At 52.5% G+C, this 134,547-nt stretch overlaps 4 protein-coding genes across 9 annotated transcripts; all 4 read right to left on the bottom strand.

Moving 5' to 3' along the window:
- Positions 1–6,047: 6,047 nt before the first annotated feature.
- On the bottom strand, positions 6,048–10,903 carry Crip2 (cysteine rich protein 2). Its single transcript, XM_051152472.1, has 7 exons — positions 10,742–10,903; positions 7,782–7,934; positions 7,385–7,525; positions 7,243–7,311; positions 7,063–7,157; positions 6,646–6,703; positions 6,048–6,561 (listed from the first exon to the last, which is right to left on the bottom strand). Exons 1-7 carry the CDS (start codon positions 10,782–10,784, stop codon positions 6,494–6,496), a joined length of 627 nt encoding a protein of 208 aa, XP_051008429.1. The 5' UTR covers positions 10,785–10,903; the 3' UTR covers positions 6,048–6,493.
- Positions 10,904–14,887: 3,984 nt separating this feature from the next.
- On the bottom strand, positions 14,888–53,645 carry Mta1 (metastasis associated 1). Of its 5 annotated transcripts, XM_051152425.1 has the most exons (21): positions 53,579–53,645; positions 39,653–39,720; positions 34,698–34,791; positions 31,196–31,246; positions 30,504–30,630; positions 30,371–30,434; positions 27,707–27,824; positions 24,525–24,627; positions 23,760–23,859; positions 23,306–23,494; positions 21,253–21,327; positions 20,841–20,899; positions 20,425–20,540; positions 19,970–20,121; positions 19,678–19,867; positions 19,456–19,545; positions 18,224–18,376; positions 17,993–18,028; positions 15,556–15,587; positions 15,121–15,272; positions 14,888–15,042 (listed from the first exon to the last, which is right to left on the bottom strand). In XM_051152425.1, exons 1-21 carry the CDS (start codon positions 53,604–53,606, stop codon positions 14,892–14,894), a joined length of 2,148 nt encoding a protein of 715 aa, XP_051008382.1. In that variant the 5' UTR covers positions 53,607–53,645; the 3' UTR covers positions 14,888–14,891. The 5 variants fall into 5 exon arrangements, with proteins under 5 accessions (XP_051008382.1, XP_051008390.1, XP_051008399.1 ...); XM_051152433.1 differs by lacking the exon at positions 17,993–18,028; XM_051152442.1 differs by lacking the exon at positions 31,196–31,246.
- An 8,736-nt stretch (positions 53,646–62,381) lies between these two features.
- Positions 62,382–75,970, bottom strand: Tex22 (testis expressed 22). Its single transcript, XM_051152468.1, has 2 exons — positions 75,815–75,970; positions 62,382–62,778 (listed from the first exon to the last, which is right to left on the bottom strand). The coding sequence occupies exons 1-2, from the start codon at positions 75,968–75,970 to the stop codon at positions 62,431–62,433; spliced, it is 504 nt and encodes a 167-aa protein (XP_051008425.1). The 3' UTR covers positions 62,382–62,430.
- Positions 75,971–78,721: 2,751 nt separating this feature from the next.
- On the bottom strand, positions 78,722–133,236 carry Pacs2 (phosphofurin acidic cluster sorting protein 2). Of its 2 annotated transcripts, XM_051152405.1 has the most exons (25): positions 133,108–133,236; positions 107,737–107,824; positions 106,469–106,558; positions 104,602–104,727; positions 101,534–101,696; positions 100,897–100,970; positions 100,534–100,614; positions 99,332–99,391; positions 94,632–94,789; positions 91,682–91,772; positions 91,488–91,562; positions 90,852–90,994; positions 90,414–90,546; positions 89,968–90,072; positions 89,659–89,765; positions 89,091–89,245; positions 88,240–88,350; positions 87,708–87,816; positions 86,827–86,859; positions 83,797–83,839; positions 82,680–82,722; positions 82,264–82,405; positions 81,511–81,737; positions 80,997–81,110; positions 78,722–79,719 (listed from the first exon to the last, which is right to left on the bottom strand). In XM_051152405.1, the coding sequence occupies exons 1-25, from the start codon at positions 133,224–133,226 to the stop codon at positions 79,601–79,603; spliced, it is 2,709 nt and encodes a 902-aa protein (XP_051008362.1). In that variant the 5' UTR covers positions 133,227–133,236; the 3' UTR covers positions 78,722–79,600. The 2 variants fall into 2 exon arrangements, with proteins under 2 accessions (XP_051008362.1, XP_051008370.1); XM_051152413.1 differs by lacking the exon at positions 86,827–86,859.
- Between the last annotated feature and the right edge of the window lie 1,311 nt (positions 133,237–134,547).

Below are 134,547 nucleotides of genomic sequence, written 5' to 3'. Positions count from 1 at the left end.
GACTCCCAAGTCTGATGACCGACCAACTTGAGGTTAGAGACTAGAGGTCGAGACAAGGAATGCGGGAGTGGGGGGAGGGGGCGGACAAGGAATTCGGGTGAAGCAAGAAGAGCAGTCCTTATCTCTGAGAGACTTGCCCACAGCTCAGCGGCCCAAGTCCATTGTCCAGCTAGGAGGAGGCTGAGCAGTACCAGGTAGAGAGAGGACTACCCCTACAGTACATACTGGGCGTGTGTGTGCGCGCGCGTACGCGCGGCGCTTGCACTAGCCAAGGAACCTGAGTCTCAGAGTGCTCTGTAGACTCAGCAGGGGTTGGGGCTCTGACCTTTGCCTAGCAAGCTGATGCAGCAGTTGCTGTTAGCTGGGCTTTCAGTGCCCACTCTCATTTCCCTCCTCTATGGAGGCCCCCCTAACCTGTCCTTAGCACATGGACCTCCTTTCAACATGCCTCATTGCCACGAGAGTCCTCATCTGCCCTTGAAACACCCATTTCTTTTGCTTGTTTGTTTGTTGTTTCGTTTTTTGGTTTTCCAAGACAGGGTTTCTCTGTGTAGCCTTGGCTGTCCTAGACTCCCTCTGTACACCAGGCTGGCCTTGAACTCACAGCGATTCTTCTGCCTCTGCCTCCCGAGTGCCCGGCAACACACCCATTTCAAAACAAGACACCCCCCCCCCCTACTCTTGCAGCTCAGATCACGCTCTGCAGTGCCTAGGGGCACAGTGTCTTGGGCTCAGTCCTACCAGGCCTAGAGCCAGACAAGGATCGGGTACTTAAGATCTTCCTGGCCACTGCTGGGGGCAGGGGGTGAGGTGAGGGGGAGGGGGGGAGGGGGCGGGTCAGAGCTCTCAAGCTGTAGGATTCCTGACACACCATGGGTACAATACAAAGGCCCCACCTCAGGGACTCTATCTTGGGGGCTCCACAAATGCCCAGACCTACAAAGACACTTTGAAGCCCTTTACCACCAGCTGCGGGGCTCCAGAGCAGACTTCTACTTTCTAGGCCACAGCCCCTCTGTTAAAAAAAAAAAAGAGGTCCAAAGCCAGGCATGGTGGCACACACCTTTAATCCCAGCACTTGGGGGGCAGAGACAGGTGGATCGTTGTGAGTTCAAGGCCAGCCTGGTCTACAAAGCAAGTCCAGGACAGCCAAGGCTACACAGAGAAACCCTGTCTCGAAAAAAAAAAAAAAAAAAAAAAAAAAAGAAAGAAAGAAAGAAAGAAAGAAAAGAAAAGAAAAACCAAATAAATAAATAAAACAAAAAAACAAAACAAAAAAGAGGTGCAAACTTCTATAGATCCCTACATAGTCTACAAGGGGTAGGGGGGCATCCTCTAGGCAGAGGCTCTGTAAGGGGATATCTGAGCAAAGCCCTTGGTGAAATACAGAGACGCCAGGAAGGCTCAAGACCATCTAGAAGGATGGTGTCTCTGTCACCACAGGTCCCTGGAGCCTGGCCACACACAAAGCATACTACCTCACTCTGCATGGAAGAAGCCAACTACTGCTTGCCAGGGGTGTGCACTGGATGGAGACACAGGGCACCTGGAAGACTGCTTCCCTTTGGGTGTGTGTGGGAGGGTGTGTGTGTGTGCCAGAGGCTGAATGCTTGGCTGCGCGTGCATATCCTGGAGCCTGCAGGCATGTCTCTGGGGGATGTCCTTTAAGGTGGCTCCAGGGTCCTGTCCTGTGTAGCTTCTATCCAGCTGTACCCAGGGACTTTTTGTTTGTCTAGTTGCTTGAGGTTTTTTGTTTGTTTGTTTGTTTTATTTTGTTTTGTTTGAGACAAGGTTCACTGTGTAGCCCTGGCTGACCTGGAATTCACTCTGTAGACCAGGCTGGCCTTGAACTCAGAGCTCCACCTGCTCCTGCCTGCTGAGTGCTGGGATTAAAGGTTAGCTGCCCAGCTAACACCCAGGGAGTTCTTGACAGACCCCACCCAGCTCTCAGCTGTTGCTAAGGAGGCTGGTCAACAACCCTGGCTGAGCTCATGTTCTGTCCATCCACAGGCCCCACCCCTGGATTCTGGCCCCACTCTGCACTGGGGGGCCTCTCCCCCAAACCATGTCTCTTTGGCTTTCCCTTATGTTGTTTCCTGTTGCCATGGTCATGGAGGGAGGGCCAAGGATTGATGCTGTCTTCATTGGTACACAGCAGTTTTCCCAGTCAGTTCAGACACAAACATACACAAGGTGGTGTGGCTTCCTGGGCCTATGATGGCTAAGGTCAGAGACTGAGGCAGGAGGATCACCTGCACAGTTTCCTGGTCTACAGAACCAGACCTAGTTAGGAAAGAGAGAGAGAGAGAGGGAGAGAGAGAGAAAGAGAGAGAGAGAGAGAGAAGATGGAGGTAGGGAGGGAAAGAGAAGAAAGAGAAAAAAAGTTCTCAACCCTTTGCTCCCTCAAAAATCGTGTCTGCCTTGGAAACACATGAACCTGCTCCTGGCCTGAGAGCTCTTTTTCAGTACTTGGAGATGTAGGCAAGAGGATCAGGAATTCAAAGGCAGCCTCAGCGACATAGAGCATTTAAGGCCAGCCTGGGCTAAATGAGACTCTGACTGAAAAATTAACAACGAAGCATGCACATACGGGGAGTGGGGGCGGGAGACGGACAGACAGACTCTTCCAAAGCTTCCGTGGTGTCTTTGAATGTCCCCCCTCCCCCGCTGCTTCTTTTCAGACCACTTGCCTTATCCCTCAACTCTCTCAGCTGAGGCTGAGCTGGTAGTGTCCTGATCTGGTAGAGTTCCACACACTCACCTGCCTCCCCTTAACCCAGGTTATCCCCGGAGAAGGACAACTGACCGGGACTGGCCAAGTGGAGAGGCCTGGGGCGCTCTGCAGAAGCACTCAAAGAGCACACATTGAGCTCCCCACCACGTGTACAGGAAAGCGGCTATGGGGGAGGGGAGGCTGCAGAACCATGATCTGCTCAAGCCTCCTCTGCACACACCCATGTGCCCTCCACTGGCTGGGATACCACACCCTACGGTCAGCCAGAGAAGGTAGGGCTGATGACCACTGAGGAATGCCAACACCCATTCCCACCAGAAAAGCTCAGCACCTCAGGGCAGGGCCTCAGTAGTGTGCTGGCTCTGCTGGTACCTGGCTGAGGGTGCAGTCACGTGTGGAGATTCCATCTAAGGGCTAAAGGCCAGCTGAGCCTGTCCTGTGTCCTCTGCTCTCAGATGCATGTGCTATCAGAACATACTGAGCCTACCAAGACACGGTACAGGCCTCCCTAGGGCCCGCCCTCCCACCCTCCCTCTCCCTCCCTCCCTCCCTCTCCCTCCCTCCCTCTCCATCCCACTCCCTCCCCTCAGACCAGTTGAGGACATTTACAAGTTCCCAGGGCCTATTTTCAGCAGCTTGTCTCCAGGGACCCCCGCCTAGCACAAGATCTGGCCCTAGGGCAGGCCTGCTGGGATGGCCACCATCAGAAGGAGTTGAACTCTGCTTGCCAGACAGGTTGCTCTGTCCTTCAGGCCTTTTACCTCAGGCTTAGGCAGACAACCTTTAGATTCCGCCTTTTCCAGAAGTAACATGACACAGCCACCCTTCTCTCAATGGGACTGCACTCCCTACCTAGGACCTTAATCTGGTCAGACGGGATGCCCTACACTGTGCCTTCCTTGAGCCTGGGCCTGGTGCCCAGTGACTACTTCCTGGAGCCAAAGCCCAGGAAGAACCGCCTGGAATTTCCAAACCAGCAGCTGAAGCCATGTTTATGGCCTGGAGCCCACGCCCGCAGCCAGTCTGGCCCTGGGAAAAAGGACTGCCCACACCTGGCACTGTGGTCTCCGGCCAGCCTGCACTGCACCCACTCAATAGCACATGGTGATCTTTTTGATGGCCTGCCCCCAGGCTTCAGCCAAGCAGCCAGTGAGCAGGGATGAGACAAATGGGATCTGCAAGGAGCCTGGAGCTTGAGGAAGACTCTGGTAGAGGGGTACCCAGGGCTGACGCAGGAGTCACTGGCCCCAGGGAAGCAAGGCTGGGCAGGAGGGAGGATGTTGCGGGTATGAAATGTCCGGAAGAAGCCGGGCGTGGTGGCGCACACCTTTAATCCCAGCACTCGAGAGGCAGAGGCAGGCGGATCGCTTGAGTTCGAGGCCAGCCTGGTCTACAAAGTGACTCCAGGACAGCCAAGGCTACACAGAGAAACCCTGTCTCGAAAAACCAACCCCTCCCCCCAAAAAAGAAAAAAAGTCCCGAAGATCCAAGACTAAGGGAAGTGGGTGGAGAGAGCCATAGGCTGGGCACTTCATACCCAGTAAGGGCTAGGAGGGCCTGGTTGGAGAGTGCAGCCAGGCTAGATAGATGGGTGGGCGGTGGCATATCAGGGGAACTCCGAAACACAGCTAAACAGTACAAAGCAGCTATTAGTCTCGGGCTCTGGACTCCGTTGACAGAATTAGGAACGGGGTGAGATGGTCAGATGGTATCTAGAATCATCTCCCCATACTAAGTGTTCATTTGGGAGATGGAAACTCGGGGCACTCTCCCAAAGAAGGGTGGATGCCAGAGACAAAAGCTTCCATTCACTCCTTCATCTTGAGTGCATCGGAAGCTGGCGACCTTGCAAAGCAGCGGACACCGCCTGGCAACAAGGCCCAGACAAACAGTCGCAGCACCGCCGCGTTTCCACGACAACTCCTTGGAAATAAACACCAAGCGGCGTCATCTTCCCCTGCAGGAAAAGGGCAGATCCTGCCCCGCCCCATCCGATGATGCACAGCAAAGCTGGCCGCAGGGCGGGGATGCGCCGGGCCCTGGGAAGACCCTGGACCCTAGTATCCCAGCTAGGGTAATCCCCTTCTCGTTTTCAAAGGTCCCGCCCAGGATTGAGGAAGGCCACCCCGACCGTTTCCTTTAGGCTGAGCTGGTTGAAGTCTTCCTGCTCCCGAAGGCACACCACTCCTTATCCCCTCTACTACGCATAACCAGCCGGGAGGAGAGCGGGCTGCCCACCACAGTCCAAAATGGGTAGCCGAAGCGGCGTCTTGGTGGGGAGGCTGTGAGGGGGAGGAGTCCCAGAGCCCACTAGCTGGACCTTCGCTTGGCAAGGGTGGAGAGTGGGGGCTTCCAGGCACTGGAGCCGACTGATGCTCTGAGGCCACAGGACAAGTAGGGTCCGGACACAGCCACACCAGGGTCAGTGGACAGGACGGCTGGACAAAAAGCCAGGGACAAACTTTAAAAGCCACTCCCCCCCCCCACCCCAGGCGCTCTGAGACAACTGAGAAGGGAGCGGGACTAGATGGGGCAGATCAGACTAGTCTCCTAAGCGCCACTGAAATGCAAGGGCGCATCCTAGTGGGCATTCGTGGAAAAGCAAGTGAGGGAAGGACGCTCCCACTGTGAGAAGGGGGTTGCAGTCCCAGATCCTGGGTTCACTGAGGAGTCACATAAATCCCTAGAACCCCATGTAGTAGACTACCCTCATTCTGTTTCTGGGCCACCAACTAGAGGTAAATCAGGATGGTCAAAGCCCTTGGCCTGTGGACATAGCAGGAAATGGCCACAGCTGAGCCTGGTCAGACTGCAGTCGGCCCGCACCCTTAATCTCTCATGGCTTTCTCAGCACAGACCTAGGCTGCCTTCCACTTCAGGTCCCACCCGGTTCTCAACAGATTCACATGCTTTTCTGCCCAAGACCTTTCTGTTCACCTGGTCCCTCAGGCCCTAGCCCATGTCTCCTGCTTCTTCTCAAATTGGACCTCCCAGTGCCTGGAGCTGTGTCCCAGCATCTCAGGTATATACCTCAACTCTGTATGCTTCAGAGCCATGTTCTCAACTGCTCCCATCTGTCAATTGTCTGGACCCCTTTCCCAAGATACCTTCTCACCTCTGCCGGTGCAGCCCCTCCCTGCCTCCCACACATCTCAGCGTTGGCACTGATGCCTAAGTCAGCCTCCCCACTTCAGAAATGTTTCTGGACTCCATCCCTACCAATGCTGGGCCCAGGGGTACAAGGGAACATCTATGAAGAGACAAAAGGACACTGTCTTAGGTTCATACCCACCCCACACACACGACACTGGGCTTCTGCAATCCTCAAACCAAACCATTTATTGACCGCAAATGTCTCTGTAGCTGTGAACCACGTGCGGAGTAGGTAGGGAGTGATGTGGGGACCAGCAGAGGGCTCTTCACAGGGGTGCCATCACCCTGGGAATGCTGTGAGCTCAAGGCCGTCACCGGCAAGCAGAGCATAAATAATACTGGTGGGCAGGTGTGGGTAACAGGGATATCATAGGACAGCCACCCTGGAGAGTTATCAGGAGCATAGAGACACCGGGACGGAGGGGACACAGGATACGCGGGGTTATGGAGACACAAAGTGGGTAGTGGGCAACAAAGGACATGCCAAGGTGACACAAAAAAACTAAGGATGCTATTCTGGGCTTCCCCCTCCATCACTTATGACCTAGGCTTGCAGGCCAAGACTCCCCAGAGTCTCGCAGGACTCTGAGGACAGCATCTGCAGATCTAAGGCTGAACGGTGCCTTCCGGGTCCTTGTCATAGATATAGCTGCCCACAGCGCCGGTGTTCACTCCTGTGGAGAAAAGTGGCTGAGTGAGAGCGAACAGGGACCAGGGGAAGGGACCAGGCCCTTGTTTCTGCTACCCACTATACTTACCCTTGGGTCCAAAGAGTATTCCATAGCAAGGCTTGTGGCAGTAGGGCTGGCCATCGTGCTGTGGGCAACGCAGAGACAGCGCTGAGTACAGCCCTCCCGCCCTTCCTTCACTCCCTCACAGTGAGCCTTTCATGGTGTAGGGGTCTGCTCCCGGAGAGCTCTTAGGCTTCCAAGGTCATGTGCAGGACCACTCTGACAGAAATAGCAGAGCACCAAGGAGTATCTGCAGAATCCGCCCTCTAGTGGCCAGAAGGCAGTCCATATAGCCTAGGGCAACCCCAGGTCAGAAAGCCTCCCAGCTGCAGAATCCCTGGTTTCTGGTGCCTGACCCCACCCTACCAGTTCTGGAATCCTTACTCTAGCACTCTTTTCTCCCCACCCCCTCCTCAAGCCCTGTTTGACCCCTGCACCCCTTACCTCAGCATGCCCGCCTGGGGTCAGTGTCTTGGAGCAGCGCTCACAGCGCAGGCAGGGCCGGTGCCAGTCCTTGCCCAGGGAGGTCACCTTCTCAGCTGGGAGGGAGGGAGAATGGTGATGGTGCTAACCCCAGACCCAAGGCACAATCCTCCTTAGTCTGGGGACTGGGCAGTCACTTACCAAAGTATACTCTCTTGTTGCATCGAGGACACATGTTGGGTTCCCCAGTGAACGTGGTGACACTAGAGGCTGGAGGGGTGAAGTTAGGTCAGGGTGGACCTTGGCTAGCCTTACCAACCACCCCACCCAGAGCCTATCCCACCTTTGCTGGGACCCTTGGGGGGTCCACTGGTCTTCCGCTCCTCAGTTCGCACCACAGGGACCTCGATGGGGCCAGTGACCTGAGGAGCCTCAGTCGGAGGCTTCTCGTAGATGTAGGAACCAGCGCCCCCTATATTCACGCCTGTAGGTGGCAGGCACGTCAGCAGGAGGGTAATGGTTGGAGGCCTTGACCCCACCCCATCTCTCACACAGAGCTTTCCCCAAGATGTTACACAGCTTACAGGGTAGGAGGGGGCACAGAGAAGAAGAAGTGGGGGAGGAAAGAGCAGAAGGAGCTTCTCCGCCCCACCCGCCCACCCCACCACCACCACCACCACCCCCCCCTACAGCAAGCACAGGAGCTGTCCCAGGTCTCAGGCCTGCCTGGGACCCTTTACCTTTGGGTCCAAACAGTGTAGCATAACAGGGCTTGTGGCAGAAGGGCTTCCCATCATGCTCAGCGTGGCCGCCGGGGGTCAGTGTCTTGTTGCAGCGCTCACACTTGAGACAGAACTTGTGCCAGTCCTTGCCGAGGGAGCTCACCTTCTCGGCTGTAGGTGGTAGGAGGCAGTGGTCAAGGCCGCATGCCCGTTCCAGAAGCTTCCAAGCCCAAAGCCCTTCATTTCACACCACCTGGCAGGCATCAAGCCCCACTCCCACCCCACCCATGGAGGCTCCAAGATTAGGCTACTGTTTACAGAGCCTCCCTCAAGCCATCCTGGGGCCCTTTGCTCCTTGCTCATCCTAAGTAGTCCCAGCCCGGGCCGTGCACTTGGCTTAACCCCTCAGTGTCTGCCGACTGCACCCATTCGTTCTGGCTCCTTCCTCAACATACATGCCTCAGCCTCATAGTGCCTCTCCTCACACCTGTCCCTCCCGCCTCCCACAGAGCCTAATGAACACAAGCAGCGCCCACCGCTGAGGGAATGACAGTCTCCCTTGCCACAGGACCACCAGGCGGGATCCCTATTTGGTTTCCTTATCCGAAGCCCTGAGATCTGCCTCCAGCTGCCAGTTTGGCGCCAAAGGTTTGTGACCAGCAGCTGAGGGCTGCGGGCTCCAGCCCCAACCCCCAATCCCAGGGCAATGACTGCTGAACCACATCCCAATGGACGGAAGCCTGGGCCTCCCCAAGGGAGTAAGGCAGGAAAAGGGTGGAGAAGTGGGCAGGAAGAAGGGCCTGAGCTGAGAGCTGAGCCGGAATTCCAAAGGGAAGGGGCCAGGCCAGAGAGGCGGGGGAGGCGGGAGGGCTGTTTTGCTTGCTTGGCTCTGGACTCTACACCAAGGATAGCAGAAACAGCTAGCTCTCCAGCCTTTCTTTCTCAAGAGTGGCCCAGTAGTCCCTTTGGGGGCCAAGCCTCCTCTGGACAACCTTGGCAAACACCAAGGAGCACAGCCTACTCTAAAGCACCCCCTAGCCCCCCCAGAAGTGCTGCTGCTGGGCAGAGAGCCTGGCTCCTTCATGAGGCCAAGTCTGGCTCCCTGCAGCCCTAGCTTGCTGAGCATGGCCAGGAAGGACAGGCGGTCTCCAGAAGCCCCAGACCCTAGTCCGGGACAGTATTGCTTAATTCCGTTTGCGATGCTAAGTAAGACACAGGCGAGGCAGAGCCCTGCCAGGTCCAAGCCAGAACAGGCAGGAGCTACCTGGATGGAAAGCAGGCTTGGCTCCCATGCCTACCTGGCATTCTCTCTCAGGACAATGATAAGGAGGTTGTTGGGATGGCCATCAGTGGCTGTGGCAGCTGCAGCTCACAGCTGCCAAAACCACTCTGTTCTGGCCAGCTCTGGGATCTGGGCCATGTGGGGGCAGGGTGCTGACCCTCAGACCCACTGGTTGGGTCGATGGCCCCATTACTGACCAAAATTGGGAATGCACCATCGATTGGGTCTAATAGCTTGGAAGGGAATGGTCTGCCTCCCTGGCTGTGTATTCTAGAGCGAGATCAAGACTCACAGCACCCTGAGGTCGCTTTGGCACAGCCCAGGTGGGTGGAAGGAGCCGTATTCTGGACCCCTTACCTCCCCACAGGACAGAAGCCAGCAGACTCTGAGGAGCCTTTGTTTTCTGCTGAGAGCCAGAGTCGCCCAAGCAGGCAGGGTACTTTTTCCGGGTGGCCTGTTGGCCAAGGCCCCAGAGAGTCCAAAGCTGGCCTGGTCTGGAGCAGGGTCTTGCAGAATGGCCCGGGGTGGGGGGGGGAACAACCCCACTCTGGGGGACTTGTCCGTAGGAAAAGGACTGAAATCAGGCAATCTGTGCCCTCCAGGAGGCAACAGGAAACCCCTTGGCTCCAGGCTACCCAGAACAACTCCAAGCTAAATCCGGCCCCTCCTCTCTGAGAACAAACAAAAGTGGCCTCTCTTCTCCTCCCCTCAGCTGAAGAAGCCCACTGACCTGGGCATTGCCTACTGTTTTTGGGACAACCACAGAAGCGACCCTGTCTTTTGAGGCCCTCTGTCTTCCCCTATTCTGGCCCTGAGACTATCTTTTAGTGGGCGACTACACAGCTAGCTACTCCTGCAAAGTTGCTCAGCCAGAAGCATAGCCCCCAGGGGAGTTAGAGTTCAGGAACTAGGGGGATGCTTAATAAAGGTGACTGCCTTCAGGCGCCACTTTAGCAGGAACCAATCCTACACACCACAGCCTCCTTTACTGATAACCTTGACCTCTAAGAGGACAGGGTCCTAGTCACTCAGTTTACTCTCAAGCTAATGGAGACCTAGGTGTCACCGGTGCCCCACCCCGGGTGAAACTGCGAAGGCAAGTAGCCAAGAAAGGGAGCAAGCTGGGGCACGTAAGAGGCGGAGGCCAAGGTCGCCCCCGCTTGGACTGAATCCGGAATCCCAGCGGATCCCAAACCTGGTCCAGCGGCCTGGGCAGAGGTCGGAGTGAGATCTGGGGTCAACTCACTACTCTCGGTTACACTACTGGGCCCATGTGCAGGCTGGGAGGCAGCCACAGGGTGAGGCGGAGATGCCTCAGGGGATCTCACCGGACCAGTTCCAGGCGTGCGACCTTATTGGATCCCGCCACGAACAGTGCCGCTTAAGAAAGGCGATAAGCCGAACGTGCGGGTGGCTAGGAGGGCGCTCGCAGTCCGGGCAGATCAGGTCTCTGCCTACAGACCGCTTCCGAACCCACCCGACGCCACCCGCTCCTCCAGGATCCCAACTGGCCTCCCTCGCCGGGCGCAGCCCCATCTTCGAGCTTCTGGACGCACTCGCGTGGGTAGCGTGGCGAGCTCAGCTACGGGTCGCGCATCCCAAGATTGTGGCTACGCACCCCGATCCGTCTACACTATGGGGTGTGGCTCTGTGCCTGAGGCCTTGAGGAGAATACAGACGGCGGGTGGATACTCACCGAAGTACACCGTCTTGTCACATTTGGGACACTTGGAAGCCATGGTCGGTGAGCTTGGTCCGTCCGCACCCTCCACCCGCGCGGATCTCTGCGCCGCCGCCCGCGCCTGCCCCGCCCATACCCGGGCGTCGATTGGCTCCGCGACCTGGGCGGGGCCTCGGGAGCCGGCCCCCAGGACGCCAGCAGCTGGGCTCGCTGCAGGAGGGGCGCACCTGCCAGGGTCCGAGGGGCGCGGCTTCGCGCCCCCTACCCCGGAGTGAGATGGCCTGAGGTTTCCATAGAAACATTGTGGCCTCTACCTGGAAAGCGGACTTGGGATCCCCAACTTTAGGCCCCGACGCCCCGGCCTACTTGTGGTAGAAAGGGGCGCGAGAAACCCACGGGACGCCCACTCCTGCCGCCCGGCGCCGCCTCCCTTTGTTGGCTCGTTTCTATAGCAACGGCCTCTCAGCACAGAAGCACGAAGCGTCGGATTCCGGGCGGGGCACCGCGGTCCTGTCTGTGGTGCTGAAGGAGGGGCAGGCGGGGCTCACTTGTAAGCACCACCACTTCCAAAAACAGCCGAAGAAACCGCTGGAATGAGTGGGGGCGGGGCGGAGACAGCCTTGGTAGACTCGGAAGGGGCCGCAGGTGCACTTGCTCTCTAACGGTCCTCCCCATTTCTGTCCTTAGAGAAATGGGGTACCTGCGAGTTTCCTGAGCATCAAGTGTTGTGGGCTAACACCTCCATCTGTGAGCATTCCAAACCCATGGCTGCTGCCGGTCTCTCATGCCAGGGTCTCTCTGATTCCCAGAATTCTGGCCCCATTGCATTTTGAAGGTGGCAGAGCCAGAAATCCTGCCAGCCAGATCCTGTCTCCCATGTTGCTTGTCCTCAGGAACAGCTCCTTCCTGCTTCTCCTTCCCATTAGAGGCTTGCTAGGTCCCTCCTATTTCTTAACTCAATCCTGGAACTCAGGACAGTGTGGACCAAAGAGGGGTACCACGGACTCACAGCGTCTTTCACTGAGCCTCTCTTGACCCAACCTGGGGCCTTGCATCTGGGAAACAAACACCCTACATGTCCCAAACCCTGATTCAACCCAGTATGGGCAGCTGACTCCAGAGACCCGCCTCCCACTCTGTCCTCACAGCTGTGCTGGACATCCACATTTCAGCCCAGCCCAAGGACTGGGAGCCAAGTGGTCCCAGGTGCCAGGCATGTTGGAGGTGGCCCCTCTCCCTTCCTTGCACACATATCCTGCAGAAACTGCCATTTCCATGGTGACAACAGCCCAGAAACATGCACCACCCCCTCCAAGCCTGACTGACCAGCCTGACCAGCTCCCCTTGGGCACCTCTGGACAGATGCCAGCCAAGGTGAGAGGCAGGCAGGTAAGGCCTCCCCAGCGCCTTCCTGGACAGGGTCCTTTCTCTCACAGCCAGATTTCTGTTCAGACTGGATTCGTAGGTGCCCTGACTCCATTGCTGTGTCCACACCAGCTCCCCATCTTAGTAGTTCTGGGAACCCTAAGTACCAGCCTGCCTGACCACTCCACCACTGATATTTGCAGCTTAAGGCAGGGCTGACTGGGCTGGGCACAGGCAGTCTTCTGAAAAGGCCTCAAGGGTGTCCAGCCTTTTGAAAGAGTGGATAGGAGTAGGGCCCCTCCGAGGGGTAGCAGCCAAAGAATGGCATGCAGTACTGGCTAGATGCCCGGGGTGAGAAGGGGCTGGAGAGGGTGGGGCTGAGAGCTTAATTACTGCTGCTGTCCTACCTACTCTGCTGTGGTCCCTGGGCAGTGATGGAGGGCTATGGGGCTGTTCCGGGCCTGGCAGGAAGGTACAGGGGACAGTGACAAAACAGTGGCCTTGGCCTCCACATCTAAGGCTGTGGAGGGCAAAAGGAGAGCATAGCTCAGCTCAGGCAGGCAGAGGTTTCCCCAGCGCCTTTTTGGACAGGGTCCCTTCATTCATAGGCAGGCTCTGCTTAGGCTGGATTCATATGTGCCCTTAATCCCAAGCCAATCACCCCCTACTGTGCCCTCCTCCTCCTCATCCATGCAGTATGAAAGATGCAGGGTGTGGAGCAGCTCAACAGATCTCTTCTCTAGGGCCCCAATAAAAAAAACATTGCAATTCTGTTTTCACGTGTCATGTCATCCAGGGCAGGGTCACAGATCTACTGTAGGAAAACCCATGGCTAGGCTGGCTGAAAGTGAGGTCCTAGACATGGCATGAAGGCTCTCAACTATGACCAGGGCAGGCATGCAGGCTGATTCATGTCAGCACCAGTCCCTTGGGTCACAACTGACTGACCATCACAGGATGGCCCCTTTTATTTTCTTCATCAAAAAGAGTATCAGAGTAGAGCAGAGTACCTTCCTGGGCCCATAAACCATAAGCCTGTGTGTACTTCACACTCTTAACCTTGGCTGTGATCTCCAGGCAGTTGAAGGTAGACATGAAGTCCAGTACGTACTTGGCCTTGTTTCTATAGTGGGCACTGGAGCGAAGGCAGTGAGGCAAGTCAAAGCTAACAGGACAACCCTGGGGGCTGTCTTATTAGAGGGGCCCTCTTGCCCTTGGTTTTCTGTCTTGGCCAGGACCTACCCAGTAATGCCAGTGCCCAGCCTGACTCGTGGAAAGGACAGTCTTTGGGGAAAGAACTTCTGCCTGAGCAGAGTTAAGCGAACTAGGGCAGAAGGGGCTCCATCTGCGCCTGGCTTGAGTTGACAGCCATGCTGCCTACAGACTCCTAGGAGCCCTTGAAGACCTGGGCATCCTAAAGCAGTGGAGGACAAAGTGGAGAGACCAGCAGCAACTGGGAGGAGCCCAATGACCCTAGGAAGATGGGTAGGGTAAATGTCACAGGCCTGTCCCAGACACCTGGCCTGTTACCCTGATAAGCCCCGTCACAGGCTCGGGGAAGCCAAGATACCCCTTATCTATACCCAAAGTGGAAGCATAAGTGATTTCTATTTTAATCCCCTGCCTGAGATTTCCACACACCACAGGCGCCCCAGCAGGGCGGAAGCCAAAACCCCCACTGTTCCCACAAAGGGTCTGGTTGACCCTTTTCTTGGCCAACTGAGGCCACAGCCTGAGGGATGATGGACAGCAGAGCCAGGCCTCCTCCTTCAGTGGCTGGCCAGGCCTGCACCTGTCTCTAGGCTTGCAAGGATAGGCGCAGGCAGAGATAGGATTTCTGAGCAGAAATATGAGCAAATTCTTGAGGAAAAAAAAAAAAAGCACACCTGTTAGGGCAGCACAGCCAGCCTGACAGCTGGGGCAGGGCTCTGCTGGGCATAGGAGGTAGATAGGCCCTGGACCCTGAGCTCATGTACCAAGCAGCCCCAGGTAACACTGGGAGGAAAAGGTGGTAGGGTCTCAGGCAAAGTCAGCTCGGGCTTGTGAGACAGTTTTAGCACAAATTCATCTAACATGGAGGTCGTCTGTGGCCAGTCCCTCCTGCCCCTCTTGGAAGGCCTGCAGTTACAGCCTGAGTGACCGCAGCAGAGCTGAGCAGCGTCTGCCTGCCCTGTGGCTGCTAGCCATGAGTCTGATGAGGGAGGTACTCCAGGTGTTGGAGCAGGTTGAGTTCAAGGCCCTAAACCAGGTGAGGAACTGGGAACAAAAGACACAGAAGGGCTTGCTGGGGTTTTCCTTTTTATGACATTTTTTTTCTTTGTTTTTGTTTAATAAGAAAATTACTTGAAAAGACAAGGGACCAACCCTGCCAGGCAGCTTGGCCGCTGCTGGCCGCACCAATCCTAACATTCCAGGTGTAAGTTACAGAGCTCAAGTTCATCTACAAAAAAAGTAATAAAAATAAAATTTAAAATGGCACCTTCAACAGAACACAACAAAACCTTAGAGCCCACCCCGGGCGAGAAGGCCCGCAGCACAGGGCCCAGGGCGTTCCTCATCTCTGCTCCAGCCAAAAAGTAAACACAAAGCTAAAAAAGACTCCTCGGTGTCTTGGAATAAGTTAGACCACACTTCTTCCCCCGCATGTCCACCAGAGGAGCAGTTTCTCTGCATGTGAGGGCGGGAGTTGGGGCACTACGGAAACAGAGGGTGGGGTGGGCAGCAGTCTGGTGGGGGAAGGGAGGCCACTTGGCCTCTGCAGGCCTCACTGGATACTCTGGGGCTGATGGAGGGCGACCGCCTAGTCCTCAATAACAATGGGCTCATCGTTGACTGGTGCAGGTGGGGGTGGCCGCAGCGGCAGGGCCTGGCTCTGGCGCAGGGCAATGGGTTTGTAGGGCCGGCGGGCAGCACGCTTGGTTTCTGAGGATGAAAGCAGCTTGCGGATTTTCCTGTGGGAAGAGGTGAGCCAGTGAAAAGCAGAAGGTGGCAGCTGAGGACCCCCATCCCATCTCAGGAAAGGCTCCAACCTGGTCTCCTCAGTGGCCATGTAAAACACATCATCTGGGGCATCGATCCAGTTCATTCTCCGCCGCTTGACTGGAGGCAGGGAGCCACCACGGATTAGGCGCACTTTGGTGGGGTAGGACTTCCCGTTGAGCAGGAGGTTCCGACTTGGTCCCTGTGGTGAACAAGAGGTATGAAGACAGGGAGACAGTGCCTTGACCTTACCTTACAACCCCCAAGGCAAGAGCCCGGCTTCCTAGTCAGCCAGGCCTTAAGGTTCCCTAGCCAACCCACCCAGCCCAGAGAGGGAGGCCCTGGAGGGCTGCTGAGGCCTGAATGCACTGGGCTGAGGTTCCCAGATGCTAGCCATGGCTCCTGGCTGGAGAATGGGGGCTACCTGAGCCCCTCCCCCAGCAGCTGGAGGAAGGTGTGCCAAATCTCTAGTTGCCCCTTCTTACCATGTGCCTGGTCTGCCCATGGTTTGCCAGACCTGATGAAAAAGAACACAGAGTGAGGCCAGAGCGGGGGTGGGGGGCAGAGGGCAGGGCATGTTCAGCACCCGCACTACCTGCCAATGCCTCCAAGCCCAGGCCATGAGGGTGGAGGTGGGGACGTACCATCTGAGGCCACCCCGTGCAGCCAAAGCCCACACCCAAGGGGCCTATAAGATGTTCTCAGCTAGCCCGGGTGGTCCAATAGCTCTGCCAAGCCTGAGGGCCACCTATATCCTGGCCAGCAGAAAATGAGGCAGTTTGGCAGTTTGGGCTCCAGGTAAGAGACCAGAGCCAAGACTGGTGAAGCCTGGTGTACACCAAGCAACAGCCTGAAGGGCTGTATATGCATCATCACTCCCATCTCTTCTTGGAGCAGCCACTGCCTGCCGGTTGCTCACACGCTAAAAGCAGATGCCAGGTGAGAAAAAGATGTCGGACGACAACACTCATGCTTGTAGACTGAGGGTCACTAGGATGAGGCTGAGAGGTAAAATCTAGGCTGTCACCCGACCCCAGCAGGAGTAGGATGACAGCCTCCCTGGTCTGCTGGCATGTATAAACATGTGTGCCAAACAGGTCTCTGCATGGCCTGGCCCCAAGCAGGGGACAAGACAGGACTCCTCTACCGTGCCTGGCTAGTGCCACTGGACCCCACAGCAATCTCTCAATCACCAAACACTTCTCATCAGAGATTTCCGGCTTAATTTTGTTTTGTTTTGTTTCGAGACAGGGTTTCTGTGTAGCCTTGGCTGTTCTGGACTCGCTTTGTAGACCAGGCTGGCCTCGAACTCACAGCAATCCACCTGCCTCTGCCTCCCAAGTGCTGGGATTAAAGGTGTGCACCACCACACCCGGCTCCCGCTTAATATTTTAAGACAGGGCCATAACATACACTCCAAACCTGGAACACAAGATCCTATCCTCAGTCTCCCAGTGCGGGGATCCCAGCCTGGACTGTCTCACCTCCATCTACCTGTCATCTGCCCCTACTCCAGAATCCTGGATCCAGCCTCCCTAGCAGCTCATTTAGCTCTCAGAGGCCCCAACTTCCTGGTCTGCAGCCCCCCAGGCAGGGACAGCTACTGGAGCCCCCAACCGTATGCCCACATAAAGTGCTATCACAGGAGCTACTTACCCAGGTAAGTGCCTGCCAGAGTGATGAGGTGGCAGAGAGAGAAGATACACACTAGAGTTAGGAGTGAGCCGCATGCACATGGCAGCTAAGCTGAAGGGCAGAGCAGCAGGCAGTATGGGGCAGGGGTTAGTGAGTTAAGAATCTAGGGTGCCAGGGGCCAGCGCCTTGCCCAGAGTTCCCATCTGCTCTGCATATGCAAGGGCCAGGCCTGAGGCCTACCACAGCACCACTGTAAGGTTGAGGCTGTCTCCAAGCAGCCAACCCGTTGTTGCTAGGCTAGTTCCAGTACTGAGACCTGGTCTACAATTTCAGGACAGCCACCTCTCTTGTGGCTAGATGCTCCGCCCTGGGAGCTGCCCAGACCACTCACAGGGCCAGTGAGTTCCCACTACATCCTGTAGGGTGCCCACTGCGGGACACACCACAGGTCTGCATGGGAGGCTTTGAAAAACTCAGCGGAAGTGAATAGCTCTTTATAGAAACCAGAAGCAAAGTCAGGGAAGGCCATGCCTGGGCCCCTGGACTAAGGTGTAGATAACACGGCCAGTTCCACAGCCACACAAAAGGGATATACCTGCTTGTATACCTGACAGTTGGCAACCTTCCAAAGCAACCTTGGGGGGTGGGGGTAGTCCTGAGGGAATAAGGTACAATTGGATGGCTTCTGCCCACTGCTACATCCTGGGCTCTTGTCCTGACAGCTGAGGAGGGGCCTGAACAGGCTCATGCTGGCTAGCTGGTATTTCTCAGCTACCCCCAGCCTTAAACACTGCCCCTCACATTGACATCCAAACTTGGTGCTGTCCCTCACACCCAGAGCAGGCTTGTGCCCCACAGCCCTTCCCCCATCAGCAGAGTCTGAGCTCATCCTCAGCAGATATGAAGGCCATATGTAAGTCCAGCCACCAACCCATTCCTACTGTCCCACCAGGCAGGGCACACAAAAATTGCAGGTAGCACTAACAGCCCTACAAGCAAGGCTGAAGGCATGCGAGCAGTCACAGCGCGACAGCAGTGGGGGCACCAGGGCCCTCGTGCAAGGACAGTCCACCCATGGCTCAGGCCAAGGGAGGGGGCCCAAGGGGTAATGGGCTTGCTACCAAGTGACAAGTCTACGACAGTATGAAAGTATGGGCTGTGGCCTGGGTCTGTGTGGACTGCCCCTGTACGTGCCCTGAACCGCCCAGTCTGCTAGTAGACAGCACACACAGGCATCACAACAGGACTCGGCCACAGCACCCCACCAGCGGCCGCCCCAGGCCTTACCCCTACTGGGCATCAAGAGGCGCTTCTTCATGTTGCCTGGCAGTGCCCAGGAACAGGAGAGAGAGGGAGAGAAAACACCATCAACTAAGAGCCAGTTGAATAGGAGTCACATGGAGCTCCAGGGTTAGCCATGGCCCTCAGTGGGCCTGACCTCCTCATAGGCCAGCCCTGCAGCTCCCAGCAGACCTGGCCTGGCCTCCTCACAGGGCCAGTGCTTTAGCTCAGACTCACCATCTACCCCATTGTGCTGCTCATAGCTCCTCTTGCCCAGGATAGTGGGAGAGCCATTGTTGATGACAGGGGTTGACTTGGCAGGGGTCAGGCTGCTGAGCACACTGGATGAACTCTTCACAGGGTCAGGCTTAGGGGGGCGGGGATGGGTCTCTGTGGGAACAGAAGAGGCAAGGGTGTGACTTAGAAGGCTCAATGCAGTACTAAAACCTTCCCAACCTAAAGCCCCATTGACAAGGCTGGAAGGAAGCAGTCGCTATGCTAGAGGCCAGGGCTACCTAGGGTATCTTCAGGAGGGGTGACAGCCAAGTAGAGCTTGAGCCCATTGCCTTGGACAAGAGAGCTGCTAAGTGTAAGAGTTTACAAGATGCAGACACAGTCCATAACATCAGACAGCCTCTACATCCAGGCCACCAGGGCTGATGGCAGAAGACTGGCTACTGGCCAGACACTGAGCGGCCTGGCTGGCCTTAGCTCAGCCTGCCCCACAGAAGGTGGGTCTTGGCAATAACCACAGCCTCCCATGGAACAAGGGCAGGGAAGGGGCAGGGCTGGCCCTGGGGGCCAGGTTCCAAGACAGGGAGTAAAGCCAGACACTTGTGTCTGCAATGAGCACGCTTTGTTTATGGTTCTGGAGTGTCCTTTCGAGAAGGCCTGCTGCCTCCGTGCTAGAGGACTGACGCAAGCACACTCACATCCTGCAAACAAGGGAGCCCAAGTATCTGACTCAACCCTCAAGATGTGCCATTTTAAAGTGGCCAGCAGGGATCGACAGTCCCAAAGCAAACAAGCAAGGAACTATCCCTACAAGGCTGCTGGCCAGATAAGCACCTTGGCCACCAAGGGTTCACAGAAGCCTGCAATGTTGTCTTACAGTTGGGGAGAGGCCTCCTTGCAGGCAGCAGGTGTCCACCCTGCCCTGGGGACTTGTTGGTTGGGTTGTACCTGGCATAAACTCTAGTCAGAAGTCAGGATTTGGGAGGCAGAGGCAGGGGGATCTCTGTGAGTTTAAGGCCAGTGTGGTCTACATAGTGAATCCAGGACAGGGCTATGTAGAGAGATCTTATATCAAACAAAAACCATCATCAGGACATAAAGACTCGGAGTGCCAGGGAGGTTAGAACCAAACGGTCTGGACTGGGGACTGTGGGTGCTCCTGAGCCTGGCACAGTGTTCCTAGAGGAGGTGCTAGCATCACACTTAGAACGCTATGTTCCAGCCTTCCAGCTTACCCAGATACCGGAGCACGGCCTCCAGGGGCTTCCGCACTACCTGCTTCAGCACCAGTGGGCTCTGGGAAGCCTCGGGCAACCGTGCTGTGCCTGTAGGAAGGCAAGGGAGGGTAAAGAGTTATGTTCCCCAAGAGCCAGGGCCCTCACCGTTACCCGAACCTGGACACTCCGCCTGAGTGTGGCTCCTGCTGGGCCCAAGAAAGTGCATGTGGGATGACTCACATTCAGCCTTGATTGCTGCACTGTTGATGGGCATGTAGGGGTGGCGTGCGGCATGCCATGGCCGTAGGATCTCACGGCACAAGCGCCGGGCAATGCGTGTCAACTTGGTAGTATGCAGGTAGAAGGCCTGCCTTGTCTTCATGGCAAATTTGGGGCTCCCACTGCTCCGAGCTGGGATGCCATGGGGACTCTGTGGAATGGGGAACACCGCCCCAACACAGCACTGTGACTGGAGGCCAAAGACCTGGGGCCTACATGCCGCAGGTGACAAGTATGGTTTTGTCCCGCTTACCATGTTATTGCGGTTTGGTCCCGGCCTCTCTCCATCTAACCGGGTTGGCATTTTCAAGCCACCATATTTCTTCCAATATGTCCAACAAGATGCGCAGAGGCGACACTGCATGTTAGGGGGACCCCAAGAATACCACTGGTAAGACTGTGTGGCTACGGACAACAAAGTTGGAAATAGACGGATTCTTAAGCAGAACCAACGGTGTAGAGAGCATCCCAGTGTCCCCACCACCACCACAGCCATCCCACCCCCTGAGGCAGGGCCAAAGTAGGTCCATCCACCTCATATTCCTGAGGAACTCTTCCAAACTACCCCACCACCACTACAGCCCCATTATGGTGAATCATTCCAGGTCTGGGCACAGGGGCCTTCAGAGGCCCCATGAGTACCACAGCCACGCAGTAGCATTCCCGTGGCCCCTGCTGCCCAGGGTGGGTGCCAGGTACAGCACTTACTGTAACAGCTCTCGCAGGCCCGGCCGGCCCCGGGGCTCTGGCCTGGTGTCCCTGTGCCATTCACTACACTGGCCTTGACACTGTTGACGCTGATCTGGTTTGGATTTGGCTTGTTACTGATGGAGGAGAAGGGTCAGTCACAGGTGCCCTGGGCTGTGTGTACCCAGCAGACATCCCAGTACCTGCTCCACTGTGCTGCAGCAGCCACAGCCCACGCTCATCATTAAACCCAGCCTAACTACAGGGCAAAAGGAGCTGACTCCTGATCCCTCCTCCCAGCTGAGCAAGCTCATGAAAAGGGGGGCGGAGGTCCTTCCACTTAGCTCAGGAGGCCGCCTGACTCCAGTGAATCCCAATAGCCCCACAGCCACCAACCACTCCCCACTGGCCCCCAGGAACACAAGGACAGGACTTACTAGTTGGGAATATAAACCTGCTTTAACTTGCTCTCTGCTTCAGCTGCTTTCAAACGTTTCTTAAAACAAAACAGAGGGTTCGGGAGGTCACCAGGCTGCCAGGGCAGCGGGGGACCACAGGGAGGACAACACCACTGTTTCTCCAGCACTGGCTCCCTTGGGAAGAACTTGAGAAAATTTGCATGGCCCTCCCTGACCACCCTGGGGCCAAGAAGTGGGGATACCAGGCTGGGCAGGTTCAGGAACATCCCTTCCCCCCGTCTGTGAGTCCTCTAGTGACCCTGGCTCCTTCCTCTTTGCCGCAGGGCTTAAGGGGAAGTCTTTGGGAAGATATGAACAAATGTAATGTTGCTATATGGGGCTGTGGGGAAGGACGGGGACAGGCGTGGTATGGAAGGGTGGGATGGCCCACCTGCTGGACGTATCTGTCGGTGGTCTTCCACATGTAGTAATACTCAATGATGCTGGTGAGCGATTTCCATGGGAGCTGGGGTGAGAAGGGCAATAGCATGGGTGGCAGGAACAGGAGTACTGCCCAAGTAGGCTAGGGAGTAGGGTACCACAGACAGGGCAGTGCTAGGGCATCGATGCTGCTCCCCCACTAACGGTACAACAGCAAGCCCCTCACCCCCGACTCAGTGGTAAACACAGCAAGCCCATAGAAAGTGCGTGGCTGACCTTCCCCTGAAAACCCAAGCTAAAGCAATGATCATTATGCCTAAGTCTGGGCCCTGAAGGAGATGACAAGACTAGATTGGCAGAACGGGTGGTCTTTCTTGCCCTCCTGCCTTCCACCATGAGCCAACGTAGCACAAAGGCTCTTGCCGAAAGCAGACCCTCGACCCTGGACTCCCCAGCTTCCAGACCAAGGACTGATGAATTGGCTGTGAAGGGCCCGTTCTCAGGGTTAGGATGAGAGGCCCCGCTCACCACCCACAGCTCCGTGCACTGGAAGCTGCAAGACTACCTGCCACACATTTGTGTCCTCCCCTCAGTATTTAGCTTCAGTGTTGAGTGCCTGAGGTGAGTCTTCTCTTTCAGCACACAGAGGTGTCTGGAGCTACAAGCCCTCTAACCCTGTCCCTTTCCCAGTGCCCAGGCCACAAGCCAAGTGACTCAACTTTAGTCTTCTCACCTCAAGCCACTGTTTAAAATGGCACTTTTAATTTTAAAGGGCTCATTAGGGTTGTTTGTTTGTTTTTGACAGTGGTAGGGATCAAACCCGGGGTCTCCCACTTGCAAGGCAAGCACTCTACCGCTAAGCTACACACCAAAGCTAGGACTTCAGTCTTTAAAGTTTAGCATGATGGTTATAAGATGTCACTTGTAAAGTTTGTTTCTTTAGGTTTATCAGTTTAATCTGATAATTTCCTGCACGCAGACCCATGACTGTATTTCATGGCATGGAGCTGTGCAAAGGCTGAGTGCTTGTAGAGCTGTTTCTGTACCTGGTTCACTCAATGCCCTGCCAGTCAGCCTTGCTCCCTACCAGGCGGCTCTGCAGCCCTTTCTTCTGAGTCTCTGACACACTCAGTTTACCTGCTGAGCTGGTCTAGAATATGCAGCTGCTCCAGGGCTGTCCCCCACTGGACTGACCAAATCCAGCCTTCCCTCAGAGCTATCGGCTCTGCTCTCTGCTGCGTTCCTCCTAGCCCATTCTTCAGACTCTACTTTTTGTCTAAAAGGGTTTAGCTCCCTTTATTTACTTTTTAAGACCAGTTACACGCTGGGCTGTCTAGAAGAAACTGTGAGTGCTGTGGGCCCTGGCAGTGACCTACACCTGGGCCTCCCAGGGCTGTTCCTTCAGGCCTCCTGTCTATGCCTACACCAGCACCCAGCATGCTCCCGGCTCTGCCTCCCTGTTTTGGGCTTGCTACTGAGTTGGTTTGTTTGTAGCAGTTTCTCACTGCTTCCCAGGCTGGCCTCAAACTCCTAAGCCTGCAGTCTCAGGGCTGCGGTTACAGGCAGGTCCACCATGCACAGTCTCACTATCGCTCTGCTGCTGCTGCTGCAATAGATTGCACAGTCCGCTCAGCAGCTCCTGGGTCCTGTAACCCACCTCCTCAAGGCTCTTGTGAAGGTGGCCCAGCTGCCTCACAGAGGCGCTCCTTCAGAGTGCCTGCAGGCCTTCAGTTAAGTTTAACACTATTTTGTCTTTTGGGGAGTTGGGAAGGTGTTGGGGGGCTCTGAGTGCTCAGGCCCTCTCACATTAAAGACCCTAAGACTTGCTGGAACTGCATGCAGGAGAGAGACTTAGCTTAGTTATGAACAAAACAAAAACAAGTTCAGGCTGATAAGTCTTGAGGACACTTCCAGGGGAACCTCCTCCACAGTTGTGTCCTAGCTCCACAGTAAGCTCCTTCCCACTCCTGGACTGAGAGGGCAGAGGCCTGGCCATAATAAGCACACACATCCTGGATGAGGTGGGGCCTGGCTAGACAGGCCCCAACTACTTAAGCACTCACAAAATCCTGTTGAATGTCTGTGAAATCTTTCCCGTATTTTTCCAATGCTTCTTCAAAAAGGTTGGCTTCTGATGCTGACCACTCCTCCATCTCATCCCTGCAGAGCACCGGCCCACCCTGAGGCACAAGGGCCGAGATGGCTTTGGAGATGTCATAGATGTTCTTGTGCAGTGTGTCCATGGCATGGAACTGCAAAACAGCAGGGCTCCCCTGGGTCCAGGCTGTCCCCGGGCCCTAAGGAGTATCTTCCTGCACCTGTGAAGTGACCCGCCCCCCACTCCTTGAGGTCTCAAGGTGACAATCTAGTAGCTGCCAGGGCCCCAAGATGGAACCCCTCCCTAACCCCTTAGCACCAGGGAGGCTGGAGTCCTCAGCTGCCTTGCTAGGATCCTCTGTGCCCAAGTGGGTGCTGGGCCCCAGAAGAAAGCATGGGAGGTGGCAGTGGCCCACTCACCAGGGTGATGTCTCGGGAGGCTGCTGCGGCACTCATGTGCAGGCTAGGCTGCCGCACGGAGCTGCTGCAATCCAGGGCCCGTGCAAAGGTGCCCACAGAGCTGGGGAGAAGGACAATCACTAACCACCAGAGCTGACCTAGAGGGATGGCCTCTACCAGGCAAGTCAGTGAGGGGCAGGACCAGGTGGAGCCTGGGTAGAGGGTGCATAAGCATCTTGGTAGCATGTGAGTCCCCATGTATGTAAATGAACCAGGGGGCAAGGAACATACAAAATGGGCCTCGATACTGGTTGAGAGAATTCTGTGAGCATGTGTGTGGCTGGTGAACTCTAAGCCTCACTGTCTGTGCAAATGTAGCCTGGCCCCCTCCACGGCCACACTGGGATTTGCCTGGACTTCAACTGCTCTGTAGGCTCAGCACAAACTGGGGCTGTACCTCCATCACTCAGTGTCGAGCTACCCACTCAGCCAGCTCTCTAGCTAGGTCCTAGCCACGTGCTGGGAGAAGCACCTGCCTATAATGCATACAGCCCCAATACAGCTCACAGTGGGAGGCGCGCAGTGAGGATACAGGGCCAGACACCCAGTAACACTTGCCACAGGATCCCTGGGACATTTGCAGGCGGGAAAGGCTGCATTCATACTTAGGGAAACAAAGAAAGACCATGGATTCCATGTTGGATATACAAAGTAAGGCTCCTTGTCCCCAAGACCCATGACAGTGCTCCAGGAAACAACCTGCTGGCCTCTATCTACTGGACTCACCGGGCCACCACGAGGAACTGGTCAATCTGCTTATCCACAAGAGGATTGTGGGCTTCCCACACCTTGGTCTCCAGTTTGGACTGATCTCGGCCATCCTCCTCACCTATGGGGCAGAAGTGTGGTTTAGTAAGAACAGCAAATGCTGTGAACAAGACTCCAGTGGAACCAGAGTCCGTTTGCTCCCCAGGCCCCATGGCACCATTTCTCCCCAGGTGATGGGAGGTGCTTGCTTGGAGGGGAGGCTGGCACACACACCCAACACTAGAGCTAGGAGTGGACTTAAGAAGGGAGTGAGGTACTCAGCCCAGGGAGTTAAGGGATAATCCCTAATGAAATAACCATATACTCAAGAGATTCTACAGCAGCTCTAGGAATCCTTAGGAGAATTGTCCCATGTGCCAGGCAAGGCCTGACTCCGGGGAAATGGCCAGAGGACAAATGCCACACCATCCATTGTCTGACTCTCCAGGAAAGGGCTACATTCATAATTTAATGACAGTATCAAGCTTCAAAGTCTGCATCAGATCCAATCAAGTCCCCTTTGGCCCTTGGCATCTGTGCACCATGTGGCCATGAACAGCCTCCACTTGAGACCCAGCAGAGGACTGGGTTCCAAGTCACGGCACTGAGCAAGCGCTCTAGCAGGACTGGGTGTCTCCCTGAACCTCTTGAAGCATTACTTCCTATGGTCCCTAATTCCAGGCCGAGCAGGACAAGGCAGGTCTTATGGTCAGCCAGCTAGAGCATGGGGCCTGAGCCATCAGGTGCTCTGGTGATCCAGAGCTGGATTCTATCAACTCCAGCCTGTGCAGCTCCAGCACAGTGGCATTTCCCCAGTGTGGTGGGTGGGTTTGTTTTGATGTGGATTGCACTTAATCCAGGGTCACAGGGTGCAATCCTTGGCATTCCAAGGTCCCCCAAACCAAGAGACTATTCATAGCAAATGATTTATTATAACTGCCTGGAACAAAGAATGCCGGTGGATCCCAACCCACATCACTCACTTTGAAATTTCCAACACAGTGAATGAAGGCAGTATTCAACTTCATATCATTCAAAACACAAACGCTAGAACTAGAGAGATGGTTTAGCAGTTAAGAGCATATATTGCTCTTCCAGAAGACCCAGGTTCAATTCCCAGTACCCCTACCTACTAGCTCATAAACACCTGTAACTTTAGCTCCAGGAGATCCAACACTTCTGGTCTTAATGAGAATCCCCGCTCCCAACACACACACACACACACACACACACACACACACACACACACACACACACACACACACACACACCCATATACACACACACACACAGCATATGTACACATGACAAAAAAAATATAACACTTCTGGTCTTCACGAGCACTCCCCCCAACACACACACATGACTAAATACAATTTTTAAGAGTGACACCATGGGGAAGCCCATTGCCCTTTGTGTCCAAAGGCTGCAGAGACTAGGAGGGAAAAGGCCACTGTGACTGGCTGGAGATTCCTGAGGTCTTGCTTTTTCCCACAAGCAGGCCCTACAGCTTGTAATACCAGCACTTGGGGAGGCAGAGGCAGGCAGGTCTTCGTGAATTTTAGTCTACAAAGCAAGTCCAAGACAGCCAAGGCTGTGCAGAGGCTGTACTCCCTGGGAGAGCGGTGGTGAAGAACAGGACTACAACAAAGATAAGGTGAAGGGAAGGGAAGGGCATGCAAAATGAAGTGCGCTTGCGCTGCACCAGGGCCAGAGCTATACCTGAGGCTGCGCACTGTGAGACAGCAGAACAGTAACAGCCCTGGAGACGAGCTCTCCCTTAGAACCTCAGTCCCAGCTGCGCCAGCAGTCACACGGCCCTGGGGACAGAGCCTGAGTGCTCTACTGGGAGACTACCTAGGAGGTCTTAATCCTTCTGCCAGGGCTGCTGAAAGAAGGAAGCTGTGGGAGGGGCCCGCAGGCTCTGGGTGTTAGGCCAGAACTGGTGGCTCGTATCAACCAGATCTGGTAGAGATAAAGGGTCCTAAAAAACCTAACAACCTGAGTTTGATCCCTGCTACCCACCATAGCAGGATGGAGGCAATCCTTATAGGGTGTCTCCTGACCACCAAACCCTTATACACAAATCAATCAATGAATGAATTAATCTATTATTACATTTAATAGGGAGGGAGGAGCTGGTGAGATGAATCAGTATACAAAGGTGCTGGCTGCCAAGTCTGAGTTCAATCTCCAGAACCCACATGCTAGGGGAGAACCGACACCTACAAATTGTTCTCAGACCTCCGCAAGTCTTGAATCCTGAGTCTCACATGGGGGAATGAGAAAATAGACTCCAGCAAGCTGTCTTCTGACCTCTATAAACACATGCTCAGACAGACAGACAGACAGGGACACACACACACACACACACACACACACACACACGAATGTAGAACTAATGAGACCGATGTGGTGGCTTGCTACTGTAATCTTAGCCCGATCAAGGCTAAGGGAAAAGGGAGACAAGGTCGGGTGGTTTTGCCTATATAAGTAAAATGAGACCCTGCTTCAAAAACCTGGGATGGATGCTGAGGAGATGGCTCAGTGGCTAATAGCACTGACTGCTCTCCCAGGGAACCTGAGTCCAACTCCCAAAACCCACAGGACAGCTCACAACCTCCTCTTCCCTTCTTTTCTTTTTGTGTTTTGTTTTGAGACAGGGTTTCTCTGTGTAGCCTTTGCTGTCCTGGACTCGCTTTGTAGATCAGGCTGGCCTCAAACTCAGAGCGATCCATCCACCTGCTTCTGCCTCCCTCAGTGCTGAGATTACTGGTGTGTGCAGTACACAACCTGGCCACAGGTCACAGGTCACAGGAAATTCAAGCCTTTTTCTGACCTCCATGGGCACTGCACAAATGTGGTGCACCAATATACATACAGGCAAAATATCCATAAACATAAATATAAATAAAGCAATAAAATAGATAAGGAACAAAGCTGGGGGGATGGCATGTGGCAGAATAAACGGTATAAAATCAAACTGATAACAGACTGCCAAAAAGAAGTCTGAGGAGCCACAGGTCTCAGCAGGCGGCTCTAGGGCTTGAGACTTGAGGCTGGATCCCAGTTCTACGGGGAAGGAGACTCCGGGCGAGCTGCAGCCTAGGCTGCAGCTACACCTCCGGCCCCCCTCCGCCATGGCCTAACCCGAATCTCACCTTCTTTCAGCAAGTCAGTGATGTCAGCCTGGTACCGGTTTCCTACACGAATCTCCCCTTTGTCAGCCAGAAGGGTCTTTTGCTGTGGGTCGTAGACTAGAGAATAGAAGAAGAAATCCTGAAAAACAACAAGAAAGAGGTGTCAGGCGAGTCTTCCAGCTGTGCCCAGCAAGCAAGCACAGCTCCGAGGGAGGGGTGTGGCTGGCCTGCCCCGCCCCTGCAGCAGCAGGAGTGACTGCTGCAGAGGGTGCTTGTCTGGTTAGGAACTCAAACGTTGATGAGCCCTGAGCTTGCCAGGGTCCCTAGGCACAACCCTCTCACAAAAGCCACCATCGTTCTGTCACAGCAAATATTTGACATTCAATTTATGATGGCGAGGCATAGCGATGCTTGCCTTTAATCCCAGCACTTGAGAGGCATAAGCAAGCAGAATCTGTGAGTTCGAGGCTAGCCAGTCTACATAGAGTTCCAGGACAATCAGGGCTACATAATGAAAACCTGTCTCAAACACTACCATTCCATGCCCAGGAGGAAAAAAAATCAACTTATGAGTGCAACAAAAACAAAACAAAAAACAAAAAAATCCCCAAGGTACCTGGGAATAAATTGTATAGGCTACAGGCAGGCAAACACATTGAGACGTACCAAGCACAGAGCTACACACCATTCCAGGATGCATCTTCATGGCTGACCCAGCTCTGTGCCTGGCCACCAGGCTGAAACTCACACAGCACAATCTTTCTCAACCTTTCTCTGTCTCAGGCTTTAGGCCCCACAACTCCGGTCCTAATCCTTCCGATCAACGTGGTGTTAGTTCTGAATTGTGGTCTTCTGGGCCCCACACCCTGGACGCTTGGTGCTCCCTCTGTTCACCATGCTCATGGCTGCCCCTGTGCTCCCTGCTCCCAGGCCTGATGCCCAGCTCTTCCTTAGCTCCTGGTCCTCACCTTCACACTCCAACCATGACTTGCAATTCCTCTCTTTTTCCCATTCTGCTTCCTGCTACCACTGACTAGCTCCTCTCAGGCACTGCATTGGAATGTTAGTCACCAAGGCCTGCCTGTCTCGGGGTCCAGAACACCCAGTGGATGGTGGCGCTGACCCACACCTGTCATTGTGGTCAGACCCCATACTGCTTCTTTGAATTTTAAAAAGCATGTGGCCTGTTTTGTGCTGAGTTTCACTAGTTGGAAGGTCTGGGTGGCCTGGTCATGCCAGGCATCCTCTCTGTCGGCTACTGCCTGGGATATGGCTACTCTTCATGGTGGAGTCTCTTGTTTCTTGAGATTTTGCCTGTGAAGACTCAGGCCTAGGCAAAGTAGGATTCTCAGAGGCTACTGGCAGTTAGGCCTGGTAGGCCACAGCTATACAGAACCCAGTAGATTAATTCAGTGTGCCTAATGAAGAAGTTAAAAAGCAGTCTCAGGCACGAAGGATGGCGAGGTGCCTAGCCAGTAGAAGCGGGAACCTGCTCCCTGCATCCTCCATCACGCAGGCATTGCACGTTTCCTAAACATCTGGATGGAAACCGTATCAAAGAGCACAGCAGCCTTACCACCTCGAGGCAGCAGCTGACTGGCTGACTGGCTGGCTGTGCCTTTGGCTCACAAATGCTTGCATCTTTTCCTTTTCTGCAGTTCCACCCTTCTCTACAGCTGTCAGCAGGGGTCCTGCCAGAGTCCCCTCTGCCCAGCAGAAACACTCCCAAGCAGCAACCACAGCCTCTGCTCTAGACTCCTGCACAGCCAGAAGGCCTTCATGGCTTCCTCCGAAGGCCCTGGCTGCCTGGGGAACTGAGAGTGCACATCTCATGGCTGCTCAGATTCCTAGTCACTTCTCAGCAGACCACTGTAACTGTGACTGCCCAGACTTGTGGCCCCAAAGGGCTCACGTAGCAACAGCTGAACCACAACACCCGACGGCTTCTGGTACACCCAGCGTGGGGCTGCAGCTGAGAATATGGCCCTGTCTAGCCCACCTGAGTACACGGACCCTCAGGCCACAGGGAATAAGCTGAGGCTGCAGCGCTCTAGAGGCTAGGTCTCAGGTGAGAGGCAGAGGGCAGGGGGAGGGGAGGATGCTGGTGTGAAATGGGGCACACCTGTTTCTTACCTGCCGACCGGTGCTCCTTCCTTTCACTGCCACATCTTCCAAGTAACTGACATGCCAGCCATCTAACTGCAGAGCCTGGCCTTTCTAGCAGTGGTACCCTATACAGTCCTATACAGCATGTTCAGGGACGTTGCTTCCCCAGAAACACTAGTTTCTTGGAGTAGCACCTAGTGGGTAATACCTAACTACGTGCAGGGTGACCCTGCCCCAAATGCAGCAATGCTCACCAAAGCCAGCAGCCATGGGGTCACTGTAGACTGTGGAGAGAGATGGTCTGTGTGGGCTTCTGCTTCCATATGTACAAGACAAGGTGACTCTCACCCCTGGAATCCTGGCTAGTGAGACTGAAGTGCTCACAACTCCAACCATTTATTCCCCCCAGGGTGGGCCCACACAGGGGTCACCTTGAAGGAATGCCTATGAATACCTGACATGACCAACAGGATCTAAACTTCTCTGAATCCTGGTGGCAGGGTCCTGTGGAAGGAGCTGCGGTGCGAGTACTAGGATAAGCAGCATGGCCAGGCCAGCGGACAATAGGATGGCCCTTACCTCACGCTCCAGGTAGGACTTGAGTGACTCGGTCTCATTGAGCAGGGTGACACTGCACTTGCCCCTGGAAGAGAGAATGGTAGGTGGAGGAAGAGCAGACAGCAAGGTGCCGGGTTCGAGCTGCGAGAACTACCTGATGTGGGTGGCAGGCAGGGACTCAAGCTGCCGAGAGAGGAATAGTTCCCGATGCCGCAGCTGGTGCTTAAGTTTCTCCGGCAGGTCCACCATCTCTGGATTTTCTACCTCTTCCTCCACTTCCCCTAGAGGACAAAGAGACCCTATCAGTAATCACCGAAGATGGAAGCTGACAGCCCTGGCCCCCAAGCTAGCCCTTCCTCGTGCAGGGCACCAAGCACAGGAGGGCCACTTCCTAGCCTAACACATTTCCTGCCCATTCCAAGGTGGCTCAGGAGCTCTGGGCAGGGCCCCACGGATGCCCTGGAAGCCTGGAATATAGGGGCGCAACAACAGGATGGGAAGATGAGGGCAGTGTTTGGACTGGCCTCAGAAGCAGCCGGCAGAGAGGCAGGAAGAACACGGGCACACTACATGTTCAGGACAGGAAGTGTCATCCGGCAGCCTGAGGCCAACAACCCCACAAAACTCAGTAGATGCCCTGCACAAGCAGGTCATCCCCCTAAAGCCTGAGCCACAGGCAAGGCTAGGCACAGGCTGACACAGGGAATCCTGGCCCTCAGCGGGCTGGCAGGGATGCAGGGATGGGCATGCAGGCAGCCCATCCAGGGTGCATCCACTCGTGTGTCGCCCGCCCCAGCCCAGGGACACAGACGCGAGGACACCCTCCTTGCAGAGGTCGGCTCTTACCTTCCTCGCCGGTGTCCGCCCCTGGTCCGGCTCTATAGCAGACTGACAGGGCTACATAACAGACAGACAGCGCCCAGATGGCAGGTTAGGGCCAGTGCCAGCGCTTGCTCCCTGCCCAGGGCCCGGACCGAGGAGGCATGGGGGCCACAGGCCTCCCAGTGGAGGACAAACCCCACCCAGCCAAAGACAGACTGTGTCACCTGACCGCTCCAGCGTTCACACTGCCCACCCACCTACAACCCACCCCTTTTCCAACTACTGCCTGAGACCCTTGGTATGTGCAGCTTCTGTCCACCAGTTAGGCTGCTCACACACACTGCACCAATCAGGAGCTAGTTCCTCCCCTAAATGGCAAGTACAGGAGTCAGGGGCCTCCAGACAAGACTGTCCAGACCTGAGCAAGAGAACAACAGGTCATCAGATGGAGGGTGCTGACAACTGGGAGAAGCTCAATATACCAATGTCAGAGCCAACACGTCAGGAGGCGTAGCTACTGCCCCCTACCCTGTATCAACAAAATACCCCTTTGCCTAGCTCCTCAAAGTGGGGAGTGTGGAATAGTGTGCACTATGATAACCCAGGCTTGCCTAGTGTGTCCAGCAGGGGTCCCCTGCTGACACCCACAGTTCCAGTAAGCCTGCCAGACATGGCTGCTCTCTGTTGCCCCCTTGTGGTGACTGGCACTTTTGGGAGGGGAATCCCTACCCTCTGGCACCCTTAGAACAAGGCCAGGGCTGGGAAGTGGATGTAGGTTTGTTTTCAGATCACTGGGTCCCACGAGCCTGGGGCATCTCCACAGAGCTTTTTCCTCCTAAACAAGAGGCAGACAGGTCTATCCAGAGCAACTCTTGCCCAGCAGCCAGGAGCTACGCACATACAGCCTGAGATGTCATAATTACATGAGGCCCAGCCACCAACCACTCACAGAGGTCAGCTTTTGTGTGTGCCCACTGTACTACACAGCACATCTAGGGGATGTAACCACGCCCTCAATGGTAGATGGACCTGTGGGCTGTATCAATGTCAGGTGCATGCCCCACCAACCCTGACACAGGCACTAAGTAGTTCCAGGATGCCCTCATTTCTTCTAGGCTTAAAGCAGGGCCAGACCCTATCATAGCTACATGCACAGCCTCTGGCTCCAGCTCTGCCTAGAGACCTCTCAAAGGGCAAATACTGGAGGCAAATGCACAGCCCCAACCCATACTCCGAGCCCAGAGCCCATCCCATGGCACCTCCAGTTACCTATGCTACACCCTAACTTGCTCTGGAGGGGACTTCGTAGAGGCCAGGCCACATTTCCCTATGTTGGCATCTGGAAGGGACGCCTGCTTCAGGTGTACCACAAGCTTCCTCTCTAAGGGCAGTGCTTGGCCAGACACACTCGCGGGGCATGAACTGGGAGCTAGAGGCAGGGCCCTCCCAGAGTCTCTAGCTCCTGTGGAATCATTACCCTGGCTACAGGGAGCTCTATGTAACCAGGAAGGAGGCAGCACCAGGGACCGGGGAACCCACCAGTCACAAGACAGGCCAAAGAGTCAGCCAGCAAACCCTGGTACCCTGAGGCCGCCTCTTGGGCTTGATGCAGAGCACAGGAGGTCTGGCCAGAGGTGCCCCATGCAGCTTTTCTGGGAGCATAGTCGGGGGCTCTGTAGACTCCCCGGTTCTGGGTAATGCTCCTGGAGTTCTTTGCATCTTCCCACCACACACCCTTCTCCACAAAGGCAGCAGCACATCGGGACATCTAGACAGCAGTGAGGGTCTGACTACACACTGGTCCTTACAGCAGGCCACTGCCCTACAGCAGACCACCCCCTCCACTGTGGTCCTTACAGCAGGCCACTGCCCTAGAGCAGACCACCCCCTCCACTGTGGTGGACACAAGATAACTCCAACTTTCTGGAGACTTGGGACCCACACCTGTAGGACCACAAGCCCTACAGCAGACCACCCCCTCCACTGTGGTCCTTACAGCAGGCCACTGCCCTACAGCAGACTACCCCCTCCACTGTGGTCCTTACAGCAGGCCACTGCCCTAGAGCAGACCACCCCCTCCACTGTGGTGGACACAAGATAACTCCAACTTTCTGGAGACTTGAGACCCACGCCTGTAGGACCACAAGCCTGTCGAACATTCACAATGCTGGGAGCACATGCACCTGGAGGCTAGAGGTCAAGGAGGCCAACTTTGTATCCAAAGGGTTCCTGAGCACAGGCCCTGGCCTAAAATGGGAGCTGCACTTTTATTTTGAAAGCAAAAACAAAAGGCTCCCAATGCTGTGCTAGTGAGTCACCCAGGGCTGCCTATAGGATGACAGGAACATCATCAGAAAACCAACCTTACTCTAAACTCAGCTCTGGCTCCTTCTTGCCCCACCCTAACTCTTGCTGGGGAAGGGAGCCAGTTCTGAACACCTGCCATGCAAACAGTCTTGCTTAGGAGAGGTTTCTAGGAGTCTCACCTGACTGGCAGCCACAAGGAGATTCTGGCTCCTGCAACCCTATTCTCACCTGTTAGGAATGGGGACAGTGTACATGCATATGTGCTACATGTGGGTCGTGTGTGTGTGTGTGTGTGTGTGTGTGTGTGTGTGTGTGTGTGTGTGAGAGAGAGAGAGAGAGAGAGAGAGAGAGAGAGAGAGAGAGAGAGAGACACAAATGGATGACACCTCCTGAACTCTTGACGGAGAAGTACCCTGGGAGCACAGTCCAGGCAACTCTGCTGCTCCAGGCAGCCTATAAGCATGGGACACCAGCAAGAGAGCGAGAGCACCCAGTGACCACAGCCTTAAAGTTCCCAAGCCCAGGCAGAGCCCCCAGGTGACCACAAGTACATGGCGGCTGGGAATGTCCCCAGGCCAAGCATCTAGAGCTCAGCAGTTGTCCAACATTCACACAGCTCTGCTCAATCCTGACAGCTAAGTGTACACAACATCACAGGTCTATGGGGGTTTACTTCAGTGAGAGGTCAGGCCCTAAGCATGAGGACCAGGCAAGGGTCCAGCAGGGAGACCAAGTGCCCCTTGGACCATGCTTATCAGGCTTGGGCTGGAGTTCCCTTGAGCAAGGAAGGTCTCTGTTTCTGGAAAAAAAAAAAAACAAAAAACAAAACTACCGAGGACACAGTATATATCTTCCATTATATTATAATAATCTGTCTCAAAGGCCGGGCAGTGACCACAGCCTCTGCTCTGGTCCAGCACCTTTCTTACCCTCTGCTCTATGGGCCTGAGCCAGGGTCCAGGTACACTAACATCCCAGGCAATCTGTAAGCATGGGACACCGGCAAGAGGCACGAAGAAAGATGCTTCACCCTTGCCCATGAGTAACCCAGACCCCAGAGATTATGCACTTGCACTGAGCCATAAAGGTATACCCAGGATCCAGCTACAGACAGGAGAAGACAAAGCAGGCCAGCAGAATGGCCTCAGTGAAGCCACGACCCAAGAGTGGGCCCTCAAGGGGACAGGCACATCACCCCAGGGGGAAGGCTGAGACTCACTTGCATGCTTGTCAGCCAGGGCGATGAGGCTGCTGGAAATGTCCCGCCTTCTGTAGAAACACACCACCTTGGCCTCCACATTCCCGTTGGCTGTCTGTAACAGCAAGGTAGAGGTGTCTGAGCAATGTACGCCCTAAAAGCAGCCTCGAGATAGGACTTAGTCCCCAAACCAACACATCCAAAGTCAGGTAAGTGTGACCAAAAGGGAATGCATGCTAGACTAGACACATAGATTGACTCCCCCCTACCCACCCAGTGACCTGGGCCCATGAGGTTCCACACTGGCTGCCAGGGCCCTACAGCCCTGCTTGCTTTACCAGAACTCCTAAGGCCAGCCTTGACACAGACTGCAACTACCCTGCCTCCTGTCTGGCTTGGCCTCCAACACTGTGCTCCACAGGGCAACCAGCAGTGGAGACCCACATCGCCAACAGGAACCATGAAGGTGGGACCTCAATCTTATGCATCAGCCTGAGTTCCTGTGACAATCCGCAAGCTGGCACTAGCAGAGACGGTTATATAACTAGTCAGGGGTCACATAACTGCTAAATGATGCAAGGCACCCTGTAATCCCAGCACTTGAGGCAAGAGCAAACAGATCTGTGTGTTCAAGACCAGCCTGGTCTATGTAGTGGAATCCGGGCAAGTCAGGCTACACAGTGAAGCCCCGTCTAAAGACTAATAATAAAATAATAATGTTGCAAATATGCAAGGTTATACCCCTAACTAGTGTTCCCACCTTGAGTGGGAAATGCATAAATTAAGTTCTATGCAAGACTTCTGTCTTCACTCCTGTTTATCCACCCTGCTCATCACTCACACTGGCATGCTTTGTGGACATCAGGTGTATCCAGAGCAATCACGCAACAGAACTCTACCTCTCCTATGATTAGGCCATCTTTCTATGGCCAGAAATTTCCCTGGGTGGCTCCTGTGTCTGCCAGGCCTCACCACGGTGAAGCGGTCCATGCAGTCTGAAGCAGTGACAACAGCTCCCACCCCAACATACCCACCTGAGCCCAAACTTCCACAGGTTCCTTCAGTACTGTAGGGTAGAATTCTCTGCACACAGCCCAATACCACAATACATATTTTAATGTTTTTTCTACCATTGTACTCTTTTTTTTTTCCCCTATTGCTGTGGACACAGTCTGGCTTATAGCTCCATGTTACATGGCAGAGGCGTCATGGTGTCAGAGGCGAGTCACATGGTCAGGAAGCAGCCTGATGAGTGGTGCTGCCAGCAGTGGCAGGTCTTCTCATTTCATTAACACATCGAGACAAGACTCCCAGGTGTACCCAGAGGGCAGTCTTACATGGCGTTCTAGACTCTGCCACACTGGCAGTACTAATCAATCATCACACACTCCTAATCACAGATAACTACAGGAACACACTGAGCCAACCCTGTGACGCGCCCCAACTTGCTCCCCATGTGCCAAATTCATGCTCGTTCACATGTCTTTATATACCTACCTGCTCACTTGACAACCATCACGGAATCCTTCAAGCAGCTAGCAGTGGGGTCCAGGAACAAATGTCAAGCTTTGATCCCTGGAGACTCTCCCACATCCCCTTTACGGATGTCTAAGATACGGCACTTGCCCCTCTTTGCTGGGATGGAGGTCGCACTGTGGTAGTGGACAGCTTCATGGCCTTCTGAGAGGCTGGCAGCTATGGTCATCTGTCCGTCTTCTACTGACACAGGGCTGGCATGACCTGCCTTCTCACAGTCATGGAGGATGCAGCTGGGTGCCCCTGTGATCTGCTTTTCCTCTAAACTCAGGAGTTCTTTTGTTGAGATGGTCTCACTAGCCCTGGAACTCACTATGTAAGCCAGGCTAGCCTCAAATGCAGAGCTCCACTTGTCCCTGTTTCCACACCTTCTATCCTTCCACATGACAGGACATACCTAAGAAGATCCTCAGCTCAGTCCTTTCTCCTCAGGTCACTCCTACTGCTGGTAGGACTCTTGTTTGCTGCAATTCCTCCTAAGTGGGTGTTGGGCTTTGGGAATACCTTTGGTTTTCTAATTTGTGTCCTAGTCTCTCTACTCCTGTCCTACTTCCTAGAAAGTACCCTCAGTTGTTACCCAATCTTCCCTTCTTGTTTCCACTTCTGGAAGTGACCACTGGCCACAGTGCCTGCCCATGCTCAGTACTGTACCCTCCTTTCTGAGGTCCTGGATTCTAACTTCTGCACTAAAAGCTTTTTCGAGCGTCCACAGGTGGCTTCGTCCAGGGTGTCATCACAGTGTGATCTGTCACGGAGCGTGGGGAAAGGAACCACACTCTGTTCAACATCGTGTTTTGGCTCCTAGGGGTGTCTTCTCATCCCCTTCCTGACGCCACAGGGAGAACTTGCCTCAACTGTACAGTGCCTACTCTTGCCCTAGGGTAGGACTCTGGCCAGTCAAGTTTGGTCAATACCCATGGTGGAAAGGGTACCTCCTCCCCCCAGATAGTCTGGGGGCACTGGAGCTCATCAACCTGTTTAGTAGGTGGGAGTGCTGCCTGTCTGTACATAGCTCTGATGTTCCCTTCCTAGGAAGCACCAGCTTGAAAACAGCTGTCAGCATCACCTGTCCCTAGAATCAGAAGTTTCTCATCACTGAAGGTACCTTTCATGTGTGTGCAATATGCTGGCTCTGGATGGCAGCCAGGGCTGTCAAGCAAGTCTTACAGCCTAGAGTTCCCTCACAGGCTGGAGATGAGAGGTAGACCACCACAGAGGCCCAAGGCCAAAGCAGAAGCCCAGATGGGAGCCCTATCCTTGCAACAATGGTCTAACATTGAGAGACTGAAAGGCTGGCCTACAGTTAGGACTCTGGGCCTGCCAGCTGAGCTCACAGCTCCATTACATGACATGTCCTCTACACTTGGCTTTGAGGTGGGTGAGGTTTATGCCAGATTGTCACTCAAAAAGATGGGGCTGGGGGCTGGAGAGATGGCTCAGCAGTTAAGAGCCCTGACTGCTCTTCCGGAGGTCATGAGTTCAATTCCCAGCAACTACACGGTGCCTCACATTCATCTATGATGTGATCTGATGCCCTCTTCTGGCCTGCAGGTGTACATGCAGACAAAGCATTCTATAAATAATAAATAAATAAATCTTTAAAAAAAAAATGGGGCCAATACTGCTACATATGCTGGGCCAAGGAACACCCTCACTGCAGAATGCAGGGGACACAGCCATACAGACTTGACCCACTCACTGCATCTGGGACACTCCTCTACAAGCCTGTGTGTTCATGTCCAAGTCTGTGCAACTGAAATGTATAAACGACACATTTGTGGACAGCCTGTTGACCCACAGCTGTAGCAGCCAACTACTTAGTCTGAAAGGTCCAGCCACTCAACCTATTGCCCTGCCTACTGCCAACTGCGGCTAGGGCCAATCATGGGGTACCTGTCAGGGCTCTGGTCCTAATTACATGAGAGTAAACACGACTGCCCACCTATGCCATGATAGGCCTCAGGCCTCCAGAAGCTCCCTGTATACTCCCAACACCTCCCCATGTGCATACATGGATATACAAACCCACTACTTGTCTCCAGGTTGGTAGCAGATGCTACAGAGGCAGCGTAAGACATCAGACAGCATAGCTTGAGCATCATGGGCCCCAAGGAGCTGGAAAGGCCAAACCTAGGCTTCCATCAAGGAGCCACCTGTGGGGTAACATCTGCCCTTGCCCTCCCTGTCCCATCTGATCCCAAGAAACTGAGGTCTAGGAAAACAGCTCCTCCCGCTGGTCTATGATGCTCCAGAAGCCCCAGGGCCACCCAGTCTGACAGGAAAAAGTGGGTTTTCGGAGACACAGGTCAGGGCAGTCTGTCATGTCAGTTGCCTGGCATGGAGGAAGCAGAACAGGAACATGCCAGTCTACTCAAGCACCCAAGAAGTCTCCAATCAGTGTCAGCCTTTGAGCCAAGAGTGAGCTACATCTGAGGCTCATAGTAGGGAAGGGGCCGTGAGCCCCAGCAATCCAGAAGGAACAAGAAGCTTTCTAGAGCGTGTGCCTGCTATGACTTTTCTAGAGCGTGTGCCTGCTATGACTGTGGCTGACTGGACCCAACCCACTGCCCAAAGTGCCAGGAGCTCACCTCAAGCCCAGGGTGGAATGGAGCCAAGTTTCCGAAACTCAGACATCCATCTCTCTCACTTCTAGCCTCCACCCTAGGTGGCATGTAGATACCTTGGGGTTCCAGTAATGGAGCCACCATGTCCCCAGACCAAGGATTCCCAGGAGACACAGGCCATGGCAGAAGAAGCTACTGGGTAAGAGACCAACAGAACCCCAGTATACAAATACTGCATGTACCCTCAGAGCTGCAGAGCAGACAAATCTGCAATGCCCACTGTAGTCCTGTAGCCCAGGAAGCCACCTAAGCTGACGGAAATGAAAGGAGGATGAGGAGAGAATGTGTGTACAGGTGGAACTAAGCCCTGAAAGACACTGCCCTGCAATGGTGTCCAGAAGCATCCACCCGGATTCCTGTGTCCTGGGTGTGCTCAGGTCCATGAAGGCACCTGCCGCAGACAGACCAGTACATGCTGGGAGATGGGGTAGGGGAGTTGGCAACACCTCAAGGCCACCCTGAGCAAGCCCTCAAGAAGCAAAGGCTAGGGCTGGACAAATAGAATCAAGAGCACTGGCTGCTCTTTCAGGACTCAGGGTTGATTCTCAGCACCCACATGGCAGCTCACAGTCATCCATAACTCCATTCAGTTCCAGGGATTCAACACCCTCTTCTGCCTCCAACCACGTGGTACACAGATAATACATGCAGACAAAATACACATATACATAAAATAAAAGCATTAAAAAAAAAAAAAAAAAACGAGGCAGCAGCCTAGACATGGCCCCAGAGAGGTGGCAGGGACTCCCAGCCTCTCCTGGCAGGACGCCCACAACCCCAGGGCCAGGCAGGAGCGCCACTGAGCAGGGCTCTTACCTTATTAAGCTCTTCAATCCTGCGGATCAGGTATGGGTTGCTGGAAGAGTTCTCAAAGTAGACATAGTCTGCAAACAGAGAGATCATTACACATAGCACCAAGTCTCTAAATCATTCCCAGCATTCTTAGGACCCCAAAGGATTGCCTGAGAGCCTCAGACAGGCCCTAGGCAAAGCCGTACACTACTAGAGCAGTGGATGACAGAACCCAGACAGGGATGTTGGGCCAGATGATGGCTGTGGATGGGCTAGGGAGAAACAGGAATGGCGAGGGCTGTCCTGGGGGGTGGGGGCCCTGCAGCCCTCAAACATCCCATGTCAACGGCCTTCAAGGACATAAGCCTTAGTGGGAAGTCTGTGGGGACTGACTACAGCTTCCCTCATAAACTCTATCTCCAATGCTACACTGAGCCCTCCCTGCTCAAAGCCACTGGACACTTTCCCAAGTAGCTGCTGCTGGCATCAACACTGTGTCTGCTATTCGCCACCAGAGGCCACTGCAGCCCAGCACGTGCTCAGCCGCTTCCAAAACAGAAATAGCAACTACACAGGGCAGAGGTCATGGCTTCTAGGCAATCATACACACCAGCCCCAGGGCAGCCACGTCAGAATTACAGGTTCTGCCTCCCCTAGGGCCAGAGATCCTAGAGGTGTATGATGCCAGGGGCGCCACAATGACCTCAGAAGGTGCCCTGCGACTAGGACTATAAGGTCAGTACAAACTTTAGCATTTTGGTGAAGCTACACGGCTTTCAAATTTCTTCCTAGCTCCACAGAAATACACACTTTTAAAAGCTGGCAGCCTCCATCTGGACAGCTCGTATCACCCCACTACCACAATGTTCCAGCAGCCCCAGTGCAGAGAGCAAGCTAGACTGTCATATTGCCAGGCTAGAACTTCTTGGCAATGAACCCCCCTCCTTAACTGAGCTGACTAGAACATTCCTCCTGTTGACCTGGGCCCTGGACAGAGTCAGCAACTGCTGTTCCCTTCTTCCATGCAGGCACACAACTTGTGGGAACAGGTATGTCATCATAATTGTTCCCTGAGCCTGTGCCACCCTCCAGCACTTAGAACTCCAACAGCTAGTATTCCGAGGCATTCACACCAGGGTGAAGGGTCTCCTGGAAAAAGAAAAGCCCAAGGAAGGAAAGGACACAGCACTGGAGGAAGTCTCTAGGCTTAGATTTGGGGCACTCCTGGAACGCTGTGAAAACACCCTGATGAATTTCATCAGTGCAGATAATTCTTAATAAAGCTAGTTTTTTAAAAAGGCACTACAATCTAAATGTTCATGTTTACAAATCACAGCAAATTAAGCCTCAAATCTCAAGTTATTCATACTTGTAAAAAACTGGAACAAAATCATGTGTCTCCTCCCAAGTGAAGAAGAGGCAAACAAGCAGGGTACCCGGGGACGCCACACGAGAAGCAGGGTACCCAGGGATGACACACGAGAAGCAAGGTACCCAGGGACGCCACACGAGAAGCAGGGTACCCGGGGACGCCACACGAGAAGCAGGGTACCCAGGGACGCCACACGAGAAGCAGGGTACTCGGGGATGACACACGAGAAGCAGGGTACGCGGGGACGCCACACGAGAAGCAGGGTACCCAGGGACGCCACACGAGAAGCAGGGTACCCAGGGATGCCAGGGACGCCACACGAGAAGCAGGGTACCCGGGGATGACACACGAGAAGCAGGGTACCCAGGGATGACACACGAGAAGCAGGGTACCCGGGGATGACACAGGAGAAGCAGGGTACCCAGGGATGACACAGGAGAAGCAGGGTACCCAGGGATGACACACGAGAAGCAGGGTACCCGGGGATGACACACGAGAAGCAGGGTACCCAGGGACGCCACACGAGAAGCAGGGTACCCGGGATGACACACGAGAAGCAGGGTACCCGGGGACGCCACACGAGAAGCAGGGTACCCAGGGACGCCACACGAGAAGCAGGGTACTCGGGGATGACACAGGAGAAGCAGGGTACCCAGGGATGACACACGAGAAGCAGGGTACCCAGGGATGACACAGGAGAAGCAGGGTACCCAGGGATGACACACGAGAAGCAGGGTACCCGGGGACGCCACACGAGAAGCAGGGTACCCGGGGACGCCACATGAGAAGCAGGGTACCCGGGGATGACACACGAGAAGCAGGGTACCCGGGGACGCCACACGAGAAGCAGGGTACTCGGGGACGCCACACGAGAAGCAGGGTACCCGGGGACGCCACACAAGAAGCAGGGTACTCGGGGATGACACAGGAGAAGCAGGGTACCCGGGGATGACACACGAGAAGTAGGGTACTCGGGGATGACACACGAGAAGCAGGGTACCCGGGGATGACACAGGAGAAGCAGGGTACTCGGGGATGACACAGGAGAAGCAGGGAACTCAGGGATGACACAGGAGAAGCAGGCACCGTGTAGCTGCTCTTAGACAAGGACAGGCACACAGACACCCTAGAGCAGGGGATGGGGTGCCACAGGAGGGCTCCCTCATGGACAGGACATCTGTCTGTGGCAGCAGTGACTCAACTACATGCCTCTCTCAAACCTCAGAAGTGCCTGCCCAACAAGACAAAGCATGCTAAATGGACATTAGACTTTTTAGTAAGAGGGGGAAAAGGCAGGAGGAAATAAAGACAAACAAAAATCAAAGAAACTAGAAAATGATTAAAACATGAATAAATGTTATTCTGATAACAAATAAAAGAGAAAAGCTGCAGAAAACCATCAGCCATGACGTGGGGGAGGGGGGAGGCGAGGAGAACATGACATGGGACACAGGACATGACACATCCCTACAGGTCCCGGTGCTGTGAAGAGGTAAATTGACAAGGTGGCAACGATTACATTTTATGCCAGTCACTCAACTACTGTGATGAAATAGATCAACTGCCTAGAAAACAAAGCAGCACAGTTGCCCAGGGGCAAAGCGCCACCTTACATCTGTGGGAGACAGAGACATACACTTTACAACATGGTGGCTCAGGGGTGGTAGGCTACAATACCCTGGTTTTGATAGTTGCATGCATATGCGCGCTCAGGCACGCACACACACACTCACACACACGCACACACTGAAAGGTCTGTATGATAAAAGTATGAACAGTGAGTTGGCTAAAGGGATGGGCTGGCAGTAATATGTACTGCTCCCCACACCCACGTGGACAAAGGCCTGTAACTCCAGCTCGATGGCCCTTACCCTCTTCTGGCCTCCACAGGTGCTTGTGCTCATGCACATACCCACCGTCAGGCACACAACCAAAATGGTACTTTAAGAGGTGTCTGTAAGCCAGGCGTGGTGGCACATGCCCTTAATCTCAGCACTCGGGAGGCGGAGGCAGGCAGATCACTGTGAGTTCGAGGCCAGCCTGGTCTACAAAGTGAGTCCAGGACAGCCAGGGCTCCACAGAATAACCCTGTCTTGAGGGGGGAAAAAAGTGTGATAACTACAATAGAGATTGGCATACTTCCGCAGAGGTCTAGAGAGTAGAATAGAGGCACACAGGTCAAGCCTGAAGTAAAGCACAGTATGTAGGTACAACAAAGCTTCCAAATGTACCGAAATTAAAAATTAAAAGTGCAAAAAGTAGAGATGGATTAGTGAGGAAACAGGGCTTCAGAGCGTGACAACAGTTCAGGGTTAGTGTTCTGCTCACACTCGCCAGCAATGTTGCTGCTGCAGCTCAGATCTTGTAGCCCTGGTGGATGCATGCCTCACCACAGCATGGCAAGCATGGCCTCTGCGCAGATCAGGTATGGCATGTCCACAGTCCGAGCTAGGAGTGTCCCCTTCCCAGGCTTTGGCCATGCCAAATCATCTTTGGTAACAACATGACTTACAGTGTTGGGGCTGAGGCTGCACGGTAACAACCTAACTCCTGAGGGGACAGAGGCTGGGTGAAGTGGTCACCCAGGAGCATATGCCCAACCTCCAGGGACAGCGCTGGTTCAAGGCCCATCTGTACATGTCTCCAATCATTGGTACCACATGCTGGCCTGCACCTCACCTCCATCTTCTGAGACCCACCCTTCCGTATAAGGAGCAAGGAGCTGAGTTCAAGAGCACTGCAGTCTCCTGAGCCTTTCTAGCAGAGTCCTGGTCCCGAGGCTGGCCTTGAGGAACACCCCACCCTCACAGCAAGGACTATCGTGCAGATCCACCTCCCCAGGGAGGAACTCCAGGCAGACACGGGCTCCTGCCAGAGTGGCAACATGAGCTAGAAAATATCCCTGCCCAGACCTTCCCATTTCATTTCTCCGCAGTAAGCGTGAACTTAACACAGTGTGAGCTTCTCAAACAAGGGCTGCCCAGCCTCTTGCAGTAGGACTCCACAATGAACTCACACATTACCAAGACTGTAGCAAGAACTAGTTCTGAGAGTCATCCATGGCTTTAACAGTGGTGACTCTAAGTGGTTTGTCTTGTTTTGGGATGCCACCGGGCTGAGCTGCACACTGGGTCAGGTTGCAATGTCCACCTTCTACTTCTGGCCATGTTCAGTGGCCCAGGAAGCCCTTGCAGTCAGCGCGCTGCCTGGGGCACTGGCTCAGTGAGGCGCGGCTCCTTTCTAGCTCTGATGGTTTTTACAAGGTTTCCTCATTTGTCTAGTCCCACCCCCTTCTGCTCCATGCATCCTGCCTGTCATACATCTTAGCAACTTCTCCCCCGGTTGCACCCTGAGCACTCTCCCACCTTCTCCCAGCTCATGGACTGTTCCAGAGGCTCACACAGAGCACTGTTCCATGTCCCACTCTGTCGTGGCCTCACTTTCCAAGGAGGCTCCCTTGGTATGAGAGCCTCTTGTGGCCATTCTGCTTTACATTGATACCCGTAAAGCCAACATACACTGTGCTCCGCCCACACAGGAATGGAGCTGTCGGTATTGGGCAACTTTGCCATCTGAGGTAATCAATGACGGATGGCATATTTGCCACTGCCTTCACCCAGTTCACACAAGCATATCCACAGCACACACAAAAGCAACGGCTACTGTGACACAGTTGACAAAGGAAATACATATTTGGTTTCCATCCCTGCTTCTTGGCACATGGCTCCTAAAAGCCTTGGGACCTTCAGAAAGATAAGAGTGTACTTTGCATGTGCTATTACAAGATAGGGTGTCTCCAAAGGCCAATGCACAGAGAGGCTTGGTCCCCAGCTTGGCAGTATTGGGGTAGGGCCTGCACTCCTTTCCTGTTCTGTTCTCTTTTGACTCTCCAGTTTTGTGCCATCTTACACACTTCTATCCAAATGTTCCACTGTGTCACAGGTCCAACGCAGCCCAAGGAGACACTGAAACCTTAAAAACTGTAAGCCAAGATCGAGTTTCCTCCTTATGAACTGGTGGTCTCCAATTGTGAAGGCACAAAAGGTTGACTTAACGCAGGGCCCCATGGGATGGTCACTGCAGCTCCACCCCCACCCCACTGCCCAGCACAGAGCTAACCACAGAAAGAGCAGGGAGGATGAAAGGGTTGGGGCTTTCGGCTCTTCATCTGTGCACTTCCTTGCGTCCTCTGTAGTAAGCAAGCAAACACAGCCACTGTTCAGCCCTGCGAGCTGCTCCAGCAACGTAATCGAACCTGAAGAACGTCATGGGCGCTTTGACCCACAGCTGCAAAGTCAAGAGCACAGGCCACAATCGGGTACACAGGTGGCCGGCCTATGAAGTACAGGTGTCTGGTGGGACTGAACCCTCAACTATAAGGCCTGTGTTGTCTCCAGACAGATGGCATCAGCTCTATTCAACCACAACATACCCAGCCAGTGATCCACGGAGACCTGGACGGATGGCTGCTGCTGGGAGAGCCCCACACCAACGTCTGACGGCAAAGCTACAGTGTTCTGTACTGTGGCTGAGGAGGACAAGCAAGCTGGTTATAGCTTAGAACCAGTCACAGAATATACACTTTAGCTCCAGTGGCCATGTTCCAATAAAATTTTATTTATGGGCAAAGCGATTTGAATTTCATATCATCTTTTCATGTCATAAAATATTCTTGTGATTTTTTTTTTCTTCAACCACATAAAAATGTAAACGCCATTCTTAGCTCATGAGTCACACAAACCTAGGCAGTGCAGTTTGCCAATGCAGTTTGCCATTCTCCGAAGAAGCTCTGCCATCAGCCAGGGTCATCCGAATCCCACTAACTTGTTTGCTTGTTTACCTTGTAGAGATCAACAAGCCAAGCCAGGGCCAGCAACTAGGAACACTTGCAGCCAAACCTGACAACCTGACTTCAACTCCCCAGAAGCCAGACGGTCAAGGAGAGAACAGATTCGCCTAAGTTGTCCACATGTGTGCTTTGGCACGCGCGCGCACGCACACACACACACACATACGAACAAGCCTATGAATAAATAAATGTAAAAAATTAAATTTAAAAATTCAGCAAGTGCTGGGCATGATGGCTCATGCCTTTAATCCCAGCACTAGGAAGGCAGAGGCAGGCAGATCACTGTGAGTTCAAGGCCAGCCTCGTCTACAAAGTGAGTCCAGAACAGCCAAGGCTACAAGGAGAAAATGTGTCTCAAAAAACCAAAATCAGCAACAGGCTGGACAGTGGTTGCATACATCTTTAATCCTAGAATTCAGAAGGCAGAGGCAGGTAGATCTCTATTACTCAGTTTACACAGTGAGTTTCAGGACAGGTAGGGATAAAAACACTATCTTGTAAAACCAATACCAAAACAAAGAAACAAATAAATTAGCAAAAGCAGACTTAGCGGCACAAATCTTTATTCCCAGTACTCCCGACACAGAGGCAGGCAGATCTCTGCGAGGTTGAGGCCCGCCTGGTCTACATAGCGAATTTTAGGACAGCCAGAGCTACATAGTGAGGAATAAAATAAGCAAAATCAACAAACGAATTCCACACTTTTTAAGGGAAAGCCAGGAACTAGGACAGAACAGAAGAACAGAGTTGGAGAACTCAGACCAGCTAACTTCCAACACTACAGGGAAGCTAGGGGCGAACAGCCAGACCTCCAACCAACAGAGCACCAGCATCCCGCAGCCTCCTGACAATGTGGTTGCAATGCTCCAGTGGGGAGGACTGGACACACATGCACTAAACCTTACACGGAAAGTAACAAGATGGATATTAAAGTCAAACTCAATTTTTAAATAATCTATAATAAAAGGGGACAAAGACCTTGTGATCTTGGGTTTCAGATTCACCTCTGAGAAGGTCCGAGGTGCAGACTGAGAGTCAGCTTTTGGGGCTGTGTCCAACAGTAGTGCAGAACGTGTCCTCTTGTCCAGGGTAAATGAGCAGGCCCTTGGTTAGATTAGACTTCCACCTCCCAGGTCACAGCAGCAAGAACACCATCCAATGTAAAAATCAGGCAAGTGTCTGGCACAGAGGCCTTTAATCCCAGTACTGGGGAGGCACAGCAAGTGAGAGAATCTCTGAATGCAAGGCAGCCTGGTCTACACAGGGAGCTCCAGGGCAATCAGTGCTACACACAGACTGACTGTCTCAAAAAAACAAAACAAAACCACAAACAAAAAGACACAAGTCACACACCACAGCTGAGCATGACAGCCACACCTTTCATCTCATGCAGTAGAGGCACCAAGATCACCTGTTCACTGGGGCTAAACATCGAGATCCTGTCTCAAACAAACAAGCAAATGGGCTGGAGAGATGGCTCAGAGGTTAAGAGCACTGATGGCTCTTCCAGAGGACCCAGGTTCAATTCCCAGTACTCACATGACAGCTCACAACTGTCTATAACTCCAAGATCTGACACCCTCACGTTGAGGTACTGGCAGGCCAAATACCAATGCACATAAAATAAAAATAAACTTAAAGAACCAAACAAAACAAATTGCCGGGGACAGGGACAACAGTGTACAGGTGGCACTATGAACTCATGAGAAGCCAAACACATTTACCAGGGAGCTCAGATTAAGGCAGTAAGGGTGCCCTACACACCTGCCAAAACACTGCAGAGGTGGCACTGACACTCCAGGCGTGCAGAGGGAAGGCTGGACCTGACCGCTTGCTGAGAGCACTTTGGAACACCACAGGCCAGATTCTCAAGCAACATAGCCTGACCCTTCATCCTAAAGTTGTACATTTTTACTCAGGAGGAATGAGAGCCGAGGTCACTATTCTCACCTTGGATTGGTGGGGACATGGTGACATGCCCAGAGAGGAGTACTACCCAGCAAGAGAAAGCCCATCCCAGATACTCTGATTCCTATATGTAGTGTGCTTGATTAAAAAGACAGAACAAAACAAAACAAAAACAAAAAACAAAACAAAAAAACAAAAAAACAAACAAACAAACAAAAAAAAAAACGCCGTCTTAAACAACAGTTCCACCTATGTGACACTCTGGGGTACAGAGCACAGGAATAGTTGGGGGAAGAGAGACTTCCCAGCAAACACCACCGGAAGTGTAGGGTTCTGGGAATGTTCTGAAGGTCTACAGTGAAATTTGTCAAAAGACAGATGTTAAGTGCCTATGGTGTACACTTTTGCAGTCCTAGTACTCAGAAAGCCAAGGCAAGAGGATACTATAAGCTCAGGAGGTCCAGGGCAGCAGGTCTAGCTAACATTGCCATGGCCTCACCCCCAGGGCAGGGTGGGGGGCAGCAGAACTCACACTTGCTACTGTCACCACAGAGACTGACCAACAAACAGATTGATCCTGTACTCCCAGGCAGGAGGTAGGGTCCTTGTGAGACCTTAGCTGCAAACACCCCCACCCCACACTCAGAGACAGTAGCAACACCTGCATCCCACCCTACAGGGTCACTCCCAAAGCCCAGCGCCTGTCTCTCTCAGCCAGCATAGTCTGTGGCTGGGTTGCTCTCCATTCCCAGTTTAGGGATAGACTGTCCAAAGAGACAGATCCTTCAACGGAGGCATACACACTCCAACCTGCTCTGGCTGCTTGCTGACCTAAGCATTCCTGTAAGCTAAGGTCCCACCTCTAGGGGCACTAGACTGCATCCTGGCCAAGGTCCTGTCACCCTGCCAGCACCCTACTAATCCTAGCTCAGTTTGACCTCTGTATTCTACCTCAGAGGGCCTTTGGTCATAGCAACGACCTTGGAGGGCAGCCACCATAGGGGACCACGCCACTGGCCCTGCAAAATCTAAGATGGGGAAGAGGCTAAGACCCTAACCAGCAAGAAGAAATGACCAACCAGCCTCAGCAGCGGCACCGTTGTGTGCAAGTGGCCAGATGGCCCAAGAAGGCCACATGCAGCCCCATTACTATGCCGAAAGCCTTGAGAGATGAACTAGGAGGTCGTCTTGGATTCTACTGACCCACCAGTGACCTTGTGGTTCATTTTCAAAGTGGGTGTGGAGTGCACCAAGAACACGGCCACCATGGTAGTAGCCCAGACCCTTCCTGTCCCTAGATACAACACACTACCCTTGCACACAGAGGATTTTTGCCTGTGAATCTCCCAAACCCCATCAACATCCAGTTGGGGGCCTAACCAAGAACCTGAAAGAGTACCCCTAGACCACACAGCTCAAGGCACAGAGGTGAACAAGGTGACTCAAGGCCCCTCTGGGGTGAAGCAGGACAGCACAGGGCAGCCGGGTTCTGAGGGGCAAAGGCCACAGCAGGGTGTGAGAGGCGGACAGTGGATAGCAGGGCCCTAAGTGGCTAGAAGCAGGAACATGGACAGACCACATCTGCTCAGGACACCTCCATAGAAAGGCATCAGGAGTGAGCAGCCTGAGCCAGGAGGGACAAGAGGGAGCTTCAGCCTAGGATACATAAGGCTCTCCAGGCCTAGGGACACCAAGGGCCCCAACTAAGCACACAGGTAATCCTGCCCAAGAGCAGGCACAGGCCACCGTTGACACTATCTCATAGGCTGTGGCCAGAGCCAGAGTGTCCGCCTCTCCCAGGTGCCCTCCTATAAAAGCAATCCCAGCAGCCCTCACCCATGCACCAGCTGATATGGGACCTACAAAGACTGCCAACTGCGGCACTTAGTGTGGGCAGCCTGCGAACACCATGGAGACCCTAGGCCCAGACAGCCAATTCTGAGCTAAGATGCAAGGAAATAAGACTTTCCTGAGAACATAGGTGTGAGGCGGAGTGCATAGTATGACAGGACAAGGATTAGGAGCAACTTGGTCCAAAGCAGGACCAAGCTTGATATCTGCCAAGAAGCACCCACCTGTTCAGCAGAGGCAGCCTGGGGCAGAGGGGGGCTATGCCTATCTCAGGAACTCACGTTAGCATCCTTATGACATGTTCAAGTGACATGCTGCTTCACAGGACACCAGCACTCTGCTCAGTGGGACAACCTTGGAGGCCACTGTAGATGGGTGCCAGTCCCATGAGCCTGTGCACAGGGAAGCATCATGTTCTGGGACTCAGCCATGAGAGCCGCCTCTTTGGACCATTTACTTCTGTTAGTGCTGCTGTCGTCAATACGGGAGTTTAATGCCAAAAGCAGACACACCTCCCACCCCACATGGGGACAGGCTACTCATGGCCAGCAGGTGAGACAGGATGGGGTACAGGCCTCTGTGGGATGCTGCAGGCCGTGCCTGGAGGAGTGCTCCCTGCATCCTCCAACACAAATCCAGCTGAGAGCTCAGTGGCTAAGAGGCTGAGCAGGCCATGCTGCAGCCCTGGGTGTGGCCTACTTCTACAACTCCTGCTGGAGCCTAACAGGGTCTTCCCTACAGCATGTGCTGTGACAAAATGCCCAGAAACCTCAACAGGGCTCTTCTTCAAAACAGCTCTGCTAGGAGAGATCACTGACCCACGAACATGGCACAGGCTCACAATATAGGAATTCCCTTGCAAGCCTGGAATTTTCAACCACGGGCTCATCTTAGTCAAAAGGTTTCATCTGGAAAATAAAAATCGCTGAAGCTTCAGATCACTGGCTCAGTGCTGCATGTTTTTTTTTTCCCCCAAGACAGGATTTCTCAGGGTAGCCTTGGCTGTCCTGGACTCACTTTGTAGGCCAGGCTGGCCTCGAACTCACAGCAATCTGCCTGCCTCTGCCTCCCAAGTGCTGGGATTAAAGGCATGCACCGCCACAAGATCACTTAAGAAGCAGTCCGTGTCCCCTCCCTGGCTGACCACTTGACCCAAGTGGTGTGCTGGCTCCTGCAACCTCCTTTCCTACACCTTCACCCAGCCCAGCCTACCCTGACAAGACCTCCAGACAGCTGGCCACGGAGAATATGGGACACCCACTGTGTTGTAGACAGCATTCCTCTAGTGTCTATGCCTTCACACTTGGGACACACTTACACTAGGGCATGGCTGTTTTTCTGGAATTTAAACCTGACTGGGCATCCTGTACTTCTCTCTGCTACATGTGCCAAGAAGGGGGTGCAGGGGAAGACATCCCAAGCTAGGTCCCCACTGGCCACTCCCCCTCAGGACAAAGCAGACTTTCCAGAGGGCCAAACCCCAGACAACAACAGACTGAACCAAGGCCTGCTCAGAAAGCCAGTGTGTCCTCTCATCTGGTGGCCTGAGAATCTGGCAAGCAGTGACTGAGGCAGGAAGCCAACAGCCAACACCCAGAGCACCGTCGCAAGGCCCTGCTGGGACTCACAGGATGGCACGAGAGTTCCCTATCTAGAAAGTCCTTCTTTAGGTGCTGCCCCTACAGCTGCCATGGGCACCCTGTGGGGACTAGTGCGCTGCAGAGCACCAGACCTCGCACGGCAGCCAACGTACACATAGGAATAAGGACCTATGCTGTTCCTTAGCCACATACATACGTGCCTGGCATGGAGGCTCATGGTCCAGCCACCCACCCTCATGGCACCTCAGACAAGCCAGGGCACCAGGTATGCCCTGGAGGAGCAGCCACAGAACACAAGATGAAAACAGAGGTAGGCCAGGCGTGGTTGCACATCCCAGCACTCGGGGAGGCAGAGACAGGATGATCTCTGTGGGTTTGATGCCAGCCTGATCTACAGAATGAATCCAGGACAGGCAGGACTCTTGTTACACAGAGAAACCCTGTCTTAAAAACAAACAAACAAAGAAAACAGATAGATCCTCAGTTACTGTGAGGAAACTGAGACAGGTACAAGTGAGTCAAATCCAGGTCGTCCTCGTCAGACTGCTAAGGTCTTGGCTAAAGTTCTCTGCCAGGCAGGCAGGGATGGGACCCTTAGAAAGTACAAGGTTGAAATCTGCATCTGGGCTGAGAATCCAGTGGCCTGCAGTCCACCTTCACCAACTCCCTGTTCCCCCAGTCAGATAGAGGAGCCAGACCTCCACTCTTGCTATGAGTTCATTTCTTCAGCATATGACATTCCATCGTGGGCCAGAAACCACAGCAAGGGAGGAACGTGAACTGGGGGGGAACGGGGAGCCAGGCACTAGGATAATGGAAGGCTTTCACAGGAGAAGGAGAAGCTTCCGGAATGAGGGAACTAGAGGTAGTGTCCAAACTAACAGGAACCATGCTGAACTGGAAGAGGGTCTGAATGCAAAAGTGGTTCACGGGGCACAGCAAGAAACAGCATCTGGAAGAGGGCCACCAGGGGAAACCAGGAGCAGAACAGAGCTAGCTCTGCCTTGGAAGGCAGGCCAGTAAGCCTGCAGGATCCAATACTCTGGCCCATACCCTCTGGGACTGGCAAGGCTGAAGCATCTCCACAGGGCCTCAACACCCCAAGCTGTACCCTGTGGCAGGGCATGGCAGGAAGCAAAGGTGTGAGGCCAAGAATTCCCTGAGAGGGCAGAAGAACCCAGGACGCCCTGCTGTGGGTAGATGACCCATCTGGGTGGAGACCGCTGCACCACCGGTGCCAAAGGCCACAGAACTGGGGGTCTTGCTGGTGTGAGATGGAAGGAAATGACTTGGGCACTCAGGGGTCTGGGTCATATGCAGGAGAGGTAATGGGTGTTTCTGGACCGTCTCCCACTCCATCAGGCTCACAGCAGACCCAACTTTGCTAGTGGGGGGGGGGGGGACGAGGAGGAGGATAGCAGCAGAGACTCATCTACGTTTAGGCTGTGACCCCAGGGTCTCCAAGTCCAGAGAGGGCGTAGAAGGCGAAGGGATGACATAACTGAAAGGGTCAGCACGGGCTGGATGTGTGCAAGGCCATCCCATAGTGCCCCCATCACACTCACACAAACTGGGAAAAGGGCTTGGGGGGAGAGACAACAGGGAACCAGCACTACCACGCAAGCCCTCATGGCTCCTGCTCAGTAAGGACCCCTGCCCTTCCAAAGGCTAGTAAAGTGACTCCTTGCTAGGCTAGGGTGAGCAGCAGGCAGAGAAAAGTTTGGGGTGACTTAGACCTGCACTTGGGATGAAGGCCCCCTGCTGTAGCCGACCCTCCCCCGCCAGGAACCCCTACTAAAAAAAAAGCCCCTCCCCCCCGCCGTTTGTAGACGGGCGGGCTTGTGGCCCCTACAACGGGACTCCCGGTGCCTGCACACCTAGCCGGCCCTGCGCGGCCCTAGAGGAGGCCGCTCGCCCCCTAGACCCCCAAACTCCTGTTGTCGGGACGGCAGCCAGAGCTCCAGAGGCACGTGCTCCTGCTCAGGGGCTCCGGGCCGGACCCAGGCCCAGGCCTCGCGCCGCCGGGCCCGCTGGCCACCGGGATGCGCTGGCCACTCGCCGTTACTCAGCCTGCGTCCCGCGGGCCACCCCCGGCCCCCAACAGGTGGGCATAGCCCCCTCCCGGCGCCGCTCGTCTCCCCCGCGCGCGCGCCCCGGCCCCGACGGCCCAGGGGCCATTTTGGGCCGGGACAAGCACCGGAGACTAGAACCGAGCCTCGCGGGCGGGGCGCGAGCGCGACGGGGGCGGGACGGGGGGGAGGGGCGCGGGCCGCGCGCGAGGGCGGCTGGGGGAGGCGCGGAGGCCGCGGCGGGGCCGGGAGGCGCGGGCGGTGGGCCCGCGGCGCATAAAGGCCGTGGCGGGGCCTTACCTCCGACCCTGTACATGTTGGCGGCCATGTCCGGGCCGGCGGCGGGACCGCGGGGCGCGAGGGCGCGGGGACGCGGGCGCGGGCGGCGGACCGGGCGCGGGCCGGGGCGGGGGCAGGCGCGGGGGCGCCGGCGGGCGGTTTAAAGGGACCGCGCTGCTCCGCCGCCGCCGCCGCCGCCGCCTCCGAGGCCGCCGAGGCCGCGCAGGGACGGGAGGGCCGCGGCGCGGGCGGGAGAGGAAGAGGAGGAGCGGCCGCGGGCGGCGGGGAGGGGCCTCGGGCGCCGCCGCCCACCGCGCGGGCCGTTACCCGACCCCGCGCCGCGCCGGCCCGCGCGCCCCTGACCGAGTGGCCCTTCTGAGCCCTTCGCTCGCCTGATCCTCGGCATCCCCGGATGGCCCTCCCACGACCCCTCCCGCCGGGCCTTCAGCATCCCGAGGTGGCCATCCGGAGTCCCACGCCTGCCTGGCTCTGGCATCTCCGGGTGGCCCTCCCGTATCCTCTCCAGAGTGGTCCTCGGCATCCCCGGGTTGCCCTCCCACCTGGCCCTCAGCATCCAGCTACTCTTCCTGGGAGGTCCTTCGAAGCCTTTGCTTGAGTGGCCCTTGGCATCCCCAGGTGGTCCTCCGGAGGCCCACACCCTGCATTCCTGGGAAGCAGTCCTGCCGCCCTTGCAGAGTGGCCGTCGACATCACCTGTGGCCCTCCTGCGATCCCTCTGGAGTGGTACTTGGCATTCTCCAATGACCTTCTCCAGGCCCATGCTTTGCTGGCCTCAGCACCCGTTGTGACCCTCCCCAGCCCCATGCTCACCTAGTCTTTAGTATCCCCAGGTGGCCCTCTAGAGAGTACGCTCCTAAGAGGCCCTCAGCATACCTGGGTGTCCTGAGGTGGGCCCCTGAGGGCTCCCTGGGAGTTTCTCTGAAAAATGTCTTTGGGTCCTTGTGTGAGTTCTTCCCTGCACCTCTTGTAGGGATCCTTTCCAAATCTTGTAGGGGTCCTTAGTGTGTCTGTCCCTCATCTTTCAGCCTCCTTGGTCATCCCATCATGACTATCCTCCCAGGAGGCAAATATGTTCCTCAACTGCCCAGCCTCAGTGGACCTCCCTTCTCCTTAGGTTTCCTTCCCACAGGCCCCAGCTGAAGGTGAGATCACATAAGCCTCCCAGCCAGATACCCCACCCCGCAGGGCTGCAGTGCTGAGGAGGGTCCTCTGTGGAGGAAGGCAGCTTTTTGTAGCATTCACACACATGTGTGGTGATTGGCTTGCTTTTGTGCTCATCTGAGGTCTGTGGGAAGTGGGGTGCTTAGACATTCCCTCAAGGGCAGAGGACAAAAAAGGTGGCGTCCCTGATGGAGCCCTGTCCCTGCCACAGTTGGGGAGGTGAGGAAGAGCTGATTGGGCTCTGCTTGAGTCTGAGCACAGTGGGTTACTTTGATAGTGGAAGTCTTTGGCTTCTGCCAAAAGCCAGTGTCCTGTTTGGGGTGCATCCTTGTGGAACATGAAGTGGAGCACAGTAAATGGAGCTCAGGGAAGCAGTGCGGGCCACTGTGTGAGGTGTAGGCATGTGGTAAGGGCGTCAGGGCTGAGGCACTGCATAACTAGACAAATCTGCATGATGCTTGAACCCAAGCTAGGAAAGATCTCAAGGAAGGGGCCACCTCACCAAGTGCTGAGTAGGCAAGCAGCTGCAGGTCAGGAGCTGGAGCTCCCCAAACCTGATGAGGAGACCCGAGGAGAAGGCAGAGGGACGAGGGATCCCAGGTGTTGGATGGTCATTGGTGAGGTGAGGGGGGAATGTGGGAGAACAGATGATGGTAAACAGTCTCTCCATGTGGGGAAAGTGAGAGGGCTGGTCTCCCACAGGCCTGTCTCTAGTGCATACAGCACGGGATCTCTCTTCACCATTACCTGAGAACTACCAGATAGAGCCGGGCGTGGCGTTGGTCATAGCATTCAAAGAGGCAGGCACATCTCAATGAGTTGGAAGCCTCCCTGGTCTGCACAGTGAATTCCAGGACAGAGAGCCAGAACCACAGAGATCCTGTCTCAACAGAAAGTACCAAATAACCTCCAGGCAGTGGTCAGGACAGAGGGCAGAGGCTTGGCGTACTCTAGCATCTCTTTTTGCCCCCATTCCAGAGTTGACCCTTCAGCCCCAGCTGCAGGGCTCGGTGCTTTTCCTTGGGGAAAGATGGCAATAGCAAAAGCATAGGTGGTCATGGCTGACTTCTAAAGGAGTCCCTCAGAATGGAGTGCTGAGGACCTCAGAAGGCAGCTCAGCTCACTGCCTTCCTGTCTGCAGGCCAGAGAAGGTAGACTACTTAGCTCAGGCCGGCAGATCTCAGTGGCAAAGGGATGAAGAAGAATGAATGGAGCCACTAAACAGGAGAGCTGCTTGTACGTGGAGAATACTGGCGTGGGAGGTGGCACAGTGACCACATCAAGTAATTTATAGGAATATCTTCACAAAGGAGGCCCAGGGCAGGTAAAAATCTAGCAGAGGACAGAAGAAGCTGTCACAGGAGTGTTCCGCCTTCTAGGATCCTAGCAATGTGGAGACAGTGGAGCTCAGATACTGGATGACAAAGGAAAGCGAGGATAAGACTCAGCCCAGGGAACACCTTATGGGTCACAGCACACCTCAGAGGCAAAGTGTTGAGCTAGTCAGGGGAGAAGGACTCCCTGTCATCTCAGGAGGAGACAGAACCATCGTGGAACCCATTCAGCTTACTTTCTGAGTGTCTCATGCTACAAACAATGTTAGACACTAGAGGGTCACACGGTGTCTGCCTTGGGGAGTTGACCACATAGCAGAAGTGGCCAGAGAAGTGGTAAGTAATATGTGGTAAGTGGTCTCAAAGCAATGGTGCCAATAAAGGAACAGAGAGAGACGCGGCAAGAAGGCGCTGTGATCTCGTGGAAGGTCAGGGAAGGAGCTATAGGAGGCTCCCATGCAGGTGAGCAGAGGTCCAGAGGGGAACATCTGTCAGTTCTTGTTGTGGGATTTGTGTTTGCCTCCAGGTGCTCTGATGACCTGAGCTGATCTCTCTTGTGGGATTTGTGTTTTGCCTCCAGGTGCTCTGATGACCTGAGCTGATCTGTTGAAGATGATCCCTAAGGCTGCTATGCAGTGAAAGATGAGAGAAAAAGCCCAACCTATAGGACCTAGTAAATCAAAAGTGTTTAGTTAAGCTGCAAGAAAGTCCTCCCGAAGCCTGTGTGGGAAAGGTCCATGCCGTGCCATCATGCTCCAGCACATCGATGTAGCTAGCACACATCACCTGAGCTTTGTCTTATGTGTTACTGAACTTTAAGCATTATTGAAACTACTTTTCAGAAAAAAATATCACAAAGGCAAAAAAAAAAAAAAAAAAAAAAAAAAGAAAGAAAAAAAGAAAGAAAAAGAAAAAAAAAAAGAAACAAAGAAAGAAAAGAAAACCAAAACATGAAAAAGGAGCACTGGGTGTGGTTGTCAGCAGCCTTTAATTCCAGCACTGGGAAGTAGAGGTAGGTAGAGCTCCTGTGAGTCTGAGATCAACCTGGTCCACAAAGTGAGTTCTAGGACAGTCACTGCTGTGTATAGAGACTGTCTCTAACACCCCTCCTCTCAAAAAAGGAGCTGGGAGCATTCCTCCCTCCATGGCCTTAGCTGAGCTGTGGAGTGAACTGGCCTGCGCCTACCACAGCAGCTGTGTGTTCTGGGATGGAGAACTGGAGGGGTGGGACTAGCCCAGACTTTTGGGCCCAGAGATCATGACTGAGTCCCAGATGTCAGATGTTTACAGTTTGATTTTGGTTTTGCTTTGATCTGACTATACCTGTGCACTGATTCTTCCTTATTGAAATAAGAAAGTATTTAACTTATTAAAGGAGCCCACAATTAAGAAACTTTGGATTTTTAAAGAGAACTTTTGGCTTTAAAGTGTTGAAATTTTTAAAGATTATATTAACATGAACTTGAGGACAAACAAGAAAGATTATGTTTGTGTGTCAGTTTGACAAGGTGTCAGTTGTGGGCTTTTTGGATGAGTTTGTTGGTTTTGTTTTGCTTTTTCCAACTTAAATTAGAATCATCTGGAAAGACCCTCCATTGAGGAATTGCTCTGATTGGCCTGTGGGCATGTCCTTAGATTGTGGGAGGGCCCAGCCCTGGGAGATGGTCCTGGGTTTGAGGCGAGCCTGGTCTACAAAGAGAGTCCAGGACAGCCAGGGCTGTTACACAGAGAAACCCTGTCTCAAAAAACAAACAGGGCTGGAGAGATGGCTCAGAGGTTAGGAGCACTGACTGCTCTTCCAAAGGTCATGAGTTCAAATCTTAGCAACCACATGTTAGCTCACAACCATCTATAATGAGATCTGTGTACATAATAAATAAATCTTTAAACAGACATAGTGAGCAAGCCAGTGAGCAACACGCCTCCATAGTCTGTCTCAGTTCTTGCCTCCAGGTTCCTAGCTTTGAGTTCCTGCTTGGCTTTCCTTTCTTCCCTTCCCCCCACCCCCACCACTAAAAAAATTAAAAATTGACCTTTTTTTTTTTTTTTTTACATCAGCACTTTGAAGCTGAGAGAAACAGCACTTAAGGAAATATAACTCAGTTTTTACCCAGACATTCTCTTGCATATAGAAAGCCTTTAAAACAGTTTCAGATATATAAGCAGTGGCCAGAAGTCAACAGGGGAAAGACCAAGAGGCCTCAATCCTACACAAAGAACTAAAGGAATGCTGAGAGCAGGAGAGTCAAGAAGAGTACACCAATTGGTTATCCAAGTACCCAATGGTCAGCCCTGAAAACATTATGCAGACTTACCAGATTATATTTAGAAATTATGTGTGTAAACACACGCATATATGTATATAACAATGCAAAAAGAGGCCATGAATCAGCCAGGCGTGGTGGCGCACGCCTTTAATCCCAGCACTCAGGAGGCAGAGGCAGGCGGATCTCTGTGGGCTCGAGGTCAGCCTGGTCTACAAAGTGAGTTCCAGGACAGCCATGGCTGTTAACACAGAGAAACCCTGTCTAAAAAAAAAAAGCCATGAATCTGAAAGAGAGGTGGGATATATGAAAAGATTTAGAAGGAGAAAAGAGGAAGGGAAATGATGTAATTATATAAAAAGGAAAAAAAAAACTGGCCAGGTATAGTGATACACAGCTGTAATTTTAGCATTTGTAAGGTAGAGGCAAGACATGAGACCAGCAAACCAGGCATGGTGGCGCAGGCATTTAATCCCAGCACTCGAGAGGCAGAGGCAGGTGGATCCCTGTGAGTTCAAGGCCAGCCTAGTCTACAAAGCGAGTCCAGGACAGCTAAGGTTAACACAGAGAGACCCTGTCTTGAAAAAAAAAAAAAAAAAAGACCAGCTAAGACTAGCCTGGGTTACATGAAAGCCCATGTAAAAGAGACAAATCAAAAACAAAAACGTAGGAGCCTGGAGAGATGGCTCAGCACTTGCTGCTCTTGGGAGAGACTGTGGCTCAGTTCCCAGCACCCATGTGGCTGTCTACAACTGTTAACTCCAGTTCCCAGAAGTCTCATGTTCCCTTCTGGCTTCCTTAGGAACAGTTCACTATGCACATGCAAAAGAATTGCACACATAACATAAAAAAAATAAAAATAAAACTTAAACGCCAACCTTGATTCCAGCTAATAATCGAAAATAATGCAAATGCCCCAAGTTCTAGAGGTAAGCTGAAGACAGAAGAGGCAGAGCAAGGACTGGGGAGGAGTGGGAAGGGAAGGGAATGGGGTGGATCTTTCTTAGTGGACTGAGGAAGGCCCATGGCACTCTTATACCAAAATAAAAACCGGTGCTGTCTACCTTGAAAAACAAGGGGTATTTATCCCTTAATGTATGTATAGTTTCTAAGAATAATCTTACAATTTGAGACAAAGTCTCACTGTATAGCCCAGGCTAGCCTCAAGTTTACACCAGTTCTCTTGCTGCTTCCTTCTGAGAGCTTGGGTTGTAGGTATGCAGCACCACACCTGGCATTTTAGCATCTTTTCATCAGGTCTTCCAGCGTAAATAGTTTCTCTTTGGCGTAAGGACTTTTAAGTGTGTAAGCAGCAGCTCTGTGCTCTAGAATTCCAATCGTTTCATCACCTCGAATGCCCCAGATATAGCTGGAATGACCTCTCCCTGATGTTACCAGCAGTCACTCTAGCAATCAAACTACATTTTTAAAAATCCTTTAATTTTGAGTGAGAATTTTTACAAAGTCAGTGAAGTAATGTCTTATGTGGTAGCATGCACAGACAGCTGTGAACTACATCTCCCAGGTGCCCCAGTGGCCCTGCACTGTAAAGGTCAGCTCCTGGGAAGGCTCCTTTCTGCTTCAAGTAACTAGGGTATTCTCTGCAACCTGTTCAGAACTGAGAAAGGTGCTGAGTGCCCAGTGAGATCCTGTGGCTGTTGCTAGCTCAAGAAAACTTGAACCTGCCCTGTTGGGGGAGGGGTCCCAACCTCACCTCCCTCCCTTTGACTAAGGTGTCCAGAGATTCTTTCCCCCAAGACCTTTGTGTTCCTAAGATGAGCCAACCCCTACTTACCCCAGTCCCTCAGAGGGCTCCCCACCTCCGCTACCCTTTTCTGTTCCCAGGATTTCCGAGTAGAGCAAGGTATTTGTATGGAGCTGTCCTATACACCTTAGCAGCAACTGGCCCTCTGCCCCTATAGGCCAACAACGGCCTGGAGAAGGGGCCATGCTCCCCTCCCAAAAGAGGGATCCTGTGAATATGCAGATGGGGCGCAGTAAATGAAGTTTACTAAGTCTGGTCTCTTTTTTTTTTTAGAGACAAGGTTTCTGTGTGTAGCCTTGGCTGTCCTGGACTTGCTTTGTAGACCAGGCTGGCCTCCAACTCACATCGATCTGCCTGCCTCTGCCTCCCTGAGTGCTGGGATTAAAGGCGTGCGCCACCCTGCCTGCTTTACTAACTCTGATCTTAAAACTGGAAGATTTTCCAGGTCATCTGGGTGGACCTAGCATAGTCTCAAGGGACCTTAACCGCAGGAGCTGGAGGAGGAGGGACGAGGGGTGAGCAGTCCAGTTTACCCCAGGCAGCTGAGGAGTGTGAGCTAGAGCCTCAGGAGGACCGCAGGAGCGAGCACGGCCTACATCGTGATCCTCGTGTAGAGGGACCCACTGTGGACTGCTACCAAACTCAGTGAATCTGTGTTCTTTTAAAACACTAAACCTGTGATACTTTGTTGTGGCAGCCACTGGAAGCTAGGCATTGCCCCAGTGTTTGGGCAACCGCACTGTGGCAGGGTACTGCTGACAGTTCCAACACCAGCCTCCTTTCCCTGCTGAATCCATTGGCTGCGCAGCCGGTGGGCGGGGCCACCTCCGGGCCTCAGCCCTGATGCTCTAAATGATATGGCTTGAATTGCTGTAAGAGGAAGATTCTAAGAGGAGTTCATTGTCTCAGGACCCATCTGGCAAGAGCACAGCATCAGGACGCCCTGTCAGCCCTCAGCCACAAGCGAAAGGGCAGTAACATGCAGTCCTCTCCAAGCATTCCACGCTGACATGCACACGGCACGTGGCACTTGTGTGCTTTGGCTTTAGCTTGCCGAGGTAACAGGACTCCTGTATATCTTCTTGCCCAGCACAGGATGTACATATCCCACTGTATGCCGTGCTCCACGTCATCTACAAACCTCTGAGGACGTGGGAGGGTCACAATGAGCCCCAGGGCCCTGTCCAGACTCCTTAGGACTGTCCCTGGCCTAGTCCTTGTGGCACCATGCTCAGCCTTCCCTTTACCCTTTGTATCCTGAGAAACACAGAGGGCTGGGATTAACAGAAATTATATCGGGACAGCTGGGAAGGGATGCCCCATTGGGTGATGAAGGGGGAGGAAGAGGGATTTCATTGAGGCTTAGGAAGAGAGGGAGGGAAGCAAGAACCAGCCAGGGACCAGTGTCAAGCACGAGCAAGTCGGTGCTTCAGCAATGGGCTCTGGGCAGGGGCAGCTGATGCCACAATACTGAGCTATCTGATTCTTTCAAGGCCCAGCACACTGGCCTGACTCATGCCCACACTTGAACCTAGAATTTATCACTTCCTCTTGACTCAAAAAACCCCTGTACTCAGCCCCTCTAACACAGAAGCCCAGCACCACTAGCAGTCTCTGAGTCTGTGGTGCCCCCCACCCAGACAGATTGGGTTACTACCTCCTTTTCTTGTCTCTCCTCCAGCTTAATGTCCTGGGATGAACTAAGCTACCTGGAAGCCTACCTCACTAGGTCCGTCTCCTCAAGCTGTCCCCACCACAGTAGCTCCCAGGTCACACATACCATCTGGGCCTTGAGACTGGATCCTGTTGGTCCCAAATGCCCACTGGAGGAACTGGGCATGGCAGAGATCTTAGCACCTCTGCATACAGCCTGGCTTAGTAATGGGGCTAGCAAAGCAGCGGGCTATGAACGGTTATGTATGGCAATCCAGCTTCCCCAAGGCCCACAAAGTCTGGTCACCATTATGTCCCACAGAGCAGGGGCTCTTCTGGAAACCCCCCCCCACACATACACACAGACACACACACTCACACACTCACTCTCTCTCCCTCCCCCCTCCCTCTCTCTTCTCTCCCTCCCTCCCTCCCTGTCATGGCTCTCCTACAGTTCCCAACTGGGTTCCCAGGAAAAGCAGCTAGTCTGAGTCTCGAGACCTTTGTCCTGATCTGTTTGTCCTCTCTGGGTGGGTCATGACAACAGTGAGATGCAAAGAGGGCACAAGGGGTATCAAAACTATGCCCCACCACAAAGACAACATACACTGGGTTAAGCCAGGCACCTTCTTAGGATGGGGGTGACCTCGAGTTCTGGGCCTCAAAATCCTCTTTCTCACACAGGGGCATGCTCCGGGCTATCCTGAAAGACATTAGGGTACTTGGTGGACTTTAGAGGGTGAGGTAGGAGTACATCCTTGTCAATACCCTCAGACATCAGCTTCACCACGATCTGCTGGATATCCTGTAGCGAACGAACCATGGTTTCAGGATCCTGGCAGGGAGAGGTTGGGGCAGGCCAGGCCGGTGGGGAGGATGCAGTCTGCTGGCCCGGCGGGTCTCTGGATGGGGCCCTGGCCGTGTGTGTCCTCTCCTGGGCATGCAGCATGGCCAGTCTCCTGTGTGCGTCGATGCTGACTTGCCAGCGGCTACCTGGGTGCCTGTGCTCCTGAGGCTCACACACCTGCGAGGACAGAGTGGCGGATGCTCCTTTCCCAGCATGGTCACCTCCAAATTCAGGCCCTCACATCTGTTCAGCAAGCACTTTACCAAATGAGCTATGTCTCTGTCCCCTAGTAGTTTATTTCTGAGACAGGGTCTCACTATGAAATCCAGGCTGGTCTTACTCCTTTGCTTTGCTTCAGGGCAAGCTCCTGGCTGGGGAGGCAGTACCCTCCTCATACCCCTCTGTGGAACACTCCTACACTATGTACTTCATGGGCCCCATGACATATTTGTGGGTTCCGTTGCATCTGTCCCTGGCCTATGCCCCAAGGTGAGGAGGATGGGTTGGGCCAGGGGCCTAACAGAGCTAACCTGTTGTGTACCCCCAGAAAGTCAGGCTTTAGAGATCAGCCCTAGGCATCCTTTCTCCCTAAGAGGCCTATAATCTGACCTAAAGCTGGTTTGTTACCAAAACCAACAACACACACACACACACACACACACACACACACACACACAAAATGTCTATAAATAGATTCAGAAGGAAAATTAACACAACCTCCATGAACAAATTTTTTAAAACAGGCGTGAGCTGAAGAGGGTTATCAGCCAGCACCATGCAGGAGATTAAAAGGTGGTGACATGCAAGAAAGCTGGCACAGGCTTGTGAGGAAAGCCCACATACAGCAGCCACGGGAAGCCTTGCCCAGGTGTGACTGCCCAGGTGTGACTGCCCAGATGGGTATCCATGGAGGTCCCTCCAGACTACCCTTCTAGGAGAACCTTCTAGATAGAGAGCTAAAAGCAGGGATAAAGCAATTTCAAGTGAAAGTCCTCCTTACTCAAAAGTTCTTGAAGGAATTACTACCCAACAATCCAATGGTTCCATTTCTGGATAGAGACTCAGAAGAATTTAAAGCTGGGACTTTGGAAGGTGTATGCACACCCATGTCCACACTGCAGCTTCATTTACTTAGTCAAAACATGGAAACAATTCAGGTGTCTGTGGAGAGGAATGTATTCACCCAGACAACGCAGCATTATTCACACACACACACACACACACACACACACACACACACACACACACACACAAAAGAGGATGGGCATTTGGGGCTGGAGGGATGGCTCAGCAGTTAAGAGTGCATTCTGCTCTTGCAGAGGACCTGAGTTCAGTTCCTAGCACCAATGTCAGGCTTGTAACTCCAATTCCAAGGAATCCAACACCCTTTTGACCTGCATGCACATGGTGCACATAATTAATCTCTCAATCTCTCTCTCTCTCTCTCTCTCTCTCTCTCTCTCTCTCTCTCTCTCTCTCTCTCTCTCTCTCACACACACACACACACACACACACACACACACACACACACACACATGCACACACGCACACACGCATGCACACAGCCACCAAAGCACATGTCTCACAGCTCTATGGCCCTGCTGGCCTTGGAACTGGCAAGATCAGGTTCACCAAGACAGAATGTAGAATGGTGCCTCTGGGAATGGGAAGGGAGATACCTAATGGAGGCAATGCGGACTCTGAGAGTGGAAAAGCCCTGGAAGTCAGCTTCACAACAGCAAGAGGCTGGGCAGGCTCCATGACAGAACACACACTTAGCACGACCCAGGATCCAGTCCCAAAACCCCTACCAACACACACAAAAAGTGGTTTTCATGGGGAATATATATATACATAGTAAGTGGACATTTGACTCCATGCAAAGGCACACAGAAGATGGAGATAATGGTCTATGAACCAGGAAGGCTGCCCTGCAGGTCCTCAGGGCAAATCCACAAGCAAGGTCTTCCCAGCTACAGTGCTGCAACAAAGGATAACACAGGGAACAGCACTTCTGAGAGTCAGGAAGTGGGCCTTCTGCAGACCTGGACACGTGATGGACTGAGAGTCAGGAAGTGGGCCTTCTGCAGACCTGGTCATATGATGGCCTTGGCCTGGACCTGCCAGTCCCTAGAACTGAGAAGCATCACTCCATGCTGACTAAGCCATGGTGGTTTGCTATAGCATCCCCCAAAAGCGGGTACATCAACACATCTGGTCCTTCTCTTTAGGGACCTCTGGCTTTTGGTAGTGTGAGACAGTTACATTTCTGTTTAAGTCAGAAAAAAAATGGAGCAGGGGTGGAAGTCCACAGCCTCTCATCTCATCCTGCAGCCTAGCTTACTTTACCCTCAAGCCCCAGTCCAGAGAAGTGTCTTTTTATTGAAAGGCAGAAGTCTGTAGCCACTAAAAGCCACATGCCCACATGACCATGCTACAGCAAAGACAACTGCTAACAAAGGCCACCTGGGCACCCACACACTCGGAGCCAGAGGAAAAGATCAGAAAAGAGCCGCTAACTGCCTGTTTCTTGAGACACAAGAGAGAGATCCCAGGTCTCAGTACACTGGGCCCTCAGATGTAGGAGACCGGCCGTGTATGAAACAGGAGCAGAAACACGTGGAGAGGGGCCACCCGGAGGACAGGAATGAGCCTGGACATGGAAATGTGACTTGGGAGGCTAGTCCCCCTTGGTGCGGTGGCACAGCACACCTCCTGGGACACTGCTGTCACAGTGCTTCTTGCTGGAGTGGCTGCTGCTGTGCTACTGGCTGAGGGCATATGTGCACTACACAGGCCACATGGACATGAAGCCCCATGCTAGGCCCTTTGTGTTTACACAGCAACCTCAGGGACAGAGGAACAGAAGACCTTTGAGAGGCACACACAGAACATCCAACCACCACTTCAGACAGAGAAATGGGCAGACAGAAGTTCAGCATTCATCTGGAGATACTTATGACTTAGTATTACGGCTACAAGTACTAATACAGGGTTGAAAGCAGAGTGCCACAGCCAAGATCAAACAAACAAACAACAACAAAACCCTAGGAAACCACGAGAAAGCCAGAGAGTCATTTCTGTTAAATCAACTTGCAATAAAACGAGAAAGATAAAAACAAAGACATATACACACAAACATGCACACATTCTGTCCCTAGAGATAGAGGAAACAGCCTTAGCAGAATACATTATGCTTGCATTTCAGAACACTGGTAAGAAGAAAAATATCTTTAAAGTTTTTGAAGCTGAAGCTGACAAGATGGCTCAGTGGTTAAGAGCACTTGGGTTTGGTTCCAGCACCCACACAGTGGCTCAGAACTGTTAACTCCAGTTCCAGGAAATGCAAGGCTTTCTTTTGGCCTCCACAGGAACCAGGCACGCAAGTGTATACTGACATACATGCAGGAAAAACATTCATGCATATAAAATACATAAATCATTTTTTGTTTTGTTTGTTTTTTCTTTGTTTTTTTTTCCAAGACCGGGTCTCTCTGTGTAGCCTTGGCTATCCTGGACTTGCTTTGTAGACCAGACTGGCCTCGAACTCACAGCCATCTGCTTGTCTCTGTTTCCCAAGTGCTGGGACTAAAGGCATGTGCCACCACACCTGGCAAAATATATAAATCTTAAAAATAATTTTTTTTTTTCAGCCGGGCATGGTGGCACACGCCTGTAATCCCAACACTCGGGAGGCAGAGGCAGGTGGATCGCTGTGAGTTCGAGGCCAGCCTGGTCTACAGAGTGACTCCAGGACAGCCAAGGCTAACACAGAGAGACCTTGTCTCAAAAAAAAAAAAAAAAAAAAAAGAAAGAAAGAAATACATAAATTTTTTTCAAAGATAAAAATGGCACAAGGGGAGCTGGGCGTGGTGGCGTGCGCCTTTAATCCCAGCACTCGGGAGGCAGAGGCAGGTGGATCGCTGTGAGTTCGAGGCCAGCCTGGTCTACAAAGTGAGTCCAGGATGGCCAAGGCTACACGGAGAAACCCTGTCTCAAAAAACCAAAAAAAAAAAAAAAAAAAAAAAAATGGCACAAGGGTGGCATTACCCATAAGCAGCACACTGAAAACCAGAGCAAGCATGGAGAACCAGAGGCCTACATGGTCTGTGGTATCACACAGTAGCACTGGATACTAATGGAGAGAGGCCTTAAATGGCCAGAAAGATTTTCTTCTAGAATTTTTACCTAACCAAAGTGCTGTACAAGTGTGCAAAGTCATTTCCATACCTTTGAGTCTATGTGTGTGTGTGTATGTGTTGGGTTTTGGGGGGTTGTTTTATTTATTTATTTATTTATTTATTTATTTATTTATTTAGAGGGACAGGGTTTCTCTGTGTAGCCTTGGCTGTCCTGAACTCGACTTTTAGACCAGGCTGGCCTTGAACTCACAGGGATCTGCCTGCATCTGCTCCTGAATACTGGGATTACAGGCATGAGGCACTGTGGCACCACAACCTGGCACCTTTGAGTCTTTAAAGCATCAAAAATTTCAATAGCTTACAAATCCTTTTGAATGAGGTGGTTAGATGGAATGTTCTGGAGTAAACACAGAAACAGAAAATCAAAGGCCAGGAAAACAGGGAATCCTGCGACAGACGAGGAGGTCTGCATGGGTCCCTGAGGACAGCAGACTAACTGGAACAGGAAAGCCGGATGGCCACTACCAAAGTGAAAATGGAGCTTTCAGATGATCTGAAGTCCTTAGAGGAGCCCCAGATGTGGTACAAGATTCAGGAAAGGACCATCAATTCAATTGTTATCGCCAAGGAAAAGCAAAAGGCTAAACAAAAAACGAAGCATCTCAGAGCTGGGGAGATAGCTCATCTGTGGGTTAACAGCAGCACTTGCTGCTCTCGCAGAGGACCCAGGTTCGATTCCTAGCACCCACATAAATAACTCACAACCATCCATGACCCCAGTTCCAGGAGATCCAACAGGCATACATGTAGTGCCCATACATCGTGCAAGCAAAGCATTAATATACATTAAATAAAGAGGAGGAGGAGGCGGCGGCAGCAGCAGCCTGGACATGGTGGCGCACACCTTTGATCCCAGCACCTGAGAGGCAGAGGCAGGCAGACCTTTGTGAGTGTGAGGCCAGCCTGACCTACAAAGCGAGTACCAGGACAGCCAGGACTGTTACACAGAGAACCCTTTCTTGAAAATCCCAAAATATAAATAGATAAACAAACAAGCAAACAACTTAATTGGAGCCTCAGCTGTGGCACTGGAGTTGAGCATGCTAGTGCATGCCTGTACCCTTAACATATCTGACACAGAGGCAGGAGGGTCTCTGTGAGTGCCAGGACAGCCAGGGCTGCCTAGTGAGACCCTATCTCAAAAAAAAAAATTTTTTTTTTCACATGATGTTGGGAACATATCCAAGAAGCACGCTTTGGGGCTGAGGAAATGGCGCTGTGGGTAAAGTAAAGTGCCAGCTATGCACTATGAGCACTTGAGTTCAGGCCCCGGCATGCAGGGGCACACTGAGTGCAACGGTTTGCACCGCTATCCTAGTAGCTGGGAAGGCAGAAGCAGGAGAATACCTGGGGCTTGCTAGCCCCAGTGGAAAAAAAAAAAAAGGTAGAGAGCAACACAGGAAAACACCTGGCATTGACCTCTGGCCTATGTAGACACATACACAAACATGCACACACAAACACTCATACACACATAAATGCAGAAACACACATAAACATACATACACACAAACACACATACATGCACATACAAACATGCACGCAAAAATACACATGCATACATAATCACACACATACATATACACATACCCACATGCATACACAGGCACATATGCATACACACATAGACATGCACACATGCACAGACACACAAACACATAAACAGAACAAGTATAATATAAAGATGGAGAAAGAGAAGCAGCGAAAGGTAAGGCACTAAATCCTCAATTTATATGGCAGAAAACCAGCCGGCTGGAAACGGAAGAGCAGGAGGGAGCAGCAGTAACTTCACAGGCACATTCTGCAAACATCGTTGGCGAGGCCGTCAGCAAAAGAGCTGACAGCAGGCTTTGGGATCGCTGCCCAACAGCATGCGTGAATGTTTAAGAACAGTAACACACAAATTTAAAGATAAGAGGTTTGAGTAACTTGTGTGGGAGAACATGCTCAGAACTCTGACCATGTTGTCCCCAGACAGATGGAGCACCCACACAAGCCGGCCATGATCTAGGCCACAACGGAGTGGATTCACAGCAACTCCCTGCAGCTCATTGGTTCGAGGCCACAGAACACCACAAGCAGAATCGCCAATCAGAGTTAACGCACTCCTACTGAAGTGGGCATCCTTTCTAGTCCAACATGTGAGTCCAAAGAAAGTCAAGACTGAGACGCGTATTTATTTGGATAGAGCATGAGAGCAAGATAAACCAAACCACAGCTGCAGAGTGTGGCCAGCGCGGTGCTCTGACAATAATCTGCAGCTTAAATCCACCACTGGGAGAAAGACCTTAATCCCGGCACTCAGGAGGCAGAGGCAGGTGGATCTCTCTGAGTTCCAGGGCAGCCTGGTCTACACAGCAAATTCCAGGACACCCAGGGCCACACAGAAAGGTCTGTGTAAAAATCAAAGAAAAAGAGGAAGAAGACAGCAAAAAGGAGGCAGCAGCCCCAACAACTATCAAACAGTGGTGCACATCTTTAGTCCCAGCACTCGGGAGGCAGAGGCAGGCCGGACTCTGTGAGTTTGAGGCCAGCCTGGACTCCAGACCAAGTTCCAGGACAGCCAGGGCTACACAGAGAAACCCTGTTTTGAAAAACCAAACAAACAAGAAGAAGAAGAAGAAGAAGAAGAAGAAGAAGAAGAAGAAGAAGAAGAAGAAGCATCTACTGCTCCGCAGAGTTTCCAGATCTGACTTCCAGCACCCACGTGCTGGCTCACAGCCATCTGTAACTCCAGCTCCAGCCATCTGTAACTCCAGCTCCAGGATCCAACACTTTCTTCTGGCTTCTGTGGGCACTAGTCATGAAGGAACTTTCGTGCAGATCAAACACCCATACACATAAAATAATTTTAAAAACTCCTAGCAGGGCGTGGTGGCGCACGCCTTTAAGCCCAGCACTTGAGAGGCAGAGGCAAGTGGATCACTTTGAGTTTGAGGCCAGCCTGGTCTACAAGGTGAGTCCAGGACAGTCAAGGCTACACAGAGAAACCTTGTCTCAAAAAATCAAAAACCAAACCAACCCCCCCCCCAAATTTGTTCATTTGTTCATGTGTTCATTTGGTTGTATTTGTTTTGGAACGGACAGCCCCGACTTCACCCACTTCCTCTTTCTCCATGTTTGTTTTGTGGGGCCGAGGATCAAACACAGGATCTTGTGTGGGCAATAAATGTTCTACCAATGAGCTGCCACTCAAACAAAATTATGTGTTTGCCTGCATGTATATATGTATGTACGCCATATGTATGTCTGTGCTGGTGGACGCCAGAAAATATATCAGAACTCCTGGAATTAGTTATAGAAGGGTTCATGTGGACGCTGGGAACTGAACCCAGGTCCTCTGCAACAGCAGCAAGTGCTTTTAGCCACCAAGCCATCTCCTCCAGCCCCCACCCCCTCTCAACTTGGAAAATAGTTTTCTTGGGGGCTCAGTAGTTAAGAGCACTTGCTGCTCTCCCAGAGGACCTGGGTTCAGTTCCCAGCACCCACATGGCAGCTCCCAACTGTCTGTAACTCCAGTTCAGGGTGATCCAACACCCTCACAAAGATATACATGTATACAAAACAACTAGGTACATTAAAAATTAAATTTTAAAATATTTCTGAAAAAAAAAGAAAGAAAATAGTGTTCTCACTGCTGTTTTGTAGATGGAATTCTGGCGTGTAGCCTAGGCTGCTCCTGAACTCACGAGCCTGCTCCAGCATCCAGCGCTGGGGTTACAAGTACGGGCTGCTATGCTGGCTTCCTCATGCTTAGCCATCTCTCCAGTAATATCCAGTGGCATAATACTGTAAGCACTTCTTCCAGATTGTCATTTAGCCCTTTCCATCTCCAGTTGTGCCACACTTTTTAAATCCGTTGGTCTTTTTGGACTAAGAAAAACATTTCTCCTTTGGGATTCTAAATAAAGATTCTGCCAAAGCAGTCTGTGTGTTTGAGTTTGGTGTGTTGGCACTCGTGTGGTGAAAGGTAGGACTGTATTCTAGCATTGTGTAGATGGTCAGCTAACCACTCCAACCTCATTTGTTGAAAACCTTTTACTACTGCCTTGAAATTCCATGGTAAGCAGAAATTAACCACCTAGAGTTACTTGGGGGTCAATTTCTCAGCATTTGTCCAGGATGGCAGGTACATTTACCCAACTTTCCTGATTCCATATCACCTTTCTGTGCTAGGGTTTAGGATCAGTAAAACCTTGTCTTGTTTGTTTTGTTTTTTAAATGTTGTATAGCTTCTTTTCAAAATAAAGCTTTAAAACACCTTTGTTTCTCAGATGGTATGTTCATGAACATATCAGCAATAGATTGCTTATATTTATTTATTTATTTTGGTTTTTTTGAGACAAGGTTTCTCTGTGTATCCTTGGCTGTTCTGGACTCACTTTGTAGACAGGCTGGCCTCAAACTCACAGAGATCCACGTGGCCTTTGCTTCCCCAGTGCTGGGATCACAGACTCCTGGCTATATTTACTTACTTGGGGGGGGGCAGGGCAGAGGGAGACGGTTTCACTGTGCAGCCCTCGCTGGCCTGGAATCCATCTTGTCCTTGCGCTTACTTGTGGAAGCAAAGCCATGGCCTGCCTTAGATGCTGAGGCTGCTGCTTGCTTCTTTCTTGTGTGTTCTGACATTACTCTCTGGCTCTCCCAGGTGAGCTCTCAGAGTTAAGGTGAGAGTCTCTGACAGGAAAATTCTGTTTATAATTTTATTTTAAAAATATATGAGTGCTCTATCTGTATGTATACCTGCATGTCAGAAGAGGGCATCAGATCACATTATAGATGGTTGTGAGCCACCATGTGGTTGCTGGGAATTGAACTCAGGACCTCTGGATGAGCAAGCGGTGCTCTTAACCTCTGACACATCTCTCCAGCCCATCATTTTATTTTTATATGTGCCAGAGATTTTTTTTTCTGGGCATAAAATTAAAAGTAGATTTTTGGGCTGTCACGATGGCTCAGTAGTTGAGAGTGCTCACTGCTCTTCCAGAGGACATGGGTTAGGCTCCCAGCAGCTATACGGCAGCTCACAACTCCACGTGCCTCCAGGTCCAGGAGAATCTAACACCCTCTTCTGGCAGACACATGGCACACACAAACTCATTCAGGCTCATGTGCATTCACATAAAAAGAACTCTGACTGCCATGCTAGGTGCAGTGGTACCTGGGATGCTAGCGTCTGGAGGCGCAAGGATCATAAATTCAAGGCCAACCTGGGCTTGAGAGCCGTCCTCAAAAAACAAACAAGCAAACAAAGGAAAACAGGATGTTTTCTTGTCAGCATGTGTGAGCGACTCTTTTTTGTAATGAACTTTTGCGCACACACTGCCCCCCCCCCCCCAGGGGAGGAGGCTTTTTGGTTGGGACTTGGTTTTTGGCTGTTCATCCCTGCACTTCAAGAGGCTCCTAAAGAGAACTGCTCCAGGGAAAGTTTCCAGGCTTTGGACTCCAGCTGAGGCTTGAGGTTCCAGCTGCGGCTCCAGGCTCCAGCAGCAGCTTTGGTGGAATTGCTGGTCTGCTGAAACCCTGCAGACTACGCCAGGGACTGATGTCCTTAAGGTTTCATTGTAGTGGTCTTTAATATCCTTTTCTGATTGTTTGGGTGAGTCGGGTTGTTAGGGAGGTAGGCTCGTTTAATAAGTTCATAATAAAATATAATTGGTGAGAAAATTGAGCCTACAGTGGACCCTGAGCTGTCTCCATCTCAGAACGTCTCTGCCTGCCATCTCTGGCACTCTGCACTTACACTGTGATGGTGCTCAGCACACGATCCTCCTACTTACCCTGCTTGGCCTAACTATAGACTTTCATTTTATTTTTTAAAGATTTTATTTATTTTGTGTATACGAGTGCTCTAACTGTATTACACCTGCATGCTTGAAGAGGGCATTGGAGGGAATAGATGGCTGTGAGCCACCACGTGGTTGCTGGGAACTGAACTCAGGACCTCTGGAAGAGCAGACAGTGCTCTTAACCGCTGAGCCATCTCTCCAGCCCGACTTGTAGTTTTTTGTTTTGTTTAGAAAGGGTTTCTCTGTGTAGCCCTGGCTGTCTTCAAACTCTCCCTGTAAACCAAGCTGGCCTTGACCTCAGAGATCTGCCTGCCTCTGCCTCCTGAGTGCTGGGATTAAAGGCATGCGCCACCACTGCCTGGTCAAGACCCCTACAGATACTTAAGCTACTGCCTATGACAGCCAGCCTCCAGGATGGTAGTAGTCAGTGACAAGCAGCTTCTGGCAGGGTTACTTCCAACACTCTCTCACACGTGCACAGAGCCAGCGTGGGCTACATGAGACCTTGTTTCAAAAACCCAAACCCAATGCCCCATCCCCCAACAGGTGTACCACTTAATTATTTTGGGGCAAACTATCAGGTTTAAAACATTATATATGTCCATCCAGTAACACAATCTGGTTCTACAGGAGACTTTGGTGTTGTCTGGCAAAACGTTGAGTGTTCATGGTAAAAGGCAACAAGGAATCTGAAGGAGCTCATCGTTTCCGCTGTTACAGTGAATGGAGACTGCTCATGACATTTCCCAGCTTAGTGGACTGAAACACGTCACCACAGTCACACAGCCAGCCTTCTTCCTTCAGCTTTAAGTTGTTCTGTGGACTTTCTAGGCGGATATTACATTGCTCCAATAGCAACTGCTTTCTTCCCACTTGGCTATTTAAGCTCCTTTTCTTGACCACAACAAAGCCTTAAACTATGAAATCCGGTCTCCCGGGATGAAGCTAGCCCAACTACTCTTATTTTTCCGCATGCGCTTAGCTGCAAGACAAGAGACACATGGGGTTTAGGCTTATTATTTTGTTTTGTGTTATTTTGCTGCTGCTGCTTTGAGACAGGGTATTACTATGTTGCCCTGACTAGCCTGGAAGTCTCTACTTAGACTAGGCTGGCTTTGCATTCACAGAGACCTGCCTGCCTCTGCTTCCCACATGCTGAGAAGTTGTGCACCACGCCTGGCAACATGTAGCATTTTTAGGACCTGTTGAGCTATGGAACACCTTGGAGAGAGCTTATCTAATCTGACATTGCTCTCCAGAAACATAGTGTCCCTCTCCATTCGAGTCTTTGTAGTTCTTTAGGGGGAAGTGGCTAAAATTCACCTCAAACAAGCGGGGGTGGGGCGTGGGGTGGTGGTGGCAGTGGCGCACGCCTTTAATCCCGGCACTCAGGAGGCAGAGGCAGGCAATCTCTGTCAAGGCCAGTCTGGTGTACAAAGTGAGTTCAGGACACCCAGGGACGTTAACACAAAGAAACCCTGTCTCAAAAAAACAAAGCAACAACAAAAATCCCCTCAAGCACGTTTTGTGTATTTCCTAAGTTTTAGTGCTCGCATGAAGAGTGAGTGCTATCTTCCATTGCTGATCCTTCTGACCATTATACTGTAAGATTCCGGAAGACTCTCTTGGTTTAACCAGGACAGTCAGAGTCTCCAAATGAGGCTGGCTTTGTATGTTGGGTGCTCCTTGGTAGGCCACAGCTTCAGGGCAGGGTGAGGAAGGTGTCCCATATGTGGCTCAGCCTATAGTAGCCCCAGGCTTCCTGCCTGCTCCTCTCCAGTACTCAGAGCATGCTGGCCAGTCAGTCAGAAGTACTGTACAGTGGCTGGGCTGGACACTCAGGGACCCTCTATTAGGAAGGTTTTCTCCAACCCTTGCCTCAGGCCAAGGTCACCGCATTCAGGAGGCACTGAGAGTGGCACTGTGGGCTGAAGACAACCTACAGAGCAAGTGACTTCTAAGCGCCCAGGCTGGTAAGAGAACAAAGGACTTATGTTAGCTAGGCCAGGAGCTCTGTAGGAGGTAACATGAGATAGAGCCAGCCAGTGAAGACCCAAGGCAAGCACAATCCAGTCCAAGGGAGCACCAGGGAGAAAAAGTGACACAGGATAAGGTTAGGGAAGGCAGCCTGGGGACCCCTCGTGGCCAGAGACACTAGTATGGCCTGAGAACTGTGGAGGGAAGAGGCAGAGGAGCTTCAAATGGAAGCCAACCCCAAAAGGAGTCAAGGTGTGGCACGCTGAAGTGACTCTCTCCAACCAGGAGCCTGACTCAGCCACAAGACTCTAGCTCTTCCCCCATTCTCTCACCAGTGTAAGCTTCTATGCATCTGCCCCTTTCCCTGAGAAAACCTTACCCAACAGGTGACACCTTAGTGCCTCTATAATCTAGAATGCTCCATGTGAGACGTTGGCTTCATGAAAGCCAAGGGGTCTGCTGGTCAGCCCTGAGGAGTGCTTGTCACCTTTATAAGGAACCTCAAAGCACTGGGTCCTGGAGAACTTGCTGAGGAGGTCACAAGGTAGTCACACAGGCAGCTCTGGGACACCACTCTGTTGTTGTTGTTGCTAGTTTTTTGAGACAGTGTGTTGTTACTCATCCTGGCCTTGAACTTGTGATACCACCTTAGTGCCTGGCCCAGCAGCTGGTTACATAACCAAAGCGCTAAGAACCACTAGCATGAGTTTTTAGCAGTCTTGACTGAAGTGGTCTGGCCTTGAACTCTTCTCAGTGGACACTATACCGCAGACAGTGTGATATCCTCTGCTTGGAGACTGTCCTAGGGTGTGCACAGTTGGGTCGGCTTCTCCTACCATGGCCTGGAATACAACTCAGTGCTTGATCAGGGTTCGTTTACTGTTTGAGGCTGCGGTGATGGCTGACACCTGTCCAGAGTGGACACTTCCCTGCTGTGGGGACCTCACTGTCCCTCTCACTTAGTGATATCTTGTCCAGGTGTCAAGGACACTGGGGAGAGCTGAGATGGGTCTATGTGTCACCCTCTTCCTGACCTCAGGCAATCCCTTCCTGGTGTCCACCAGAGGAAACGAAAGGAGTGCCAGTCTACCTCCAAGCCTAGCCAGAGTGGTTGGAGAGGGCATGCCCCAGAAATGGAAGGTTTCTGTCAGTCCCATTCAGCCCTCTCCTCTCGTCCCAAAGGCCCGTTCTCCGTGCCCCTCCCCAACCAGTCCTAGGTTTTCAGAAGAACCTCCTACTGCTTACCCAGTCTTGGGTCTGCAGGTCCTCCTGAGGGTTGCTCTTGGTGTCTGGCTGACTGGAGGCCTCTGAGGGCCCGCGTGAGGGAGACCGCTGCTTTTGCTCTTGAGCGAGCTGCCACTGTAGCATCTTCCTCTGGGGGAACTGCTGCCTGCTATCCATCGCTACCTACAGCAGGCTGCAGTACGCACTTCTAGGGTTGGGGCCAAGGTGCGGGAAGGGAACTGAGGGGGCTCTGGCTGCCACCACAGACCCCTGAAGCAGATGGCAGGCTCTGCTAAGGCCACCTTCTAGCCACTGACCACTCTTGCCAAATAGCGGAGGGGCGGGGCCCTTAAGTGACTTTCTTTCCCAGTTCTTGTGGCCACTGCCCTCCACATCAGAGGTCCCCCCGAGGGACAGCAGTAACAGATACTGCCCTTCTCCGCTCTCATCCGACCACTTCGTCAGTTTTGACGTGCAGGGGGCACTTTGTCCGCCCGACGAACTACTCGATCTTAGGATCCTACCACCCTCAGGCCGCCTCCCCTCTGTATTTTCAACGACCCGACCCCACACAAGGCCCAGGCTCAGGGCCAGGCTGTGCTCTCATTTCCCACCCTCTCCGCGGGTCTAAACTGTGGAAGTCAGTTGAGAGGAAGCGGTAGAGATGTGAGGAGTTGGGTCACCCGCTCCCACGCGGGGCAATAGATCGCTCAGAGGGTTCTGGGGAGGGATCAGTGGGCACTGGGACAGATGAGGCAGGCTTAATGGGTTCCGGTTGACAATCAGCCAGAGGGGTTAGGCTCAGAACGGTCTACACCGGGAGTGCAGTGTGTGAGGCTGTGTCAATTGGTTCCGGGTAGATGGAGCGGAACCAACAGCATCGGCCTGAGACATCCGAGCTGGAGCCAAGGATAGAATGCTAGGAGGGGCGGAGCCGGCCTGGAGCTTCCGTTCTGCAGACCCCGCCCTCCGCTGCCACTTCCGTCCCGATGACGCTTGCGCCCCAGCGCTCAAACCGCGTGGCCCCAACACATTGAGAGAAATCACAGCAGTGGGCGGCCTGAGCGCCGTCAGTTTATTAGTGTCGCTTCAGCACCTTGAAATCGTCCACATGGTCACATGGGACAGATCAGCATCTGCTCCCAAAAAAAGCTATTTACATGAATGCTGCTTTCCATTAAAAAACAAAAGAAAAACAAACAAAAAACCCTAGCAACACATACACACATCCTGGAAGTCAGTCACAGCGCGCTGGACAGTCGGCAGAAGCGGACGGAGTCATCCTCACACAAGGCCGTCAGCCTCTGGAGGGCCTGGGGGTTTGGGGAGCAAATAAGAGGGTCCAGTACCCTGGCCCTGGGCAGTACAACCAGGACGTTTTTAAGCGGAATTCACTTGAGATGGAGGCTAGAGGAGTAAGTGAGGCTTGCAGGATAAGGCTAGGGCAAGCCACTGCATGGGGGCCGAAGGCCATGCCCCCTTCCTCAGCTCTGGTATTTATACAGTGATACTGAGCTGCATACCCAGGGTGGTGGCAGGGACTGATTTTAAGGTAGAGGCAGGGCCCCAATTGACAGGAATGAGTGAAACTATGCGTTCCCACAGACTGTACGGCCAGGCCTAAGAGGAACCTGGTGTTGCCGGACAGTGACCTTTGAGACTGGCAGACTCTAGGGGTGATGCCTCAGAGCTAAGGCCTGTGAGAGACACACACTGATGTCCTCAGCACTGCACTGCCTGTCAGGGGGCTTTGGTGTCTAGTCATCCTTCACAAAAGTGCTTCTCTGAGTCCTCATTACAGCTCCATGAGGTAGGCAAGGAAAACGGACTGTCTCTCTAACCACTGGGGAAACTGAGGCACAGGGAAAGCCACGTCTAGGTCTGCACCTTGCACCACTATGGCAGTGGGTACACGGTGCTCACGTGCTAGGCTTTCCCATCTCTGCCTTGGGCCAGCTGGGGAACAGAAGCAGCCTCCTCTTGTGTATGTGAAATCACACCTCTGGGACCCATCAAGGAAGCATGTACAGGGAAGAGTTCTGGAAAGGGGCTGCCTCAGGCATGAGCTTAAACTCCCTGAGGCCTCAAGGCTAGAAGTCTAGGCCAGATCTTTCCTACCAAGGTTGACCTTTGGGAAGAGACTCGAGGGCAGGTAAACCAGGCTCTTAAGGTCCAAGAAGTCCAGTGGCCTGCCCTAACTCCTTAACACAGGATCTTTTCAGAGTCTCTCACCAGGGACTCCACTGCCCAGGGACTACGGCCCAACCCAGATCCCAGCAGCAGCGCAGGGCCCTTACCCTGGACAAATGGACCCTGTTTGGCAAGTCAGGGAAGGGGAAGTAAAAAAACAAAATAAAAACAAAAAACTGAGCCATCTTTCATCCTAGGAAAGGGAAGGAGTCCTCAAGCTCAGCCTGCCCTGCTCTTGCCAATTTTCTGAGCACTCTTAGGAAGGTCTCAAGGCTAAGATATCAAGCTTAGAGCTCCCAAACCGACCACCAGGGTCTCTAGGAGTGCCACAGCTTCCGGGCGGGGAAGACAGGCAGGCGGCCACTCTTCTAGTTAGACACCCCAGGAGGATTCTTGAGAAAATTAGGACTGAGGCAATGACCTCTTCTTGAATCTGATGGTACACGTACAGTCAGGATGACCCTGGCTGCAGGCCAGCACACCCCTCTCCTGCGCCGTGGGAAGGTGCTGGAAGATGGAGCTGAACCGAAGAATGGGATCCAGGTGGCTTTGAGGAGCTTGGACAGACTCAGTCCTATAAGGGAGTCTGGCCTCTGTAGACAGACCAGCCTGCTGGAGCCTTCACAGCTATTCTCTCTTTCTCTCTCTCTCTCTTTCTCTCTCTCTCTCTCTCTCTCTCTCTCTCTCTCTCTCTCTCTCACACACACACACACACACACACACACACACACACACACACACACACTCTGGTGTCCCGTCTCTAGTTCATAATCCTGACTCTCTACTCAGACTCCACATGACCAATCAAGCCTGGACGTCCCTGTGCAGCGGGCAGAATGGAGGTGGAAGGGCGTGGTAGAGCAGATCTCAGAGACCCAGCAGCCTCTCCCATTTCCAGGCCAGATGCTGGGAAATCTGCAAGGGTCACCTGATCTGAGCTGCAGGACCCAAAGAAGCCTAGTGATGCCTGTGGAACGGGAGCCAAAGGGGTAGGGCTGGGTATGCAGCTCCTGTTGGCTCTGCCCTGCCCAAGGGGACTTTACAAGAGCAACATCTGCTTGGCAGCTACGTCGTTGAACGTATTTGAGAGCATTAGAAAGATCTGCTACTACAAAACCTCCGCCATGAGGCTGGAGTTTATTGGGAACCACACATGGGGGTGTCAGGGGCCAACATCCCATGCTAGGAGACCAAGCCTTGACCCTCAGTTTCCGGCCACTTAACTCCAAAGCCTGTACTCTGCTCCCTACTCCCTAAGGAAGCAGAATCCTGACCTCAGGAGAGGACAAGATGCAAAAGCAAGAACACTTATGCTTGTGGTTCTGGGGTTTCATGAGAGCAGAGTTCACCTCCCTTCTCACCAGCCTTTCCACCTGCCCACATATTCTGGTTAATAAGCAGAGCACAGTTACTCAGGGGCCCACAGGGAGCTAGCATCCCCTTAGTTTCTGGGCTATGAGCACATTCATACTTAAGACTGTTTCTTTGTGTTTTTAAGAGTCTGTCTCTGTAGTAACCACGTGTTAACAGAAACACAGCTGTCTCTCCATCAATGGCTGACACAGAGCAGGACATAGGCCCCTCTACTGTCCCGTGTCAGCCCTTCCGTGGGTGGGGCTAGAAGGTGGCCTTGGAGTGTCCAAAGATGCAGATAGGGAAGTGCTTCACATGGGAAGACCACTGGGCAGCCAGCTGGAAGAACTTGACATCGCTGCATTCCACGCCATCGATGAGGACTGTGGGAGAGGGCCACCTGACCATCTGCCTGCCTAGCAAGGCAGCCACCTGAGATGGTGGGTGGCTGCCAGGAGGCAGGGGAATCCTGAAGCTGGGGGAAGCCTAAGAGGCCCTTCCTACCCCTGCCCTCCCAGGACTCAGTGCCATGGTGATCCACCACCCAAGGGGAGCAGCGGTAAGGGCAGTCTGAGGCACACGTCAGCCAGGCATGGCTCATATATGCCACTTCCACCTCACAGGGTCCTACTTAAAAAGCTGCACTTCCAGAGGTAGCCTTAGGAAGACCATCCAAGGACCCCGAACTCACATGGACCCAAAAGCCCTACACTCTCAGTGCACTCCTACAGAACAGCCTCTGTAAGACACTTAGGTATAAATATCAATCTTAGGAAGGAAGGGCTGGGAATCCAGCTCAAGGTAGGGCATCTGCCTAGCATGCATGAGACCCTAGGCTCAATCTCTAGCAATCTCCTCACAAATCCCCACCAATAAAAACTGAAAAGGTTGAAAAATTACTTGAACTTGAAAGGCTGTTAGATGCATGCAGGCACCTGATCAAACGGTGTGCCAAGCAAACTGAGAATACGCCTTTCCATGTGAGGGTGAAATTACGCCTTTCCATGTGAGGGCTGAAAATACGCCTTCCCATGTGAGGGTCGAAATTACGCCTTCCCATGTGAGGGTGAAAATACGCCTTCCCATGTGAGGGCTGAAAATACGCCTTCCCATGTGAGGGCTGAAAATACGCCTTCCCATGTGAGGGTCGAAATTACGCCTTCCCATGTGAGGGTGAAAATACGCCTTCCCATGTGAGGGTGAAAATACGCCTTTCCCATGTGAGGGCTGAAAATACGCCTTCCCATGTGAGGGCTGAAAATACGCCTTCCCATGTGAGGGTCGAAATTACGCCTTCCCATGTGAGGGTGAAAATACGCCTTCCCATGTGAGGGTGAAAATACGCCTTTCCCATGTGAGGGCTGAAAATACGCCTTCCCATGTGAGGGCTGAAAATACGCCTTCCCATGTGAGGGTTGAAATTACGCCTTCCCATGTGAGGGTTGAAATTACGCCTTTCCCATGTGAGGGTGAAATTACGCCTTCCCATGTGAGGGTGAAATTACACTTTCCCATGTGAGGGTCGAAATTACGCCTTTCCCATGTGAGGTCGAAAGGCCCTTTGCTCTGCATTCACATTTTACAGACAGAACAAAACAGGACCCGGGTCATGGACTGACTCCCCGAGCAGCCTACAGAGCAACCCCTGTCCCATGCTCACCCCGAAGCATGTTCTGTTGGTGCTTAGCTGTGCAGATCAGCCGGCTGATGCCTTCAATGCACTGGCTCTTGGATTCCACATCTTTGTCCTTTGTTTTCTTGGGCAGAAACATCACTGGGAAGAGAAGAGCTCTGCTGTTGACCCACAGCTCCTTCTGGACCAAGCCAGCCAGAGCCCCACAGCAGGCAGGATGAGAGAACAGTAGCCAATGGGGACGTGGCTGGCCCTGCTCACCTGGGCCTCAGCTTCTCGCTGTGGCCACACACAGCACCCTCCCGCCTGCTGTCCCACCTGAAGCCAGAAGCTGCCCAGAACCTCAGTGTCCTCACAGCGCAGAGGCCACAGCTGTCAAAGCATGTCTGATGGCCAACCCCTTCTGGAGTAAGCTGTGGTCTCATGACCATGAATTTACTGGGAACTTGCTAGGGCGTGGGGAGAATGGCATCCCTGTCACCAATGGTCACCACAGAACGGCCTCCCTTGTCCAGCCCTGCTCAGTACACTCCCACCTCACCCTTCTTGTTCTTCTCCTTGGTGACCACAGTCATGGACATGGTGGGCGTGGCTGCAGCCTCGCCACTGCTGGGCAGCCTGCTGACCTGGAGGGACCGGAAAGTGCACTTGAGCGTGTTTTTGGTGGTAGGCAGGTCCTTCTTCTCAGCGTCTCTCTTCCTGTCTGCAGGCGATGCTGCCGTCCAGTAGTCCACCTGTAGCCCCATGAGCTCGGCGCCGACGCCCTGGCTGTGAAAAGGCAGAGGGAAGTACACACACTCATGTCACTGTGCCATTGTAGGCAAGGTGGTATGGTCAGCACCTGCCCTAACTCACTGGCCAGTGCCAATGAGCTGTGAGAAGCTCTGCAGTGCTGACTGCCCATTTGTCTGCGGGATACTGTTAGTGCCTGTGGCCATGCCCAGCAACCTGTGCACTCTTTCTCCTGAGTGGTTTCATCAGAGGTGTCATGACTGGTGAGAGCAGGTGATCCACTCAAGGCCCAGGAGGCCTGGTAGGACTTGGCTCACTTGTGTTGGGCCTAAAGAGCTATCTCTTGCATCTTCTCCCTCAGCTCCACTTTTAATAGCCCAGCCCGTGCAAAGGTGCTTTCAGGTTCAGTGAGTCCTGTTTGTTTATGGCAGCTCCTGCCCCCAGGAGGACCCACTGAAGACATGACCTACCCTGCTCTATGCCCACAGTGCTCTAACAAGATGGGTAACACAAGGGGTGGATGTCCCCTAAGAACAAGTCAGATGAGAGCCACGCTGCTTACCTGGGGGAGGACAGACCTCCACTCACTGAGGGGGAGGAGGGCGGGGTAGGTGAAGCCTCCTTGGCCGCAGGGGGTGTTGACACAGACGGTGGGGTAGAGGAGAGCACACTGGAGCCTGAGGGGGCTGCGTCGTCCGAGTCTCCTTTGGAGAGGGGTCAGGCCAGTGGTCAGACAGTCTTCTAGTTTGGTCCCACAGCTGACTGGAGAGGCAGCTCTCAGGACAATAGGGTAGGCAGAGCAGCTTATGGGGGGAGGAGGCAGGGGATTCTCTTTCTTTTCTGGGAGAACTGCCCAGTTTGTCTTGATCTGGGATTTTGTGAGTATAGAACAATCAGTAGAAACTCACTGGTCCTTAAGAACAGAGGGACCACCTACCCAGAGGGCCACTCGGACAATCCTCACAGAGGACAGGTTACCTGATGTGGCTGAAGATGGCTCCACAATTCCAACCTTCACAACCTAGGAAGTAACGGATGCTGGCTAGAGGCAGGTGGGGAGGTCAGACGGCATTATTGTCCCCACTTAGGGACCCAGCTGGGAGCTAATCTAGGATGGACTTCTATGTCCCTGCTGCCAACCCATCTTCTGTGCCCACAAAAGAGGAAATAGGTCCCTATGGGGCAGGGCCCAGCTCTGGGAAGGGGCAAATCCCATGTGACTGGCCAGTCCCAAACATCCATCATACTAGAATGCTGGTATGAGAGAAACACTGTTGCAGAAGTAGCAGCTATTTTACAGTATGCATGGGCCACTAGGGAAAGTGTCTCTGGCTTGAACTATCCAGCAAATCAAAACACCAAATTCAGAGTCTTCGCCATATCAGTACCCATAGGGCACTTTTGTTACTACAGAAAAGACCCTGAACAGGATGCTATAGACAGTTGTCACTGCCTTGGAGACCAAGTGTTACGCTGCTCTAGAGGTCTCACAGCAGGACACCTCTGCTAGCCGTGAAAAGGCTGTGGGAGTGGAGTGAGCATGAGTCTTGGCCCTCAGTCTAAGTGCGAGGAGACCGACATGTCCACATTCAGTGTCTCTCAGCCGATGCCAGGAGGCGTGGGCCCGGCTGAGCTGACCTGCCAGGAGGCGCGGGCCCGGCTGAGCTGACCTGCCAGGAGGTGCGGGCCCGGCTGAGCAGACCTGCCAGGAGGCGCGGGCCCGGCTGAGCTGACCTGCCAGGAGGCGTGGGCCCGGCTGAGCAGACCTGCCAGGAGGCGTGGGCCCGGCTGAGCTGACCTGCCAGGAGGCGCGGGCCCGGCTGAGCTGACCTGCCAGGAGGCGCGGGCCCGGCTGAGCTGACCCTGACGGCCTGACACATCTCCATAGAAAAGTGGTTTACACTGCTATGTGTTCACTAAGAGAACCAAAAGATGCAGGAAGGAAGCAAGGGGCATGTATGAGGAGGAATTGGGCAGTCCTTGGTTGGCTCACACGGTGAGTAAGGCTCCGGTACACATAAGCTCTGGTACACTCTGCTGTGACAGGGATCTTGGCAGGCTTGTGTTCCCAGTGAACAACGCTGGTGATACTCACCCCAACGAAGGGAATGAACCTCTGAGAGGATTCTTCATCAGGGCTAGAAGCAAAATAGACGGTTAGGACTCCCTCCTGTGGCACCCAACCCCAGCTGGCTTTTAGCCTGGGGACCCGGCCCTACCCACCCTGGCCCTCAGCCATATCACCTGCCCTCAGGTACTCTGTGTCACTACAGAAAGGCCAGGCCTCCAAGCCTTCCAAGCTGCTCTACATGCATGTCCCATGGAATCCAGACCTCGGCAGCAGGCCAGGCCTTCTGCAGTAATAGGGCTGGCCTTCCCAACACCAGTGCATGAAGGTCTCTTCCTCAGCCTGGTGACTCCAGTGCCATCTACAGTCTAAGGCTTTGGCTAAAGTGCTGGGTGCGAATGCTAGGTTCTAACAGTAACAACTAAGTGCAGCCCGAGGCCTGAGCAGAGTTCCTGGGGCAAGGTGGAATAGCTGACCACGATTAGTGACCGGATAAAGTGTTGTCTGGACTTGACTCTGAGTAGCATTTGGTAAACCAGTAGCTTATCCTGGAAGTGCTAGTTAGGGCCTATCCTCCATGAAGATTCCAAGCGTCTGAGATCAAGAACAGAGATGAAAAATCATTTGTCTCCCTCTTCTGGGCTAGCCATGTGGCTCATCTCTGAGGAGGCTCCTTGACAACCAGTCTGGTCCCCAATGGCCCAGTCTCCCACAAGGCGCAACCTCGGCCTCGGGCACATGGCTCTATGCGCAGTCAGAATGTGTCCTTCTGCATCTCGTGGTGGGGCTGGCTCTGAAGCAGGCTGGTCCTACTTACTCCTTCCTGGCCTCCCCCAGTGGTTTCCTGGTCTGAAGAGCTTCACTCACTTCTGCATGGTTTTCGAGATTGTCGCATCTTGTTTCCTCACATTGGTGTTGGATGCCAGTGCATCTGTCAGAGAAGTTCATGTTCCTCGGGCCAAGCACCGAGATGGATGGATGAGGCAGATCTCTGCATCTAGGCTTGGAGTGCCCCCCAAGTGTTGCAGTGCAGCAGGTGCAGCCTAACACCTTTGTGGGACGCAGTACTTGGAAGGTGTGTGGCTAGCTGGTTGCCTGTTGTGGGCATGAGCTTTCAGGATTGGCAGCCCATCCTCCTGGTGGGGCACAGGACTTTTCTTAGTGCTCCCACTCGTGCTCACAAGACAGCCCTATGCGTCAAGAGGGGTCTCTGTCTTTCCTCCACATACCCAAAGACCTGGCAGGTATCTTGGGCTATGCTAGCCCACTGGAGATGGCTAAATTCCCAGCCTTCCTTTCCTTTCTAAGGAGGGCAGTTTTGAAGAGAAATCTCTTCTTTCAAGTCCATACAAATGCTGTGGCTCCTGGCCCCAATCTGCCCTACCCTTACCTGTCCACTTCAGGCCCAGAAGGTTTTAGAAAGCAGGCAAGCATGGTGGCTCCCAGGATGGAGGGCTCTAACCCACTGGGCCTCACACACTCTATAGGGCCCTCCAGGACCACAGCAGAGCAGCTTGTTATCTGTGGTCCACTCTAAGACACTTGGGAACAGAGCACGGCTCACAAGGCCATGTGTGACAAGACACAGGAGACACTGCAACATGGAGAAGCTACTCAAAGCCAAGCTGTATCTGGGGCCATGCAGACAGGACCAGCATAGGTACAGCAACTGTGACACCGGTGCCACATTGAATCCTGGGCCATGCAGATAGCACCGGCACGGGTGCAACAGCAGTGACACTAGCTGGCTAACCAAGAGCCCGGATGCTGAGGCATCCAGGGCCTGCTGCACAGGTACTCATGGAAGTTAAGTGGTTGGCAGTCAGAGAACCATGCACTTGATCTGTTCCCGAGACCTGCCATGATGCTAGACACAGAGCCTGTGCCCGAGGACCCATTTCACCCACATACACCAGAACAGCAGCCTGGAGCTTGTGCTGTCCCAGTATGACCTGAAAGCTCGGCTGCTACCACAGGATAAGCTCCATTCCCAGATTCAAGTAAGAGGCAAGCAAGAGCAGGCACCTCCCTGGCAGCCCTCTCACAGGGAAGGTCAGGCAAGTCTGGGTCTTTACTGGTTCCTTGCAGGTACCTGTGCCCACCTAGTGCTGGTGTCACTACTGCGTCCCAGGGAGAGGGAGCTATGGGCCAGAGCGTCTCCTCAAGCCTGGTTTTACCAGATATAAGTACAGCACAGAGCATGCTGCAGGCCCCTCCTGTCACAGCCGGTGGCACAGGCCAAGCCTCAGGGCAGGAGAGAGGTATGAAGGCTGGTCTTTCCCTAACTCAGGGGCTTGTTTAGCAGAGCAAGCTGGTACTCAAGGACCCTCCTGTGTTCATGCTGGCTCGAGTAAAGAGCAGCACCACCAGCAATGAGGACCTTGGAGCCATGACTGTCCACAGCAGATACCTTGAGGCAAGTGTGGCAGACAGTGGGGCAGGACTCTCTCAGCATTGAAAATGGTAGCTCTGAGGGCAGCTGAGAGTAGCTTAGGTTTCCAGAAAGTAGAGCCTTCCCAGGGAAGTAAAACACTTTACTCCTATTCAGAATCCTCAAAAGCCTGGCTACTTCTCCAAGGAAAATAGAGAAGACATTACAAGCTCCTCTCTGTGCCTCCACTGGCCGTACTGATTCTACAGAGCAGAAAGTGGTGCAGGTACCTGTGTACTGTACCTACTCCTTCACCTCCCTACCTCCACACTCACACGGGACCAGCACTGTGGTACCGCCCTTCTGAGGCTGTGTGTGGGTACCAGATCACTGCTAGTGTCAGGTGCTAAGAGCAAGGGCAGCATGGGGTAGCCCAGACGCCAGCTCCAGTGCTCAGCACAGCTTAGTTTAGCAAGAAGCTTTAGAAGCACAAACGCCTTGAGGTTGGTTCTACAGACACACAGGATCCATCTGCAGGTCTCCTGACAAAAGGGTTCAAGCTGCTCTTCAGTGAACAGGGATTCTGCCTGAAGCAAGAGGAGAGGCACTTGGGCAATGAATGACCCTGCTAAACAAGCCCCAAAGACCAGCCTGGGGACAGAGAGGATTAGGCCAGAGAGCTGTACCTCAGGGTAAAGTCAAAGTGAAAGTGCTTTTTCCTTTTTTGGAAAGCCACCAAGAGAGAAAACACACATGTTAGGACACTCAGGAACATCAACAAGTTGTCCACACACTGAGGAAGGAGCAGAACGGCCCCTGGTGGTCAGGCTGAGGGTTCCTGGAGGGTCTGTACCGTGGATTTGCCCCTGAGCAGTCAGGAAGCAAGGCTGGCCTCTGCTAACCTACTCCACCGAATCAGCCTTCAATCAACTACCGTTTGCTCTGGGGAAGGTGGTGTGTGGCATGTACGGCTTACAGAGACTCTAAACTTCGCTGTCATTGGTTACAGGTCTGTGTGTCTTCTGAGCAGGGTGCTGGGCACCATGGACATCAAAGAGGCTGCTGCCTTAGGCTCTGTGCATTTAACTCTCCTTGACTGCAGTAGGCTAGAATGTTCAGAGGGCTGAGCCAAGACAGATACGTTCAGTTCCCTAAGTTGAAGAGGAAGAATCTAGGCCTGGGACCAGACCCGCTCTGTCCAATCTTCACCGAGCTCCTGAGCACTGGCCACCTCTGAATGGATGGGATGGTGATCTAACTGCTCACCCAGAGGCCAAAGCCAGGGTCAGGGGACCTGTGGTGCAGGAGCCATCTGGAAGGAACACAACCAGATACAAGGAACACAGGGACAAGTGCCTCTTACTACAGCACGTAGAATTTTAACATGCACAGGAACAAAAGGTCTGAAAACCCAATCTGGTGTTCCGATCTGACATGGCTTCAGGGTAGGCTCCTGCCACACTCAGATTTTTCATCCCAGCCCCTTGAGGGTCTAATCCCATAGTCTACAAGGAACAAGGGGCCAGGTACCTCCTCCAGGACCCCCACCCCTAGCCCACCATGTTACCTCTTCTGCTTGTAGGTCAGCATGGCCTCTGCAATGGGGAGCTGGTGAGCACAGTTGGCTCCTGAGATGTACTGGGTGACGCGTGACACGATGTCTGGTGTGTCCTGCACTGCACAAGGCAGAGGTGGCAGAGGGTCAGCATGGTGACAAGGTGGGATCTGCTGGCGTCTGGGCTGTGTCCCAGGCACTATGTTCTGGCTTTTCTCTATCTCTGTACTCTGCCAGCAGCCTCTGGCTCAAGTGCCCACCCACAACAGTGCCAGGTGAGGGTGCCAGGGTTCCCTCTCAAATCCTGAAGGCCTGTTCTAGAGCCCCGTGCCTGTCCTTCCCCAATGGCCCCATATCCTACAGCAAGGCTAAAAACTCAGGCTGGGCGAGGGAAGCCCTGTAACACCCCCCCGACCCCTGCCCGGGCTGAGCCTGAGAGATGGGTGGAAGAGACCCCTTTGTCCAAGGTAAGGGGCTGGAGATGCGTGGGTATCCCCCCTCACCATGGGTATCCCCCCTCACCAACACAGTGCCCAGGCCTCACCACCACTCTGGGCTTCCAGCTTGTTGAACAGGTCTCTCCAGGCCAGGTCTTGAAAGAAGTTGTTGTAGCGGTAATCCACGGAGCCCAGGTACCTGGCCACAGGGTGGGAGCCTGGGAGCCCCAGGTAACTCATTAGCATGTGGAGGTGCCTAACCCAGACAACCCTGCTGACTCGGGCCTCTCTGCAGTGGGCTGCCGAAGGCCTGCAGGAGGAGCTCCGACAAAGTCCCTACTTCCTGTTGCTCTACCAGGGAAGGCAAACAAGATGAAAGAAAGCTCAAGGTGAAGGCAGGAAGACCAAGGAGGGTGATAAGACATGGGCCCCAAGTGAGGCACTGCCTTCAAACTTCCCGGCTGCTAAACAAAGGAAGCCTATGCAGGTGTGCTTTATAGTTAGACCTGCACAGGCCAAGTGGCTCCTGGTGTTCACGTCCACAGGACCATGGCAACCGATAAAGACTGCTTTGAATTTTTGGTGACAGAAACCAAAGCTCATGTGGAGTGCTCTGTGGTGGGGCACCCAGCATAGACCATCCTGGAGACTAGCTTGCCCTCTAAGGCACTCTACATAATTAGGGACTTTATCAAACAGAAGAAGAGAATGTGACTAAGAACAGGTCTTACCATACAGCCTAGTTCCTGGCTGGTCTGAAACTTTTGCTTCTTAGCTTCCAAGTGCTAGGGTGACAGGCATAACACTATATCTGGCACACAAGACTCTTCAATATAGTGAAAATAACTGAATTTTTAATAACAGAAGCATGTCATATTGGTACTTCTCCCCTCTGTGTCCCTGTCTCTGAGGTCTCCCATGGTTAGTCACAGGTGGCCAGTAGCCCAAGGCCCCTCACCCAGCGGGATGACAAGGAAGCGCATGTAGCCGAGCCAGTCAGGCGTCTTGTGGGACAGCTGCTCCACGAACAGCCGCAGGATGGCGCTGAGGTAATGCTGTGCTCCTGCCACAGCAATCTTCACAGGGGTCGGTGGCTGAGAATTGCAGTTGCAGCTGCGATTCCAAGAGGGTGGGGCAGAGAGAGACAGATGCCTCACTGTGACCCAGGACCACCCTGCTGAGGTCTGGGAACCTGATACCCCTAAGATGCAGCTGCTCTTGCCTCACAATCCCAAGGTAGCTACCAAACCCAGGATCCCCACCAACAGGAGTTCTGAATTGGGGGGCAGGAAGCTGAACATTTGCCTGAATATGCCTGAACCAGAGACTGCTCAGGATCTCCGCTGGTGGGTCAGAGTAAAGCTGCAGGAAGTCTACGGGCAGCACAACTGAACCATCCATGATTCTCAGGATCAGATGTTCCCAGTCTTTAAATGGCAGGCAAGGCCAGGATGCAAGACCCCAGTAAATACTCAGGTAAGAATGCCAAGGACGGAGCCCGGGGAAGGGGGGCGTGGGCGACTCACTATCGCTGTATCCGAGAGACAATGGTGCTGAAGGCGGCCTGCACGTCAGCGGCCGAGCAGGTGCACACCACAGGAAGTGTGTGCTTCTGCAGGACATCTGAGAGGAACTAGAAGGGGAGAATCTGACAATGACCTTGGCATGGCACCTGGGAGTCCCAATCCACCCTCATCACAGGTCCCACAGGGGCCACAAACATCCAGGCAGCTCTGATGGTCATGCACCCCGCCGCAGCATAGACTGGTGTTCCTCAGGCCGTATGAACCCTCAGTTCCCCAGGAGAGGGCAGGGCATGTGGCTGTACCCCTTACCTGTCCCTGCCAGTCAGAGGTGTTGACGAGAATGATATTCTCAGGGAGCTGGTCATCAGAGATGAGGATGTGGTTCAGTTGGTCATACACAGTTTTCCTGGGAATCTAGAGACACTGAGGTGTCCACACGAGGAGGCGCAGCACCCTGGCCTTTCAACTCTGAGCACTGGGCCTCAGTACTCCATACCCCCAAGCAGGCACGGAGGCAGTACCTAGCATGGAGGTCCCTAACTGTAGCGTGTCCACACGTTGGGTGGCTCTAATTCAGGGAGAGCAATTGTATGGCTGGAACTTGCCCCGGGTCAATAGGCTTCCTGACAAGAGGACCTGTGACCGGCTTGTCTGCAGGGAATTTTATAGCATGCCCTCCATGTTTGCCTGGTCCTAGGGCCCCTAGGCTTCTTTGCTCTGTCTGGGTAGCACCCTCCCCCAGCTCCCACCCTAACCTGCAGCTGGCTCCTGGTGTCTGGACAGCGTTCATTATCCAGGCTGTTGGCCCGCTCATTCTGTGGTCGAGCTGGCTGTCGCTCCTTCAGTGATGTGCTGCGGCCCCGGCGGCCAGCTGGCTTTGCCTCTGACCTGCTAGAGACCAGGAAAGACAGAGGAGAACGGCTGGAATGGAAGGCCATGTGTTCACTGCAGGCTGCACACTGTGCTGCGACACCGCCATCTCCCCAGTACCCTGAGCCCTCCGCAGCATGGAAGTAGGTGGTACCTCTCGGGCACACTGGCCTTAGGGTTGTAGGCCAGCAGAAGACCAGAGGTAGCTGCTATTGACAGACTGGGTAGGGGTCCCACCTGCAGTTTCTGGAGTTGGCCCAAATACCTAGCTTCCCACAACCCTGCCCCAAAGGGGTACACAGTCTCTCAGCACAAGCCCACACCTGGTGGAGGGGATGACAAGTGACTCGGTCTTGGTGATTCTTCCGCTGGGCGGCAGCTTCTCGGTGAACACATCCAGGGTAGAGGTCTCAGTCTCTGGACTATCCTCAGGTTGCCCTGATGGTTCCCGGGGGGCTGGCGTACTCTGATGGGTTGAGAAGGAGCCATATGCACCAAACGCAGAAGCATTTACCATGCTTCTCCTACCTACGTGCCTCTGTTTTGGGATAAGGCCCTGGGTTTCCTTTGACCCAAGGCCTTGCGTGAGGCACAATCACATGCTGCCCCTGGAGGCAAGAGGAGAGGTACTCCTCTTCTGCCATAGCTCATGGCCCAACCCCTACTAAGAGATCAGCACCGAACCTGCTGGAAACCCCACTCAATCCACACCGTATCTGAGAGACATGAAGGCCTAGGTCTGATAGCAAGGCTAGGGACGCTGACATCTGCCTGAGCTACCCGACCATTATCCACGGAGGGTGAACCAAGGGTGCCCTGACCATGAGGCAGCCTGGCCGCCCCTGAGGCTGGTACACACGTTTTCAGAGTATATGAACACAAAGCCCTCCATGTGGAGTTCACTGTATGACTGATGTCTGCTGCACAGGGACAGGTGAATGCACCCCAGGCCTGCTTACAAGGACCACCGTGTCAGAGATGCTGTCACTTGGCTGCTTGCCTCCCAGGGATCTCGTCTTCTCAGGTACATCCGCCTGGGGACAGGAATTGGGCTGTGCTGTAGAACGAGGATGTCTACTTCTGGGAGCCCAGAAGCATGAGCACGGCCAGCCTGGCCCACGCGCCCAGCACTGCACAGAATGGCCGTACTCACCGGGCTGGGAGGCTCCCTGTGGCTCCGGAGACTGTGGACGCTTCCTATCTCCGTCTGTGAGCTGGAGTGAGACAGGCCTTCGAAGTACGGTCTGGAAGGAGGAAGGAGTAGGTATCGTGTCCCAAGATCCTCCGGACATCGAAAATGAGGTTCAACCCACCACACAGAGAATGCAAGCAGCATGGAATTTAACAAGAGAACAGGGCTACATCCAAAAAAACACGCTGTGGAAGAACCGTGTGACTAAACATCCATTCCCAACGGAACCTTACACACATGGTGGGGTTCTGGAGTGATTAAACTCCAGGCAGGTGCAGATCCTGCCCTGGCTGTGAAGTCAGCAGCAAAAAACTGTGTGTTCCGGGGCTGATGAGATGAGCTAAGCCATAAGACTTGGCTTTGATCCCTGGGATCCACATAGTGGAAAGGGAAGAAGTAACCTTAGCAATTTGTCCTCTGACCTCCGCTCTCATGCTATGGCACATGCATGCCGCAACCCTCCCCCCTTGGAAAAAATGCAACTTTAAAAGAGAAGAAAACCCGTTCTGCTGTGGCATTCACCAAAGGTGGGGCTGTCCACAACACAAGGAGATTGGGTGTCAGCACTGGATGACTCAGTGCTCAATGGAGATAGCCACGGTGGTGGGCTGGATAGGACTCCCACACTCATGTGTGTGAAAGCTTGGCCCACAGGGAGCAGCACTATTAGAAGGTGTGGCCTTGTAGGAGTAAATGTGGCCTCGTTGGAGGAAGTATGTCACTGTGGGGGGCAGGCTTGGAAGTCTCCTATGCTTAAGCTATGCCTAGCGTGGCACACAGTCTCCTGCTGCCGCCTGCCGATCCAGACGTAGATCCCTCAGCTTGTCTCCAGCACAGGGCTGCCTGCACGCTGCCATGCTCCCCACCATGATGATAATGGACTAAACCTCTGAGCTGTAAGCCAGCCCCAATTAGTTTTCCTTTTATAAGAATTGCTATAGTCATGATGTCTCTTCACAGCCATGAGCTCCTAAGACAGCCCCGTGGAGAACCTTGAGATCCACAACCAGGCCACAGATATCAGAAGATCGTTCTCAACAGCACAGGGGCATCAAGGGCAGGTCCAGCACAGCTAAGCCATTCCAGACACATTCAGACCACTCCAGACCAGCACAGATGACCTGACACCAAGTAGGCTACAGCAGCCCACGCCTGACTGATCCAGCAGAGCCCTGGCTCTAGATCAGCCAGGCCAGCTCCCGACAAGCAAATCAACCTTCAGCAGACAAAATGTGAGTGAAGAAAAAGGTGATGAGGAAAGCAGAACCCAAGGGATGTCAAAGAACTGAAGCTACAACAGCCGGCAGGACATCGCGTGTCCATATGGGTGACCTGGAGGCACAGCATGGCACCTGTGTGGCCCCTGCAGGCAGGAGCTGGCCAGGGGTCATGGAGCTCACGATGGGCAGGGGCTGAACTCTGGGTGGACCCAATGTGCGCTCAGTAGCGCTTACATTACAGCAGAGAACACACTCGTGCCTGAAACAGAAGATGTGAGGCGGGAAGCACCACAGGGAGGAGCAGGAGGAACACCAGCTCGCTCGACCTAGAGGATGTGCCCCAAACAGTAGTTTAACACCCAGCCCTGAGCCCAGCGAGATGGAGGCAGAGAACAAGGTGGAGGTCTGAGGATGGCACCCCAGAACCAGGACACCTAGACACTGGACTTGATTTGGTTCTTTTTGAAACAGTGTCTTGTTCTATAGTCCAAGCTGCCCTTAAACTAGTTTTGTAAGTTTCCCCAATGCTGAGATTACAGGCCTGAGAAGCCAATCCAGCAGCAATGCACACACTGTTAAGTGTCATGCTGCCTGACCTTCTGGATGTTATGGTTAATTAACTTCACGACAAAAGAAATCCAAATTTCAGCCAGGCGTGGTGGTGCACGCCTGTAATCCCAGCATGCAGGAAGCAGAGGCAGACAGATTGCTGTGAATTCGAGGCCAGCCTGATCTACAAAGCGAGTCCAGGACAGCCAAGGCTACACAGAGAAACCCTGTCTCAAAAAACCAAAAAAAAAAAAAAAAAAAAAAAAAAAAAAACCAAAAAAAAAGAAGAAGAAGAAGAAGAAAGAAAAGAAATCCTAATGTCTTGTGTGTGGGTCTTCTCTGTACTGTCCAGGTTAAAAACTTAAAGATGAGGGGTCTATAACTTTTTGGAATCGCTTGAGTCTGCCTGTCCTCAGTAGCTACACTAGACGGAAGTCCACACACTACTTGTCCTGAGGGCTATGCCTCTCTAGGCCCCACAGGCCCCAGTACCTGCGTGGGGAATGGCCTGCTTTCTTTTTTCTCTTTCTGTCCTAGGCCAGGCTTTGCCAGCTACCCTCCCAGCCAACCCAAGTTGGGGCACTAGCTGGGGCTCCCTTCTGCTGCCTGTACGGTAGACCCTGCAGTTTCCAGTATACCTCAGGCCTGTTGGCAGCGGGGACACCCTGGGACCCTTCATTTCTCTGCAGCCTGCCCTATGGACCAAGCTCTGGCCTCAGAAAGAACCTTCTAGCTCAAGCCCTCTCCCCACCTCCAGACGGTTTTGCCTGCCTCTAGTTACCAATGGATGTGCAAGCTCTGTGGTCTGTTTACATGGCTCCCACTCACCCTGAGAAATACTCCGCCTGGGAAAATATTTCAGTCCTAGCTCCTGTGGCATGCTTTTCTTCTGGTCATTGGGGGAAAGCCAGCTGGCTCTATCATGCGCCATAGCCTTGGACTCACCCCATGTTGTCTCTTCTCATGATGTCCCTGGTTTACCCTATAACAACCTTCCAAGTCCATGGTGCCCTAGGGCTAAACACGGTCACAATCAACTCAAACTGACCCAGACCATTCTAGATACTGCCAGGCTGTTCAGAATTCCTTCTGTCTAGGCTCAGACTTATTGGAAGTGACAGTTTCAACCTGGTACAGCTTACCTGAGCTTGGGCTTGGGGGTACTAAGGACACTGTCATCATCATCCATGTCAGGGCCACTGTCGCTGGGATTCTCCACGTCCAGCGTGTCGTACAGAAGATCCAGGTCCTCTTCCACCTCAGGGACATGTTCTGCAGGGTCCTGCTCCGAATCTAAGACCTAAAGCAATGCTGACATGTTTGAAGGCCCCACAGAGGCCTGTGCCACTACTTGGCTATTAGTTGAAGGCTAACAAAAGGGGATGTGAAGGAAAACAACCAGGAGGGGGTGAACGGTGCCATAGAACACTTAATTGCCAAAACATCCTATTCTGTTTGTTCACCGCACCCCACCCCACCCCACCCCGTGTGTGTGTGTGTGTGTGTGTGTGTGTGTGTGTGTGTGTGTGTGTGTGTGTGTGTTTGTGTGTGTTCGTGTTCACAGGACAGAAGCTGGTATCAAATATCTTCCCCAACTCCTCTTATTTTTTGAGACAGGGTTTGTCACTGAACCCGTAGCTCACTGTTGGCGGGACTAGGTGGACTACAAGTCCCAGTGATCCTCCTGTCTCTGCAGTTACGAGTGGCCACAGCACGTCAGCTTTTAGGCAGTGCTGGGATCCAAGCTCACAAGTGGCCACAGCACGTCAGCTTTTAGGCAGCACTGGGATCCAAGCTCACGAGTGGACACAGCACATCAGCTTTTAGGCAGTGCTGGGATCCAAGCTCACCAGTGGACACAGCACATCAGCTTTTAGGCAGTGCTGGGATCCAAGCTCACCAGTGGACACAGCACATCAGCTTTTAGGCAGTGCTGGGATCCAAGCTCACCAGTGGACACAGCACATCAGCTTTTAGGCAGCGCTGGGATCCAAGCTCAGGTCCTCATGTTAGTGCAGCAAGCACTCTTATCCACTTTTGTTTTTTTTTTTTGTTTTTCGAAACAGGGTCTCTCTGTGTAGCCTTGGATGTCCTGGACTCTCGTTGTAGACCAGGCTGGCCTTGAACTCACAGTGATCCTCTTGTCTCTGCCTCCCAAGTGCTGGGATTAAAGGTGTGCGCCGTCATGCCCGGCCTGCAAGCACTCTTCTCAAGGAGCCATTTTCCAAACAGCTTTTTGTTTACTACTCTAATTCAGGAAGTATTCACCTCGCAAAGACCTCAAGTCACCTCAGGGTGTGATTACCTTTCTATGTGAACAGGCTTGTCAAGAGTGTGTTCAGAACCCAGTGCTCAGCTGGGCGTGGTGTGCACGCCTGTAATCCCAGCACTTGGGGAGGCAGAGGCAGGTGGATCTCTGTGTGTTTGAGGCCAGCCTGCTCTACAAAGTGAGTCCAGCGAGAACTACACAGAGAAGCCCTGTCTCGAAAACAAACAAAAGATCACAGTACTCACGCTTTGTGAAACAGACGTGGAAATTGGACAGCACATGAGGCCCTGTTTACCATACTGTCAACCAAGACATGGGGCTCTTCTCTCCCAAAAAGTCCCCCTGGCCTGGCAGAGCCACATTTGAGTTCTCCCAGCCCTGATCTAGGGTGTGTTTAGTCTGGAGGTGTGTTTCCCACCAAGATGTTGTCAGAGTATCAATCAAGAGAAACTTGTAAGCGCCATGTTGAACAGGCTCTGGGAAGTGATTCAGGCATGAGGTGGACTTCTCATGGAGATTTGTGACCACTGAGAGAGCTGCAGGGAGTAAGCTCCTTCTGTCCCTCATGGGAGGACACACAAACACTGTCCTTGGGGAACAGGTCTTCCCCAGACTCTGAACCTGCTACGCCCTTATCTTGGACTTCCAGACACCAGAAACATGAGCAGGACACACTGGCTGCTCCATTACTCAGCCTAGGACGATCAGCTACGGCAACCCTAACAGAGGCAGAAGCCAGCAGAGAAGCAGGGAGCCACTGTGCACATGGGTAGAGCAGGATGCTGGTAAAAACAGAGTGCAGCCCAAAGGAAAAAGTGTAGTTCTGGGGACGGGAGGAAAGGTCACCTATGACAAAGGAGAAGCAGTTTGGTAAACCTGCAGGGTGCAGGTCCAGGAGGTTGTGGAACATAAAGCTCCTAAATGGTAACAAGGCATCTGGCAACATAAGCCTCCAACTTAGAGAGAGCCATGTGACCTCTCCTGGCAGTTTACAGTAAAATGCAAGGGGGAAAATGAGATAAAATCAGAAAAGAAACAGATCTTAAAGACTTGGAAAAGTCCCAGCTAGACCAGGTTGTAAAAAGGAAAGTAGGAGCTCCTACAGAGAACTCGAGCTCAGTCCCAGCAAGCAAGTCAGGCAGTTCCCAAGTCTGCACTCCAGCCCCAGGGAATCCAGTGTCCTTTTCTGCCCTCTGTGGGTACTGCAGTCACGTGCACAAACTCCACACAGATGTGCACATATGCACACAATTAAAAATATGTTTTAAAATGAAAGTATGTTTGGCCAGGTTGGAGAGATGGCTCAGAGGTTAAGAGCACTGGCTTCTCTTCCAAAGGTCCTGAGTTCAGTTCCCAGCAACCACATGAAAGCTCACAAACATCTATACTGAGTTTTGGTGCACACGCAGGCGTACATGCAGGTGAAACACTGTATCCATAATAAATAAGTCTTTTTTTAAAAAAAGTATGTTTGGCCACAAGAAATTCAAAGAGATCAGTATGGATGGGGGTGGGGCAGAGAGCTGTTCCATGGGATGCAGGAGATGATCAGTATGGACAGAGGGAGGGGGGAGCTGCTCCATGGGATGCAGGAGATGATCAGCATGGACAGAGGGAGGGGGGAGCTGCTCCATGGGATGCAGGAGATGATCAGTATGGACAGAGGGAGGGGGGAGCTGCTCCATGGGATGCAGGAGATGACCCACAGATGTTTCCAGGCTGACGGCCTGAGCACAGTACAGCTTCAAGTCGCTGCTCTTCAGACACAAAGCTGTGTCTTCACAGGGCACAGGCAGCAATAACAGCCCCTCAGACAGCACGGGAGAACAATCTTTGCAGCACCTATAGGTGCCAACTACCAAAGTTTGCAGAAATGTGGACTTCTTGCTCACACCTGGACAAGTGCTGCTTGCCACATCTGACATAAGCAGTCATAGGCACTCTAGTATTTAAGAATCTGGATTGGTGCTAGAGTGAGTTACAATTTTAAGGACTGTTGGGATAGAATGAATACATTTTCTGTGAGGGAAAGAATACATTTTGGGTTTTAGGAGCAGAATGTTTTAGTCTGAATGTTTGTAGCCCCTAAAATTCTTATGTTCAAACTTAACCTTCAAGGTAATTCTATAAGAGGCATGCCTTTGGAAAGCACTGCTCCCATCCACTGTGTGAGGACGTGAGGATGCCGCACTGCCTATGAAGATCCAGCCCTCTTCAGATAGGAGAAAAAAAAATATACACATATATATTACACACACACACACAGAGGCACACATATGTAGAGGCCAGAAGGGGGCATTGGATCTCTAGGAACTGGAGTTACAGATGGCTGTGAGCTGCCATGTCTATGCTAGGAAATGGTCTTAGATCTTCTAGAAGAGCAACCCACCAGTAGTGCTTTTAACTGCTGAGCTGTCTCTCCAGCCCTTGACTGTTTTTTGGTTACAAAGACCAAGACATTTAGTTATAGCACAACAATGGTTGTTTAAGATAATCTACAGCCTCAGACTGGTGACTGCACATTCTGGGACAGTTCTGTGAATTGTGAGTAAGCATCCGTGCCTATGCACAGCTCCCAGCAGCAGTGACTAGGAGTGCTGAGACATGGGGGTCTTCTCCTTGCATAAGAGGGAATGCCTGAGAGCAGATAGGGATAGACCACATGGGTTGGTAATGCGCATGAATTCTATACAAATGTAGGAGATTATTTCTATGAAAACAAAAAAGTTCTTTCCCTGACCAATGTCCTGGAAAAGTTTAGGCTGAGTCTCAGAAGCCAGAACAAAAGCCGTGTATATCAGGCTTATTTTGAGACTCAACCCTGTTGCTTGGTGAATAGGAAACTCAAGGTCAAGATCCACCTGCCTCCAGCTGCAAGCCTGCATGGTCCTTGCTAAGTGCCCACTTTGAGCTAGTCTGGGTCTGTCTCTCTGAGAGACGCAAGCTTCAAGGTTTAGGGCCTGGAGGCTATTCCACTGACAGGCTGGTGATGTTCCAGGATGGGTCCTGGCCCCACAGAAAGCCCCATGGCTGAGAAGGGCCACCCTCAGTGCCCGCACATGTGAAGAGCAACTGTTAGGTGTTGGTGCCAGGGCTGAACTGGAGCCCTGCTGCTCTGGGTGTGGCCCTTCCAAATATGGATTTACAAGGTAGGTGCATGCTTGGAGGATCAAACACCCAAGTGTCCCCTCTCTACTGTGGGACCAGAATCTTAACTCTGTTTTGTGATTTTCTCTGGATTATGAACAAACTCAATACCTAAAACTGGGGTGTGGACACTTGTACCTTCTACCTACTTCTTCTATGAACCCGAGACTGCGCTCCAAATAGTGAGTTTATAAAAACCAGTGATCAGCCTCCTGCCGGTCTTTCCACAGGTGCGGAGTCCACAACTGCTGGCCTCTCACGACTGCCATCCAGGCTCGCAGGCAGAGGGCACCCCTCCCTGCCCCCCAGATGGTAAGTGCAGAACCAAGAGTGGCCTGGAGCTTCAGCGCTTGTTGCCCAGCATGACATGGGGTGGGGAGTGGGGTGGGGTGGCTTCAGCAGCTGTGCAGAGCCTGCTCCACTCACCTCCTCAGACACTTTAAACCTGCGCAGTAGCGCCACCACCTTCTGCTTGAAGTTCTGTTGCTGTAAGACAAGCAGCACAGAGTCTCACATCAGAAATGACGTGAGGAGAGGCCACATTCCTGGGACACAGCAAGGAATTGCACTCTGGCCTCAGTAATGAGGGAGAGGAGGAGACACAGCGCGCACGCACACACACTATGGGAGTGTGAACTGGATGCAGCTTTTACATGCAGCCATGTGCACACTCTTAGTGTTTGAAAGCACAAACTGAGGCCAGGCTCAAAAACATCTGGGGGATCTGATGGTCTACCCATATTGAGGGGCAACCAGGGAGGGCACAGGGAGGCTGGGCAGTCCTCTCCAGGCTGTCCAGAGCCCTCCCACAGCACCACCTCCCAGGGAAGGCCTGGCCTCATCTTCAGGAGACTGCCACCCTGTGGGAGGCACTCAGTAGAGCACAGGGTGGAATATGTGAGCTATGAGCTCAGTCAGGATGTTCACACTGTTGGCTGCAGTGTCTCCAGGTCATCTCAGCCACCCTTACAGAGCCAGGGAAAGCTCTTCCTGCATGGCCCCTCAAGTTGCCCCAGAGCTCCAGATGCTGCTGCCTGTGGCCACTGTCTGCCCACAGCCTCCCTCTCACACCTGCCAAAGGCTGGCGGTGCTATCCCTGGTCAGTATTGGCAAGGGCTACCCATGCCAGTCAGCCCAGTGCTCTAAGGGACTCCAGGGCACACTGCTGGTCACTGGGCAGGCTGAGAATGGGCTGAGGGCTACCTAGCTCATGTTTCCTCCATGGAAAAGGCCTAACAGCTTAATATCTGCTGGCAGACCAGGCCCCCCCAAATGGAACCGGCCCCACAGACGGCGAATTGGCACTGCAGCGACAGGGACACAGCACACCCAACGGTCTGCAGCTTCGTGGGCTGGAGGCGGCTGTCCCAGCCTCACTCCAGACCCAGGCCTCCAGGACCGTATGAAGTTGGAGTGTGGTGGGAAAATGGCAGCCGGAAGGCGTCCCTGTCTGGCTTACGCCCATTTTTGACTAGTAACAGCCAGATGCTAGGCAGGCAGGCAAGTGGGAGCTCTAGGAATCCTTCGTGCCGTATGTGAGAGGCTGTCTGCCCTCTTGCCCACAGCCGTCCAGCCATTGCCCACCCTCCTCGCCCTTCCCAGTGTTAGTAAAACTAGTTTCCACCAACCCTGGTCATGGACGTCGTTCTTACTATCGAGCGCCTCTGCTTCTTGGGTTTGCCCACATCAAAGTCATCCTCGTCAAGATCCTGTGAAGACACGACAGCGCCTGAGGCCACCATTGGCCATCAGCCCCTAACACCCCAAGCCATGCAGATGCAGAGCTGCTTACAGACATGTCCCAGCCCCAGGAGGAAGCAGCCAGGTGCCACACGTCAGTTCCTTTATCCTTCTCATCCCAAGTGGCACTTGAGACCCATAGACCTCATATGGGCCAGCACGGGGAAATCCCCTTCAGTCCCGGGCCTCGTCTCTATAGAGGTGGGAATGGGAGCTGTCAGGTGCCTCCCCATCTGGGCTCGAGTTGTTACCTGGCCCTGTACAGCATCATCACTGGCTTCTTGCTCAGAGGAAAAGCTCTCATACTCCTCCTCAGAGTAGTTATCTGTGGAATGAGCACACAGAAGGGAGAGTACCTTTAGATTCCACCTGACGCCATGGCAATAAGTCTGCCATGGCAATAAGTTGGCAACAGAACCACAGGTGTCCCCTGGGAGCAGAGGGGAGCTGTGGGGAAGGAGCCCCGGGTCTACTTGAGATAGCCCTCAGTGCTGTGGCCCTGAGCGCCAAGAGCCTCAGGGTAGCAGGCCACAAGGCTACGGGGTTGCTGGAGCATGAGAGAGGGGCAAATACAGTGACCTCAGTGTGACAGCAGCAGTAGACGATGGCTGCCGAGCACTTGCCCCACATCAGAAACTGAGTGTTTGGAGCTTCAAAGGCTGCATGATAAACCCCATGACACCTACATCTTGAGGGTGCACAGAGCTTGTGACTGAACTTCAATAGCACACACAACTTTCCCCAAAAGCTTCTAGCTAGAGAAAAACCCAGCAGCCCCTTCCCATCCCACCCTGCCTTCTCCAACCACCCTGGACAGTCCTCCTACACACGCAGGCCAGAAGTGGCATGGACAGAGCACGGCAGAGCAAGGAAGGTGCAGTGACTCACCCGTGGACTTGGCCTTGGGGCCAGCCTGCATTGCACTGTCCTCATGATCGATGGGCTGGCTGGACAGGGAGACGATCCAGATCTCAGCTACCTTGACAGAAGCCTCTTTGATGCTGCTGCAGAGGCTCAGCACCTGGCCGCCCTCGGAGGGGTGCTGCATCACCTGTGGGGCATGGTTCTAGACATCAGGAAGGCTCCCACCCAGAGAGCTCCAACACTCAACAACAGGACACCCCTTGCAGAGGGAAACCAGAGGAGCCCAGGGGCTGCAGGTGCCTGAGTGGAGAAGGCAGTGGCAGGCTTGGTGTTTCTGGCTATAAGCAGACAGAGCAGTTTATCTATAGACCAAGCAACTCTGGCACCCCTGCTGCCCCTTGGAAGTCACTCAAATAGTTTCAGGCTCCCCTCACCCCTGTCCCCCGTCCAGCCCGGGAACCTCAGTAGCAGCTACCCAACTGTGGGGAACCACATGTCTAAAGACTCGTGTGAATAGACATCAAAGAGAAATGGGCACGTCTGCAAGGCACGAGGAGCCCACCAGGCCTGGCTGGCCGGAGTGCCAAGGCCCTGGCTGACTGTCCTAACAGCCTCAGCAAGTTACCAAGAACAGCAGGAGTTAGTCCTGATCTCACTATTGTCCTGGCCCTGACACTGCCTCAAAAGCAGCCATAGGGGCTGGAGAGATGGCTCAGTAGTTAAGAGCACTGATTGTTCTTCCAGAGGTCCTGAGTTCAATTCCCAGCAACATGGTGGCTCACAACCATCTATAATGTGATCTGATGCCCTCTTCTGGCCTTTAGGGCTACAAGCAGGCAGAGCAATGTATACATAATAAATAATTTAAAAAAAAAAAATAAATAAAACAAAAACAAAAAACAAAAGCAGCTATAGATGGTAGATCTAGCCCTGAGAGGGTCTTCGCACATACAAAGCTGCTTTAGGGTCATTTGATCAGACTTAAATGTTATTATGTATACAGTGCACTGCTTGCATCTACACCCACAGGCCAGAAGAGGCCATTAGGTCACATTACAGATGGTTGTGAGCCACCATGTGGTTGCTGGGAATTGAACTCAGAACCTCTGGAAGAGCAGTCAGTGCTCTTAACCTCTGAGCCATCTCTCCATCCTCTTAAATGTTAAAAATTTATAGATTAAAAAAAAAAAGCAACAACACCTGGCACCGGGCATGGTGGCGCATGCCTTTAATGCTAGTACTTGAGAGGCAGAGGCAGGAGGAATGCTGTGAGTTCGAGGCCAGTCTGGTCTACAAAGCGAGTCCAGGACAGCCAGGCCCACACAGAGAAACCCTGCCTCAAATAAATTTTAAGGATACTCACATTTGTTTTTACCAACATTGCAGAAACCAGATCAGGAAGGCAGGCTAGCAGCTTTATGCCAAATGCTGGGGCCTTCATATGCCAAGTGCACACAGGGCATACAGGAAGGAAAACCTCTCTTACTTGGTTCTACAGTGGTGTGTGTGTGTGTGTGTGTGCGTGTGTGTGTGCGCGCGCGCGCGTGCGCGCTCAGGCGCTAAGATGGAACCTGGAAAGTCAGAAGCATATTCTGTACCAGTTGCTTCACCTAAAAAGTGCCTTTTGGGGGGCTAGAGAGATGGCTCAGAGGTTAAGAGCACAGGATGTTCTTCCAAAGGTCCTGAGTTCAATTCGCAGCAACCACATGGTGGCTCACAAGCATCTATAATGAGATCTGGTGCCCTCTTCCGGAGTCCAGGCACACATGTAGGCAGAACTCTGTACACATAATAACTAAATAAATCTTAAAAAAAAAAAAAAAAAAAAAGTGACTTTTGGGCCAGGTATGGTCCCAGTCAGATGGGCACAGGCCAACGGGCTTGTGAATATTTCAGCTCTGCTTTGCTGCCAGTCCTTTTCTTCATGTTTCCTTGGGCTGCCCTGGCTACAGCTGGGCTTCTGGAAACATCTTAGGTTATATGTGACTGGCTAGGCACAGCCCTAGAGAGTAGCAGTTCCCACTCAGCAGCTCTGTACCACTCAGGAACCACATGGCCCATCAGGAGCTGGTGACAGACGACGGATGCTGAGTTACCACAGCACAGGGCTGAGGCCAAGTCCCCCTGGGGCACCTCCCTCCTGTCAACTCCCCCCAGCCTTTCATTTTCAAAGTTAAGGTAGCTGGAGAGGGTAAAGAGTAGAGGAGGGCCAAAGAAGGGAGTGAGGAGTGGGATTTGAGGAACTCTAGGCAGTGAGTGAGAGGAGCCTTATGAGTGATGGGCCACTGGCAGCATGCAATTTTCACACCACAGGTGCTAGAGCAGGGGCACCTTATGGTCATTCGAGCAGCTACCTAGGAAATTGGAGGGACACCCTTAGGCCAGGATGGCAGGGACATTCCAAGAGACAGACGTAGCAGGTTCGGATGCTTAGGCAAAGCCAAGGAGCAGGAGGACGAGGAGACCAGGATGCACAGTGGTTGACTAGGCACTGTGCAGCCCAGAAGCCCTGGGTAGCTCAGGTTGAGGATGGTGCTACAACCTGGCTTGCAGCCAACTTTCCAGCCTCAGGTAGACACCTACCCAGCTGCACTTGCCCCAGACAGTAAATGGAACTCCAAAAGAGAAAAGCTCTACGCCTTAGGGACAAAATGGCCACTGCTGAGCTGCCTCTTCCTCCGGGGCTATTCCTATAGCTGCTCGGCTCAGAGGCATCCTATGCCTCGGAGTCCACCCTGTCTCCCCAGAACACCAGGACCTCCAGGAGGTGTGGGGGTTTCTGGCTGTCGTCCTCCTGGGGCACTTTCTGCTGGCACAGCCCAATTGCTCATGTGAGGTACTGGGTCAGAACAAAGACGATGGGGGCATCCAGGAGGAACCTGTCTAAGGAAGAAGAGCAGGCCAGGCAGCTCCAAGCACTCTTCTGCAAAGTGGGGTTCACCTGGCTAAAGTACGGGAGCAGCCACACTACGCAGCAAGAGACTAAGGACCTGAAGTATCCACACAGTGTTGCCACAGTGGATTCTCTGACAACACAGAGAATGCTCTATCAGACACATAAAAGAAATCTGTTCACCAGCCCGGAAACCTACCTCAGCCATGTTGATAGAGCCTGCAGCCAGCGTTTTATAGCCCAGGATTGTCCTGTTCTTGTACCGCTTTCTGCGCTGCAGCATGATCTGTAGCTTGTTGCCTTCTCTCTTCAGGAAGTGGGGGTACTAGGGACAGAAGCAAGCTTGCCTGAGGCCTGGTGCAGCACGGCATGCACCACATAGTTGCAAGGTCCCCAAGGAGTGCCTGCTAACTCTGCCGAAGCTTCCGGTCTTGGTCCTCAGGGCCTTCGTCAGCCCACCCTCAGGAATCTGCAACATCCATGAGGCTGCCCTCTGTTTAAGGCAGGGGTCCCACTTCCACACAAGGGTAACATATCTGCTAAACTATCTGGGATGGGTTCACGTGTTTAGGGACATTTGGAGAGAGTCTGGCAGCTTCTCATTATACAGTGTGGCCCTGAGTCTCTGGTAGTCCCCTATATGTGGGAGTAGCTGGGGACCTTCTGTGGGTGACCCTGTGGATTCCTTGGTTAGGCTACCAGGCAACCGTTCCATCTCTGCTGCAGGTTGCATATGCTCAGGACTGGTACTTGTACAGGGGCTTCTTCACTCAGCGGAAGCAGTTTCTACAGGGCTCACAAGCAGAGCCTAGTGTAAGTTCTGGAAACAGGTCCATGCAGGCTCTTTATCCATACACAGCTCTCAGAAGCCATGGGACATGTACTTTTCTTCTTCTTTTTAAAAAAGATTTATTTATTTACTATGTATACAGTTCTCTGCCTGCATGTATGTCTGCCTGACAGAAAAAAGCATTAGATCACATTACAGATGGTTATGAGCCATCATGTGGTTGCTGGGAATTGAACTGAGGACCTCTGAAAGAGCAGTCAGTGCTCTTAACCTCTGAGCCAGCTCTCCAGCCCGGGGCCATGTACTTGATACAGGTGTGTAAGCTGATAAATTACATTTCAATACACTGGATTCTCGCAGTAGTACACAAACCCAGAAGCAGATGACCTGAGCTAACAGTCTACCTTCTCCTCAAGGTGCTCAAAAGATTCTGATCCCTGAGTTTCCACACCTTGCCAATCTTTACTAAACAAGAGAATGAAACAACCTTGTCTTGATGCTACATTTGGTCCCTGTGATGCTTACTATGGATCTAGAATCACCTAGAAGACAGGCCCTGAGGTGCTCCAGCCAGGATTAGCTAGTCTAGTTACCCTTTGAACAAACATGCCAGTGTGTGTGTGGGGTGGGGGTGGGGGAATGTTATCTTGATTAGGTTAACTGAGGTAGGAAGATGCAGCCTAAACGCGGGCAGCTCCACAGGTCCTAGGCTGGAGGGAGTGAGCTGAGCATCCTCAATCACTGCTCTGTGCCTCCTGACTGTGGATGCAGTATGACCAGCTGCCTCAAGCTCCTGAACCTTTCCACTAAACTGAGCAGTACAAGCCCTTCTCCCTTCAGTGAACTTCTTACCAGGTACCTTGCCACAGCAATGAAACAACTAACACAGACCTCATCAGTCCACTGTCTTTATTATGCGAGGGGGAGTAAACTAGTAAGAGTTTCTAACTGTTTAAGGACAAACTTTGATCAAGAGAAGATCAAAGTAAGAGAGAACACAGGTGGCTCTGACAAGGGCACAGCCACCATCCAGGACACTGACAAGGGTAGACCCGTCACCCAGGAGATTGATAAGGAAATATGTGTGTCCCTCATACCCAAGGGATTAACCAGGGCACATCTATCACTCAGGGCACTGCAGAGGAAATGAAACTATCACCTCCCACCTCCAGGGCATTGAACAGAAGCGCCCATCACTCGGGGCACTACGGAGGAGAGGTTCATTACTTAGAGCACTGACGAGGGAGAGTCCTCATGTCCCAGGTGGAAGGCTTACCTGGAGAGAGAAGGTCAAAGCCAGGTCAGTTTCCACTTGTCCACTGGGAGGCAGCACAATCTCATGTGATCTCAGGATACGTTTAGAACCCTGCAAGGAAACAGCCTTCTAATCTCAGGCATGTTAAAGTGAACCAGTTAAGCGCATCCTTACACCAGCACTCTTGAGCTATCACGACAGAGGCCTCACTGGGTGGCATGAACAGGAATGCTTGTCAGGACCCTTAAAACTTGACTCTGCCAATAGGTCCTTCCCAGGCACAGCAAGATCAAGAACAGCTCTTGCCAGAAACAGTGAGCAAAGCACTGCACAGGCCACTGACAGCCTCCTTAAGGCCAGTGCACAGGTGTGGGTGTGTCGGCCAACAAGGCATGACACTTAAAAAAAGACACTGCCACAGGGACAGGAAAAGCAGCAAACATTTAAGACAGATCCAAACTGTGCAGGTGATAGAGGGCAAAGTCTGGCAGAAAGCCAAGCAGGTGGTGACTTGCCTGCCTGCATAGATGCCAAGAACGCGCGCCCCTCCAGGGAGAGCGGTGTCCCAGAGCTTCACCATAAACAGAAGCCAGGCCTCATCTCAGGGCAAAATGGGAGGGTCTTGCATGGATAGGAGGGTTCTGAGTGATGGAGACTCCGAATGATAGATAAAAGTCTTGCCCAGGGATAAGGCTCAGCACACTGTCACAACAGATCTAGAATGTGTCCAGTGCCATGGGTGGGGCCAAACATGGGCTACCTCATCAGGACCCAATACTGGTAGAGAGTCAGGGGTCAGTAATAAACAGGTGTCCCCTTTACCAGGCACATACGGCCTGGTGTGAGGCTGCCTGCCACTTGCCCTGCATACACCACACACCTTGAAGGGCTATCAGTAAAGGTGCACCAGGCGCTCCATATGAGCTCCACATCCTGGCCCGAGAGTGGACCTGGAACTTGGCAATCCCCAACATAGCAGAGGCAGCCCAAAGGGCTAGTGGACACATCTGGTGGGCCAGGGATGCTCTCCCCTAGAAGGGTGGGCTCCAAGCTCATCCAGTTACAGGTGCCCCAAGGAAGCCATCAGAGGTGGACAAAACAGTGGGGCAGGTTCAGAGACCTCAAGTCTTGCCTCTTCTTGTTCCTGCCCAAGCCTGCTAGCCTGGCTGAGCATGTAACAAAGCTCTGGGTGGGTGGCTCAGTGGGGGAGGGTCTTCGAGAATACTCCAGGAAGCATGTGAGAAGTGCAGCTGGCCGCACTCGTGGCTGTGCGATGAAGGGTCACAAACCTGCATCTTGACGGCGATCACCACGGACAGGAGTCCCTTCTCCAGTTCCCGGAGCACTGCCAGTTTCTTCAGGGTCAGGCTACACAACCTGCAAGACACAGGGCTCAGCTCTGTAGTGCACTTCCTAGTCACGCTGCAGGTGTGGCCCTGCTCCAGCTACCCTTGGGTGTCCCTGGGAGAAGCACCAACACAGAGGGACTGGATGGCAAGGCCAGAGAAAAGACATATGAAAGCCAAGCATGTGTGTCTGAAGACTAGGAAGGCTCTCAAAGGCCAGAGTGCTGGCACCAACAGAGCAGAGCTCTTAGCTGTGGGAAGACAGCCTCCCACCGCAGGCCTGGCTACCCCATCCCATGCTGCCCCCTCCATGAAGCAGGCATAAATTCACCCCAATATTCTGCTCTCAGGCCTTAGAGATCCATGGAGACAAGCACTGCCTACTTAAGGGCAATCTGGGGACACGCCCAGGACCCACAGCAGCTGTGCAAACTCCCCAGAGGTGAACAGGTGGCCTCTGGGTCTGCCCTTGCAGCACTCCGCACGCTTGACTGCTTCCTAAGTGAGCACACACTTTCCTGGGAGCACCTGTGCCCTCCATACCTGTGCACACACTCACACGATACATGAGAACCTGGAACAACATCTTGAAGACAAATAGGCCCACCAAACGTATGGGAACTGGGCACCTGCCTTGGCAAACTTTCCAGGAACCTCCACTGCAATCTATAAATGCTGACTGTTCTTCTTTATTTATATATATTATGTGTACAGTGTTCTGCCTGCATGTACACCTGCAGGCCATAAGAGGGCACTGGGGGCTGGAGAGATGGCTCAACGGTTAAGAGCACCACCTGCTCTTCCAGAGGTCCTGAGTTCAATTCCCAGCAACCACATGGTCGCCTTCTTTGGCAGATTAAACACTCATATACAATAAATAAAATAAATAAATCTTTTTAAAAAGAAAAAAAGAGGGCACTGGGAATTGAACTCAGGACCTCTGAAAGAGCAGACAGTACTCTTAACCACTGAGCCATCTCTCCAGCCCCACTGATCGCTTTTCTACCAAAACCCTGCTCTGTGACATTTGCTCAATGGGGCAGCATAGGGTAAACATGTAAGCTGTCCAGATTAAAATGACCCTGGCACCAGGTGTGGTGGTACATGCCTTTAATCTCAGCACTTGGAAGGCAGCTTTCTTGGAGTCCAGCCGGGTCTACATAGAGTCCCAGACCAGCCAGGGATACATAGAGAGAGCCCATCTCAAGCAAGCAAGCAAAACACAGCACTGGCTACCCAGCAGCACTCACCCTTCAAGACCAGCAAGTGCCCAGAAGTCTGGGTTGGGTCTCAAATGGCAGGTCTGGAATTCTGCTTTCACACTGGGCTACCACGAGTCCTCACCGTGACAATGAAGGGGCAGGACAAGAAGCAGCGTTGGTCTTCCTCCCACATGAAGGTACGTGCTGCCGGGCTGCTGCCTGAGAACTGTGCACGGGAAAACTGGTCCCTCAACAGCCACAGGGGACGTCAAGAAGCTACCTGTGTGCCCCAGGAGTGCTTACCACTTCATGGGAAAACAGTGACCCCAACCAAGAGGGAACCACCCCATCTTGGGTTCATGACAAGGACCCTCTTCTCCTCTAGGTTTAAGACAGGGACCCCACTGGTCCTCCTTGGCAGGGTGACAAAGTTGAGGCTGTCTGCACTGTACTGTTCAGAGAAGAGAAGGGGCAGACAGGGGCACCCTCACAGCACCCTGACTCAGCACAAGGAGCTGAGAAGAGGAGGCCAGTGCTAGTATCCCAGGCAAGTCTGCTGTCAGAAGACGCCCAGCCATAGGTGGGTGGGGCATACCTCAACAGCTGTGGTCACCAGTCAGAACTACACACAAAAGCAGCTCCTAATGAACCACCAACGTCACCAGCTGGGCTGTGCGCACAACTCTGGAATCCCACGGGACTTCCTTCCACTATTTAGGATGCGATACAACTGGAAACTTGTAAGATGCCTCTATCTGGAATTTCCCATGTAATATTTTCATACCACAGCAGAGCTTGGAGCACTACAGGAAATGAAGCTGCAGTTGAGAGGGGGTTACTCTGACAGAAGGCAGCCAGGAAGCACGCTTACCTGGGAAATGGCTCTGTAGAAACAGTGTCACACAGGAAACAAGGAAGTGTTAGGAATGGAATAGAAACAACTTGAAAATAAAGAAAATAAAAACCAAGCTGGGCGTGGTGGTGCACGCCTTTAATCCCAGCACTCGGGAGGCAGAGGCAGGTGGATCACTGTGAGTTCGAGGCCAGCCTGGTCTACAAAGTGAGTCTAGGATTGCCAAGGCTACACAGAAAAACCCTGCCTCAAAAAAACTAACTAACTAAATAAATAAAAACCAGATGTTAGTCCTTTGTTAAGACTGAAAAAATTCATAAACCTCCAGCCAAATAAAGATAAAAAAGACAGAAAATTCTGTTTATCAGGAATAAAAAAAGAGAGCGTAAGAGAGCTCAGATACCTATTCCACAGGTAGGTAACAGTTCTTACTGTCTCCAACCTCCAAAGTGTACGGAGTGGAAACTGGTAACAGAACAGAACCATCTACTAAATAAAGTCAATGAAGCACATCTGTCAAGTTCAGAGACAAGGACAGCATGTGTGAACATGTACGAGACCCAGCACAGGGCAGAGGGAAGCAAACAAGTGCACATAATCTTCCAGAGAGCAGAGGAGGAAGGGAGGCCTCAGTTCATGATGGCAGCGCTGCCTTTCTGTCAACACAAGCAAAAATAGTACCCAAAAAAAGCTGGGGGTGGGGTGGGGGCGGCTGGCACTCACACACAGTACCAGCACTTGGGAGGCTGAGATACTACGACCTGGGCCATCCTGGGCTACACAGCCAGATCTTGTTGAAAGATGCAGGGTGAGGAGCAGGACAGAGGAGAGAGGAAAGGAAGAGGGAAAGCATCCCACAGACTGATGTAAAGTTCTTCCTCAGGCACCTGCAAGCTAACTCCAGCAAGACATACAGATACTACTCATCAGGACACATGGCCAAGTGTGGATGGCCCAGGAGTGAAACGCTGGCTCAGCATTTGAAAGTCATTCATGTTTACCATGCCAATAAGGTAAACAACAGGGTGGGGGGGGCATATATAGTCAATCAAAACACTGTGATGTGGTTCAGTTTTCTCAGGGGTCATGTATTAAAGGCGTAGCGCCTATTGGATGGTAGAACATTTAGGAGGACTCAGTAGAAGACACACCCTTGAGGGGGACTGTGGGACCCAGACTCTTGCTGGGCTTGTTTGTTTGTTTGTCTGTCCTTCTGCTGGTGGTCAGGTGTACAGCTGTGCTCACTGCACCCACGTTCCCATCATCATGTGCTGCTCAGGCTCAAAGCAGTCTCCATAGCCCTGAGGCCTCTCAGTTGACTCCTTGGATGTTTGCTATCTGCCAGAAGTCAAGTGACACAGAAAGCTGGCACCAAGTGGGGTTGCTGTGGCAACAACTTGGGATGTGGGGAGCCTCTTGGGCTGTGCAGGAGGAATGAGGCAGTCTGCAGGAGCAGGCTGGAGAAAAACTCCAGCTCAGCAGGAGAGCAGAGACTTCTTTCCCTTAAGATAGGGAAGACATTTGACCATGTCCCCTGGAGGGGGAGACCTGGTGGCACTCAGAGGAAGGACAGCAAGTAGCCAAGAAGAGACTTGATACCCTATGAGAATATATAGGGGGACGTAATCCCCCTCAGGAACAGTCATAGGGGAGGGGAATAATGGGAAAATGGGGGGGGGGGAGGAATGGGAGGATACAAGGGATGGGATAAACATTGAGATGTAACAAGAATAAATTAATAAAAAAATGCAAAAAAAAAAAAAAAAAAAAAAAAAAAGATAGGGAAGACGCTGGCCTGACTGTTCTTATCCTGGTGCCTCACACAACCCAGGCCAACAGGCACGGCAACTAAAGACACAGGCCAGAAAGGCACAAGTGAAACCACCACTGTCTACAGACACCAGGACTGTGCATAGAGAAATCTAAGGAGTGCAAGAAGGGTCAAGACAAGCTACAATAAACCACAGGCTGCTTCCAATTGACAACTGGAAGTAGAGTGTTAAAAAAATTCACTCATATCACCTCCAAAAAAACCCCAAAAGAGTATCTAAAGTAAATGCAAACCGCCATGCTAAAAAACGCCACACGCAGGGCTGACAAGATGTCTCCATGGTGAAGGCACTTGCTGCACAAACCTGGCAACCCAAGTTTGATCCTGACACTCACATGTGTCTAAAGCCTGTGACTAAAGAACCACTTGGGAGCTGGGGAGATGTCACTGGGATCCACAGAGCCCATGAAATGCCTGTGGGAGTGACAGCCACCCGGTGTTCTGGAAGCAGACACAGGGGATCCCAGGAGCAAACGAGCCAGCTACAGTAGGCAAACATGTGAGTGCTTGGGTTCAGACACCCTGCTTGAGTATGTAAGATGAAGAGCCATCATGGAAGACGCCCAACATACCCTGTGGCCTCCACATGCATTTGCATAAACATGAATGCAAAAACACCACAAGCGTGCATGTTAAAACAGAAACAAAACAAAAAAACCCAGCTCAAGCAGAGTTCAGGGTCAGACTGCAGCAGTGTGAGATCCTGTCTCCTGTCTCAGAAGAACCAAACAAACACAAAGACTCAGCTTGGTGCCAACGCTGCAGAGCCTGCTTTGGTTTTAGGAATAGTGTGGCGTAGCACTAACTTAAGTCAGCAGGCTCTCTGCAAGAAGGAGAGACCCCCCTAGCCCCTGTGCTCCCCAAACCCCTCTCCCCACTGTCCTGAGGAGGCGGTTCCTATACTAAGCTCTGCTCTACACTTCCTCTGTGGGCTGCCTTCCATGCTAGCTGGATGATGGGAGGTTCTGGAGAGACCAGAGCAGAGGTGGCCTACATCACGTTTTGGTGGCAGGCCCTTCTGTCTGCAAGGACAGAACCCATTAGCAGAAGCCAACAGGAAGAATAAAGAACCACATGACCTGCCCCGCACCAGAGACACCGCCACATCACATATCAAAGAAGGAAGCACAGCCAACTCAGAGCTCCGTTTTTAGCTTCCAGTTACAGAGACACTGTGGCCCTAGACCACCAGTGATGTCCTGGGTAGGGATGCTTCCTATGGCCCAAGACATAATCCACCGCTGGCTGGGCTGGACTTGATCCAACCTGACCATCTCAGGAGAGCCCTGATGGCTAGGAAGATTGCGGTAAAACTAGTTAAATAACATTTAGTTTCTCCCCAGATTAATGCTGAAGCCCCAACTCCCAGGGAGAGAGACCTAGGCAGTTAAGAAGGTGCAATCTTGTGAGGAAGACTGTAAGGATCCTGCAGCCACTGCTCTTTCTGCCCTGCTCTTTCTGCCCGGCGAGGACACAGAAAGATGGCTAATGATCCAGGAAGCAAGTAACTCCACTAGATGTGGATCTGCGGCGCCCTGATCCTGTGTGTGTAAGCTCATGGCAGCTCATGGGGGTGAGGACTGGTTTTTAGCTTCTACCTGTAATAGTCACCTAACACACAAAAACACTGGACCCCCCTCAGCCCAGATCAACTTGTTTCCAAAGCTGCATCTCTATTCCATAAACATTCTAGAACTACCTTGCTAGGGCTGAAAACAACGTGTAGGATTTTATGAAATCAAACTGTATTTAGGGACAAGTGACACTTAATGACCTTGAGTCTCTGCTTCCGTCTCATACCAGAGATTTCTCCTATAAGGCTTTTTTTTATGTGCATCCCAACCTAAGGCAGGTTAGGTAATTGGTTTACCCCTGAACTGTGCCCTCAGCCTTTTTTATTTTATACTGAGGCAAAACCTCACTTAATAGCCTGGGTAAGCCTTGAACTTTCAATCCTCCTGCCTCAGCCTCTTGGGTATCTGCTTGGTTGTCTGCAGGTGGATCTGAGTTTGAGGCCAGCCGTCTGATTTAGTCCAGTACTTCCAGATAGTTTCGATAAGAACTAGAGAGATGGCTGGGTAGTTAAGAGCATGCACTACGCCCCTGAGGGGAGGGGTCCTGCTGGAACACAGAGGAAGGGGATGCAGGCTATCCAGATGAGACCTGATAGGCTGTGGTCAGACAGTGGGGGAGGAGGACTCGACCTGTCAGAGGTCATGGGAGGGGAATAGGATGGAAAAGGGAGGGAGGGTGGGAACAGGAAGATAAGAGTGAGGGGATTACAATCGGGATGTAATATGAATGCATCATCATAATAACAAAAAACAAAAACAAAACAAAACAAAAAAGAGCATGTACTACACAATCATATAGACCAGAGTTCAGATCCTAGCATGTGTGTAAACAAGCCAGATGTACACATGAGTGTAACAGCTTGTAACCCTAGATGCCTTCTTCTGAGCTCCCCAATGCACAGGCATGTGCACCCACACAAATGTGTGCATACATTAACACACACTTAAATCAATCAGTCAATCAATCAAAAAGAACAGTTTAAATAGCTCTTTCTCTTCTGCCTTCAAGCACACTACTTCTGGTGTCTGCACTGAGAACTGTGTGCTGATGCAACATTGTCTGCAACTTTCTACAGAGACAGAAATCTCCCATGTCCGCGTTCAGAGGAGAGTTACATATTTCAACTAGCAATTAGCAGTGCATATTGGATGTTGAAGGCCTACAAACTCTGATAGAAATTGGATGACAAACAATATGAATTTCTTACTTATTTCTATGGTTTTTTTTTTTTTTTTTTTAATGGGGGCAAGAGAGATGGTTAAGTGCTTTTTTGTTTCCTTTTTGCTATCATTGTTGGTTGGTTGGTTTTTGAGACAGTGTTCCTCTGTGTAGCCCTGGCTGTCCTGGATTCACTTTGTAGACCAGGCTGGCCCCGAACTCAGAGATCCATCTGTCTCTGCCTCCCTGGCGATGGTTCAGTGTTTAAGAGCACACACTGCTCTTGTAGAAGACCCACATTTGGTTCCTGGAACCTACACAGTAGCTTACAAGCATCTGTAGCTTGCGCTTCAGGGGACCTGACAATTTCTCACCTCTGGAGGAACATGCCCTCACATGCACATACCTAAACAGAATAAGACAGATGCACACAATTGATAGTAAAATTTTATTTATGTATGGGGGACATGCAAATGACACAGGATACATATGAATGGGTGAAAGAAAAACTTCAAAGAATCAGTTCTTTCCTTCTACCACACAGGTCCCAGGGATTGAACCCAGGTCAGCAGGCTTGGCAGCAGACCCCTATGCCCACTTAGCCATCTCATTGGCCCTATTTCAATGGTCTTAAAGGCACATTCAAAGCTCACCAAACACTTTTCTTCAATCAACAGTCTTCTTCCCAGCTGGGTACGGTGGTGCACACCTTTGATCCCAGTACTCGGGGAGGCAGAGACAGTCAGATCCCTGTGAGTTCGAGGCCAGCCTGGTCTACAAAGTGAGTCCAGGACAGCCAAACCTGTTCCATGGAGAAACCCTGTCTCAAACTACAACGAAAACCAGTCCTCTTCCCAATGTATTAAGTCATCTGCATGTGCGTGCAGCCAACCCGGCTTCCATTTATGCCATCTGGACTGTGCTGGGCCCTACAGGTTCAACCTGTCACTGGGATCCCACCATGTGAGCTGGTGACACTCACCTGTTCTTCTGTTTGAGGCTGTTTCCTGACACCACAACTTAGGAGCCTCTTTTCACCTTCTCCAACCTCAGCTTCATTTCCTCAGGTTTCTACTTTAGGGGCCCATTACTGAGAACAATTCAAGTTACACACACACACACACACACACACACACACACACACACACTGGCATCTTAGAAATGAGGCTCAGATCCTTGCAACATGTACGACGTTGAAGGTATTCACCACATGAGGTCAAGAGCGGAATTTTCCACCTGAGGCATCATGATGCTCAAAATGTTTTAGACTCGAACTTTGATTTACAGATGTTGAACTGATAATTCACTTTTTCTGAAAAATTATCAAAGTTTTCGTACTTATTGACAATGCTGTGTTTTGTATTTTGCTTTTTATATTTACACAGGGCCTCATTATGCCACCCTGGCTGGCCTAGAACTTGCTTTGTAGAGCAGGCTGGCCTTGAACACACAGAGATCAGCCTGCTTCTGCCTCCCAGGTGTTGGGATTAGAGGTGTGCGACACCATATCTAGCTGGTACTGTTTTGTTGTTGTTTACTGTGTGGTGGTGTATGTGTGTACATGTGCATGTGCGTGGACATGGGTAGAGGTCAACACCAGCTATTTTTTATTATATTCTACCTTATATTTTGAGACAGGGTTTCTCACTGCAGCTGGAGCTCCCCAACAGGTTAGACTGTCCGGAGGTTCATTCAAGTTACAGAATGCAACATATGTTCTGTGTGGTGTAGATGGGCCACATTTATTTATGTGTCATCTGTCTATGGCATGCGAGCCATTTTGCCTCTTGGCTGCTGTGAACGTCTTGGCTACGATCACAGGTGGGCAGCTGTCTCCCGGTCCTGTTTTTTATTTTTATTTTGGGGAGGGGTGTCTTTTTTTTTAAAGAAATGAGATTGTTAGATCAAAGGGCAATTCTAGGCTTGATTTCAGAGGCACCTACATTCTACATTCCACAGTGGCTGCCTGCTAGTTTGCATCTCATAAGCAGGGCACAAGGGCTTAGCTTTAACATCAGTGAATGTCTCCTGTGGGGCTGCAGAGATGACCAGTGGTTAAGAACATGAGCTGCTCTTCTAGGACACCTGGTTTTGCCACTTCACAAGGTTCACAACTGCCTTGCCCTCCAGCTCCAGTGGGTCTGCTGCCCCCCTCTGGCCTCCATGAGCACCTGCATGCACACATGGCACACACTCACACAGATGCACACAAATGTATATAAATGAAAATCTTCAAAATCTTCAAAAACCCAGCCTCTTGTGAAGAGGCTTAGCCTACAGTTGTCCTCCATTTACAGGGCTCTACAGCCACACAGGAAAGGAGGCTCTACCCAACTGCACACACTCACCTGGGTGGAGGAACATATGACGTACACTCACCACACTCTCTCTTGAGGTGACTTTGCGCAGAAAGGAAGAATAGGGCGCACGCGCACACACACACACAGGCAAGCTGGAGACACAAAACTATAATTGTTGAGAGAGAAGACACAGCCATAGTCAGGGGCAGGACCTGTCAGTGAGCTGTCCACCCAGGAAGAGTCAGGAGACCCCATCTGGGATGGGGTGTAGGGTCGGCAGGCAGGGCCAAGGCAGCGCTCAGTAGTCCATAGGGCTTGGGAGCTTACGTGCACCTGGGCAGTAGTGACAACAGCCAACAGCAGGCTCACTGCTGAGTTCCTGGTGTGTATGTATCTCTTAGCCACTCACCTTTCCTCATCTATCCCTCTCACTGGATGAGGACCTAGGGTCTGCTTGCACACACGCAGGGACCAAGCCACTAAGTAGACGTCCTCTGTGCCCAGGCACTCAGCATGGCTCCCCTGGGAATCTGAAAGCTGGGGTCTCCTCAGCTGCTGACCAAGAAAGGCCAGCTAGAAACTCCATCTTGGCCCTGTACACCCTTCTTATCTCTTGCTCAAGTTGCTTTGTCTTGACCTTTTCAACCTAAAACAAAAGGTTCCACAGCCTGAACGGTATCCTGACTACCAGGGACCACTCCAGGTTCCTATCTTCTGGATGACCCCTGACCCTCCCCTCCCCTCTGTCCAGTCTGTCTTAGCGAGGGCTCTAGCCTGGGGCTCTACATCACTGCAGTCAGACTCCCTGCTCTCCCTGCGGCCTCTACTGTCCAGTACCAGTGACAGAAAACAATGGACAAAGGCCTTGAGGGGAGACCTGGCATCTGTCACAGACATGCCCAGGAATATGCTGGAAGGCTCGCCCACCAGGGTGTTGAGAACCTAGTGTCAGAAGCCTGGTGACCAGAACTTCATGTCTCAGTCTTCTGTGAAGGCTGAGTATAGGGTAAGAGATGGCCTGGCCACTGACCCTTGAAAATGAGGCAATCAGTGGGACAGAATGGCACAGGCAAGCTCCAGAGCCACTCTCAGTTACAAGCCTCAGGGAGCAAACACCTGGGCTGATCCTCATACAAAAGGCTCCCAGTGACGAAATACCAAATCCCAAAGACTATGGTGACCCCAGGGTAAGTAAGGGAGCACTGCATCAGGTGACCTAGCTGAAAGGTCAGTATGGAGAAATGAGGGCCAAGGCAGGTAGGGCCATCAGCTCAGGGGCTGGTCGGCGCAGATGGTGTGTAGATTCCACACTGTTGCCGTGACTCTGAATGTTCTACCCACAACCGCAGACCCTGAGGCGAGCAGCTCAGGTCTGTGAACACAAAACACACGCACAGCCACCGACAGGAGAAGACAACAACAGGCAACGAAGCAACTCTAGAGACACCATGCCAAGAGCACTGCAGCTCTCCACATGCCTGCCATCGCTGCAGATCCTCACAAGACAGCCTAGGGACTCTAAGTGTCACCAGCACTCTGCAGCCCCTCTGTCACTCTCCTGTGTCCTGGGACTGGCCAGTCTTACTTAGCCTAGGCTCTTCCTAGGAGACGCTTTACAGAACATACTCTCTATGCAGCCATGACCAGGGTTCCCTCCATCAAAGCATACCTAGGCAACGTCATTATCAGAGATTATCTGGCCCAGAGCAGGTGACAATTGGCCACTTGTGCCACCCTGATAGCAGTGCAGAAAGCACATTGGCAGCCCCCTAAAAATACTGGTTCCCAGCCTTTCCCTTACTTCTGGCATGTGAAGGCACACAAGAGGTTATGGTCTCTATCTCACAAAGGACTAAATCTGGAGGCTCCAAACCTGCTGACCGTATGTTTGTTGGAGAAAAAAATTGAAGGACCTTTTGTTCCAAGTGCAGCCCCCTCATGCATGCCTGTCCATGTGGGAGCTGGGCCTGTGGTGGCGGCTAGCCATTTCTCTCTCATGCCTGAAGGCAGAGAAATGCCACATGCCAGCACCCTGGAAGCCAGGCAGGGTGGTGCCTACTCTTGCGAGGGTCTGAGTGTCAAGGCTGTATATGCAACTCTGCCAGTCCTTACTGCAGTGAGCATCTGAGGAGAGGTCTCTTGTTAACAGGTGTGCTGTGACAGTCCTGGGGAAGAAGCTCTCATTCACTGCACCCTGAGCACCTGCTAACCTCCTTGAGCCAGAAATATACCCGTGTAGCCTGGGGCAGCTGCCAGGCCTCACTGGCTCCACTCAGCTTTCCCCTTAATAAAAAGAACCGTTCAGGAGTGTCTTCTCAGTGTTCCCACTGGCCAGGACTCAGGGCTAGGGCAGCCACTATAGAAGCAAAGGGTCAGTAGCCAGACACCCTCCAACCACCGGGTCTCTACACCCCACCCCATCAAGGGGTACTAGGAAGGGAGGCAGGGCCTGGATCTTTCAGCTCAAGGATCTCCCCATTCTTCTACCACAACCTGGAAGCCCAGGTATGCAGGTGTGCTGTGCACCTGACAGATGACAAAAGGGGTGTCTCTTTGCTCTGAGCCTATCTCCTGTGTCACACACAGGCATGCAACTATGAGGCTGTGACAGTCTTGCTTGCTAACTTGACTGGACTGAAATGACCTGGTGCATCCGTGGGGGTGTTTCCAGGGATACTAAATCACAAAGCACTGATCTAGTCAATGAACCGCAGACTGATTTACAGCTGGAAGATGCTGGAACTCTGGAAGGTGGGGCATGGTTGGAGGAAAGAGGTCACCCTGCCATGTCCCTCTTGACTCTGGCCCTTTCCTGTCTCTCTCTGTTTCCTGTCTTTCACACGGTGAGTAGTTTTCTTCTACCATGCCCTTCTACCTTATATTCTGCTTCCCCACAGCTTTAAAAGCCACGACCATGAACTTAGACATCTGAGAGGTGAGGTTTAAAAATGTTTATCAAGGGGCCAGGCGTGGTAGCCCACGCCTTTAATCCCAGCACTCAGGAGGCAGAGGCAGATGGATCGTTCTGAGTTCGAGGCCAGCCTGGTCTACAAAGCGAGTCCAGGACAGCCAAGGCTACACAGAGAAACCCTGTCTCAAAAAACAAACAAAAAGTTTGTCAAGTATCTGACACAGAGACGGGCGTGGGAGTGTCACTCAGGAGCAAGGACAGCCTAGCTTGCAGTTGGCTTTGTGGGGGGATAGCATTCTTCCTGTCCTCTTCATCAGGCTTCCTAGGGTTATGAGGGAAGCCAGGCTCCAGGACCTCAGCACTCTGCTGACCCATGATCAGGGGCCCATCTTTTGGGAGGTGCTGCAGAGTGACAGAAGACAAGGCCCAGAAAGGAAGAGGAAGTGCAGAGCCCTGTTGTAGGACACTGCGTAGGGAGCCCTGCCCTGCAAGCAGCCACATCAGAGGAAGACAGACAAGGCTCTATGAGGGCCAGGCTCAATGCCACAGTCACCTCAAAGTCACCCACAGCCTCCACAAGCCACATACAGTGCCCAGGCAAGCAAGGGCCTGATGGAGATGTCCTTCAGGGACAAATGCTGTGAGTGCAAGTGTCCGCCATGTCCTCCGTGGCAGTGCTCATCTGGTGCAGGGATCTAAGCTGTTGGGCAGGCCCTGGGGCAGTCTCATGAGCCTTCCTGCAAGGTTTGCTGGACTCACACTGCAGGCCTCTGGCCTAAGCAACCATCTTGTGGCAGCTGCACTACAGTATGAAATCTCAAATCAGAAAAGTGAGAGCCTGGGAGCCACCCGCCACTTCTAAACTTAAGTGCCAACACCTTTCACCTCCTGTCCCTCCCACAATGGCTCACAGGACAGAGGGTGAAGTGTTACAGTGGGGATACAATCCAGGTGTGGCACACATCTGTAATCCCAGTACTTAGGACCATCAGGAGTTCAAGGCCAAGCCCCACTACATATTCAGTTCTAGGGCAGACTGTTCTTAAGTGACAGCCTGTCTCAAAAGCATCAAACAAAAAGAACAGGCCACCCTCTGGTTTGGAAAACACCCAAGAAACTAGTATACCTCTAGGTGTGCTATGAGGCTGTTGGGGGCCAAGAGATACACCCAGAGCGTAGGAGGCACTGCACACTTGGAAGCAGGTAGAATAGGAAGGAAAGAGAGAGAGCCCGCAGCACAGGCAAGCTCTTCACCTCCTGTCTGCCATGAGGTAAGCAGCTCTGCTCAACACTGCCCTCTCAGTTTGCAAGGACTGGACCTCTGAAACTGAGCAAAATAAATCCTTCTCCCCTTAAAACCCTTAACAGCTGTTTTCCGGCTCTTGTCTCACCAAGGGGACTAATTCAAACACTCAGCTCTCTAAGGAGTCACCCAAAGCTGCCTGTCCCAGGTGTCCCCAGGCTGCTTTAACACCATCTCCACAGTTGGCTGGCACCCGTGGGGCAGGCCATCATAATGACAGTTTCCATGGGGCCCGGCTGGCTGACTGCAGAGCACTGTTCCACACTGTAGCTACCAATGTGGTGCCATATAGGAGTACCTCCAATGAGGCTTAAGACAGACCCACCACCTACCAGATATGAGGCACTTCTGGAAGACACAGTGGAGGTGACTCCAACTATCTGATCACAAGAGTGAACACTAAGGTACCTGAGGGAAGAGGGGGCCCTCAAGAATACCAGGAGGGGGCTGAGAAGCAAACCAAGCCTTGAGAGCCAGGAGGCCCGGAGTGCGTCTTCCACTGTTTGCTAAGGGCTCTGGATTGACAGAAGGAAGGAGCTGCAATGCTGCCCTGCACACAGGTGTGTGGGGTGTGGGAGGGGTCTGAAGGCAGCAGGATGGTAGGCACACCCTAGGCATTGCCTAAAACAGGGTGTGTGTGAGGGTGTGTGGGGGTGTGTATCAGAGGTGGGCCGTGAGATTGTCTTGGATTTCCTCCTGCCCTCACAGCAGAAAGATGTGTAGGATGGACATTGTTATGAATCAGAACTGAGCCAGGTGGTGGCAGTACACACCTTTAGTCCCAGCACTCAGGAGCCAGAGGCAAGTGGATCCCTGAGTTCAAGGCCATCCTGGTCTACAGAACAAGTCCAAGACAGCAAGGACTACACAGAGAAAGCCTGTCTTGAAAAACCAAAAAGAGCTGGGCGTGGTGGTGCGCGCCTGTAATCCCAGCACTCGGGAGGCGGAGGCAGATAGAAGCCAGCCCGGTCTACAAAGTGAGTCCAAGACAGCCAAGATAACAGAGAAACCCTGTCTTGAAAAACTAAAATAAAAGAAGAAGAAAAAAGAAAGAAATACCAAAACCTGCCAGGTGTGGTGGTGTACATCTGCAACCACAGTGCAGGTGGATCTCTGTGAGTTCGAGGCCAGCATGGTCTACACAGTGAATCCAGGACCACCAGGGCTACACAGACAAACCCTATCTAGAAAAGCCAATCCACCCCCCCACCACCACCAAAAAAAAGAAAAATCACAACCAAACCAACCCAACAACAACGACAACAGCAAAACCCTGCTTCCCCTGGGACACAGGAGGAAGGTAAGGTGCTGGGTGGGGTGGATCACCATGCAGTCGAGGACTCACACACCACAATCCACCCAACATGCTCAGACTCCAGGGCCACCTGGGATACAGTGCAGGACCATGACTGCCCCTGCACCCGTCTTAGGCTGGGCCACGATGCCTCATGTAGAAAGTATCCGTGTTTGGGAAAAACCAGAGACCCCACAATCAATCAGGGCCCAGATGTACCCTATGCCCCCCTGCACCTCCCGCCTCAGCACCTCCCACCTCAGCTGTTACAAACACAAAGCAGGATGCATCAAGTATGGGCTTCACAGCAAATGTCTGGGCCCCCTTTCAGGGAGTCTCCAATGCCCAGCTGCCTCCTCATAACCTCGGCTGAGGCCACACGAGCAAATCCTGAGCGCGGCAGGCTGATAGCACATTAGGGGGAACTGCGGACACTGTGGAATGACATCCGCAAAGCCAAGAGTCTCACATTCACAGAGTCAGCTGGCAAAGCCACCTGCGCTCAGGCCTGGGGAGCTGGAGAACAATGCCCGCACTTCTAAAGCACAGCCTATGAGGATGGAGGAAACAACTGCACAAAACAGCTGGACTCCAGAGCTCAAAGGGTGGAGCATGCAGCCCAGCAGACAGATGGCCTGGACTAGGCTCGCTGCTGGGTGCAGGCCTCAAGGGGTCTAACCAAGTGGCTTCTACCTAAGAGGGCACTGAGCAGTAAAGGGAAAAAAAATGTTTCAATCAGAACAAGAGAAGCTATACTCACATGCAGCAAACAGAGCTGGGAAAACAAAAAAGAATAAAAAAAAAAAAAAACAGTGTCAGTAGCTGACACTTTGACAGACACACCTTGCTGAGTGCCAATTACAGCCAGCCAGAGCTACTGATGGTCCAGCGGCACTAGCAGCACGGGCAGACCAAGGGCAGCTTCCACCTTCCTCTCTCCTCTCGGCCCCACAAGAATGCAGGTGGAGAAAACTGAAGTGATGTCGGAAGCTCCCAACTGCATGGCTGTGGGTCCAATGATGCCTCCAACCAGACCCATCGGTGAGAGCAATAATGCTCACCGCCATTCATCATCCTTAAAGCAGCTAGAAGATGCTGGAAGGGAAACTCGTAAGGAACTGTATATCTAATCAGACATACTTAAAAAAATTCTGAAAAAAAAAATCAACTTTATTGGGCTATCTAGTTATACTGCCTTCCTGCACTGAGGGCAACTCACCTTCCACAGAAAGGGGTCCCCCCCCAGGCTGGAGGGGGAGTCAGAACCACTGTCCTAACATGCAGCCTGGCCTTCTATTTTAAGTGCAGAGCATATGTGGTTTTGTTGACCCCAAGCAGAGGCCCTCCCGGTATCCTTGAGTGGTCTCAGAGCAGAGCACTCCCCAGCTGGTGGTGCAGCTGTTCCTGTTGGCCTGCCAGTCCCCTGCCTCAGGCCTCGGTGATGGCCATGTGGACTGGTAACAGGACCAAGACACAGTGTTCCATAAGGGCAGCTGGAATGTCTACATTGAGTGGGGGGGGGGGTGTCCTGAGACACACGCAGGCCTGGGAAAACCTTGGGGGGTGGTGAGTGCTTCCCCTGAGGTTACTACTACCCTTTCTTGGGTGGAAAGCTATTTTCTAGGAAGCAAAAAAGTGAACTAGCAAAAGAAAAGTGAGGCTGACTGCACAGACTGCCTCTCACGTCACAGGGAGGCCGGACGCTCAGAGAGGAGCTGGCCATCCCTCCATGCCCCAGGACCCTGGGCTATGGGAAGAGGGAAGAGGCTCCCTTCATCTTGTGTACATGACTCTTCGTTGTCCAGACTCCTCCTCAGTGCAGAGGCTTCCCCCCCCCCCACGCCCCAAGCAGCCTTCAGAACATGGGACCTGGAAAGAGACCTTTTACAAGCCAGAGGCCTGAGCCTGTGAGGGCCAAGCCCTCCATGTCTGCACATTCCATTGCCAGCTAAATATCTAGATCCCATGACATACCAGAGATGAGTGAAAGCGTATCCAGCAGCTGTCCTGGCTGTCCAGCCTCCCGTGCTCTCTGGGTGTGTGCATGGGAGTAACTAGAGCACAGGCATGGCTCCTCCCTACCCTACAGTCTCAGACCCCTCCCCAGACCTGAACTCAGGCCTAACTACACAGGACACTACAGGAGGGAAGATGCCACCAGGGAGAACCTGCAAAACCAGGGCTGGTGGAGGAGCCATGCGGGGCAGCTGATCCACCCCTCCCACCTACTCCCAGCATCCCACGGTTCCTTCCAGTGAGCATAGCTTCAAAGGACAGTCCCTGGCAGATGCTACCCTGCCTAGCCCAGCCCAGCCATCATGATGCCTGTTTCTAATAACAACACTCAGGACACTATGTGGCCTATGGGCTACAAGTGACCCCATGTCCAGCATCCCCCAACCCTCTGCTGTCCCCTAAATCTGCTCTCTCCACTCTTTCTTCACACACACACCCCATTCCTAAATTCGATTATTTTTACATCTATAAATTCAAGCCAAGCTACTTTTGGTTCAATTTCCTGCCTCGGCTGGAAGAGAACAGATCGCAGCCAGGATATGGTGACTTCTGTGCTGTTCTCTCTTTAGTTTTTCAAAGGGTGGCAATCCATCAATCACATGGAAGGGGGGCATTTGGTGGGTAAAACAGGAAGTTCAGGGGCTGGAGCAATGTCTCAGCATTAAGAACACTGGCTGGGGGCTGGAGAGATGGCTCAGAGGTTAAGAGCACTGACTGCTCTTCCAGAGGTCCTGAGTTCAATTGCCAGCACCCACATGGTGGCTCACAACCATCTATAAGGTAATCTAATGGCCTCTTCTGGCCTGCAGGCGTACATGCAGACAGGGCACTGTACACATAATAAATAAATACAATTTTTAAAAAAAGCACTGGCTGGTTCTTCCAGAGGACCCAGATTCCATCCCCAGCACCCACATGATGGCCCACAACTGTCTGTAACTCCAGTTCCAGGGTATCTGATGCTCTCTTCTGTCCCACAAGAATACTGTATGAACACAGTACACAGATAGGCATTCTAACAAAACACTCATACACACAAAATAATAATTGAAAAATAAAATAAATTAAAGGAATTTCTGGGCACCAAGATGGCTCAGTGGGTAAAGGTACCTGCTACCAAGCCTCATGAGTTGAGCGTGATCCCCAGGACCTGCAGAGCAGAAAGAGAAAACTGACTTCCAAACCTTGTTTTCTGACCTCCACACAAGTTCCATGGCATGTGCACACCCCCACACATATACACATATGCACACATATACACAATAAGTAAATGTAAGGCAGGCATGGTGGTGCACGCCTATAATCTTGCATTCAGGGAGGCAGAGGCTGGCAGATCACTGTGAGTTCGAGGCCAACCTGGTCTACAAAGCAAGGCCAGGTCATTCAAGGCTACAGAGAGAAGCCCTGTCTCAGGGGTGGGTGGAGAGGGGGGTAAGTTCACAACACCTAGAAGGCATTCTAATTCTTAAATGCACATAGAATAACACTCCAAAAATGTATAGAACAAAAACTGACAGAATAAGAGAAATAGAAAACATTTTCTCACTTTAATTCACTCCCAAAGTAGCCCTAAAGCAAACAGCATTGAGGATTATAACAAGCTAAGCTTGTCCAATGGACACACAGACAGACAGCAAGCTATGCCCTATCAGCTCCCAGATACAAATTCACCTCCGGTGCAGACAAACCATGTGTGAAAGCTGACCACAGCCTGAGCCATAAAGCAGATTCCAAAAGGATGTTCAGGGATTGGTATCAGACTGACCACTTTCATGAATGTGGCTTAAACAAACTAGAAATGAATAACAGAAAAAGAGGAGACAACTAGATGAAGAACTATAAAAAAATAGATGCTTGGATTTTTTTTTTTTTTTTTTTTTTTTTTTTTTTGGTTTTTTCGAGACAGGGTTTCTCTGTGTAGCCTTGGCCATCCTGGACTCACTTTGTAGACCAGGCTGGCCTCGAACTCACAGCGATCCGCCTGCCTCTGCCTCCCGAGTGCTGGGATTAAAGGCGCACGCCACCACGCCCGGCTTAGCTGCTTGGATATTAAGACACCTAAAAATACTGCATAAACTTAATCAGGAATAACAAAAATACTGGAAATACTTCAATCTGAGAGATGTTGTACATAAAAGCTTGTGAATACCACTAAAGCATTTCTTCAAGAAAAACTTATACCTACAAATGCTTATATGAAGAGAAAGAGGAGCTAGGCTATTGTGGTGCACACCTTTTAATCCCAGTACTTGGGAGGCAGAAGCAGGTGGATCCATGTGAGTTTGAGGACAGCCTGGTCTACAGAAAGAGTTCTAGGACAACCAGGGCTAAAAAGAGAAAGCCTATTTCGAAAAAAAAGAAAAAAGAAAGAGGAAAAGCAATTAGCTATGTATTTAAGAAATTAGAGCTGGGTGGTGTTGACACACACCTTTAATCCCAGCACTCGGGAGGCAGAGGCAGGCAGATCTCTGTGAGTTCGAAGCCAGCCTGGTCCACAAAGTGAGTCCAGGACAGCCAGAGCTGAAACCCTGTCTCAAAAGAAAAAGGAAAAAAAAAAAAAAAAAGAAAGAAAAGAAAAGAAAGGAAAGAAGGAAGGAAGGATTGGAGTGTAGCTCAGTAGGTAGAGTGCTTGCTGAGCATGCACAGCCCCTGAGTTCTGCCCCCAGCAGAGGGAGAAGGAAAGGGAAGACAGGGCCAAGGACTACAAGTAGAAAACGCAAAATTCACACTCACTTAAAAAGCCAACAGACTCTTGGGCAAGAGGAGTCAGGAGCGCACACCACATGTACAAATAATAGGAAGAATTAAATGGAGTCAGGTGTGATGGCACATACCCGTAATCCCAGAACTTGTGAGGCAGAAGCAGGCAGATCTGTGAGTTCAAGGTCTACATAGCAAGATCCAGGCCAGCCGGGGCTATGGAGTGAAATCCTGTCTCGAAGCAGTAATGGAAAGACTGAAAGGAGGCTGGAGAGATGGCTCAGCCTTTAAGAGCACTTCCAAAGACCCTGAGTTCAATTCCCAGCAACCACATGGTGGCTCACAACCATCTATATTGAGATCTGGTGCCCTCTTCTGGCCTGCAGGTGTCATGCAGGTAAAACGCTATACACATAATAAATAAATAAATCTTAAAAAAGAAAGACTGTAAGGAAACATCACTAAATCCCACATACAGGCAGAAAACAACAGAACATTACAAACAACTCCATGTCAATAAATCTGAAAAATCTAGATGAAGTACAAACATACTTAGAAAAACACAACCTTCCAAAACTGAAAGGGGAAAAGAGGCTCTGTGAGTCTGAGGTTAAACATTCCACAGGGAGGACCAGGTCTAGCGGTGGTGCGCACCTTTAATCCCCTGCGGGGAGGGATGACAGAGGACACACAACACTGCTGGAGGGTCTGTTCTGCATTATAGGACTTTGTCTCAACAACAGAAGCAAGTCTACTTGCTTCCTTGTGAGTTACCTCAAAGCACTTTGCCCTTGAGACATGGCCCAGTGTAAAGACCAACACACAAGAGGCATCACCATATGACCACACTGGGATCCCCCCCCTCCCCCAAGAATCGTGATGAATTTAATCCTAAAACTAAATAAGTAAATAAATTTTCAGTTAAAAAAAGAAAACAATCTAAGTAATTTACCACACTAGAAGGCAAAGGGAAAAAAATCAGCTGGCTGATTCTACCTCAGTAGAAGAGTGCCTACCTAGGGCAAGTAAGGCCCAGAGAACTCAATACCCAAAGCGCATCACAAAAAACAAAAACAAAGATGAGAAAAAGAAGGCAAAAGAGGGGAGGGTATTCAAATGAGTACATATAACACCCACCAAAGATAATTTTGGGGTTTTGGGGGGGTTGGGACAGGGTTTTCTCTGTGAAGCCCTGGCCATTTTCAACTCGCTTTGTAAAACAGGCTGGCCTCCAACTCCCAGGGATCCTCCTGCCTCTGCCTCCCAGGTGCTGGGATTAAAGGTGTGCACCACCACCACCCGGCCTAACGATAACTTTTTATAAGTGTATTTATGGAAGGGATCCTGTGCCACTGTGCGCATGTGGAGATAGGACGACTTGTGGAGTAGGTTTTTCTCCTTAATACAGTGTGTGTCCTGGGATGGAACTCAGGCCACCAAGCTTAGCACCTTCACCTACTGAGTCACCATGCCCTTCCAAATAATGATAATGTTTCAAAAAGCCATATTCACCCATAATAGGACAAGACTCTTGACTTTCCCAACTGTCTCTTCAAAATCTACAACAGATCCCTCAATGGCCACAGCAGTGGGTATTGTGGCTCATTTTTACAATGCAAAAACTTAGGAGGTTGAGGCAAGAGGAGGGCAAGCTGGAAACCAGCTTGAGCTACATAAAAAGTAACCAGGCAGCGATGGCACACACCCCAAGTCTCTGAGTTCGAGGCCAGTCTGGTCTACAGAGTGAGTTCTAGGACAGCCAGGGCTACACAGAGAAACCCTGTCTGGAAAAAAAAAGAAAGCTAAAATGGCTGTTCAGGCAGGACGCAAACCAACCCAAGTAAGTTGGGTGCCAGATATACAGTCAGCGGCAGGAAACTCAGTTTCTGTACGTCTGATCACCACATGGGAAAGCCCTTGACGTTACCCATCCCCAAGGAGAAGCTAAGGAAAATTCCCCGTTGTCCAGGACTGTGGGGAGAAACCAGAGCAGAAAAGATGACTTTCACTGGGATGTCCACAGTGGGAGCAGTGAGGAGCAAGTCTGACGCAGACACATAGGATTTGTCAGCAGAACCGACACATTCCTCAGGATGCATCACAGACCTCAGCCCAAGGCAAGGCACGTGCCTGAGGAGCAGCTTGGGGCCATTCCCTGACAGCCACATGCAGCTTAGTGGAGCTCAGGGGAGTGCACGGGCATTTCAAAGCCTATCTGATGCCACAGTCACAGTTTGCCCAGCCGATGGAAAAGCCAGACATTAAATGCATTCAAAACTTAAGGTTTCTAAGACGGGACACAGAAGCAAACAACCCCTGCTCACCCCAAAATACTAGAGCTGGGTACACAATCACACCTGTGGTCCCAGCCACTCAGAAGGCTGAGGTAAGAGGGCGGTCTTGGCAGCACAGTGAGACCAGTCTCAAGTGAAGTCACAGAGCACACCACGAAGAAGAAGAGTGCAAACCCCAGGGTAGAGGCACTGGCAGTGAGCACCCACTCCCCCTGTGTGAAGGACTCCTCAGCTGCATGAGGACAGCAGAGCCTTCCCAGGAGAAGCCAGGAGACAGCCTCCACTTCAGAAACGCAACAACGCACGGGGAAACCCTTGCCACTATTCATCTCCAAAGACAGGCTCAGGAAAATTCCCCACACCACCCAGGACCATTGGGAGAGTGGAAGATTGGGCTGTCACTTTAAACTGGAGCTTTCTTACGAAGCTGCACATACGGTCTCCCCTCCACTGCAGCTATCGGGGACCCAGGTCCACAGTGAACCCGTGAAAACAGTTGCCAAACGACAGCCCCAAACCACAAAGAACTCAATGTCTAAACTGTGGGTCCCTTCTTACAAGGAAGTACCAGGTAACAACAAAAAGCAAAGTCTCCTGACAAAGCAGCACGGATGCGTCAAGGACAGCCTCGCTCCACGCATAGGGCCCTGTGGGGAGAATCTGCCTGGGAGTCCAGAGCTAGTGGCATCACGATGACTGAAGGAGGACGGGAGCTCCTTTGTGGGACGACAGAGGTGTCTGTGCCTTCCACAAACACACATCTACAATGGTGTGCACCACCTCACCTCAAGTGACCAAACACATGGGCTAGAAGTCGGCAAAGGCTTGTGAACAGTGTGCAGGTGCACACACTGGGAAATGTGTTGATAAACATCAGCATGAAGTCAAGTGAGAGCACAAAGCTCCAAAGTGGCAAAGACCCTGTTGAGCAGTAGCTGGAATCTCAGCAGCAAGCAGGGGCAAGATGCACCAAGCTAAGCTGTTGGGGCCAGGGGAACTGGGCAACATGCCTGGGCCACCATGAATAGCAGGAGTTGGGTCCTCCCTCACACCAGCCCCAGGATGCCTCAGCACCCGGATCCCCCTGGGGCTGGAGAACTGTCTCACTACCTCCCAGGAAGGAAGGGGAACTGAAACCAACCAATGCCAAAGTGAGGGGGATGGATAGCACTCCTGCCTCACCACCCCCCACCCTGCAGGCCAGCCCTGCATGTCACCAGTTGTAGGTGGGGAAAGATTACTATCCCTTACAGAAACTGCTGAGATTCAAGTAGGGGGAAAGGGGGAAGAAAAGTTGGCAGAAGCTATGAATAGGAATCTCACTAACAAGGAAGTACCAATGGTCTGGATTCATAGTCAGGGAAACTCAAACTGGAATCACAACAGTGTTTCACACCCACCAGCTTGGCAAGAGTGCAAGGCAGTTAGGATTCTCACCCTGGTGCTGGGGCCAGAGCTGGTACAACTGTTTTGGGAAGCAACTGAGTAGTAACACTAAGGGAACACACACCCACACCCTAAGTCCTCCTACGTGACAAAATTCGGTCAAGGCACTGCGGCCTGCCACAGGGACAGGCATGCGCTCGGGAGACAGGTAAGACAACCTCCTCTTTGGTGGCAATGACAGATTTGTAATATCCCCTCAACAGATGTCCGGGTCATCACTCTGACGATGATGCTGTGGCCACCCGCACAGATGCAGCTCAGTAAAGACTTGAGCAAAGACAGCAGTGAAAAGAACTCGGGGTACATGACTACAGGCCCTTCTGCAGATAGTGCCCAAAAGAGCAGCGCTGCGCAGCAGGTGGTCAGAGGGTACTGCTGAGGGTGCAGCCACACAGCAGCAGGGCACAGATGGGCACAACACTCAGGACAGAGAACAGGCAGACACGCACTGTGACTGCGTGCTTCCACACACAGAACATCTGCTCACCCGTCCAGAGAGAGCCTCTCACCTCTGCCAAGCCCAAAGCCCAGCGCACCCCGCACCTGCTGCAGCTCACCCCAGAATCGTCATCATCCGTCCCTGTGTCCAAGCCTGTCCTAAAGCAGACTACCCTGACCCCGCCTTCTCCTGTAGAAAGAGGAGGGTCTTCTAGGTTCTACAAGACAGAGACCAGAGCAGGCACGAAGCAGGCCTATAATCGCTGTACACAGGAGACAGATTCAGGAGGATGAAGTGTTTAAGGCCGCCCTGGACAAATTCAAGGCCATCCATGACTACAAAGCAAAACCCTGTCTCAACAAACTAACAAACAAACAAACACAATCCACCTTTAAGGAGAAAGTAAAAAGGCCTCAGTCCCCTTCCTTACCAGGTTTAGGCCTCAGTCTTAGGTGAGTGTGGGGCATGTACCTGCATCTGTAGTTCTAACTATAAATGAAACTAAAAGCCAGGCGTGGTGGCACACACCTGTAATCCCATCACTCAGGAGGCAGAGGCAGGCAGAATGCTGTGAGTTTGAGGACAGCCTGGTCTACAAAGCAAGTCCAGGACAGCCCAGGCTACACAGAGAAACCCTGTCTCAAAAATAAATAAATAAATAAAAATTTAAAAAAGAAAGAAAAGAAAAAATAAAATAAAAGAAGCTGAAGTATGTGCGTGTGGTAGGGGAGGGGTGGATCGCAAGAGCATAGGAGTTCAAGGACAGCCTCAGCAACATGAGATTCAGTGTCAAAGAAATGAAGAAAGAAAAGAGGAAGAGGGGGAGAGAGAGAGAGAGAGAGAGAGAGAGAAGAGAGAGAGCACCACCAACTAACCAATCCTTAGCTCTTATTTAGGGAACTCGGGCTTCTAAAGGAATACAAGGGTCAGTGTGAAGTTGGATGCTCAGGGCAATAATGCAGAGACAGAATTAGAGTGGGAGGGTCCTTGGGGAGATGCTCCCAGTGAGACAAAAGCTGACCTCAGGTCTCAGTCCTACACATGCCCCACAGGTCTAGGAAGCCGTTCAGCATCCATCCTTCCTTTCCCGAAGGCACAGCCAGATCCAGAGTGCTTATACACTCTGAAAGGGCAAAGTCACTACCTAGTGGCCCCTGTACCCCAACACCACACTCAGAGACCTGCTGAAAGAGCATTGCAGAGTAGGTGCCACAGGCCAACCTTTAAGTTCGCCTGCAGTGAAATACTCTGTTTCCTAACAACTCTACACTGATCCCCTCGGGGCACGCTGTCCAGGTTCTGTGCCTGGAAGGCTCTTTGGTGAAAAGCCTACTTTTCCCAGTCTCCGCAGAGGAAAGCCTGCAGCGCCCTTAGCATGGTGTCTGGAGTTCCTCTTTTCCCTCACTAGCTGAAGTTCCCGATTAGGATCCTAGCAAAGAAGAAATCACAAAAGTTTCAAGCTGGTCAGCAGAACGGGAAGCTGTAGGTCCACACAGAGGTGGGTGGCCACAGCGTCCGTCCGGTGTGTAAATCTCGTCTAACCCTTTGCATGGCACGAGGAGGAGGTCGCCTACCCAGGGAATAGAGAGGCCAGGCTTGTGCAATGGCAAAATTAACAGCTCCAAGCATAGAGTACAAGGGACTCCCACAGGCCGACAGGTGAAGAGCGCAGACCTGACCCGCGCGGTCTAGAGGGAGAGGCAATAGTGCCTTGTCCTATGAGCCTCAGGCCCAGGCCTCTGGGGTGTGACAGTACCGCTGCACGCGGGAGGAGAGCTCTGGCACCAGGCGAGAGCTCCATCGCCTGAGGTCCGCTGCGCAGCCCCGCCCGAGACGCAGGTGTCAAGGTGCGGGCAGAGCACTGGCCCGGCGAGCCAGAGGCCCGCTGCCCCGCCCCGGCCCTCGCCTTGCTCTCGCCGGCGCGCGCTCGGGGACGCGGGGTCCCGGCCCGCGGGCAGGTGCGCGCGGACAAAGCGCAGCGCGGGGGCGTACCTGGGCACGCAGCTGGGGCTGGAGCCGTCCACCTCCCAGGTGGCGAACAGGTTCATGGGCACCGGGGTGTTGAGCGCGCCGGGCGCGCCGGGCAGGCCGAGGCGGCCCCGCTCGGCCATGGCGCCGGCCCCGCCGTCCCTCGGCGGCCTGGGGCTGCGCCGGGCCGCGGGAGCGCGGCGGGCGGGCGGGCCGGGCGCGCGGAGGGCGGCGGCGCGGTCACATGGCGCCGGCGGCCGGCGGGAGGCGGGCAGGCCCGCGGGCGGTGTCCAGGCTGCGCCCTCGCCCCGCCCCCTACCGCACCGCGCCGCCTATTGGCCGGCAGGACTGGGCTCGCGCAGCGCACCCAATCACCGCCTACCGGAAGTGAGGCGCGCGCCCCAGGGCGTCTCCGGCGCCCAGGCGCGGGAGCGAGCGCGCGCGGCTGCGTACTGGCTCTGCCCTCCCAGGGACCCAGGCAAGCGACGCGATGGCTGCGGGAGTGGCCAGGTCTGCGAGCCCTCACGCGCTCTGCCGCGGCCCGGAGGCCTAGGCACATGCCCGTGTTCCCCGGTGCCTCCTGTTCTTGCCATCCTGTGTGCCCCCGGCACAGGCCCCTAAGCCCTCTTTGGGCTCCTCATACTCTGTAGGCCCCACCCACCCTTATCCCTTAAGGAGTTTCAGCCACCATCTGTCCTCCCTAGCTGCCCCTTGCAGCAACCTCCTCCCATCCAGCCTCCTCCTACATTCAGCAGTGCTTTATTTATTTATTTCCAAGTTTTTCTCAAGACCATCAGAACAAATATTTGGCACAGGGTGGACTCTGCCTTTTTCACAGTGAACTGGTAACTCGGGCCAATGGGGGGGGGGAGGACAGTCAGACTGCCCGCAGGGCCCACCAGGCAAGGGACTCCAGGCATGGCCTTGGGAAGGCCAGCCTCTGGGGCCCAGGGAGAAGCTCCAAGAGGCACGTGTCCTTCCCCTCTCTTTTTGGCTGTCTTTGGTCAAAGTCAACAAATTGAGGAAAAAGCTCTTCTGGCACGGCTTGTTTCTTTGTATCCACAGCTCTACACAATTGCCTTTCTCCCTCTGGGTCCCACGTCTTACTATCTGCAAGTAATTTTATTGAAACAATTCTAACCCAAGCCAATCTGACCTAGCTCTCCCTCCTGGAGCTTCGGGGTTACCCTAGCAATCCTGCTTTCTGCTTTTCTTCCCAGGAAGGCCCTATGGGGGTGGTCCCTCCTCCACTGTGACACCCCACCCCCCTGCCAGAGGCAGCCTCCTGCTGTAACTCCAGGATGGGAACCACAAACAGCTGCAACTGCTTAAAGCCAGAATCCCACTTTGAACAGAATAAAGGGACCTGTGTGTGTGTGTGTGTGTGTGTGTGATTTTTTTTTTCCTCTCAAGTTCCTCACTCATTGGGGTGGTAAGACAAAGTCCGGAGGGTCTGTCAGTCTG

This window comes from Acomys russatus, chromosome 1 (assembly GCF_903995435.1).
Source record: "Acomys russatus chromosome 1, mAcoRus1.1, whole genome shotgun sequence".
NCBI lineage: Eukaryota > Metazoa > Chordata > Mammalia > Rodentia > Muridae > Acomys > Acomys russatus.
This window is presented reverse-complemented; position numbering and strand designations above follow the sequence as displayed.

Bases quoted from the DNA above. Each gene is read 5' to 3' on its own strand.
- Crip2 (XM_051152472.1), bottom strand. From the start codon at position 10,784: ATGGCTTCCAAGTGTCCCAAATGTGACAAGACGGTGTACTTCG. The intron at 7,935-10,741 runs GTGAGTATCCAC...TACCACCTACAG, and splicing joins TGACAAGACGGTGTACTTCG to CCGAGAAGGTGAGCTCCCTC. The intron at 7,526-7,781 runs GTAAAGGGTCCC...TGCCACCTACAG, and splicing joins TACACTGTTTGGACCCAAAG to GCGTGAATATAGGGGGCGCT.
- Mta1 (XM_051152425.1), bottom strand. From the start codon at position 53,606: ATGGCCGCCAACATGTACAGGGTCGGAG. The intron at 21,328-23,305 runs GTGAGTGCTTAA...TTCTCACCCCAG, and splicing joins CAGACATTCAACAGGATTTT to CTCCCATGGAAATCGCTCAC. The intron at 15,043-15,120 runs GTTGGAGCCTTT...CTCTTCCCACAG, and splicing joins ATGGCCACTGAGGAGACCAG to GAAAATCCGCAAGCTGCTTT.
- Tex22 (XM_051152468.1), bottom strand. From the start codon at position 75,970: ATGGATAGCAGGCAGCAGTTCCCCCAGAGGAAGATGCTACAGTGGCAG. The intron at 62,779-75,814 runs GTAAGCAGTAGG...CTGTCCTCGCAG, and splicing joins ACCTGCAGACCCAAGACTGG to GTGTGTGAGCCTCAGGAGCA.
- Pacs2 (XM_051152405.1), bottom strand. From the start codon at position 133,226: ATGGCCGAGCGGGGCCGCCTCGGCCTGCCCGGCGCGCCCGGCGCGCTC. The intron at 83,840-86,826 runs GTACAGCTCTCT...TTTTGCTTCTAG, and splicing joins CACTTTGACTTTACCCTGAG to CCCTGATGAAGAATCCTCTC. The intron at 82,406-82,679 runs GTAACCTGTCCT...CCCTCTCCAAAG, and splicing joins GCCATCTTCAGCCACATCAG to GAGACTCGGACGACGCAGCC.